Source organism: Oncorhynchus tshawytscha, linkage group LG02 (assembly GCF_018296145.1).
Source record: "Oncorhynchus tshawytscha isolate Ot180627B linkage group LG02, Otsh_v2.0, whole genome shotgun sequence".
Taxonomy (NCBI): Eukaryota; Metazoa; Chordata; class Actinopteri; order Salmoniformes; family Salmonidae; genus Oncorhynchus; species Oncorhynchus tshawytscha.
Window position 1 is genome coordinate 22,143,591 of NC_056430.1, and position 120,155 is coordinate 22,263,745.

At 43.8% G+C, this 120,155-nt stretch overlaps 2 protein-coding genes across 2 annotated transcripts; both read left to right on the forward strand.

Moving 5' to 3' along the window:
• The first annotated feature begins 8,478 nt into the window (after nt 1-8,478).
• dnah1 (dynein, axonemal, heavy chain 1) lies at nt 8,479-72,595 on the forward strand. Its single transcript, XM_042305073.1, has 76 exons — nt 8,479-8,702; nt 8,830-8,902; nt 9,061-9,235; nt 9,325-9,481; nt 9,582-9,714; nt 9,901-10,059; nt 10,162-10,410; nt 10,627-10,794; nt 12,640-12,851; nt 12,998-13,296; nt 19,224-19,374; nt 19,496-19,689; nt 19,766-19,991; nt 20,163-20,282; nt 20,395-20,477; nt 20,835-20,976; nt 21,056-21,211; nt 21,355-21,553; nt 22,291-22,544; nt 22,678-22,890; nt 23,111-23,275; nt 23,413-23,534; nt 23,698-23,803; nt 23,903-24,082; nt 26,140-26,280; nt 28,580-28,743; nt 28,896-29,009; nt 34,682-34,870; nt 36,740-36,845; nt 36,975-37,088; nt 37,207-37,356; nt 38,873-38,959; nt 39,049-39,235; nt 39,399-39,490; nt 39,607-39,761; nt 39,961-40,138; nt 40,244-40,438; nt 40,584-40,703; nt 40,845-41,108; nt 41,192-41,332; nt 41,468-41,628; nt 41,742-41,899; nt 41,990-42,241; nt 43,857-44,149; nt 44,244-44,474; nt 44,966-45,162; nt 45,249-45,384; nt 45,465-45,673; nt 49,269-49,440; nt 49,520-49,711; nt 49,878-49,988; nt 50,103-50,288; nt 50,413-50,604; nt 50,714-50,881; nt 51,008-51,199; nt 60,673-60,804; nt 60,969-61,094; nt 61,225-61,344; nt 61,646-61,795; nt 61,890-62,049; nt 62,150-62,376; nt 62,573-62,768; nt 63,003-63,154; nt 63,247-63,443; nt 64,045-64,189; nt 64,492-64,650; nt 65,029-65,160; nt 65,282-65,452; nt 65,568-65,747; nt 66,300-66,476; nt 66,577-66,747; nt 68,663-68,793; nt 68,993-69,137; nt 71,186-71,392; nt 71,617-71,851; nt 72,222-72,595. Exons 1-76 carry the CDS (start codon nt 8,499-8,501, stop codon nt 72,341-72,343), a joined length of 12,822 nt encoding a protein of 4,273 aa, XP_042161007.1. The 5' UTR covers nt 8,479-8,498; the 3' UTR covers nt 72,344-72,595.
• Nucleotides 72,596-74,743: 2,148 nt separating this feature from the next.
• LOC112219466 (MAP kinase-activated protein kinase 3) lies at nt 74,744-114,871 on the forward strand. Its single transcript, XM_024380735.2, has 10 exons — nt 74,744-75,550; nt 96,447-96,586; nt 98,240-98,304; nt 103,683-103,762; nt 103,901-104,024; nt 104,178-104,253; nt 106,277-106,401; nt 110,605-110,690; nt 110,790-110,870; nt 113,587-114,871. Exons 1-10 carry the CDS (start codon nt 75,254-75,256, stop codon nt 113,740-113,742), a joined length of 1,230 nt encoding a protein of 409 aa, XP_024236503.1. The 5' UTR covers nt 74,744-75,253; the 3' UTR covers nt 113,743-114,871.
• The last annotated feature ends 5,284 nt before the right edge of the window (nt 114,872-120,155 follow it).

Sequence of the window (120,155 nt, forward strand, 5' to 3'; positions counted from 1 at the left end):
TATTGAGTGATTGTGTCTGCCCCTGATGCGTTGGGCTGACCGCACCACCCCCTGGAGTGCCTTGGTGGTTGTGGACGATGCAATTGCCATACCAGGCGGTGACACAGCCCAACAGGATGCTCTCAATGGTGCATCTGTAGAGGTTTGTGAGGGTCTTAGCTGTTGCGCCTTCTTCACCACACTATCTGTGTGAAGGGACCATTTCAAGTTGTTAGTGATATGCACTGGAACTTGAAGCTTTGAACCTCTCCACTGTGACCCGATCAATGTTAATGCTGTCTCCTGTAGTCCACGGTCAGCTCCTTCATTTTGTTGAGATGTTATTTTCCTTGCACCACTCAACCAGGAGACTCACCTCCACCCTGTAGGCTGTTTCATCACTGTTGGTAATCAAGCCTGCCACAGTTGTGTCGTTAGCAAACTTGATGATTGAGTTGGAGACGTGCATGGCCATGCAGTCATGGGTGAACAGGGAGTACAGGAGGGGGCTGAGTATGCACCCTGTGGGGCCCCCGTATTGAGGATCAGAATGGCAGAGGTGTTGTTGCTTACCTTTACCACTTGGGGTCAGCCCGTCAGAAAGTCCTGGTCGAGTTGCACTGGGAGGAGTTCAGACACAGGGCCCCAAGCTTAGTAATGAGCTTGTAGGGCACTATGGTGTTGAAGGTTGAGCTGTAGTCGATGAACAGCATTCTTACTTGAGTATTTCTCTTGTCCAGGTGGGATGGGGCAGTGTGCAGTTCAATGGCGATTGCATCGTCCGTGGATCTGTTGGGGTGATATGCGGATTGTAGTGGGTCTAGGGTGTCTGGTAAGGTGGAGGTGATATGATATAGCCTCTCAAAGCACTTCATGATGACAGACGTGAGTGCTACGGGGCGATAGTCATTTAGTTCAGTTGCCTTTGCTTTCTTGTGTACAGAAACAATGGTGGACATCTTGAAGCAAGTGGGGACAACAGACTGGGATATGGAGAGATTTAATATGTCCGTAAACACTCCAGCCAGCTGGTATGCACATGCTCTGAAGACGCGGTTTGGGATGCCTTCTGGTCTGGCAGCCTTGCGAGGGTTAACACGCTCACGTTGGCCACAGAGTTCGAGAGCACACAGTCCTCATGAGCGTCGTGGAGCCGCAATGGCGACTCAATGTTGTTTTCCTCTAAGTGGGAAAAGAAAGTGTTTAGCTCGTCCGGGAACGAGACGTCGGTGTCCCCAACGTGGCTGTCTTTCCCTTAATAATCTGTGAATGTCTGGAGTCCCTGACCCATATGTCGCTTGTCTGAACCATTGAGTTGCGACTCCACTTTTTAAATCAAATCAAATTTTATTTGTCACATACACATGGTTAGCAGATGTTAATGCGAGTGTAGCGAAATGCTTGTGCTTCTAGTTCCGACAATGCAGTAATAACCAACAAGTAATCTAACTAACAATTCCAAAACTACTGTCTTATACACAGTGTAAGGGGATAAAGAATATGTACATAAGGATATATGAATGAGTGATGGTACAGAGCAGCATAGGCAAGACACAGTAGCTGATATCGAGTACAGTATATACATATGAGATGAGTATGTAAACAAAGTGGCATAGTTAAAGTGGCTAGTGATACATGTATTACATAAGGATGCAGTCGATGATATTGAGTACAGTATATACGTATGCATATGAGATTAATAATGTAGGGTAAGTAACATTATATAAGGTAGCATTGTTTAAAGTGGCTAGTGATATATTTACATCATTTCCCATCAATTCCCATTATTAAAGTGGCTGGAGTTGAGTCAGTGTCAGTGTCAGTGTGTTGGCAGCAGCCACTCAATGTTAGTGGTGGCTGTTTAACAGTCTGATGGCCTTGAGATAGAAGCTGTTTTTCAGTCTCTCGGTCCCAGCTTTGATGCACCTGTACTGACCTCGCCTTCTGGATGATAGCGGGGTGAACAGGCAGTGGCTCGGGTGGTTGATGTCCTTGATGATCTTTATGGCCTTCCTGTAACATCGGGTGGTGTAGGTGTCCTGGAGGGCAGGTAGTTTGCCCCCGGTGATGCGTTGTGCAGACCTCACTACCCTCTGGAGAGCCTTACGGTTGAGGGCGGAGCAGTTCCCGTACCAGGCGTATACAGCCCGCCAGGATGCTCTCGATTGTGCATCTGTAGAAGTTTGTGAGTGCTTTTGGTGACAAGCCGAATTTCTTCAGCCTCCTGAGGTTGAAGAGGCGCTGCTGCGCCTTCTTCACGATGCTGTCTGTGTGAGTGGACCAATTCAGTTTGTCTGTGATGTGTATGCCGAGGAACTTAAAACTTGCTACCCTCTCCACTACTGTTCCATCGATGTGGATAGGGGGTGTTCCCTCTGCTGTTTCCTGAAGTCCACAATCATCTCCTTAGTTTTGTTGACGTTGAGTGTGAGGTTATTTTCCTGACACCACACTCCGAGGGCCCTCACCTCCTCCCTGTAGGCCGTCTCGTCGTTGTTGGTAATCAAGCCTACCACTGTTGTGTCGTCCGCAAACTTGATGATTGAGTTGGAGGCGTGCGTGGCCACGCAGTCGTGGGTGAACAGGGAGTACAGGAGAGGACTCAGAACGCACCCTTGTGGAGCCCCAGTGTTGAGGATCAGCGGGGAGGAGATGTTGTTGCCTACCCTCACCACCTGGGGGCGGCCCGTCAGGAAGTCCAGTACCCAGTTGCACAGTGCGGGGTCGAGACCCAGGGTCTCGAGCTTGATGACGAGCTTGGAGGGTACTATGGTGTTGAATGCCGAGCTGTAGTCGATGTACTGTCGTTTTGCCTCTTTGATTGCCTTTTTGATTGCCTTACGGAGGTCATAGCTGATCTATTTATACACGTCCATGTTCCCAGTCACCTTGCCATGGTTAAATGCGGTGGTCCATACCTTCAGTTTTGTGTGAATGTTGCCATCTATCCATGGTTTTTGGTTTGGATAAGTTCTAATCTTCACAGTGGGAACCATATCAACTCTGCACTTCCTGATGAACCCAGTCACCGAGTCAGTGTATACATCTATACGTCGGATCATTTCCCAGTCTGTGTGATCAAAGCAATCTTGGCTGATTGGTCAGACCAATGTTGAACAGTCTTTACCACAGGAGCTTCCTGTTTAAGTTCCTACTTATAGGTGGGAAGGAGCAGAAAGGATGCTGAATCTGATTTGTCGAAGGGAGGGCAGGGGAGGGCTTGTACTCGTCCCGGAAGGGAGAGTAGCAATGATCCAGGGTCCATTTTGCACATGTAGCAAAGGAGATGTGTTGATAGAATTTCATTAGCTTTTTCCTCAGATTTCCTTTAAATCCTCAGCTACAATAAATGCGGCCCCAGGATATGCGCTTACCAGTTTGCACATGTAGGTAATAATACAAGAAATGTTCTGAGCAACTAATGTAAGAAATTCCAACAACCAAAAATACGACAAAGTTGGCTAGGAGCTAGAAAAAGGGTGAACGTGTCTCATCTTGTTTTCTGATTCGCCATCAGATTCACGGGTAGGAAACAATCAATCAATCAATCAATCAAATGTATTTATAAAGGCCTTCTTACATCAGCTGATGTCACAAAGTGATGTAAAGAAACCCAGCCTAAAACCCCAAACAGCAAGCAATGCAGGTGTAGAAGCACGGTGGCTAGGAAAAACTCCCTAGAAAGGCCAGAACCTAAGAAGAAACCTAGAGAGTAACCAGGCTATGTGGGGTGGCCAGTCCTCTTCTGGCTGTGCCGGGTGGAGATTATAACAGAACATGGCCAAGATGTTCAAATGTTCATAGATGACCAGCAGGGTCAAATAAAAATAATCACAGTGGTTGTAGAGGGAGCAACAGGAGTAAATGTCAGTTGGCTTTTCATAGGTCAGCGTTCCATAGCCGCAGGCAGAACAGTTGAAACTGGAGCAGCAGCACGGTGGACTGGGGACAGCAAGGAGACATGGTCCTAGGGCTCAGGTCCTCTGAGAAAGAAAGAAAGAAAGAAAGAAAGAAAGAAAGAAAGAAAGAAAGAAAGAAAGAAAGAAAAAGAGAGAGAATTAGAGAGAGCATACTTAAATTCACACAGGACACCAGATAAGACAGGAGAAATACTCCAGATATAACAGACACAAACTAGCCCCCAACACAAACTATTGCAGCATAAATACTGGAGGCTGAGAAAGGAGAAGTCGGGAGACACTGTGGCCCCATCCGTCGATACCCCCGGACAGGACCAAACAGGCAGGACATAACCCCACCCACTTTGCCAAAGCACAGCCCCCACACCACTAGAGGGATATCTCCAACCACCAACTTACCATCCTGAGACAAGGCCGAGCATAGCCCACGAAGATCTCCTCCACGGCACAACCCAAGGGGGAGCGCCAACCCAAACAAATAGATGGAACCCAGACTAAGTCTATGCTCACTTAGCTATCCCCCCCCCAAAAAAAAACATTATAATAAAAATTAATATTTACGAAATGTACTGTACAGGAGTTCTCTGCCTAGGCGTCCTCATGTTGACATGGCAAAATGGTAAATAGTGTAGAATGAGATTAGCAATAAAACAACACATTTTTCATTTTTGGGGAGGTGGGTCTAAATCGGACCTTGCGGGGGGGGCCCGTGATACTGCGCTAAGCTATGCCTCAATTTGTTTAAATTCTGCTAACCACACATGCATGCTAGTATAATGTGCATCTATGCGCACAAGGGTGTGTCAATAGATTAGTTGGCATGTACAGTGGGGCAAAAAAGTATTTAGTCAGCCACCAATTGTGCAAGTTCTCCCACTTAAAAAGATGAGAGAGGCCTGTAATTTTCATCATAGTTACACTTAAACTATGACAGACAAAATGAGAAAAAAAATCCAGAAAATCACGTTGTAGGATTTTTTATGAATTTATTTGCAAATTATGGTGGAAAATAAGTATTTGGTCAATAACAAAAGTTTATCTCAATACTTTGCTATATACCATTTGTTGGCAATGACAGGGGTCAAATGTTTTCTGTAAGTCTTCACAAGGTTTTCACACACTGTTGTTCTTTGGATGCAACTCAGCATTCTTTGTCCTCTATGTGACATTCTCCCAATCTTCTTCTGGATCATCCAAATGCTCTCTAGCAAACTTCAGACGGGCCTGGACATGTACTGGCTTAAGCAGGGGGACACGTCTGGCACTGCAGGATTTGAGTCCCTGGCGGCGTAGTGTGTTACTGATTACCCCCCCGTGTGGTTCTGGAATTTTTGCTCACCGTTCTTGTGGTCATTTTGCACCCACGGGGTGAGATCTTACGTGGAGCCCCAGATCGAGGGAGATTATCAGTGGTCTTGTATGTCTTCCATTTCCTAATAATTGCTCCCACAGTTGATTTCTTCAAACCAAGCTGCTTACCTATTGCAGATTCAGTCTTCCCAGCCTGGTGCAGGTCTACAATTTTGTTTCTGGTGTCCTTTGGTCTTGGCCATAGTGGAGTTTGGAGTGTGACTGTTTGAGGTTGTGGACAGGTGTCTTTTATACTGATAACAAGTTCAAACAGGTGCCATTAATACAGGTAACGAGTGGAGGACAGAGGAGCCTCTTAAAGAAGAAGTTACAGGTCTGTGAGAGCCAGAAATCTTGCTTGTTTGTAGGTGACCAAATACTTATTTTCCACCATAATTTGCAAATAAATTCATTAAAAATCCTACGACGTGATTGTCTGGATTTTTTTCTCTCATTGTGTCTGTCATAGTTGAAGTGTACCTATGATGAAAATTACAGGTCTCTCTCATCTTTTTAAGTGGGAGAACTTGCACAATTGGTGGCTGACTAAATACTTTTTTTGCCCCACTGTAGGTTTTATAAGGAAATTAAGGTGTGTGTGTGTGTGACGGTGGCCACATAGTTCTTATGGTTCCCCCAACAATATGACACTTCTGAGGGGGGAGTCGGCAGTGTTTGATCATACCAGCCAACATCTGGTCTTAAGGAGGAGCTAAAGTTAGCAGCAGCACATGCTGCTCTCATTACTGTAAAATGGGAGTCACATTCATGCAGGCATGACCCCCACTACAGCCCAGTGCTGTAAAAGAAGGAGAGAGGGAGGAAAAGAGAGGGGGAATAAAGCAGGGTGGGTGGAAGCCAAGACGAGATCCTGGGTGAGAGGCAAGAGAAAGAGATGAGAGAAGTGGGTGGGCGTGTTGGGGCTAATGCTGTTGTTTCGTGGTTGATGGTATTCCAGCTGGTTAGTATGAGGATGGCTGCCGTAGTGCTGGACTGGAAGGAGAGAGGAGAGGGACTGGGAGAGGGGCTGCTGGGTAGATCAAAGCTATGACAAGCTTGTTTGATTTTAATCAGCTCTACACACCGAGTGCTGCTAACCACACCTCTCGGCCCAACAAAGTGCAGTACAGTGGTGGATTCTAGCTGCAGCTTTGACCACAGAGCCACCCACCATCCCTGGCAGGCAGACATGTTTGAGGACCACCACCCCATCAGAGACTGGGGCTAATATGGTTTTCTTTGGATTCCTCTGGGTAATTCTTCTCACTGATCTCCTCAACATGATCAGACATCAGCTAACGATTCATAAGCCAACCAGGCCAGGAAAGGTTGTCAGCATCAAACAGCTGAGGGCTCTGATAATGTCATCAGATGTATGCTATTCCCTCATTGAGATCATCAAAGGGACTGGGCTCCCCCAAAGGGTGAGGTCATCACTTGGAGATACAGACACGTTGTAGAAGGGTCTGTGCAGTCAAAGTTAAAGTATGGTGATCATCACTGTAACTGGGATGAATCCAGGGGATGTAGAGGGAAGAGAAAGAGAAGAACGATAGGAATAGGGTCCTTAAGTTCTATGAAAGTGATGATGTTTGAACCTAAGTTATGAGAAAATAAGGATAATATAACCAGCCCCATATGTTCCCTCCCTACACACAATTGTCTTTCTTGGGAAAAGGCTCCTAATCATCTCACTGCTCCCTGTCCTGTCCAGTTCATTAGAGGTGATGTGGATCCCCATGGTCACGGCAAGTCAGTGGCCCTCACTTTTTATACAGAACCCCACCCCTCTACCCCATCTCATCCTGACTGTCCTAGTCTACAGTGTTGTTTATAAGTGACATGTGAAATTTCAGACACATGGAACAAGTAATTTGTGCTCTTTTACACAATCCAAGGCTGCTGTGGTGGGTGTAGACCAAGGTGGGTGGTGTCTGTGATCTGCCATGAGAAACAGAGCAGGATATGGAGCGTTTGTGACGTGGTGGTGTGGGGATCGTACAGGTCAGAAGGGTTTCTACCCCACCAGACACATTCAGGGTGGGACAGGAAGGAATTTATTTATTCATTCATTTGACCTTTATTTAACTAGGCAAGTCAGTTAAGAACAAATTATTATTTTCAATGACGGCCTAGGAACAGTCAGCTGGGGGATTTGAACTTGCAACTTTTTGGTTACTAGTCCAACGGTCTAACCACTAGGCTACCCTGCTGCCCCAATTGCTCATTTGAGTACATGAACATGTCTATTCCAATGTTCTAGCTAATCATCATTATCATAATTTTCATTACTATCATTATCATTACCTTCATTATCAGCATCATCGATTTGAGCTTTTAGGAGTTAACACATTAAGAAGAGAGACCTACCTTCGAATTAAAAGTTTTAGTTGCCCAACACCCAGATTGGAACGTATTTTATTGCAGTTTGGGAAAAATGTATTCGATTTTGATATTGATTTGCTACAGAACAGATAACACTGCCCACCAAATATTATAATATAATGATAGTCGCTTAATTAGCCTTTTCCACTTCATTTGCTAAACTTTATATATACATATATTTATTAACCCTAAACAGCCAATGCTAACATAGTGTGGTCTGTCTAGACTCTAGAGCCCTGTAGTAGACCTACTAATTACTTTGTTACTTTTGGATTACTTTCCCTTTAAGAGACATTAGAAGAAGTCAAACGCCCGCTGTTTAATAGACCTCCCTGACAACCGTTGCCGCGTCCTCAACTAGGCGCGCTTGGAAACCGAGATTTCAGCACAGAGTGAAGGAAGTTGAAGGTGAATTTGAAGTTAACAAGTGGCAAGTTTTGTCTATTAAAACTCATAGCATCTCCGAGGGCTATTTAAGGTTTAATGTTCTTTAATATATACAGCCTGTTATAAAGTTTCTAACGATATTATTTACTCCATCATGTAGCCTACGTTCTGTGTTTTCTAACTAACGTTAGCTAGCTAGCCAGCCAGCAAGGTCATCAGCTAACGTCAATTTAAATGCTAGTCCATGAAATGCATTCATTTCAAGTGCTTTTGTCCTAAATTAGCATAATGTCTAAGTTCTCTAGCTAGTTATGTAATAGCAAATTAGGCATTTGTGATTGTCCAGGTCTGTCTCATGATAAAAGAATGAGTTGCGCATTGAAAATAATAAATACTGGTAGCTACAACGAAGCGCGTGCTGGAATGCTTACTAACGCTTATTTCTTGAGGCAGACATCTACAGATGTGTGTCTGAAGATGGAATCAAAGCAGGTGCCCCAAAACCATCCCCATGGGGTTGGTGTATTTGTGTCACACACCCCTAGCAAACCTGCAGAACAGAAGTTACCCCCACTGCAAAGTCAAAGGAGCAAACTTCCCCCTGTCAGAAAGTACCCTGTGATTGAGCAGAAAGGGTACTACTCCGAGCTCATCACTACAGCAGCAAAACCCCACCTACAGGTAATAATTAGCCTACACATTCAACTGTAGTCAGAGGGCAGCTAAAAACACTACCCTGTGATATGTTTGCTCTAAGAAATATTTTATGAAGTTATGAGCTTACACTAACTGCCTATTCATGTATCAGTCCTGTACAGATGGGCCAGAAACCCAACAGAGCTTACTGTGTCAAGCGGGCTATGAGTCCAATACTCCTAAAGGTGAAACTTTTACCCAGGGCCTGTTGGATGACACTAAAATACACTAATCACACTAAAATACATCAGCTACTTTACATTTGTGTATGTGTAAATATGTATTGGTATATTCTGTAAATAACAATTGATTTATTTGGGCCCATATGTATTCTGTTCCTCAGTAACCACATTCCGGACTCCATCTGACCTGCACAGTCTGGTTGAGAGGGACAAGCATGGACCCACCACCCAGCACCAGCAGCACACGGACTTCTCCACTGGAGGTTACACAGCCAAAGTCCAGCTGCCCTACCACAGCCTGCCTGGACAGCACCCCCGCAAGATAGAGATAGAGAGGTGTGTGCATCTGTGAGGGTCACAGCTAAATACACACACACACAGAATGGGGAAGTGAATGCTCTGACATGTGTTGTGTCTCTTCTCAGGCGCAGACGGGAGTACCTGAAGCTGGATATTGCCCAGCTCCTGACAGAGCAAGGCATAGACTCCAACCTCCTGATGCCTCGACACCATAGCATTGAAGAACATGTGACCACACCAGAGAATCCACTCCCACCTGTCTCAAACTACCTACCTCTGGAGGTGAGCTCCTCAAACATCTTTATAGATAAAACATACATTTTTCATTAATAAAACACTATCACATTGTGGTCCTTGTTTGACTCACTCACTTCTCCCCTAGGTGTTTGACAATGAGGAGTTTGACTGTCGCACTCCTCAAGACTGGCTTGCCCTGGGCTATGAAAACGGATCAACTGATCACAAACCCATACCTGCCAAAGCTCTGCTGCCCACCACTGACAATATACCACCAGGTTGGTGTTTTCATAATAGCTCTTAATTTGAATTAGCTGTTTAAATAGGGATGTCTCAAATAGAAATGATTGTAACCTACAGGTTCTGTCTGTTGTAGTGAACAGTGTACCATATCATCATTCTTCATAATGAGAACAGAAAATAGGTAGACAGTTTCCTCTCTCTTTTCTTCTCTGGTTCTGTAGAGGACCCCAAAAGCCCCAACCTGGAGTACAGCTGGCAGTTTGTTGGGGTTCTTGACTACAGCCAGGAGAAAGGGCTTTATCTGGTCCAGAAGGCCGACAAGAATGGCAGAGTGAGGGATGCCAATGGAAAACCAGTCCTAAATGAAGGACAGAGAACAAGTAATAGTTTATTACCACTTCTAGTGTATCAATGCAGTATTTTCTTGACCTGTATACAGCATACACAAAGTCTCATTCTCTGTCCCATCTCCTTGACTTTAGTAGGTATGTTTCTGCTGTCAGCCACTCAGTACTGGATTTCCAGGATCAGGCTGCTGTTCAGTGCAGAGGACCCTCGTCTGTTTTCCCAGCGGGTGCAGTTTGCCCAGCGCTGCAGAGAGAACACAGAGGCCCTGCTGCTCTACCACCTGTCTGTAGACTGTATGCCAGTGTGGAGTGGCACCTCGTCTCTCAATGCACAAAGTCTTGCCCGTGTCAAAGAGCATGCCCTCTCTACACCTGGCCTTCGACTCAAACTGTGAGAGACATCCCTCATTTTCTAATCTAATACTCATATTTTACAGTTAGCTAAACAGTCTCTACCATGAATGAAAGGCTATCTTTTTCTAAAGCAGACTGACCATCAGGCTGTGTTTATTGAATAAGAGCGGGATATGAATGTCAGGAGACTGAATTGTGCATAATACTGTACAGTAAGTGGAGCATTACCCTGTGTAATGTTGTGTTGTGGTGGCAGGCTGCAGGAGTGTATTGTACGTCTGGAGAAGGAGATCAATCTAGAGTATGACCGCACCATGAACCGGATCAGCTTTGACAGGGTAGTGCTCACCAACCCTGAGGATTTCTCCCACATCACCCTGCCCCAGAGAGAGCCAGAACGTGTGCCCCAGAATGGTGAGTTCACTGGAGGAAGGGCATGTTTATTCGAATATCCAAACGGAGTGGACGTTAGTGTTTGATTACTTGTGTGAGTGTTATACTACAGTTTACTATAGAATAGTACAGTACTTACTATATAATTATGTAGTAAACTAGTATATAGTATATTCTACACACTGTTGTATCCCTCGATCGTGTAGTATTTACGATATATCGTTTTGTAATATACTAGAATACTATAATAAATAGTACAGTATACTACAGACTGCAAAAACACTACAGTAATGACCTCAAAAACTCTACAGTCCGCAAAAACACTACAGTAATTACTAAAGCATGTACTACAGTATTTAATTTGTATATACCCTGCCCATTCTCCTCTCCCATATCCCAATTTGAAGATCTGAACTATCCATTCACTCCTCAGTCCTACTTACGTATAGGTTATGGAAAATGTGCTCTTTGAGTATTTTGTCCAATAGGTCTCTTCAAGGAAGCCCCCACTGCTATGTCAAAGATAATTAAACAAAACCACTATAGTAAATACTACAGTAAGGTCTGCAAAAATACTACAGTAAATACTACAGTCCGCCAAAACACTACAGTAAATACTACAGTATACTACAGTCTGCAAAAACACTACAGTAAATACTACAGTATACTACAGTCCGCAAAAACACTAAAGTAATTACTGTAGTATATACTACATTTTTTTCCCCCCAGTATTTATACAATAGTAAATGGTAAATACTACAGTATACTAAAGCCATGTCTGCAATACTGCAGTGAATACTACAGTAAAGTCCGCAAAAACATTACAGAGAATACTATGGTATTTTTTCATGTGGGATTATAACAATGAAAAAGCTTTGTCTAAATTCAATTATATTTGTGACATTGATAAATACAGGGATATAGCATGACATTTGAATTTCCTTTATTTAATTAAACAACAAACTTTTGCATTTAGCACTCCAGTCAGCCCTGACAACGATATGCTATTTTCTCCTCTTCAAATAGCAATTACATGCGCACACAGGAGGTTCCACAAGACCTGATGTACATTTAACATTTTAGTCATTTAGCAGATTTTTCACCTAGTTGGCTAATGCTCTTAACTGCTAGGCGAGCTGCAGCTCTGATGTACTCTGCTGGCATCAGTCCTGCTCTCTGAAGAAAATCTTTGAAGAACGTTCCGTAAGCTCACAAATGTTACGGATGGAATCATCCAATCGGTACCTTTTGGGTGGCTCAACCCACTGGCTCAACCCACTGTTTCCAATAACTACCGTAGAACTGCAGGCAGGGGGGGATCTAAAAAGAAATCATGATATTATTGGAATAGTGAAACATTTAAAGTGACCATCCCCGGCCTCCCGAGTGGCACAGCGGTCTAAGGCACTGCATCGCACTGCTTGAGGCGTCACTACAGACCCCGATTCGATCCCAGGCTGTGTCACAACCGGCTGTGAACAGGAGTCCCATTGGGCGGCGCACAATTGGCCCAGCATCGTCATGGTTAGGGGAGGGTTTGGCCAGGGGGGGGCTTTACTTGGCTCATCGCGCTCTAGCAACTACTTGTGATGGGCCGGGTGCCTGTAGACTGACCTCGGTCGTCAGTTAAACGGTGTTTCCTCCAACACATTGGTGCAGCTGGCTTCCACGTTAAGTGTTAAGAAGCAAAATTGGGGAGGAAAAGGGGGTAAAAAAAAGCCAATCCCTCTACTAGTAAGACATAAGATTGGGTTCAGGGGGCCAGGGTCTCTTTATGAACCCTGACAGAAATGGGTTTACGAGATGAGCAGTCGATGACACCTGTAATGACATCTCTTAAACATTGTACACCTGACATGTCCACAGGCTTTGTGTCTGTCCCTACATACCCCTTTGAGAAGAACCGTGCTGCGTTTGCCTTCAACTCCCTGCTCACCAAGCCGGAGGTGATCTCTGCCTTGTCCAATGTGCGGGGCGAGTGCAACAGGGTGGCTGCTATGAGTCTGTTCCATATCACCTTCACCAAGTCGTTGCGTCTAGAAGAGTTTGAGCTCACCCAGTCTCAGACACATGCACAGGTATTGTAACACACAGTCCTAGAAACATTATTATACTCTGCTGGCATCAGTCCTGCTCTCTGAAGAATATCTTTGAAGAATTCTAATTGTTGTGACAGTTAAAGCAGCAAAAGCTAACCCATCCCTGGTCCCTCGTGGCCCCTTAGGTGCAGCTGTTCCTGCGGGACTCATGGGTGACCACCCTGTGCAAGGGCATCCACACCAGCCTGAGAGATGTGGGCCCTGGCTGGTTTAGTCTGACGGAGTCCCGCTGGGAGGTATACAGGATGTCCAAGCTGTGCAGCCTCATGGCCCTGGTGCGCTACAGCCTGCAGGACTCACTGCGCTTCCTGGTGCAGGACTCCCTGGTCAGCCTGGCTCAGCTGCTGCTGGATGCCTGCCACAGTGTTCTCCACTGCCCACAGGACCTGATCTGGGGCTCCAACCTCATCAACAGCCCCTACAAGTGAGATCATATCACCACTCTGTCTCTATTGCTCTCTCTTTCTTTCTAACTACTCTCTATTCTCTTTCTTTGTCTCCCTCATAGGGTTGCGAAGTGAGGGGATATTACTGGTAACTTTAGAAGTTTACAAGTAAACTACCAGATTCGGGTAACTTTCAATTTTTTAAATAAATTCAGCAAAAAAAGAAACGTCCTTTCACTGTCAACTGCGTTTATTTTCAGCAAACTTAACATGTGTAAATATTTGTATGAACATAACATGATTCATCAACTGAGACATAAACTGAACAAGTTCCACAGATATGTGACTAACAGAAATGGAATAATGTGTCCCTAAACAAAGGGGGGGTCAAAATCAAAAGTAACAGTCAGTAGCTGCATTAAGTACTGCAGTGCATCTCCTCCTCATGGACTGCACCAGATTTGCCAGTTCTTGCTGTGAGATGTCACCCCACTCTTCCACCAAGGCACCTCATCTAAAATGATCCACCGCAATTGTTGCAACCCCTATTACTAGCCTGTTCAACCTCTCTTTCGTATCGTCTGAGATCCCTAAAGATTGGAAAGCTGCCGTGGTCATCCCCCTCTTCAAAGGGGAGACACTCTAGACCCAAACTGTTACAGACCTATATCTATCCTACCCTGCCTTCTGAAGTATTCGAGAGCCAAGTTAACAAACAGATCACCGACCATTTTGAATCCCACCGTACCTACTCCCCTATGCAATCTGGTTTCAGAGCTGGTCATGGGTGTACCTCAGCCACGCTCAAGGTCCTAAACGATATCATAACCGCCATCGATAAGAGACAATACTGTGCAGCCGTCTTCATCGACCTTGCCAAGGCTTTCGACTCTGTCAATCACCGCATTCTTATTGGCAGACTCAACAGCCTTGGTTTCTCAAATGACTGCCTCGCCTGGTTCAGCAACTACTTCTCAGTTCAGTGTGTCAAATCGGAGGGCCTGTTGTGGGGACCTCTGGCAGTCTCTATGGGGGTGCCACAGGGTTCAGTTCTCGGGCCGACTCCTTTCTCTGTATACACCAATGATGTCGCTCTTGCTGCTGGTGTTTCTCTGATCCACATCTACGCAGACGACACCATTCTGTATACTTCTGTCCCTTCTTTGGACACTGTGTTAACAAACCTCCAGGCGAGCTTCAATGCCATACAACACTCCTTCCGTGGCCTCCAACTGCTCTTACATGCAAGTAAAAATAAATGCATGCTCTTCAACCGATCGCTGCCCGCACCCGCCCGCACTTCTAGCATCACTACTCTGGACAGTTCTGACTTAGAATATGTGGACAAATACCTAGATGTCTGGTTAGACTGTAAACTCTCCTTCCAGACTCACATTAAGCATCTCCAATCCAAAAATTCAATCTAGAATATGCTTCCTATTTCGCAACAAAGCCTCCTTCACTCATGCTGCCAAACACCCTCGTAGCACGCGCTTCAGCAGGTATATCTCACTGGTCATCCCCAAAGCCAACTCCTTTTTTGGCCGCCTTTCCTTCCAGTTCTCTGCTGCCAATGACTGGAACGAATTGCAAAAATCACTGAATCTGGAGTCTTATATCTCCCTCACTAGCTTTAAGCATCAGCTGTCAGAGAAGCTTACCGATCATTGCACCTGTACATAGCCCATCTGTAAATAGCCCACCCAATTACCTCATCCCCATATTATTATTTATTTTCTGCTCCTTTCCACCGCAGTATTCCACTTGCACATTCATCTTTTGCACATCTATCACTCCAGTGTTTAATTGCTAAAATGTAATTATTTCGCACTGTGGCCTATTTATTGCCTTACCGCCCTAATCTTACAACATTTACACACACTGTATATAGACTTTTCTATTGTGTTATTGACTGTATGTTTGTTTATTCCATGTGTAACTCTGTGTTGTTTGTGTCGCACTGTTTTGCCTCATCTTGACTAGGTCGCAGTTGTAAATGAGAACTTGTTATCAACTTGCCTACCTGGTTAAATAAAAGTGAAATAAAAATAAATAAATGTTTAAAAAAAAGTTCCCGGACATTTCTGGGGGGAATGGCCCTAGCCCTCACCCTCCGATCCATCAGGTCCCAGACGTGCTCAATGGGATTGAGATCTGGGCTCTTCGCTGGCCATGGCAGAACACTGACATTCCTGTCTTGCAGGAAATCAAGCACAGAACGAGCAGTATGGCTGGTCGCATTGTCATGCTGGAGAGTCATATCAGGATGAGCCCGCAGGAAGGGTACCACATGAAGTAGGAGGATGTCTTCCCTGTAACGCACAGCGTTGAGATTGCCTGCAATGACAACAAGGTCATTCTGATGATGCTGTGACACACTGCCCCAGACCATGACCCTCCACCTCCAAATCGATCCCACTCCAGAGTACAGGCCTCGGTGCAACACTCATTCCTTCGACGATAAATATGAATCTGACCATCACCTCTGGTGAAACAAAACCGCGACTCGTCAATTAAGAGCACTTTTTGACAGTCCTGTCTGGTCCTGCGACGGTGGGTTTGTGCCCATAGGCGACGTTGTTGATGTCTGGTGAGGATCTGCCTTACAACAGGCCTACAAGCCCTTAGTCCAGCCTCTCTCAGCCTATTGAGGACAGTCTGAGCACTGATGGAGGGATTCCTGGTTCCCCTGGTGTAACTCGGGCAGTTGTTGTTGCCATCCTGTACCTGTCCCGCAGGTGTGATGTTCAGATGTACCGGTCCTGTGCAGGTGTTACACGTGGTCTGCCACTGCAAGGATGATCAGCTGTCCGTCCTGTCTCCCTGTAGCGCTGTCTTAGACGTCTCACAGTACGAACATTGCAATTTATTGTTCTGGCCACATCTGCATTCCTCATGCCTCCTTGCAGCATGCCTAAGTCACGTTCACGCAGATGAGCAGGGACCCTGGGTATCTTTCTTTTTGTGTTTTTCAGTGTCAGTAGAAAGGCCTCTTTAGTGTCCTAAGTTTTCATAACTGTGACCTTAATTGCTTACCGTCTGTAAGCTGTTAGTGTCTTAACGACCGTCCCACAGGTGCATGTTCATGAATTGTTGGGAGCGTGGGAAACAGTATTTAAACCCTTTGCAATGAAGATCTGTGAAGTTATTTGGATTTTTACGAATGATCTTTGAAAGACAGGGTCCTGAAGGGGGACGTTTCTTTTTTTTGCTGAGTTTAGTTTTTATCACATGATATCTTGTGGCCTTTTTGGCTACTTCAGATTTAAAAAATAAAGGAGAGCCGCACACTCTAGGAGCTCAGATGCAAAAATATTTTATGTCCAACGTTTTGAGAGACAAGCTGTCTTCATCAGGGTATAATGACAAATATTGTTGGGTGACTCGTTTATACCACCAATTGTGCAAGTTCTCCCACTTAAAAATATGAGAGAGGCCTGTAATTTTCATCATAGGTACACTTCAACTATGACAGACAAAATGAGAAAAAAAATCCAGAAAATCACATTGTAGGATTTTTAATGAATTTATTTGCAAATTATGGTGGAAAATAAGTATTTTGTCAATAACAAAAGTTTATCTCAATACTTTGCTATATACCCTTTGTTGGCAATGACAGAGGTCAAATGTTTTCTGTAAGTCTTCACAAGGTTTTTCACACACTGTTGCTGGTATTTTGGCCCATTCCTCCGTGCAGATCTCCTCTAGAGCAGTGATGTTTTGGGGCTGGGCAACACAGACTTTCAACTCCCTCCAAAGAATGTCTATGGGGTTGAGATCTGGAGACTGGCTAGGCCACTCCAGGACCTTGAAATGCTTCTTACGAAGCCACTCCTTCGTTGCCCGGGCGATGTGTTTGGGATCATTGTCATTCTGAAAGACCCAGCCACGTTTCATCTTCAATGCCCTTGCTGATGGAAGGAGGTTTTCACTCAAAATCGCATGATACATGGCCCCATTCATTCTTTCCTTTACACGGATCAGTCGTCCTGGTCCCTTTGCAGAAAAACAGCCCCAAAGCATGATGTTTCCACCCCCATGCTTCACAGTAGGTATGGTGTTCTTTGGATGCAACTCAGCATTCTTTGTCCTCCAAACACGACGAGTTGAGTTTTTACCAAAAAGTTATATTTTGGTTTCATCTGACCATATGACATTCTCCCAATCTTCTTCTGGATCATCCAAATGCTCTCTAGCAAACTTCAGACGGGCCTGGACATGTACTGGCTTAAGCAGGGGGACACGTCTGGCACTGCAGGATTTGAGTCCCTGGCGGCGTAGTGTGTTACCGATGGTAGGCTTTGTTACTTTGGTCCCAGCTCTCTGTAGGTCATTCACTAGGTCCCCATGTGGTTCTGGGATTTTTGCTCACCGTTCTTGTGATCATTTTGACCCCACGGGGCGAGATTTTGCGTGGAGCCCCAGATCGAGGGAGATTATCAGTGGTCTTGAATGTCTTCCATTTCTTAATAATTGCTCCCACAGTTGATTTCTTCAAACCAAGCTGCTTACCTATTGTAGATTCAGTATTCCCAGCCTGGTGCAGGTCTACAATTTTGTTTCTGGTGTCCTTTGACAGCTCTTTGGTCTTGGCCATAGTGGAGTTTGGAGTGTGACTGTTTGAGGTTGTGGACAGGTGTCTTTTATACTGATAACAAGTTCAAACAGGTGCCATTAATACAGGTAACGAGTGGAGGACAGAGGAGCCTCTTAAAGAAGAAGTTACAGGTCTGTGAGAGCCAGAAATCTTGCTTGTTTGTAGGTGACCAAATACTTATTTTCCACCATAATTTGCAAATAAATTCATTAAACATCCTACAATGTGATTTTTCTGGATTTTTTTTCTCATTTTGTCTGTCATAGTTGAAGTGTACCTATGATGAAAATTACAGGCCTCTCTCTCATCTTTTTAAGTGGGAGAACTTGCACAATTGGTGGCTGACTAAATACTTTTTTGCCCCACTGTATAGTGTCAAAAGACAGACACAGGTGTGTTCCACTCTGCTAGCCAGCACCTCGCCTAAATAGGTGTGCATTTCTTTCACCTCTGTGTACTACAGATTATCACAGGTGTCTGTAATTAGCTTTGGCTTTGGTAAAATATATAAAATAAGATTATTTTAAATTGTTACCTGGGTGGTTTGAGCCCTGAATGTAGATTGGCTGACAGCCGTGGTATATCAGACCGTATACCACGGGTATGACAACACATTTATTTTTACTGCTCTAATTACGTTGGTAACCAGTTTATAATAGCAATAAGGCACCTTGGGGGTTTGTGGAATATGGCCAATATACTATGGCTAAGTGCTGTGTCCAGGCACTCCACGATGCGTCGTGACTAAGAACAACTCTTAGCCGTGGTATATTGGCCATATACCACACCCCTTGTGCCTTATTGGTAAATTTTACCATGGCATTGAACACTTGTTTCTGATTGGCTTGAAGGGCATTCTAGAGTGTGCGTTATTTAACTATAACGCACGTTATATCAGCACGGTAGAATTCAATGGCTATAGTTCATTCTTACATGTTTTGTTTGAGCTGCTTTTGAAACTAATATTCGAATTGAAAACATTGTCATTGTTGAATTTGATTTCCATAGTAGCAAGCTAGGACTGATGGTTTGGTTAGCTAAACTAGAAAGTCTGTTTGTTTGGTTCACATGGCAGCTATTGTGGCTATGGGCATCCACAACAAACACGCTCCAGATACGCAGGTTGAAATATCAAAACGAACTCTGATATTTATTATTATATTAATTTGGGGACAGGTCGAAACACATGGACATTTAGCCAAGTTCTATTTTACCGCCTGGCTACGCAGACGCTCGTTGACGAGAGCGAGCAGTTTAGATTAAATGATTGAACAACATGTATGTGTACATTTATTTTGCATCGCTTGCGCACACAATGCGAGCGGTGTGGTCAGCATTTTAGTTATGCACTCCTATGTATCTCCACAGGCCGAAGAAGAACCCGCTGTTCTTGGTAGATCTGGTTCTGGATGTGACTGGGGTCCACTACAGCACTCCTCTGGAGAATTTTGAGACTTCCATCATTACCCTGTTTGATAAGGGGATCCTTTCCACCCACAATGTGCCTCAGCTGGATAAGGCAAGACAAGACACCATGCATTCCATCATTTTGACAATTTATTTAAATTACAGTAATGAAGTTAGAATGTATTTGTTTCACACTTCTGCTGTATATGATGATGGCTTTCTGTGTCTCTCAGTTTGTGATGCAGAAGATGTTCATCAGTGGCACTCCTCTGTTGGAGTCAGTGGGTCTGTGGGAGCCTGCGGTGGCAGAGCTGAGGGAGAGGGTCCGTGCCGCCTTGCGTCAGGCTGCCATCCCACTCCGGGCCTACGCCCGCGAGTATGAGAGATACCTAGAGCTGCACAACTCAGACATAGAGACCTTCCTTAAGTAAGACCTGTCTCAGTAGAACTTGTAGTTGTAGCACTTATGTCTGTAACTAAGTATTTGTGTGTATGTGTCCCAGGGCCCACAGCCAGGAGGAGCAGACTCCCCAGGAGGTGAAGAGGGAGGTGGTACAGCACCTAAAGGAGAAGGAGCGTCTAGACCACTCCTTCCCATCCTCCATCGTCATTGGCCCCTTTACCGTCAGTGTGGAGAGTGTCCGCCAGAGCCTGTCCAAGAAACGCAGAGCCCTGGCTAACGCCGTGCTCGACCGGCTTGCCCTCAAGCTCCGCAAGCAAGTGGAGGACGTAAGTCTCAAGACTTTTCAATAGATTTGTGTAGCAAAGTACAGGAATATCATACTTGAGGATGTACATGTTGTGTCAATGTTGTTTAGTAGGCATTGCATGTGACGTTAAGTGCAGATATGTTTGTTAGTATTCATACCAGTCTGTACTGTGTGTTTTGTTTGTTTCCAGGCATGTGAAGAGTGTAAGGCTGTCAGCAGGAAGCTGCATGAGAAGCCGAACAGCATTGAGGAGCTGACCGACCAACGTGAATGGATGAAGCAGATCTCAGATCAGCTCAAGGCCCATGAGGTACAGAGAATAAATGATACAAACTTGCAGAGAATAGAATACATAATTTTTGGTACTGTAAAGATCATCCTCTTGATTAGAGAGTTCTCATTTTGTGTGTCACTTTCCTCAGGAGCTCCTATCCAAAGCCATGTCAGACTACGAGTTGATCGATGAGTTCTTCTACACCCTGTCAAATGAGGACTTCAATGGAAAGTAAGGCTGACTGTTACAACACTTTGAAAGATTGACGTACTGATTTTGTATTGGAGTTTTTTAAATTGTACCTTTATTTAACTAGGCATGTCAGTTAAGAACAAATTCTTATTTTCAATGACGGCCTAGGAACAGTGGGTTAACTGCCTGTTTAGGGGCAGAACGACAGATTTGTACCTTGTCAGCTCAGAGGTTTGAACTTGCAACCTTCCAGTTACTAGTCCAACGCTCTAACCACTAGGCTACCCTGACTCCCTGTGAGAACGAGAGGTCAAACTAGGAGTGTAGGAAGTAAATAATAGGTTTGCGTGAATGCTGAAAGTGAGAGTGCGAGTGTCTGTCCCTTTTGCTGTGCAGGTGGACAGCCATTGGGTGGCCACATAAGATTGTGACCCAGATGGAGATGGTGTCGTCCCAGCATGTTGAGGATGAAGAACGCTTCAACAAGATCCAGCAGGCTGACCAGAACAACTTCCAGGAGCGCCTGGACTCTCTACAGGTGAGCCATGCTTTCAAATCCCCAGCCTTTGAAAAAAATTACCCTTTTCTGTTGCCTGCCTCTGCATATGTTGGTGCAGATGGTGGTGGCTGGCTTTTCTGGGTACACGGACATCAGCCGAGCCCACGAGGTAGCCAACGAGGTACGACGTGTGGGCAAGCAGCTAAAGGAGTCCCAGACCATGGCCCAGACATACAACAACCGGGACCGTCTGTTTGGCATCCCTATCACCAACGTGAGTGTGGCGTTATTGACTCGATCTGCCTCCCCAATGGCTTCTAATTGAGTTGATGTAGACTATGCTGTTGTAGAGCAATCAACCAACATGGAAAAACAAAGACTGACTTGTACTGACTGGCTGCTGTGTCTGTGTTGCAGTACGACCGTCTGCAGAAGCTGATCAGGGACTTCCAGCCGTTCAGAGACCTGTGGACCACCACGTCAGACTGGCTGCGGTGGCACGAGAGCTGGCACAATGATCCCCTTTCCATCATTGACCCCGAGCAGCTGGAGCGCAACGTCACAGACGCCTTCAAGACTATGCACAAGTGTGTCAAAATGTTCAAGGACATCCCCGGTGAGCAGTGGTAGATAAAGTACTCGTTTGTCATACTTGAGTAATAGTAAAGATACCTTAATTGTAAACGAATCAAGTGAAAGTCACCTAGTAAAATACTACTTGAGTAAAAGTCTAAAAGTATTTGGTTTTAAATATTCTGAAGTATCAATAGTATAAGTATAAATCATTTCAAGTTCCTTATATTAAGCAAACCAGACGGCACCATTTTTTATTTTTTATTGACGGATAGCCAGGGGCACACTCCAACACACAATAATTTATAAACAAAGCATTTGTGTTTAGTGAGTCTGCCAGATTAGAGGCAGTAGGGATGACCAGGGGTGATCTCTTGGTAAAGTGTGTGAATTGGACCATTTTCCTGTCAAAATGTAACAAGCACTTTTGGGTGTCAGGGAAAATGTATGGAGTACAAAAAAAAGTACATTACTTTCTTTAGGAAGGTGGTGAAGTAAAAGTAAAAGTTGCCATAAATAGTAAAGTAAAGTACAGATACCCCCAAAAATGACTTAAGTAGTACTTTAAAGTATTTTTACTTAAGTACTTTACACCACTGCCGGTGAGTGACGCTTTATCAAGTAATCAAATCTGATTTGTATACAAAGTGCTTAACATGGCTTAAACCTCCCAAAAGCAAGAATCAATGAGTGGCAAGGGGAAAAAGATCTGTCTCTCTACCTCTTTCCTTCTCTCTCTCCCTCCCTACTTACCTACACACACACACACACACACACCAGCGTGTCAGGAGGTGGCTGCTGACATCCGGGGGAAGATAGATGACTTCCGTCCCTACATCCCTCTGATCCAGGGCCTGAGGAATCCTGGGATGAGGGGCAGACACTGGCAGCTGCTGTCAGACCGCATCCACATGAATGTCAAGCCCAAGGCCAACCTCACTTTCTCCCGTTGCCTGGAGCTAGGCCTGCAGGACCATGTGGATGAGATAGCACGGGTGGCCGAGGTGGCAGGGAAGGAGTACGCCATCGAACAGGTACTGGATAACTGCAGGCAGTAATAAAGTGGCTAATATCTGTTACAGCCAATAGCGCTGACGGACACAGTTATCTAATATCCTAATTTTGGGCTGAACTGAATGTGTCCCTGTCCTCCCTCTCCCCATTCAGGCTCTGGATAAGATGGAGCATGAGTGGTCGACGGTGGCCTTCGAGGTGTTGCCCTACAAGGAGACAGGCACTTACATCCTGAAGAGCCCAGATGAGGCGTCACAGCTGCTGGATGACCACATCGTCATGACCCAGAGCATGTCTTTCTCCCCCTACAAGAAACCCTTTGAGGAACGCATCAGCACGTGGGAGAGCAAGCTCAGGATGACTCAGGTACAGCAGAAAGATACATAAGTCTGACTGGGTGTCATTGGAAGGAGAAGGAGGCTAAAGTAACATTGAAAGTGTCCAACTAGGTGAATGGAGAGCCTTAAAAGGCTGATTGGCCCATTCTCACCATTTTAAAATCCCTGTAGTAGATGTTGTTCATTCTTCATGAGATGTTTCAAAGCCTCATTAATGTTGTGTGACTGCCCTCTGCTGGTGCTTGCAGGATGTGCTGGAAGAGTGGCTGACCTGCCAGCGCTCTTGGCTTTACCTGGAGCCTATCTTCAGCTCTGACGACATCAACCGCCAGTTGCCTGTAGAGGGAAAGAGGTACCAGACCATGGAGCGCACCTGGAGGAAAGTGATGAAGAGCGCCTATGACAACAAACAGGTGAGATACTGTAATCACAACACAATACAACAACAACCCACATCATGCTTAGATTGACTTCAATAAGGTTTAGTGTTGATACTGAGTGTAAACTAAATGTGTATTGTGTGTGTGCATACGTGCATGTGTGTGTCTAGGTAATTGACCTGTGCCCGGACCCCCGTCTGTTGGACAGTCTGAGGGATTGTAATAAGCTGTTGGAGCTGGTGCAGAAGGGTCTGAGCGACTACCTAGAGACCAAGCGTGGCTCCTTCCCCAGGTATGCTGTCACTATTGACTGTGTTTCAGCTCTAACCAATATGACTGTTTATTTAGATTCAGTATTACAGATGAATTCGATAGTTGTTGATTAATACCATTAGAAACAGCTTTGAATTGATCTTTCTCAGAAATGGCAACATAGAGAACTTTTGCCTTTGCAGGTTCTATTTCCTGTCTGACGACGAGCTCCTGGAGATTCTCTCCCAGACCAAGGATCCCACAGCAGTACAGCCTCATCTGCGCAAATGCTTTGAGAATATTGCACGGGTTAGTCTGTCTCTCTCTATCCCCCTGCGCCCCTTTTCATATATTCCTTTTCTCAAGATTTAACTCTTTCTATCTCTTCTCCTTCTCTGTGTCCCACAGCTTAAGTTCCAGTCAGACCTGCAGATCACTCATATGTACTCTGGGGAGGGGGAGGAGGTCAAGCTCTGCCTGCCAGTGTGGCCCTCTGGGAATGTGGAGGACTGGCTGAGAGAGGTGGAGAAGTCTATGAAGGCCTGTCTGAGGGACAACATTGAACGCTCGCTGAAGGTCTATCCACAGGTCAGCCCCTTACCAAATCTATAGTTTTAGTGCATGGGTCAAATTTTTGGGGAAGCCAAGCCAGGGGGAAAAAAAGCCATATTACAATCTATGTGTTGTGATAATTGGGTTGTTTGCTCTATAACCTGTTAGTTCATATGCCACCGTGATATATAGGCCTAAGGCCCAGACAATAAGAAGACAACAGTCACACAGTGGCAGAATAAATTCAACCACATGGTTGTTTCATCACAAAACCGGAGAGCAACATCTGTCTGGTGAAGTCCACAAAGGATATTTGAATGTAACAGTTACATGAGCTACAGCATGGGCAAGCAAGTTAATAATGTTTTGTACATTTTCAAACTTGTAAACAACTACTAATTTGGAACCACAGAGTTACCGCAAGTCACAAAGATAACAGGAGATGCCTCCTCTATTCAAGCACCATTTCAACGTCAACATTTCAATATCATCAAATCACCTATGCTTGTTCTAATACAGTGACAACTTAAAGATACCAAAAACAATTTAGACCAATCAACGTAAGCTAAATATGTGTGGCTGTCCATGTTACTGATTTCTGTGCGTGTGTGTGTGCAAGTAGAAAAACATGTAGACTCGCCGTACTTGTAGAGAAATGCCAATGCCATTCTCCTGTCTTTCATGTTGCCCAAATGGTCTATGACTGTCATACAGTAAACGCTTTAAATTTTTGTTGTCCTAGGCTACCTGGCTAATATGCTTGCTCGCTAACCTAACTTCCTATAATGGGCAACAATGAGCCAGCTAGTTAATATTAGTCTTCTACATCTAGCTACATATTGAACTCCCATCCTCTCAGGCCAGGGGCACAAGGTATGAATTTATAGTTGGATCAGATTCACCGTTGTAATCATTGGCCAGTATGGAGAATTAAGTAAAAGTCCAAATCCTTATCTCCATTCATGGCTAATTTAGGAAAGAGACGATTTTAACTAGCTAGCTAGCCAGCCATCGGAAAACAACGACACAGTGAGATGCAACAATTCAATTTTTTTCTGTCAATTACGTTATGCTTTTGATGTGATGTGATTGGTGTGAAGATAATTCCGAACTGACTTCCCTTGACACTTTTTTTGGTTCGCCAGGACCAACCACAGTTGAGCTCACTGAGTTTAGCTGAACGCTGATTGGCTATTATTTTAGAATGTTTTTATCAAGGGAGACCAAATGCTTGTTGGCTTCCCTTGCTATCGAATTCAATGCTGTGGGTGGCAATGATATCATACATGTTTAGGCCAGACAGCATCAGATACTTAAGTGATAATGGCCAAAAAGGCGATGTTTGGAGGATATATCGACATGGGTGTTGTTAGGCTTTCTAGGGTTGCTACCCAGGCTGTCTGGTCGTTCGTTGTATTAGTTCTGCTGCCTTAGACGTGAACCAGTCTTTCAGTCTTTTTGTTCTGTATCTATGGACGCGACCCAGTCATACCTTCTAAATGTTCCATTGTCATACTGGCTAGCAACTTTCTTATCCCTTGCTTGCTATCTAGCCAACTATGGCTAACTTAAAGTGCAGACAGAATAAAAGCAACGTATTTGCATTTGTTTAAGCTGTTTTCTAGTGACATTTATTTGGATAATGTTACAGCCAGAACATTGAGCTAATGAGGCGCGATTTCGCCTGGCATAGAAAATGTGCTCACTCATCAGGACACTGTTGTTCAGAGAAGCTATCTAACAACACAATCACTTCAAACTGAAGCTGGAAAGACTGCAAACTAGCTGCACTTCGTTTTGTTTTACCGTTTTTCAATTGACATTTCTTTGTATATATTCATGAAATATGATCGTTTTTTTCTTGGTCCATTTTCGGGGGAAGCCTGACTTCCCTTGGCAGCCATGAATACACACAACTGCCAATATATCAACCGGTGGACAGAAAACTATACAGTTCAAACATGATTTTGTCTTACTGTATTGTCATCTGTTATACTGGGCTAAGGTTTTTGGATTTTCCAAATAGTGCCCAAGCTTTGTGAAACGCACTGACAACTGTGATGTGTGTGTGCCCTCCTGTCCCTTCCCCTTAGCAACCACGTACAGAGTGGGTGTTATCATGGCCTGGGCAGGTGGTGATCGCTGGCTGCCAGACCTTCTGGACCACTGAGGTGTCAAATGCACTGGAGCAGGGAGACCTGACTGACCGACTCTATCCCCAGCTACAAACACAGGTGTGTATCCTAAGTTTTCCCAAAGCTTGGCTAGACCCTGGCAATAGATGGGTTAGTTGACAACGTTACGAAAACCATGTGTATTTTTGTGATTTTGGATGGCCAGATTGCTAGCAAGAATGACAAGAAACTGCCACGTGGGGAATCGTAAGTGTCTTGTTTAAGTGTTTTGTCTGATTTCATGTCAGTACTATTGCTAAAGTGTGCTAGCTAGCTAGCCAACAACTGTAACAATGTATTTGAGAGACAACAAGTGCTTATTGTGCAAATTTATTTGTGTTTTCAATAAACATTGGAGAGGAAATACAGTGCCTTCCGAAAGTATTCGGCCCCCTTGAACTTTGCGAACTTTTGCCACATTTCAGGCTTCAAACATAAAGATATAAAGCTGTATTTTTTTGTGAAGAATCAACAACAAGTGGGACACAATCATGAAGTGGAACGACATTTATTGGATATTTCAAACTTTTTTAACAAATCAAAAACTGAAAAATTGGGCGTGCAAAATTATTCAGCCCCCTTAAGTTAATACTTTGTAGCGCCACCTTTTGCTGCGATTACAGCTGTAAGTCGCTTGGGGTATGTCTCTATCAGTTTTGCACATCGAGAGACTGAAATTTTTTCCCATTCCTCCTTGCAAAACAGCTCGAGCTCAGTGAGGTTGGATGGAGAGCATTTGTGAACAGCAGTTTTCAGTTCTTTCCACAGATTCTCGATTGGATTCAGGTCTGGACTTTGACATGGCCATTCTATCACCTGGATATGTTTATTTTTGAACCATTCCATTGTAGATTTTGCTTTATGTTTTGGATCATTGTCTTGTTGGAAGACAAATATCCGTCCCAGTCTCAGGTCTTTTGCAGACTCCATCAGGTTTTCTTCCAGAATGGTCCTGTATTTGGCTCCATCCATCTTCCCATCAATTTTAACCATCTTCCCTGTCCCTGCTGAAGAAAAGCAGGCCCAAACCATGATGCTGCCACCACCATGTTTGACAGTGGGGATGGTGTGATGAGCTGTGTTGCTTTTACGCCAAACATAACGTTTTGTATTGTTGCCAAAAAGTTCAATTTTGGTTTCATCTGACCAGAGCACCTTCTTCCACATGTTTGGTGTGTCTCCCAGGTGGCTTGTGGCAAACTTTAAACAACACTTTTTATGGATATCTTTAAGAAATGGCTTTCTTCTTGCCACTCTTCCATAAAGGCCAGATTTGTGCAATATACGACTGATTGTTGTCCTATGGACAGAGTCTCCCACCTCAGCTGTAGATCTCTGCAGTTCATCCAGAGTGATCATGGGCCTCTTGGCTGCATCTCTGACCAGTCTTCTCCTTGTATGAGCTGAAAGTTTAGAGGGACGGCCAGGTCTTGGTAGATTTGCAGTGGTCTGATACTCCTTCCATTTCAATATTATCGCTTGCACAGTGCTCCTTGGGATGTTTAAAGCTTGGGAAATCTTTTTGTATCCAAATCCGGCTTTAAACTTCTTCACAACAGTATCTCGGACCTGCCTGGTGTGTTCCTTGTTCTTCATGATGCTCTCTGCGCTTTTAACGGACCTCTGAGACTATCACAGTGCAGGTGCATTTATACGGAGACTTGATTACACACAGGTGGATTGTATTTATCATCATTAGTCATTTAGGTCAACATTGGATCATTCAGAGATCCTCACTGAACTTCTGGAGAGAGTTTGCTGCACTGAAAGTAAAGGGGCTGAATAATTTTGCACGCCCAATTTTTCAGTTTTTGATTTGTTAAAAAAGTTTGAAATATCTAATAAATGTCGTTCCACATCATGATTGTGTCCCACTTGTTGTTGATTCTTCACAAAAAAATACAGTTTTATATCTTTATGTTTGAAGCCTGAAATGTGGCAAAAGGTCGCAAAGTTCAAGGGGGCCGAATACTTTCGCAAGGCACTGTATAGCTTACATGTTGTCAATCTAAGCTAACCTCGTCTATTTGGCCTATAGTTATGCACAAGTCAGTTGTTGCTAAACAACCAACCTGTCTAATTTGTAGCTGAAGTTCAGATGTGCATGGAAAACATTTGACATTTTAGTAATTTAGTAGACGCTCTTATCCAGAGGAACTTACAGTAGAGTGAGTGCATAAATGTTCATACTTTTTTCTCTGTGGGAATCAAACCCACAACCTTGGTGTTGCAAGCTCCATGATCTACCTACTGAACCAACTGGGACCATCAGTATTGCTTCAATGGGCTATGATATCATTGTGAAGAATGTGAAAGAGAATATGTGACTGACAGTGTCCTCCCCTTTGTTATGGTGTAGCTGGGAGACCTGGTGCAGCTGGTGAGGGGCCGCCTGTCTAAGATGCAGAGAGCCGTTCTGTCTGCCCTCATCGTCATAGAGGTCCATGCCAAGGACGTGGCAGCCAAGCTGGTAGAGGAGGGCGTCTCCAGCATCAATGACTTTGAGTGGATCAGCCAGCTCAGGTTTGACCTGCCCAACAAAATATACCTGCTGCTCATATGATGTACTTCTTCTGCCTTAGAGAGCTAACGATTTGGGTTGAACCATTGTGTGCAGATGACATGCAAAAATCTGTGAACATTCCAGATTCCCCTTAATTCATATTTGTTTCTAGGTATTACTGGGCTCGAAATGACCTGTATATCCGGGCGGTGAACGCAGAGTTCCTCTACGGATATGAGTACCTGGGCAACTCCGGACGCCTGGTCATCACCCCACTCACAGACCGGTAAGCTTTGGCTACCCTCCATTGGGTCTCAATGACTCCCACCCTTGTTATGAAAGCATGTCTCACCCATAGAGATAGATTGAGGACTCTAGTCAAATCAAATCAAATTTATTTATATAGCCCTTCGTACATCAGCTGATATCTCAAAGTGCTGTACAGAAACCCAGCCTAAAACCCCAAACAGCAAGCAATGCAGAAGTAGAAGCACGGTGGCTAGGAAAAACTCCCTAGAAAGGCCAAAACCTAGGTAGAAACCTAGAGAGGAACCAGGCTATGTGGGTTGGCCAGTCCTCTTCTGGCTGTGCCGGGTGGAGATTATAACAGAACATGGCCAAGATGTTCAAATGTTCATAAATGATCAGCATGGTCGAATAATAATAAGGCAGAACAGTTGACACTGGAGCAGCAGCACGGCAGGTGGACTGGGGACAGCAAGGAGTCATCATGTCAGTAGTCCTGAGGCATGGTCCTAGGGCTCAGGTCCTCCGAGAGAGAGAAAGAAAGAGAGAATTAGAGAGAGCACACTTAAGTACTCCAGATATAACAAACTGACCCTAGCCCCCCGACACATAACTACTGCAGCATAAATACTGGAGGCTGAGACAGGAGGGGTCAGGAGACACTGTGGCCCCATCCGAGGACACCCCCGGACAGGGCCAAACAGGAAGGATATAACCCCACCCACTTTGCCAAAGCACAGCCCCCACACCACTAGAGGGATATCTTCAACCACCAACTTACCATCCTGAGACAAGGCTGAGTATAGCCCACAAAGATCTCCGCCATGGCACAACCCAAGGGGGGGGCGCCAACCCAGACAGGATGATCACATCAGTGACTCAACCCACTCAGGTGACGCACCCCTCCCAGGGACGGTATGAGAGAGCCCCAGTAAGCCAGTGACTCAGCCCCTGTAATAGGGTTAGAGGCAGAGAATCCCAGTGGAAAGAGGGGAACCGGCCAGGCAGAGACAGCAAGGGCGATTCGTTGCTCCAGAGCCTTTCCGTTCACCTTCCCACTCCTGGGCCAGACTACACTCAATCATATGACCCACTGAAGAGATGAGTCTTCAGTAAAGACTTAAAGGTTGAGACCGAGTTTGCGTCTCTGACATGGGTAGGCAGACCATTCCATAAAAATGGAGCTCTATAGGAGAAAGCCCTGCCTCCAGCTGTTTGCTTAGAAATTCTAGGGACAATTAGGAGGCCTGCGTCTTGTGACCGTAGCATACGTGTAGGTATGTACGGCAGGACCAAATCAGAGAGATAGGTAGGAGAAAGCCCATGTAATGCTTTGTAGGTTAGCAGTAAAACCTTGAAATCAGCCCTTGCTTTGACAGGAAGCCAGTGTAGGGAGGCTAGCACTGGAGTAATATGATAATTTTTTGGGGTTCTAGTCAGGATTCTAGCAGCCGTATTTAGCACTAACTGAAGTTCATTTCGTGCTTTATCCGGGTAGCCGGAAAGTAGAGCATTGCAGTAGTCTAACCTAGAAGTGACAAAAGCATGGATTAATTTTTCTGCATCATTTTTGGACAGGAAGTTTCTGATTTTTGCAATGTTACGTAGATGGAAAAAAGCTGTCCTTGAAATGGTCTTGATATGTTCTTCAAAAGAGAGATCAGGGTCCAGAGTAACGCCGAGGTCCTTCACCGTTTTATTTGAGACGACTGTACAACCATTAAGATTAATTGTCACTTCAGCGATTTTTGCAATTCGTTCCAGTCACAGGCAGCAGAGAACTGGAACGAAAGGCGGCCAAATGAAGTGTTGGCTTTAGGGATGATCAGTGAGATACACCTGCTGGAGCGCGTGCTACGGGTGGGTGTTGCCATTGTGACCAGTGAACTGAGATAAGGCGGAGCTTTACCTAGCATGGACTTGTAGATAACCTGGAGCCAGTGGGTCTGGCGACGAATATGTAGCGAGGGCCAGCCGACTAGAGCATACAGGTCGCAGTGGTGGGTGGTATAAGGTGCTTTAGTAACAAAACGGATGGCACTGTGATAAACTGCATCCAGTTTGCTTAGTAGAGTATTGGAAGCTATTTTGTAGATGACATCGCCGAAGTCGAGGATCGGTAGGATAGTCAGTTTTACTAGGGTAAGTTTGGCGGCGTGAGTGAAGGAGGCTTTGTTGCGGAATAGAAAGCCGACTCTAGATTTGATTTTAGATTGGAGATGTTTGATATGAGTCTGGAAGGAGAGTTTACAGTCTAGCCAGACACCTAGGTACTTATAGATGTCCACATATTCCAGGTCGAAACCATCCAGGGTGGTGATGCTAGTCGGGCGTGCGGGTGCAGGCAGCGAACGGTTGAAAAGCATGCATTTGGTTTTTACTAGCGTTTAAGAGCAGTTGGAGGCCACGGAAGGAGTGTTGTATGGCATTGAAGCTCGTTTGGAGGTTAAATAGCACAGTGTCCAAGGACGGGCCGGAAGTATACAGAATGGTGTCGTCTGCGTAGAGGTGGATCAGGGAATCGCCCGCAGCAAGAGCAACATCATTGATATATACAGAGAAAAGAGTCGGCCCGAGAATTGAACCCTGTGGCACCCCCATAGGGACTGCCAGAGGACCGGACAGCATGCCCTCCGATTTGACACACTGAACTCTGTCTGCAAAGTAGTTTGTGAACCAGGCAAGGCAGTCATTAGAAAAACAGAGTCTACTGAGTCTGCCGATAAGAATGCGGTAATTGACAGTCGAAAGCCTTGGCAAGGTCGATGAAGACGGCTGCACAGTACTGTCTTTTATCGATGGCGGTTATGATATCGTTTAGTACCTTGAGCGTGGCTGAGGTGCACCCGTGACCGGCTCGGAAACCAGATTGCACAGAGGAGAAGGTACGGTGGGATTCGAGATGGTCAGTGACCTGTTTGTTGACTTGGCTTTCGAAGACCTTAGATAGGCAGGGCAGGATGGATATAGGTCTGTAACAGTTTGGGTCCAGGGTGTCTCCCCCTTTGAAGGGGGGGATGACTGCGGCAGCTTTCCAATCCTTGGGGATCTCAGACGATATGAAAGAGAGGTTGAACAGGCTGGTAATAGGTGTTGCGACAATGGCGGCGGATAGTTTCAGAAATAGAGGGTTCAGATTGTCAAGCCCAGCTGATTTGTACGGGTCCAGGTTTTGCAGCGCTTTCAGAACATCTGCGGAGCTGTTGGCCAAGGTTGGAGTAGCCAGGAGGAAGGCATGGCCAGCCGTTGAGAAATGCTTGTTGAAGTTTTCGATAATCATGGATTTATCGGTGGTGACCGTGTTACCTAGCCTCAGTGCAGTGGGCAGGTGGGAGGAGGTGCTCTTGTTCTCCATGGACTTTACAGTGTCCCAGAACCTTTTGGAGTTAGAGATACAGGATGCAAATTTCTGCCGGAAGAAGATGGCCTTTGCTTTCCTGACTGACTGCGTGTATTGGTTCCTGACTTCGCTGAATATTTGCATATCTCGGGGACTATTTGATGCTATTGCAGTCCGCTACAGGATGTTTTTGTGCTGGTCGAAGGCAGTCAGGTCTGGAGTGAACCAAGGGCTAGATCTGTTCTTGGTTCTGCATTTTCTGAATGGAGCATGCTTATCTAAAATGGTGAGGAAGTTACTTTTAAAGAATGACCAGGCATCCTCAACTGACGGGATGAGGTTAATATCCTTCCAGGATACCCGGGCCAGGTCGATTAGAAAGGCCTGCTCACAGAAGTGTTTTAGGGAGCGTTTGACAGTGATGAGGGGTGGTCGTTTGACTGCGGATCCGTAGTGGATACAGGCAATGAGGCAGTGATCGCTGAGATCCTGGTTGAAGACAGCGGAGGTGTATTTGGAGGGCCAGTTGGTCAGGATGACGTCTATGAGGGTGCCCTTGTTTACAGATTTAGGGTTGTACCTGGTGGGTTCCTTGATGATTTGTGTGAGATTGAGGGCATCTAGCTTAGATTGTAGGACTGCCGGGGTGTTAAGCATATCCCAGTTTAGCTCACCTAACAGGACAAACTCTGAAGCTAGATGGGGGGCGATCAATTCACAGATGGTGTCCAGGGCACAGCTGGGAGCTGAGGGGGGTCGGTAGCAGGCGGCAACAGTGAGAGACTTATTTCTGGAGAGAGTCATTTTTTAAATTAGTAGTTCGAACTGTTTGGGTATGGACCTGGAAAGTATGACATTACTTTGCAGGCTATCTCTGTAGTAGACTGCAACTCCTCCCCCTTTGGCAGTTCTATCTTGACGGAAAATGTTATAGTTGGGTATGGAAATCTCCACATTTTTGGTGGCCTTCCTGAGCCAGGATTCAGACACGGCAAGGACATCAGGGTTAGCAGAGTGTGCTAAAGCAGTGAGTAAAACAAACTTAGGGAGGAGGCTTCTGATGTTGACATGCATGAAACCAAGGCTTTTTCGATAACAGAAGTCAACAAATGAGGGTGCCTGGGGACATGCAGGGCCTGGGTTTACCTCCACATCACCCGCTGAACAGAGGAGGAGTAGTATGAGGGTGCGGCTAAAGGCTATCAAAACTGGTCGCCTAGAGCGTTGGGGACAAGAATAAAAGGAGCAGATTTCTGAGCATGGTAGAATATATTCAGGGCATAATGCGCAGACAGGGGTATGGTGGGGTGCGGGTACAGCGGAGGTAAGCCCAGGCACTGGGTGATGATAAGAGAGGTTGTATCTCTGGACATGCTGGTTGTAATGGGTGAGGTCACCGCATGTGTGGGAGGTGGTCCATTGTAAACTAAAACAATGATAAACCAACCTGAACAACAGTATACAAGGCATATTGACATTTGAGAGAGACATACAGCGAGGCATACAGTAATCGCAGGTGTTGATTACCTTGCTAGCTGAGCCTGAGCCAGTCACTGACTTATATGAAAGAAAGGGAAGCTAACCAACCAGCTAGTGCAACACTAAATGCAATTCTCCTTCTATAAGCAAGCTAGCTAGTTACTGTAAAATGCACTGATGCTTCTATACGCAAGCTAGTGTAACGGATGTGAAACGGCTAGCTAGTCAGCGGTGGTGCGCGCTAAATAGCGTTTCAATCGGTGACGTCACTTGCTCTGAGACCTTGAAGTAGTGGTCCCCCTTGCTCTGCAAGGGTTGTGGCTTTTGTGGAGCAATGGGTAGCGATGCTTCGTGGGAGACTGTTGTTGATATGTGCAGAGGGTCCCTGGTTCGCGCCCGGGTATGGGCGAAGGGACGGTCTAAAGTTATACTGTTACACTAGCTAGTTACCTTGCTATTTTAGTAACATTATTTTATCTCAATGAATGATTTTTAATGAAGCAGAGTCTGTACAGTATCGAGTCTGAGGCTGAGCTGTGCATTTATCTGCCCCACCCCATTGTTACAACTTAGCAATTGGTGCTTTGGAAACATGCTGAAATACAGACTGGCTGCTGGGAACATGTCTACAACTTATCAGCAAGCTGTTAAACTATCGTAAATAAGTGACAAGCTACACACTGTTTATAAGTGCAGTGCCCAAAATCTATAGCTAGCAGGAGATAAAATTCCATCCCAGTGTTTGTCAGTGAAGCTAGCAGCAGGCAGGCTACAATAAGCTAAAACCAGTTGATGAAAACACTGGGGACTGATATACTTGCACATGGCTGTTCGATAAAGGATTTAGGGTTTGTGAGTCTATGGTCTCACCCCTTGCTCCCTCCCCCTCTCAGATGCTACCTGACCCTGACAGGGGCACTGCACCTGAAGTTCGGAGGGGCCCCTGCGGGTCCTGCAGGAACAGGGAAGACAGAGACCACTAAAGACTTGGGGAAAGCCCTGGCTATCCAGACTGTAGTCTTCAACTGCTCGGATCAGCTGGACTTCATCGCCATGGGCAAGTTCCTCAAGGGACTGGCCAGGTTAGTCCTTATATAAAACACCAAACTGGTATAAATATAAATTGTATGTGCTACAAAAGAACACAAGCCTTATTCTAAAATTAATTCAATTGTATTTTTTTCCTCATCAATCTACACACAAGACCCCATAATGACAAAGCAATTTTTAGCACATTTATTAAAAACAAAACACTGAAATATTACATTTCCATAAATATTCAGACCCTTTACTCAGTACATTGTTGAAGCACCTTTGGCAGCGATTACAGCCTTGAGTCTTCTTGGGTATAACGCTACCGTCTTGGCACCTGTATTTGGGGAGTTTTTTCCCATTCTTGTCTGCAGATCCTCTCAAGCTCTGTCAGGTTGGATGGGGAGTGCAGCTTCACAGCTATTTTCACTTTTCTCCAGAGATGTTCGATTGGGTTCAAGTCCGGGCCCTGTCTGGGCCACTCAAGGACAATCATAGACTTGTCCCGAAGCCACTCATGCACTGTGTGCTTAGGGTTATTGTCCTGTGGGAAGGTGAACCTTCGCCCCAGTCTGAGGTCCTGTGCGCTCTGGAGCAGATTTCTATCGAGGATCTCTTTGTTCTTTGCTTCGTTCATCTTTCCCTTGATCCTCACCAGTCTCCCACTCCCTGCCGCTGAAAACCATCCCCACAGCATGATGCTGCCACCACCGTGCTTCACCGTACGGATGTGGCCATGTTTCTTCCAGACGTGACGTTTGGCATTCAGGCCAAAGAGTTCCATCTGGGTTTCATCAGATCAGAGAATCTTGTTTCTCATGGTCAGAGTCCTTTAGGGGCCTATTGGCAAACTGCAAGCGGACCGTCGTGCCTACTACTGAGGAGTGGCATCCATCTGGCCACTCTACCATGAAGGCCTGATTGATGGAGTGCTGCAGAGATGGTTATCTTTCTGGAAGGTTATCCCATCTCCACAGAGGAACTCTGGAGCTCTGTCAGAGTGACCATCAGATTCTTGTTCACCTCTCCGACCAAGGCCCTTCCCCCCTGATTGCACAGTTTGGCTGGACGGCCAGCTCTAGGAAGAGTCTTGATGTTTCCAAACTTCTTTCATTTAAAAATGATGGAGGCCGAGTGGCGCAGCGGTCAAAGGCACTGCATCGCAGTGCTAGAGGCATCGCTACAGATCCGTGTTCTCCCAAGTCTGTACTGGAGATGCAGCGATGGGACAAGACTTTAACTACAAATTGGGGAGAAAAAGGGTTAAAATAATAATAATGAATGAAAAATAACAAAAGAGAAAAAAACTATAATATAGAAAACAAATTGAATGATGGAGGCCACTGTGTTATTGGGAACCTTCAATGCTGTAGAAATGTTTTGGTACCCTTCCCCAGATGACTCGACACAATCCTGTCTCGGAGCTCTACGGACAGTTCCTTCGACCTCATGGCTTGGTTTTTGCTCTGACATGCACTGTCAACTGTGGGACCTTATATAGACAGGTGTGTGCCTTTCCAAATCATGTCTAATCAATTGAATTTACAGCAGGTGGACTGCAAACAATTTGTACAAACATCTCAAGGATGGATCAATGGAAACAGGATGCAGCTGAGCTCACTTTCGAGTCTCATAGCAAAGGGTCTGAATACTTATATAAATAAGGTTTCTGTTTTTTATTTTTAATACATTTGCAAAAACGTCTAAAAACCTGTTTATGCTTTGTTATTATGGGTTATTGTGTGTAGAATGATGAAGAAAAAATACAATAAATACAATCCATTTTAGAATAAGACTGTAACGGAACAAAATGTGGGAAAAAGGAAGGGGTCTGAATACTTTCCAAATGCATTGTATATCCTGTTGAATGTATTTAATTTTTTTTGTGGGGCTACTGTGATCTACTTTATCTCCTGTAGTTCTGGAGCCTGGGCATGTTTTGATGAGTTTAACCGCATTGATGTGGAGGTGCTGTCAGTGGTGGCCCAACAAATCGCCACCATCAATAAGGCCCAGCATCAGAGGGTGAACAAAAACATACACAAACACAGTCATAGACAACATGTACACAGTCAAAAGTACATACACACATGAAAATATTACAGATTTGTATGTCTGTGCGTGCGTTTGTTTGTGTGTGTTTGTGTCTCTCAGGCGGAGCGATTTGTGTTTGAGGGGCAAGAGATCCCTCTTGTTGCGTCTTGTGCTGTTTTCATCACCATGAACCCTGGTTACGCCGGCCGCACTGAACTACCAGATAACCTAAAGGTAGCTACATAAAATTGCCCAAAAACATTTAAAAGGTCACATCCCTGGCAGGGTATTGTAAAAACAAAGCACTGAGGTGTGACTGTAACACATTCTTTTTCTATCTGTTTGTCTTAAGGCTCTGTTCCGTCCTGTTGCTATGATGGTCCCTGATTATGCTATGATCGCTGAGATCTCTCTCTACTCCTTTGGCTTCAGCGATGCTAAAGTCCTCTCCAAGAAGATCACCACCACCTTCAAACTGTCCTCCGAGCAGCTCAGCTCCCAGGTGGTACCCTAGTCTACATAGAATCTTTGCTCCAGTACCCATACCCGCATCATGCCATATTGAGGGTCAAGCTTTATATACAGTGCTGTATTTCTTTGTGAAAGTTGTCGTGGAAATTATAATCAATAATGAGTAGAGACAAGGTCAGTCATCAATCAGGGTATTACTTTATTCAAAATGTATTAATAACATCAATAAATTATTGCAATAATGAAGCTGGTCAACGACATTCGTTGACAGCCCAACGAGCGGATTTGAGCCACAGCATTTTATAGCAAAGTTACATGCCCTGAATGTTCATGACAAACAACAGATGTATGGAATGGGTCACAAAGTTAGGATTTGTATGAAAGATACTAATAATTTACAGCAGACTATATCTGCTGTAAAGACTGTTCTCATTGTGTAGAAACCAGGGTCTGACTCCCAAAACAAAGTTCCTCTCATCATTATCCATACCGGAGCCATCTCCACCCTGGTACCACCCAGCACATAAACAACAATACATTCTATGGAATGCGGGTTCCGAGAGAGGACAAGACCATCATAAATCAGTTGTTAGAGTTAAATCTCAGAAGCTCCTCTCAGTTCACACAGACACAATAGAGTTCTAAGAACCCTATTTTGTTGCATAAAACAACCATTTGATGCAATAACAGTATTATTAACATAATCATGTAATTTCTCCAGATTTTTCTCAACCTAATAGAAAATTACAAGGTTTAAAACATTAATGTAGAAAACAAATAAGGCCCAACCCAACCCAACCCAACCCAACCCAAACTTATAGGGGGAAAAATCGTCCTTGCACTAGTATACTACTGTCACGACTTGCGCCAAAATCGGTCCCTCTCCTTGTTCGGGCAGCGTTCGGCGGGCGACGTCACCGGTCTTCTAGCCATCGCCGCTCCACCTTTAATTTTCCATTTGTTTTGTCTTGTTTACCTGTACACCTGGTTTACATCTCCTCATAATTACTGTGTATTTAGCCCTCTGTTCCCTCCATGTCTGTGTGGGGTATTGTTTATTGTCGAGGCACGTTCCGGCTGGTTAGCGCCAGGTTTTATGTATACCTGTGTTTTGTGGCAGCTGGTACTTTGTACTTTGTTTGTGGTACTGTGTGCTGCCTTACTTGTTTTGGGCATTTGGTGATGGTGACGCTGTTGCGTTCTGGTCTTACTATTTGCCTCAGTAAAGTACTTCGTGTTCACTCATCTCTGCTCTCCTGCGCCTGACTTCCATGCACCAGCTACACCCACCGTTGACAACTACCATTGTAAATGACCATCTGTTGGTTCATTGAGCCTTTTAACTTAACATAAAATGATCCTTCATTGGGAATGATATAAACATTCAAATATTGTTAAGAATCTAATCAGAGTACATTTTATCAGTATGATGAGTTTTAAGAACCCTATTTTGTTGCATAAAACAACCATTTGATGCAATAACAGTATTATTAACATAATCTTGTAATTTCTCCACAATAAAGTTTGACTGATGTATATGTGTGCAGGATCACTATGACTTTGGTATGAGAGCTGTGAAGACCGTGATCTCTGCTGCTGGAAACTTGAAGAGGGAGAATCAAGATATGAATGAGGTTAGAACAACACTTTATATGCCTAAATACACTGACCAGGTTATCAATAACCTGATGTAATCGGCCTGTCTCCCACCTCTAACTTCCAGGAACTGATCTGTCTACGGGCCATACGAGACGTCAACGTCCCCAAGTTCCTCCAAGATGACCTCAAGCTTTTCAACGGCATTGTGTCCGATCTCTTCCCCAAGATACGGGAGGAGCCCATCGACTACGGCACCCTGGAGAAGTCCATTCGCAATGTGTGTGCCAAGAAGAACCTCAAGGATGTGGATGGTTCGTACTCTATGGGGACACACAGCTTGTTTTTGTACTGTCTAACCTACATTATATCTGCTTATTAGTGATACTGTGCTATTGAGATTAGAATATAGGTATAAATTAGGAGGGAAATAATATATATTTTTAACATGGTTTAATTTCCCATGTGTAAATGCAGGATACATCACCAAGTGCATTCAGCTATATGAGACTACTGTTGTGAGGCATGGACTGATGTTGGTGGGACCGTCCGGCTCCGGAAAAACCAAGGTCTGCATTCCCCAAAGACCTCTCTTTACCAGCAGCACATAATATATGTATTTGAAGATGATTCTGGTATTACAAATGAATGTAATATATTGCCATTGGCTTGGATTGTGTGTCAGTGTTATGAGATCCTAGGGAAAGCGATGACGGCTCTGCAGGGCCAGGTCTCTGTGAGTGGTGGTGTTTATGAGGCTGTACAGACCTATGTCCTCAACCCCAAGTCCATTACCATGGGACAGCTCTACGGGGAGTTTGACCTGTTGACACATGAATGGTGAGTAATTGCTCCATGTGCCCATAACAGACCATCGCATACCATATGTAGATTTGGGCACATACAGTACATAAACACTTAAACACCTGGTACATTACAAACACACCTACAGTAGATAGCATATTGAATATCCTGAACACTCTCACACATCCATGCACACACACTCATGCCTCTTCTCCCTCTGTGTGTCTCCCTTCAGGTCGGATGGTATCCTGTCCTCTCTGATCCGTGGGGGGTCGTCCTCCATGGACGAGGAGAAGAAGTGGTACATGTTTGATGGGCCAGTGGACGCTGTGTGGATCGAGAACATGAACACTGTGCTGGATGACAATAAAAAACTCTGCCTGAGCTCTGGAGAGATCATCAAGCTCACAGACGTGAGAAACCTTTACATCTCTTCTGTCAGTTTTCCCTCTCTCATTTTGTTCCACACCTCATACCAGTTATGCACATTCAGAATACATGTGTGTATCCTCCTCCAGGTGCAGACGATGATGTTTGAGGTGCAGGACCTGGCGGTGGCGTCCCCGGCCACAGTGTCTCGTTGTGGGATGGTGTACCTAGAGCCTAGCATCCTGGGCCTCATGCCCTTCACTGAGTGCTGGCTGAGGACGGTCCCCGAACCCCTGAGGCCCTACACAGACCAGCTCAATTCCCTCTTCATCAGGTTTCTCCAGGTAACACAAAGGGCCGCTCAACAGGCATTTTACTAATGTTTATTCCACTTTACAACTGTATCATAAGTTAGTCGTTGTGAGTGTCTGGCTGTGTCAGGCCTTGTTCTGTTGGGCCTCAGGGGAAATTGAGTCTGTGTGTCTCTAGGATTCCATCACGTTTGTAAGGAAGTCTGTGAAAGAGGTAATCTTCTCCATGGACAGCAACCTCACATGCAGTCTGCTCAAACTGCTGGACTGTTTCTTCCAACCCTTCATCCATCGAGAGGTCAGTGAACACCACTCCATGCCACAAACACCCACACAATATACCCACCATCAGGAGACAAAGGGGATGAGTGATCAGCTGAGGTGATGGAGATGTTCATCTCTTGATGACTAGTCTGTCATGTACTGTGTGTTTGGCCAGGGGGAGAGGCCTCTTCTGCAGGAGAAGCTTGACCGGTTAAAGGAGCTGATTGAGCCCTGGTTCATCTTCTCTCTGGTGTGGAGTGTGGGAGCCACAGGGGACGCCCCCAGCTGCCAGCGCTTCAGTGCTTGGCTCAGGGCCAAGATGGCAGAGGAGAAGGTTGAGTTGTGTTTTCCAGAGGAAGGCCTGGTGTATGACTACCAGCTTGATGATGCAGGAATCAGCAACATGGGAGACGAAGAGGAGGAGGACAGAGGGAGGAAGGTGAGCATTTGAAAAGCAAACATTCTGGAAATACCTTTAGAAACATAAAGGGCCATACAAGTGACATACATCCTGTTGTGTAGGTGCACTGGGTCAGTTGGATGAAATCTGCCCAGAATGTGGTCATCACGCCAGAGACCAGCTACTCTGACATCATCGTACCCACACCAGACACAGTCCGCATTTCCTTCCTGATGGATATGCTGCTGTCTAACAAGAAGCCTGTAAGTGCCGCCCAATAACCACTCATAAATAGTGTATTATCAGTGTATCATTCCTGGTGAAAGCTTTTGTGAGTGTAATGGAGGAGTCTTTCTGTGAGTAGAGTTGTTCTTAGTCAGAGGCTCTGTGTTGACCAGGTGCTGTGCATTGGACCGACCGGCACAGGAAAGACCCTGACCATGTCTGACAAGCTGCTGAAGAACATGCCTGCTGAGTACATTACACACTTCCTTATGTTCTCTGCTCGCACTTCAGCCAACCAGACACAGGATTATATTGATAGCAAACTGGACAAGAGGTAAGCCTTTTACCAACATCTCTCTTTGTACTGTATGATCTGTGCTGTAATGTCTAAAGGCATTCTCATTCCTTTATATACTGACCTCTCTAACCAAAGCATGTATTTGTCAGGCGTAAGGGTGTGTTTGGGCCTCCCCTGGGGAAGTATTTTATCTTCTTCATTGATGACCTGAACATGCCCATTCTGGAGACCTATGGGGCCCAGCCCCCCATTGAGCTTCTCCGCCAGTGGATGGACCATGGAGGCTGGTATGACAGGAAGCAGATAGGTGAGGACCCTTCCTCCAAAGCTGAGTCTGCACATCTAGCTCCCATGGCTCTGTGAAGGCCACCACATTGAACTCTGCTTTGCCCTGCAGGCACTTTTAAACACCTGGTAGACATCAACTTTGCGTGCGCTATGGGACCCCCAGGAGGGGGCAGGAACCCCATAACCCAGCGTTTCACACGCCATTTTAACTTCCTCTCCTTCACTGAGATGGAGGATGCCAGCAAGAAGAAGATCTTCTCTACTATCCTGGGCAACTGGATGGGTGAGACGGCCTTACTGCCGAAAATGTATCCAACTGATGTTCATTTTGATGAAGGGTTGAGGGTGGCTAGGTATGGTTGAGGCACCAATCACATTGAGGAGGTAGTTTGTTAAGTTGCTCCAATCCTTTCTAATATATTTGTTGCTTTCTTACAGATGGAAATATAAGTAAAAAGGAACCAGGGAGTAAGTCAGAGAGGGAGACAGAGAGACAGAAGAAGGAGAGAGAGAAAGACAAGACTGACGCTCTAGAAATATGTTACCATGCATCATTATTTTAAACTCAGCAAAAAAGAAACGTCCCCTTTTCAGGACCCTGTCTTTCAAAGATAATTCGTAAAAATCCAAATAATTTCACAGATCTTCATTGTAAAGACTTTAAACACTGTTTCCCATGCTTATTCAAAGAACCATAAACAATTAATAAACATGCACCTGTGGAATGGTCGTTAAGACACTAACAGCTTACAGATAGTAGGCAATTAAGGTCACAGTTATGAAAACATAGGACTCTAAAGAGACCTTTCTACTGACTCTGAAAAACACCAAAAGAAAGATACCCCGGGTCCCTGCTCATCTGCGTGAACGTGTCTTAGACATGCTGCAAGGAGGCATGAGGAATGCAGATGTGGCCAGGTCAATAAATAGCCATGTCTGTGGCCAGGGCAATGTCACAATGTCTGTGAGACGCCTAAGACAGCACTACATGGAGACAGGACGGACAGCTGATCGTCCTCGCAGTGGCAGACCACGTGTAACAACACCTGCACAGGATCGGTACATCTGAACATCACACCTGCGGGACAGGTACAGGATGACAGGTACAGCATGACAATTGCCCGAGTTACACCAGGAACGCACAATCCCTCCATCAGTGCTCAGACTGTCCGCAATAGGCGGTAAGGCTGTTCCTCACCAGACGGTAAGGCTGTTGTAAGGTTGTCACCAGACATCACTGGTAACAACGTCGCCTATGGGCACAAACCCACCGTCTCTGGACCAGACAGGACTGGCAAAAAGTGCTCTTCACTGACGAGTCGCAGTTTTGTCTCACCAGGGGTGATGGTTGGATTCGCCTTTATCGTCGAAGGAATGGCCTTTACACCGAGGCCTGTACTCTGGAGCAGGGTCGATTTGGAGGTGGAGGGTCCGTCATGATCTGGGGCGGTGTATCACAGCGTCATCGGACTGAGCATGTTGTCATTGCAGGCAATCTCAATGTTGTGCGTTACAGGAAAGACATCCTACTCCCTCATGTGGTACCCTTCCTGCAGGCTCATCCTGACATGATCCTCCAGCATGACAATGCCACCAGCCATACTGCTCGTTCTGTGCGTGATTTCCTGCAAGACAGGAATGTCAGTGTTCAGCCATGGCCAGCAAAGAGCCCGGCTCTCAATCCCATTGATCATGTCTGAGACCTGTTAGAATCGAGGGTGAGGGCTAGGGCCATTCCCTCCAGAAATGTCCGGGAACTTGCAGGTGCTCATGGACACTTTATTCAATTTCTGTTAGTCACTAGTCTGTGGAACTGTTTCAATTTATGTCTCAGTTGTTGAATCATGTTATGTTCATACAAATATTTACACGTTAAGTTTACTGGAAATAAACGCAGTTGACAGTGAGAGGACGTTTCTTTTTTTGCTGAGTTTAGTAATTTATGTAGATTATTAATACGAGTAGATGTTGATGAAATTCTAAACTATTAAATTGTTACTGGTCTTTTACTCACACAAAAAGTAAAGTTCTCCATATGTCTTTGCTAATTTTATATCCAACCCGTCTCCCTTACCCCTCTTTTCCCTCAGGACCTGTTCCAGAGATCCAGCCTCTGAACGGGCCTCTGGTGGACGCCACTATCCGTGTCTACGCCACCATCACTTCCCAGCTCCTTCCCACACCAGCCAAATCCCACTACACATTCAATCTTAGGGACCTTTCCAAGGTCTTCCAGGGCATCCTGATGGCAGAGGCTACCAAGATAGAGGTAAATGACTGACGGCTCAAACATGAGATCATACAGTATAGAAACCCTGAAAGGCTCTTCAAACGGAGGATGTGCTGCTTGTTTTGATTCTCAGGACAAGATGCACTTGCTGCAGTTGTGGTACCATGAAAGCTGCCGGGTGTTCCAGGACCGGCTGGTGAGTGCTGAGGACCGTGACTGGTTTGATAAGCTCCTACAGGCCCGCATTGAGGAGTTTGGCTGCAGCTTTGAGGATGCTGTGCCCTGCCAGCCGGTCCTGTTTGGAGACTTCATGATCCCCGGAGCTGACAACAAAGCCTACCAGCTCATTGAGGACAGGGAGAAGGTAAGACTTCACTGCTAAACTTAAAGGGCAACTCCACCACTTTTCAACCTTGTTTTCATTATCTTCAGAACAATACCAGTGCAAACATACAATATGTGAAAACAGCACATTTCTACAAAAATATAACGTTACAAAGTTCTACCCGATGGCTTCATCAAAAGTTAAAGAATTTTAAAAACAGTGTTTTTCAAACACTATGAGATTTGCTGTGATGTGGGGAGCAAGAAAATACCCTTCCTTGGACTAGAAACTCGTTGCACTTTTTGAAAATCACTTTTTTCTTATCTTATCTTCTTAACCACAGATCATAGAATCACGCTGTTTTCACATATGTAGACACTGGTTTGGTATGGGAGATGATGAATATGAGGTTGAAAAGTGGCGGTATTACCCTTTAAAAGACTTCCATAAAAATGTTTGGTGACACTACTAGGGTAGTAATGAGATTTATGGGTGTTTTTCATCCCAATACTGTCTTGTGACTCCCACAGCTGGCCAGAGTCATGGAGGAGTACATGGATGACTACAACCAGATCAGCACCACCAAGATGAAGCTGGTGCTCTTCATGGATGCCATCCAGCATGTGTGCCGCATCAGCCGCATCCTGCGCCAGCCCCTGGGAAACGCCCTCCTCCTGGGGGTCGGGGGCAGCGGGCGCCAGTCACTCACCAAGCTGGCCACGCACATGTGAGGCTCATACCTTCTATTTTATTAAACATCTGAAAGAATGTTACTGTGATAATATGGTGTTAATATGTTGATTTACACCTCAGGTCAGACTATGAGTGTTTCCAGATTGAGCTCGCTAAGAACTACGGCCACACAGAGTGGAGGGAAGACCTCAAGAGCATCATGCTGAAGGCTGGCCTGCAGAATGTACAGATCACCTTTCTGTTTGTAGACACACAGGTGAGTACTTTTTCACAGTGTCAGCACTTACACATACCCACTTATCGACATGCCCTCTAACCCTGTGTGTTTTACCTCAGATCAAGAGCGAGTCGTTCTTGGAGGATGTGAATAACATCCTGAACTCTGGTGACGTGCCCAACCTCTATGCGGTGGACGAGCAGGAGCGCATCCTGACCGCTATGAAGCCTGTGGTGCAGGACCTAGGCCAGCAGCCCACCAAAGCCAACCTCATGACTGCCTACATAAAAAGAGTCCGCAGTAACATCCACACCGTGCTCTGCATGAGGTCAGACTCATGGCACTGTATCCATACATGTACAGTGCTTTCGGAAAGTATTCAGACCCGTCGACTTTTTCCACATTTTGTTACATTACAGCCTTATTCTATAATGAATTAGATTAAATTTTTTCCTCATCAATCTACACACAATACCATGTAATGACAACCCCCCCCCCAAAAATGGACATTTTTCTAATTTCTTACAAATAGAAAAACAAAATATCACATTTACATAAGTATTCAAACCCTTTACTCAGTACATTGTTGAAGCACCTTTTGCAGCGATTACAGCCTTGAGTCTTCTTAGGAATAACGCTACAAGCTAGGCACACCTGTATTTGGGGAGTTTTTCCCATTCTTGTCTGCAGATCCTCTCAAGCTCTGTCAGGTTGGATGGGGAATGCCGCTGCACAGCTATTTTCACGTTTCTCCAGAGATGTTCGATTGGGTTTAAGTACGGACACTGGCTGGGACACTCGAGGACATTCATAGACTTGTCCCGAAGCCACTGCTGCGTTGTCGTGGCTGTGTGCTTAGGGTTATTGTCCTGTGGGAAGGTGAACCTTTGCCCCAGTCTGAGGTCCTGTGCGCTCTGGAGCAGATTTCTATCGAGGATCTCTCTGTTCTTTGCTTCGTTCATCTTTCCCTTGATCCTGACCAGTCTCCCAGTCCCTGCCGCTGAAAAACATCCCCACAGCATGATGCTGCCACCACCGTGCTTCACCGTAAGGATGTGGCCAGGTTTCTTCCAGACGTGACGTTTGACATTCAGGCCAAAGATTTCCATCTTGGTTTCATCAGATCAGAGAATCTTGTTTCTCATGGTCAGAGTCCTTTAAGTGACTCTTGGCAAACTGCAAGCGGGTTATCGTGCCTACTACTGAGGAGTGGCATCCATCTGGCCACTTTACCATGAGGCCTGATTGATGGAGTGCTGCAGAGATGGTTATCTTTCTGGAAGGTTATCCCATCTCCACAGAGGAACTCTGGAGCTCTGTCAGAGTGACCATCGGGTTCTTGGTCACCTCCCTGACCAAGGCCCTTCTCCACCGATTGCTCAGTTTGGTCACCTCACTGACCAAGGCCCTTCTCCACCGATTGCTCACTCTTGGTGGTTCCAAACGTCTTCCGTTTAAGAATGATGGAGACCACTGTGTTCTTGGGGACCATCAATGCTGCAGTAATGCTTTGGTACCCTTCCCCAGATCTGTTCCTCGACACAATCCTGTCTCGGAGTTCTACTGACAATTCCTTCAACCTCATGGCTTGGTTTTTGCTCTGACATGCACTGTCAACTGTGGGACCTTATATAGACAAGTATGTGCCTTTCCAAATCATGTCCAATCAATTGAATTTACCACAGGTGGACTCCAATTAAGTTGTAGAAACATCTCAAGGATGATTAATGGAAACAGGATGCACCTGAGCTCAATTTTGAGTCTCATAGCAAAGGGTCTGAATATATAGGTAAATAAGGTATTTCCGTTTTTTATTTTTAAAACATTTGCAAAAATGTCTAAAAACCTGTTTATGCTTTGTCATTATGGGGTATTGTGTGTAGATTGATGTGGAATTGTATTTTATTTTATCAATTTTAGAATAAGGCTGTAACGTAACAAAATGTGGGAAAAGTCAAAGGGTCTGAATACTTTCCGAATGCACTGTATATCTGCCTATCACGCCTACACTGTCACTGTTGCACACACACACCACCATGCACACACCCACCCACTGCTTTTGCTGCTGCCATACTGTTTACTATTATTAATCCTTCTACCGGTCACTTTCTCCTAATCCCCGCCTTCATGCACAGTACCAGTCAAAAGTTTGGACACACCTACTCAGTCCAGGGTTTTTCTTTCTTTTTACTATTTTCTACTTTGTACAGTAATAGTGAAGACATTAAAAACTATGAAATAACACATATGGAATCATGTAGTAACCAAAAAAGTGTTAAACAAATAAAAATATATTTTATATTTGAGATTCTTCAAAGTAGCCACCCTTTACCTTGATGAAAGCTTTGCACACTCTTGGCATTCTCTCAACCAGGTTCATGAGGTAGTCACTTGGAATGCATTTCAATTAACATGTGTGCTTTGTTAAAAGTTAATTTGTGGAATTTCTTTATGCGTTTGAGCCAATCAGTTGTGTTGTGACAAGGTGTAAGGACTGCTCAAATATGCAAAGAGAAACGACAATCCATTATAACTTTAAGACATGAAGGTCAGTCAATACGGAAAATTCCAAGAACTTTGAAAGTTTCTTTAAGTGCAGCCATAAAAACCATCAAGCACTATGATGAAACTAGCTCTCATGAGAACCGGCACATGAAAGAAAGACCAAGAGTTACCTCTGCTGCAAAGGATAGGTTCATTAGAGTTACCAGCCTCAGAAATTGTAGCCCAAATAAATGCTTCACAGAGTTTAAGTAACAGACACATCTCAGCATCAACTGTTCAGAGGAGACTGTGTGAAACAGGCCTTCATGGTCTAATTGCTGCAAAGAAACCACTACTAAAGGACACCAATAACAAGACAACACTTTATTGGCCAAGAAAGACAAGCAATGGACATTAGACCGGTGGAAATCTGTCCTTTGGTCTGATGAGTCTAAATTTTAGAGATTTTTGGTAGGTGAACGCATAATCTCTGCATGTTGAAAGTCATGCGTCCTCCGATACACAACCCAACCTAGCCGCACTGCTTCTTAACACAGCGCGCATCCAACCCGGAAGCCAGCCGCACCAAACTTTTGACTGGTACTGTACATATCTACTTCATATTCTCCAGTATCCCTGCACATTGTACATTTTGGTACTTGCACTGACCCTGTGAATAGCTGTCACACAGCCAGGAGTGGTGGGTGCGGAGTCAAGCGCAGAGAGCAGAGTGAAGGAAAAGAGGGAAACCAAACTTTATTACGGTATCCAAAAGTAACGCCAAAAACAACAGGCGTAAACAAATATGTCCAACCCAAAACTGGGCACCAAACAGTCAGTGAACATAACACACAACCAACCTAGACTAACAGAGAACAAGCCCGCACAAAAGCAGGCGGGCCTAAAAGGCTTAAATAGTTCTGAACCAAAACTCAAACAAGAAACAGGTGCAACCAATAAGACATAACAAACAGAAAATGAAAAGGGGATCGGTGGCAGCTAGTAGACCGGCGACGATGACCACCGAGCGCCGCCCGAACAGACAGTGGAGCCACCTTCGGTGGAAGTCGTGACAATAGCTTCCTCTCTTATTTGATATTTGTCATGTTTTCTTTATTATTTATAGTTATATTTATATTAGTTATACTACTGCACTGTTGGGAAGAGCTGGCAAGGTAAGCATTTCACTGTTCTTGTGCATGTGACAAAACTTGAACTGAACTGCTCACTCACAGCATCTGAAAGGTACAGTAAAGAGATCAGCTTATGACTTGAACCTCTACTAATTTCTCTTTACCTCTCTCCACCTTCTTTTTTTTTTTTTTACCTCACCTCCATCTCTTCCCTCACTCTCCTGTCCTCACCTATCTTCTCTCCACCTCTCCGTTCCCCACCACGCCCCTCCTCCCTGCCTCTTTTCCTCCTCTCCCCATGTCTAGTCCTATAGGGGAGGTGTTCCGTGCGCGGCTCAGACAGTTCCCGTCTCTGGTGACCTGCTGCACTATAGACTGGTTCAGTGCCTGGCCAGAGGAGGCCCTCCAGTCTGTGGCTGCCTCTTTCCTCTACGAGCTGCCAGAGCTGGAAGCCAGCCCCACCGCAATGAAAGGCCTGGTGAGGAGAAACAGAGAGTGTTTGTTTGTGTTCTTGTCTCCTGCCAGCCTCCCCTCACCACTGTTGTGTCCCTGTCTAGATTATGATGTGTGTGGAGATCCACCAGATGGTAGCCAGGAAATGTGCGCAGTACCTGGCTGAGCTGTCCAGATATAACTATGTCACGCCCAAGAGCTATCTGGAGCTACTCGCAATCTTCTCCTCTCTCATCGGCCGCAAGAAACAGGAGCTGCACAGTGCCCGGCAGCGCATGAAGACTGGCCTGGACAAGGTGAGAGGAGGGACCCTCAATGCCACAATTTTTGTATCTAAGAGGTCATCTTCTCTTCTGTGTCTTTTGCTTCAAGTGTATTTTGTATGCTTTAAATGTGTGTCTGTGTTCATATGGGTCTGCGTTTAACCGTGTGATTTTACTGTGTGCCTGTGTGTGTCTATAGCTATTGAGGACAGCAGAGGATGTGAGTAAGATGCAGGAGGAGCTGGAGATGATGAGGCCTCTGCTGGAGGAAGCTGCCAAGGACACAGTGATCACCATGGAGAAGATCAAGGTAAATTAGACCAGGAAGCCTCATCAGGCTCTCCAAATGCCTGTACATGCTGTGTCCTTTATATAGCACATGTGTTATGCATGTTACTCTTTGTGTGCGTGTGTGTGTTGACAGGTAGACACTGTGGTTGCAGAGGAGACCCGTACGGCGGTGCAGGCAGAGGAAGCCAAAGCCTCACAGAAAGCATGTGTGGCCGGTGCCATCGCTGAAGACGCCCAGAAAGACCTGGATGAAGCGCTGCCAGCTCTAGACGCCGCCCTCACCAGCCTCAAGTCTCTCAACAAGAACGACGTTGTTGAGGTGACATTATTTTGCCCTGTAATGGTTTATGGTTGTACTTGTACTTTTGGCTTGTTGTTTTCCTAGATTGCTCTGTACTGTATGAGGGCTGTTGTACTGTATGACTGGGGCTGGGTCTCTCCAGGTGAGGGCCATGCAGCGCCCGCCCCATGGGGTGAAACTGGTGATAGAGGCTGTTTGCATCATGAGGTCCATCAAGCCTAAGAAGGTGGCCGGAGAGAAGCCAGGCACCAAGGTGGACGACTACTGGGAGCCTGGCAAGAGCCTTCTGCAGGACCCTGGGAAGTTCCTAGAGGGCCTCTTCAAATTTGACAAAGTATGTCAATGTCCTGAGGACATGTTATCCCAAACAAAGCGTTTTACTTTCTTTCAGTGTAAGAGGAGCTTTTTGACTGGAATCATTTTGGCACCGATCTCCTCTGTAGGAAAATATCCCAGACTCCGTGATCAAATTAGTACAACCCTACATTGATAATGAAGAGTTCCAGCCAGCCAACATTGCCAAGGTGTCCAAGGCCTGCACCTCCATCTGCCAGTGGGTGCGAGCCATGCACGTGTACCACTTTGTGGCCAAGGGTGTGGAGCCTAAAAGAGTATGAATATATTTGCTTTAAATGCTGCCCTCTCTTGTACAACAAGACTATTGCATCTGCATATGCACTATTTGTGTGATTGTTGATGTGTGTATCTTTCATTCCTGTGTGTGCGTGCTCATGCAGAAAGCTCTGCAGGAGGCCCAGGAGGACCTGGCTGTGACCCAGCTCATCCTGGACGATGCCAATGAGAAGCTGGCACAGGTGGAAGAGGGCATCGCAACGCTGCAGGCCAAGTACCATGACTGTCTGGCCAAGAGAGACGAGCTGGACAACAAGTGCCAGCTGTGTGAGAACCGCCTGGTCCGCGCAGACAAGGTCAGAGAGAGAGCGATGGGGACAAAGCTTCTGCATTGCTTGCTGTTTGCGGTTTTAGACTGGGTTTCTGTATAGCACTTTGTGACATCTGCTGATGTAAAAATGGTTTTATAAATACATTGAATTGATTGATTGATTGAAAGCTCACTGATAACAACACACATATTTGCGCTGGCTTGGCAGGTGCAGGACAAATCTAAAAGGATATAGAGGCCAGACCATACACAGGGTTGCAAAGAATTTATAAAAATTACCAGATTTAAAAAAAATCTGGGGTATTAACGGGTCATTTTGGTAATCTGTGTAAATTTGGGTAATTTAAACTTGATTAATATACAGTTGAAGTTGGAAGTTTACATACATCTTAGTCACAATTCCTGACATTTAATCCGAGTAAAAATTCCGTTTTAGGTCAGTTAGGATCACCACTTAATTTTAAGAATGTGAAATGTCAGAATAATAGTAGAGAGAATAATTTATTTCAGCTTTTATTTCTTTCATCACATTCCCAGTGGGTCAGAAGTTTACATACACTCAAATAGTATTTGGTAGCATTGCCTTTAAATTGTTTAAATTGGGTCAAACATTTCAGGTAGCCTTCCACAAGTTTCCCACAATAAATTGGGTTAATTTTGGCCCATTCCTCCAGACAGAGCTGGTGTATCTGAGTCATGTTTGTAGGTTTGCTCGCACATGCTTTTTCAGTTCTGCCCACACATTTTCTATAGGATCGAGGTAAGGGCTTTGTGATGGCCACTCCAATACCTTGACTTTGTTGTCCTTAAGCCATTTTGCCACAACTTTGGAAGCGTGCTTGGGGTCATTGTCCATTTGGAAGACTCATTTGCAACAAAGCTTTAACTTCCTGGCTGATGTCTTGAGATGTTGCTTCAATATGTCCACATAATTTTCCTACCTCATGATGCCATCTATTTTGTGAAGTGCACCAGTCCCTCTTGCAGCAAAGCACTCCCACAACATGATGCTGCCACTCCCGTTCTTCACGGTTGGGATGGTGTTCTTCGACTTGCAAGCTTCCCCCTTTTTCCTCCTAACATAACGATGGTCATTATTTTTATTTATTTATTTCACCAGTTAGGCAAGTTGAGAACAAGTTCTCATTTACAATTGTGACCTGGCCAAGATAAAGCAAAGCAGTTCGACACATACAACAACACAGAGTTACACATGGAGTAAAAAACACAGTCAATAATACAGTAGAAAAATACATCTATATACAATGTGAGCAAGTGAGGTGAGATAAGGGAGGTAAAGGCAAAAAAAAGGCCATGGTATTGAAGTAAATACAATGTAGCAAGTAAAACACTGGAATGGTTGATTTGCAGTGGAAGAATGTGCAAAGTAGAGATAGAAATAATGGGGTGCAAAGGAGCAAAATAAATAAATACAGTAGGGAAAGAGGTAGTTGTTTGGGCTAAATTATAGATGGGCTATGTACAGGTGCAGTAATCTGTGAGCTGCTCTGACAGCTGGTGCTTAAATCTAGTGAGGGAGATAAGTGTTTCCAGTTTCAGAGATGTTTGTAGTTTGTTCCAGTCATTGGCAGCAGAGAACTGGAAGGAGAGGCGGTCAAAGGTAGAATTGGTTTTGGGGGTGACCAGAGAGATATAACTGCTGGAGCGCGTGCTACAGGTGGGTGCTGCTATGGTGACCAGTGAGCTGAGATAAGGGGGGACTTTACCAAGCAGAGTTTTGTAGATGACCTGGAGCCAGTGGGTTTGGCGTGAAGTATGAAGCGAGGGCCAGCCAACGAGAGCATACAGGTCGCAGTGGTGGGTAGTATATGGGGCTTTGGTGACAAAACGGATGGCACTGTAATAGACTGCATCCAATTTATTGAGTAGGGTATTGGAGGCTATTTTGTAAATAACATCGCCGAAGTCAAGGATTGGTAGGATGGTCAGTTTTACAAAGGTATGTTTGGCAGCATGAGTGAAGGATGCTTTGTTGCGAAATAGGAAGCCAATTCTAGATTTAACTTTGGATTGGAGATGTTTGATGTGAGTCTGGAAGGAGAGTTTACAGTCTAACCAGACACCTAGGTATTTGTAGTTGTCCACATATTCTATGTCAGAGCCGTCCAGATTAGTGATGTTGGACAGGCGGGCAGGTGCAGGCAGCGATCGGTTGAAGAGCATGCATTTAGTTTTACTTGTATTTAAGAGCAATTGGAGGCCATGGAATGAGAGTTGTATGGCATTGAAGCTCGCCTGGAGAGTTGTTAACACAGTGTCCAAAGAAGGGCCAGAAGTATACAGAATGGTGTCGTCTGCGTAGAGGTGGATCAGAGACTCACCAGCAGCAAGAGCGACATCATGGATGTATATAGAGAAGAGAGTCGGTCCAAGAATTGAACCCTGTGGCACCACCATAGAAACTGCCAGAGGCCCGGACAGCAGACCCTCCGATTTGACACACTGAACTCTATCAGAGAAGTAGTTAGTGAACCAGGCGAGGCAATCATTTGAGAAACCAAGGCTGTCGAGTCTGCCGATGAGGATGTGGTGATTGACAGAGTCGAAAGCCTTGGCCAGGTCAATGAATACGGCTGCACAGTATTGTTTCTTATCGATGGTGGTTAAGATATCGTTTAGGACCTTGAGCGTGGCTGAGGTGCACCCATGACCAGCTCTGAAACCAGATTGTATAGCGGAGAAGGTATGGTGGAATTTGAAATGGTCGGTAAACTGTTTGTTGACTTGGCTTTCGAAGACCGTAGAAAAGGCAGGGTAGGATAGATATGTCTGTAGCAGTTTGGGTCAAGAGTGTCCCCCTCCCCTTTGAAGAGGGGGATGACCGTAGCTGCTTTCCAATCTTTGGGAATCTCAGACGGTACGAAAGAGAGGTTGAACAGGCTAGTAATAGGGGTGGCAACAATTTCGGCAGATCATTTTAGAAAGAAAGGGTCCAGATTGTCTAGCCCGGCTGATTTGTAGGGGTCCAGATTTTGCAGCTCTTTCAGAACATCAGCTGACTGGTTTTGGGAGAAGGAGAAATGGGGAAGGCTTGGGCGAGTTGCTGTGGGGGGTGCAGTGCTGTTGACCGGGGTAGGGGTAGCCGGGTGGAAAGCATGGCCAGCCGTAGAAAAATGCTTATTGAAATTCTCAATTATAGTGGATTTATCTGTGGTGAAAGTGTTTCCTATCTTCAGTGCAGTGGGCAGCTGGGAGGAGGTGTTCTTATTATCCATGGACTTTACAGTGTCCCAGAACTTTTTTGAGTTTGTGTTGCAGGAAGCAAATTTCTGCTTGAAAAAGCTAGCCTTGGCTTTTCTAACTGCCTGTGTATATTGGTTTCTTGCTTCCCTGAAAAGTTGCATATCACGGGGGCTGTTCGATACTAATGCAGAAGGCCATGTTTTTGTGTTGGTTAAGGGCAGTCAGGTCTGGAGAGAATCAAGGGCTATATCTGTTCCTGGTTCTAAATTTCTTGAATGTGGCATGCTTATTTAAGATGGTGAGGAAGGCATTTAAAAATAAAAAAAACAGGCATCCTCTACTGACGGGATGAGATCAATATCCTTCCAGGATACCCCGGCCAGGTCGATTAGAAAGGACTGCTCGCTGAGGTGTTTCAGGGAGCGTTTGACAGTGATGAGTGGAGGTCGTTTGACCGCTGACCCATTACGGATGCAGGCAATGAGGCAGCGATCGCTGAGATCTTGGTTGAAAGCAGCAGAGGTGTATGTAGAGGGCAAGTTGGTTAGGATGATATCTATGAGGGTGCCCGTGTTTATGGCTTTTGGGTGGTACCTGGTAGGTTCATTGATAATTTGTGTGAGATTGAGGGCATCAAGCTTAGATTGTAGGATGGCTGGGGTGTTAAGCATGTTCCAGTTTAGGTCGCCTAGCAGCACGAGCTCTGAAGATAGATGGGGGGGCAATCAGTTCACATATGGTGTCCAGAGCACAACTGGGGGCAGAGGGTGGTCTATAGCAGGCGGCAACGGTGAGAGACTTGTTTTTAGAGAGGTGGATTTTTAAAAGTAGAAGTTCAAATTGTTTGGGTACAGACCTGGATAGTAGGACAGAACTCTGCAGGCTATCTTTGCAGTACATTGCAACACCGCCGCCCCCTTTGGCTGTTCTATCTTGTCTGAAAATGTTGTAGTTAGGGATGAAAATGTCCACATTTTTGGTGGTCTTCCTAAGCCAGGATCCAGACACGGCTAGAACATCCGGGTTGGCAGAGTGTGCTAAACCAGTGAATAAAACAAACTTAGGGAGGAGGCTTCTAATGTTAACATGCATGAAACCAAGGCTATTACGGTTACAGAAGTCATCAAAAGAGAGTGCCTGGGGAATAGGAGTGGAGCTAGGCACTGCAGGGCCTGGATTCACCTCTACATCACCAGAGGAACAGGGGAGGAGTAGGATAAGTGTACGGCTAAAAGCTATGAGAATTGGTCGTCTAGAACGTCTGGAACAGAGAGTAAAAGGAGGTTTCTGGGGGCGATAAAATAGCTTCAAGGTATAATGTACAGACAAAGGTATGGTAGGATATGAATACAGTGGAAGTAAACCTAGGTATTGAGTGATGGCCAAACAGTTCTACATTTGTTTCATCAGACCAGAGGACATTTCTCCAAAAAGTAGATCTTTGTTGCCATGTGCAGTTGCAAACCGTAGTCTGGCTTTTTTATGTCTGTTTTTCAGCAGTGGCTTCTTCCTTGCTGAGTGGCCTTTCAGGTTATATCGATATAGGACTCGTTTTATTGTGGATATAGATACTTTTGTACCTGTTTCCTCCAGCATCTTCACAAGGCCTTTTGCTGTTGTTCTGGGATTGATTTGCACTTTTCGTTCATCTCTAGGAGACAGAACGAGTCTCCTTCCTGAGCGGTATGACAACTGCGTGGTCCCATGGTGTTTATACTTGCGTACCATTGTTTGTACAGATGAACATGGTACCATCAGGTGTTTGAAATTGCTCCCAAGGATGAATCAGACTTGTGGAGGTTTTTCTGAGGTCTTGGTGGATTTATTTAGATTTTCCCATGATGTCAAGCTAAGAGGCACTGAGCTTGAAGGTAGGCCTTGAAATACATCCACAGGTACACCTCCAATTGACTCAAATGATGTCAATAAGCCTTTCCAAAGCTTCGAAAGTAGAGGTCGACCGATTCATTAGGGCCGATTTCAAGTTTTCATAACAATCGGAAATCGGTATTTTTGGGCGCCGATTTGACGATTTTTTAAATATATATACAGTGGGGCAAAAAAACTATTTAGTCAGCCACCAATTGTGCAAGTTCTCCCACTTAAAAAGATGAGAGAGGCCTGTAATTTTCATCATAGGTTCACTTCAACTATGACAGACAAAATGAGAAAAAGAATCCAGAAAATCACAATTGTAGGATTTTTTATGAATTTATTTGCAAATTATGGTGGAAAATAAGTATATATAAACACTTTTTTATATACCTTTATTTAACTAGGCAAGTCAGTTAAGAACACATTCTTATTTTCAATGACGGCCTAGGAACGGTGGGTTAACTGCCTCGTTCAGGGGCAGGACGACAGATTTTCACCTTGTCAGCTCGGGGGATCCAATTTTGCAACCTTACAGTTAACTAGTCCAACGCAATAACGACCTGCCTCTGTCTCGTTGCACTCCACAAGGAGACTGCCTGTTACGCGAATGCAGTAAGCCAAGGTAAGTTGCTAGCTAGCATTAAACTTATCTTATAAAAAACAATCAATCATAATCACTAGTTAACTACACATGGTTGATGATATTACTAGATATTATCTAGCGTGTCCTGCGTTGCATATAATCTGACTGAGCATACAAGTATCTAAGTATCTGACTGAGCGGTGGTAGGCAGAAGCAGGCGCGTAAACATTCATTCAAACAGCACTTTCGTGCGTTTTGCCAGCAGCTCTTTGTTGTGTGTCAAGCATTGCGCTGTTTATGACTTCAAGCCTATCAAATCCCGAGATTAGGCTGGTGTAACCGAAGTGAAATGGCTAGCTAGTTAGCGCGCTCTAATAGCATTTCAAACGTCACTCGCTCTGAGCCTTCTAGTAGTTGTTCCCCTTGCTCTGCATGGGTAACGCTGCTTCGATGGTGGCTGTTGTCGCTGTGTTGTTGGTTCGAGCCCAGGGAGGAGCGAGAAGAGGGACGGAAGCTATACTGTTACACTGGCAATACTAAAGTGCCTATAAGAACATCTAATAGTCAAAGGTTAATGAAATACAAATGGTATAGAGGGAAATAGTCCTATAATTCCTATAATAACTACAACCTAAAACTTCTTACCTGGGAATATTGAAGACTCATGTTAAAAGGAACCACCAGCTTTCATATGTTCTCATGTTCTGAGCAAGGAACTGAAACGTTAGCACATATTGCACTTTTACTTTCTTCTCCAACACTTAGTTTTTGCATTATTTAAACCAAATTGAAAATGTTTCATTATTTACTTGAGGCTAAATTGATTTTATTGATGTATTAAGTTAAAATAAGTGTTCATTCAGTATTGTTGTAATTGTCATTATTATAAATATTGGGCGATTAATCGGTAGCGGCTTTTTTGGGCCCCCAATAATCGATATCGGCGTTGAAAAATCATAATCGGCCGACCTCTATTCTAAAGCCATGACATTTTCTGGAATTTTCCAAGCTCTTAAAAGGCGCATTCAACTTAGTGTATGTTAACTTCTGACCCACTGGAATTGTGATACAGTGAATTATGTGAAATAATCTGTTTTTAAACAATTGTTGGAAAAATGACTTGTGTCATGCACAAAGTAGATCTCCTAGCCGACTTGCCAAACTATAGTTTAACAAACTTGTGGAGTGGTTGAAAAACGAGTTTTAATGACTCCAACCTAAGTGTATCTAAACTTCTGACTTCAACTGTATATATATATATATATATATATATTTTTCCCTTTATATCTGTGTTCATGTTGTCCATGATTTTCTGGTAGATAGAACATATGGTTCAAGAGAAAGTAGCAGTACTTAATTTGTAAATTGGGAGGTGCCGGAAACAAAAAGTTAGCACAAGAGGAGGGTGACCTGAGGAGCTCTGAGGTACACATTAAAAGAATCGCCTTTATAATAAAACATTGCATGCATATCATCATATTTGTGTAGTGGCATAGAGCAGTATAGTAGGCAGAGGTACCTGCAGAGGTTGCATACATAGGAAAAAATTGGCCTGTTATAAACACATTTCATGCAATTCTATGCCATTTTATATGGCTGCCGACTTAAGCATTCTTTTTTTAATAGTGCAAAAATGATTGAAATGGCATATGCCTTTTACATGGACTGAGAATGAGATCAATTAAAAACAACCTTGTCTTGAATCCATGAATATCCTAGGCCTAGGTGTGTACAAAATGAGGAGGAAATTATAGTCCTAAAAAAGCTTTCCACTTTCACTGACTCACCCAATGATGCACAGCTCACTCACCGGCGATGCGCTCGTGCCAAAAGCCTATCTCGCTCGGTTTACTTTAATAAAAATACTGTTTATGCAATAGGCCAATTTGGAAGTTGATAAAATGTTGGTAGCCTATCGACACAGAGTCTTCTCTTTTCAGCAGGAGCCATTTGCATTAAAAACCTGTGTTTTCCCGCGATTGTATTTGAAATATTGCGATAGGCCTGTTTTGGCTGTATGCTGTTCACTGACAGATTTGCCACATTTTACCGACTGAAGGCGATGGCTTATTATTGGGCTACACACAATCCACAGCTAGGCTATTTAAAGAAAAATAACCTATTGATCTCTAGGTTACAATGTTGCGCAAACCATAAACCCGGGCCGGCCAAACCAGAATCAATTCTACAGTATCAGGCACGGGCTAAAAAAAAACATTTTCACATGTACTTTTTTTTAGGGGGCAGCAGAATTACAGAGGAGGCAACTCAAATGAACTCTGACCACATTTATTTGAATCTTTACATTTCAAACAGCGATTTTTTTTTTTTTTTCATGCCTCGAGAAGTACTGGATCCTGGCATATAGGTTACGTAACGAAACAGTCCAAAACGGAGAGTTGACTGTTCCTTTTCTGACATGATCCGGCTCAAAGCACTGCAAAATAGCCTAATTAATGAAAAAACATTAAATTACCTTTAATGTAATTGCAATGAACTCTTCCAACTATTGACTTATTTCACAACTGCCACCAGTTTGGCCCTGCAACATTTGCAACAAAGATATGTTGACAAGCAGTACTTCATCGGTGACTCCACTTCCTGATTTGGCCTCGTTTGGTTTGTTAAGAAATGCTAGCGGCCATGCCTGAATTCAAACGTGAGTTGGTTTCGAGGTGTGGTTTGATGTGGGTGTCTGTTGTCTGTGTTCGCAGGTGGGAAGAGTTAGCTAAATTATTTTTGCCAATTAGATTCATTGTGTGCGACTGTGGCAAAATTGGTTTGACTTTGGATAGCCTATCTCTGGGGATTGTTAGGAACCGTCAATAAATTACACAATGTCAATCTTTTCGGTGTCTCATTAAATGCTTTCAATATTTGTATATTCATTTCTACAATTTAAGTTGATTAGGGTTTTTAATTCATTGAAATTTGGAGCTATTGACCTTTTTAAAATATTGTACAATGTATATTGTGTAATTTACTAATGGTCCATAACTTGCCCCATAGGGATATCGAATGTCAAACCAAATTGACCATGGCCATTAAAATAAACCCAACCCATGGAATACTGTTACGGTACCCTTGATTCCGTGACATACAATTTTTTTCCTATCATTTCGCAAATCTCCATTTTGGACGAGACTGAATTATCCTATTTACACTTTGTAGTAAATTTTTACACTAGAGTAAATGTTTCTGACTCATATCGATACCACATAGGCCATTTTCAAAACGAGAAGTTGTTTTTTTAGGGGAAGTCACTCTTTAAATAAAATAATAATTTGTAAAAATATGAAGGATATTCCATGTAGAAACAGCAATGTATTCAATTGGGTGGCAGCGTAGCCTAGTGGTTAGTGTTGGACTAGTAACTGGAAGGTTGCAAGTTCAAATCCCTGCGCTGACAAGGTACAAATCTGTCTTTCTGCCCCTGAACAGGCAGTTAACTCACCGTTCCTAGGCTGTCATTGAAATTAAGAATTAGTTCTTAACTGACTTGCCTAGTTAAATAAAGGTAAAATAAAATTTGTTGATGGGTTATATAATGTTTACAGCTTTGTGATTCTATTTTCCACATTAAAAATATCATATTTTATATGTTATTAAAATGACCTAAAATCCTTGGAAGTTAAAAAAAAAAATATATGAGTTTACTGGTACATTTCCAAAATTACCAGTAATATTCCCCACTTTGCAACCCTACTGTTGATTGTTACACTGTCACTTTGTTCTTTTCATTTTCCACAAGTTTTTTTCCCCCCTTCCAATGTAATTTCTGCAATGCCCTATTTATTTACATCAGACATAACTCAGTGTTGTCTGTGTCTCTCCAGCTGATTGGAGGGCTAGCGGATGAGAAGGTGCGTTGGAGGGAGACCGTGCAGCACCTGGAGTACATGGTTAATAACGTGTCAGGAGACGTGCTGCTAGCAGCAGGATATGTGGCCTACCTGGGACCCTTTACTGTGGGTGCTGCTCTGTTGTTGTGCTATTGTTACATGTATGTGTTATGCTGACGTATTAGTGAGAGTTTTGTACAGTAAGTAGTGCTTTTAGGTATTTTGTGGAGAGAATGACCCATGGATGACCATTGTGTTGATTTGGTGTGCTGTCAATATGACCTTGCCAGGGAGAGTACCGGTCCTCCATGGCAGATGAGTGGCTGCGTGGCTTTAAAGAGCAGGGGGTGCCCCACACAGAGGAGCCCAACCTCATCAGCACTCTAGGGGACAAGGTCAAGATCCGCTCCTGGCAGGTCAGAACCCCTCACAACACTACTAGCACAGATACAACATAATATCCTATATCAGACTGACCTGGAGTATCAAATAATATAGCAATGTAAAATAATCCCAATATCCCATTGTGTGCGTGTGTGTGTATAGATCACAGGGCTGCCTAAGGATACCCTGTCGGTGGAAAATGGTGTGATAACACAGTACTCTCAGCGCTGGGCTCTTTTCATTGACCCACAGGGACAGGCCAACAAGTGGGTCAAAAACATGGTGAGAATGTTCAGTGATTCCTGTGTACTGGTCTGATTCCAAACATAGTCCACAGAGGGAGCCATAGAGCTAATAATCTCATTATTCACAACCATTACTGCACAGCTTTAGATAGCATCTTTAGAAAATCGAGAGAACCAAAATGTCCTGCTTTACATTGTGTAAGTAAATGTTTTTTTTTCAGCAACTGTATGTAATGAGACACCTGTATTTAAAAGGCGATATGGTCATATTTCCTATGTATATGCAGAAGTTGTTGGTTAGACATGATGGTTGAACCCTACTTCCTTCTTCCTCTCAGGAGCGTGACAATGGATTGGACGTGATGAAGCTGAGTGACCGGGACTTCCTGCGTAGTCTGGAAAATGCCATTCGCTTCGGGAAGCCTTGCTTACTGGAGAACATCGGAGAGGAACTAGACCCTGCTCTAGAACCCGTCCTACTGCGACAGGTCCTTACCTAGGGCACATAGCACGTTGATACGACACTCAGTCAACACACAATAAAGTCAACTCATTGCAGTTGTTGCTTGTTGTCGCCCTCAGACGTTCAAGCAGCAGGGCAGCACAGTTCTGAAGCTGGGAGACGCTGTCATTCCCTACCACGATGACTTCAAAATGTACATCACCACCAAGCTACCCAACCCACATTACTCACCTGAGATCTCCACAAAGGTTACCCTCATCAACTTCACCCTGTCCCCCAGGTAATGTGCTCACCCACCTTCACTTAGACACTGGCCCCTACTCCCTGGCCGGTTGACCTCTGACCCTGACTTGTGTGTGTGTGTGTGTGTGTGTGTGTGTGTGTCTGGAGGACCAGCTGCTGGGTCGGGTGGTGGCTGAAGAGAGGCCTGACCTGGAGGAGGCTAAGAACCAGCTGATAGTGAGTAACGCTCGTATGAAGCAGGAGCTGAAGGAGATAGAAGACCAGATCCTTTTCCGCCTCAGCTCCTCAGAGGGAAACCCTGTGGACGATGAGGAACTCATACGGGTGCTGGGAGCCTCCAAGATCAAGGCCGGAGAGATCCAGGTCAGACATGGGGAGCAGTGTAACCACCACACTTCAACTTGACCCCTTTGGATTTCCCAAAATAAGGCTTTTACATGTTATTTCCAAGTATATTTTTAACTCTGCCCCTTTGCGAAGAACATACTGTTACTGTTCAATCAACTGTTGAGTCGTTGATGTGGCACTATGACCATACAAAAGCTGATGTCATTGTCAGGCCAAAGTGATGGTGGCTGAGGAGACAGAGCGGGACATTGATGCCACTCGTCTGGAGTATGTCCCTGTGGCTGTGCGTACTCAGATCCTCTTCTTCTGCGTATCGGACCTTTCCAACGTGGACCCCATGTACCAGTACTCCCTGGAGTGGTTTTTGAGCATCTTCATGTCGGGCATTGCCAACTCCGAGAGGGCAGGTAAAGAGAATTCACACACCCACATAAATGTAGACACACACATACTGTATTTGTATGCATTTTAGGACGACCCTTTCACAACTGAATGCTTAACTGCTATCACAGCAATGTAAAAATCGTGGCCAAACACTTTTCTGTAGCATGTATCATTAAGCACCAAAGGTAGCATGAATATATCCAACCCCCTTAACAAACTATTTTCCCATTGTGTTGTCCCTGTGTGTCCCTCCATAGACACGGTGGAACAGAGGATCATCAGCATCAATGAGTTCTTCACCTTCAGCCTGTACAGCAACGTGTGCCGCTCTCTGTTTGAGAAGCACAAGCTCATGTTTGCCTTCCTGCTGTGCGCTCGCATCATGATGAATGAGAACAAGATCGATATGGTAGGAGGAACTGGTGGTGTTTAGTGTTTGGTCTGTATTGTTGTTTTTAAAGTGTATCTGTGCTCATACTCTGTTTGTGTTCCACCTGCCAGTCCGAGTGGCGGTACCTGCTGGCGGGGGGCATGCCCCAGCAGCAGCTGTCCAACCCTGCAGTGAGGTGGCTGTCTGAGCGTGCCTGGCAGGACATCTTGGGCCTCAGCGCTTTGCCCACCTTCAACAGCCTGGCAGACAGCTTCCCCAAACACATGAAGGCCTTCAAGAGGATATTTGACAGCAGCGAGCCAAACAGGTCTTCACACACACAAATACTTTCTTCCAGATTCACAGAGAGGTGCTTTATACACACACAAACACAGAAGATACATTTTTTATAAGCACAGCTAGGGTTGTCCTGATACCCGTATCGCAATACCACAATTCTTAATTTTCCATGTCAATAAAGAAAACATCAAGCAGACTGAACTTTATGGTCCTATGTAAACTATTGTGTACTATAGCCAAGAAATGTAGTCCGCTTCATGTTTTGTTCACTTGCCATGATACTTCTAATTATCGTGCCACTGATATTGTGCCTGCCAACTCTTCACTCTTAGAAAAAGGGTTCCAAAGGGGTTCTTCGTTTGGCTGTCCCCATAGGAGAACCCTTTTTGGTTCCATGTAGAACCATCTTTTGAAAGGAGTTCTAGATTGAACCCAAAAGGGTTCTACCTGGAACCATAAAGGGTTCTTCAAAGGGTCATCCTATGGGGGCAGCTTAAGAACACTTTTAGGTTCTAGATAGCACCTTGTAGACACAACACATGCTAGTTTGCAGTGTGTCAATAGATACTGCAAATTACGCCTACTCTGACTGCTGACTGGTGTCTGTGGATGTGTGCGTGTGTGTCTAGGGAGCCAGTCCCAGGGGAATGGAATACCCAACTGGACTCTTTCCAGAAGCTGTTGATATTGCGCTGCCTGAGAGCTGACCGCATGACTCACGGCCTGCAGGACTTTGTTGCTGCTCATCTGGGCCAGCGCTTTATAGAGCCACAGGTGCTGCACTTTTGCCTTTCTGGGTAGTGAAGACATCCTAAGTTGGATTTACCTCAGTGCCACAGTCAATGCCTTCTTTGGTATATGTTGTTTTGCCTTGTATCCAACTCAGTGTAAACTCTTTACCACCAGGTTTATTCTAAAGCCATTTGGCTTAAATATTTACAATATAAACTCTTCCCAATGTAGGTCACCTCATTGTTTATTTTATGTTTCTCATACCTCGTTCTGTACTGTATCTCTCTCCTTCCTCCCTACCTCCCCCTTCCATCCCTCCCTCCTTCCTTCCATTTCTCCCCCAGGCATCAGATCTGTCTGTTGTATTTAAGGAGTCGTCCCCCTCCACGCCGCTCATCTTTGTCCTATCTCCCGGAACCGACCCTGCCGCTGACCTCTACAAGTTTGCTGATGTCATGAAGTTCTCCAAGAAGATGAGTGCCATCTCCCTGGGCCAGGGGCAGGTCAGTAGGGCCTGGGGAATGCCTGGGAAAACTCACTCCTCCCACCCACGGGACATCCCACTGGAAATTAGTCCTCCCAATGAGGTCACTCTCATTTGTCATGCTAAGAAAAGCTTAGTCTCCCCACCTCAGTGATAATTACCAGTCTATTTCTATCCAGAGGACTAGGACTCTGTGTCCTGTATGTATCCCCTTCTAAAGACGTGCTACATTCACCATCACCATGAGTGCAAGCCAGTCTGAGAAATAACAGACAAACAGAATTAAGCCTAGGCTCAAAGTCATGATGTTTGAACCTAAGCCTTATGATATCTACAGTATTGGTATCATCTTGAGACCTCTGTGCAACTGGTCCTGTGTGTTGTGGTTGTGTGTCAGGGTCCCTGGGCTGAGGCAATGATGCACAGTGCCATGGAGAGGGGCAAGTGGGTCTTCTTCCAGAATTGTCACCTGGCACCCAGCTGGATGCCCTCCATGGAGAGACTCATTGAGAACATTGACCCAGATAAGGTGGGCTCACCTAGAAGAATACATATCCACACAAACACACAACTTAAGCTATACAGTAAAGCGAGATGTAGAAACCTTTGTCACTCTTAAACCTGCCAACACCCTATTCACTCCTCTTTAGGTACACCGGGATTTCCGTCTGTGGCTCACCAGCCTGCCCAGCAACAAGTTCCCCGTGTCTATTCTGCAGAATGGCTCTAAGATGACCATCGAGCCTCCCAGAGGCATCAAGGCCAACCTGTTGAAGACCTACCTAAGCCTGAATGATGACTTCATCACTACCTGCACCAGGGTCTGGCTTCTCCCACTCCCATACTATACTGTGTACTGTATTGTGTAATTCAAGTGGAAAACTACATACCCAGACCCCTCGTCTAACGTTGTCCCCTGTTCCTCCTCTCCTCCAGGCTGCAGAGCTTAAGTCCCTGCTCCTGTCTCTGTGTCTGTTCCACGGTAATGCCATTGAGCGCAGAAAGTTCGGCCCACTGGGGTTCAACATCCCATATGAGTTCACTGACGGTGACCTCCGCATCTGTATCAGCCAGCTCAAGATGTTCCTGGATGAGTACCAGGACATTCCCTACAAGGTGGGGAAGACACACTCTCTCTCTCTCTCTCTCTCTCTCTCTCTCTCTCTCTCTCTCTCTCTCCTAGCTTTCTTCTCTTCTAGCTTTTCCTTTAGTATTTCTCTTTTCATCTCCCCTCTCCTTTATCTTTTATCTCCTCTCATTTCTTACCCTTTTATCTCCTCTCATTTCTTACCCTTTTATCTCCTCTAATTTCCTACCCTTTTATCTCCTCTCATCTCCTACCCTTTTATCTCTGGTCCCATTCTTTTAGCTATTCTCCACTGTCCACTATTCCTGTCTACATTCCTAAAACGTATCTCTCTTCTCTACCTGTAAAGCTTCACACGTCCTTGTCCACTGTCTGACGCACTGCAAATATTCCAAATTTATTTCTATTGTCATTGAAATGTAATTCTTGTTACAGATATTTTAACTATCAGCTGAAACAAATACTTCTAGCAAGATTATGCATTTTTTATGTTTCAGTGTGTCCTTTCTTTCTGGTGCGTGTATGTGCCTGCGTTCTGTAAGTGATTGATTATGCCATTGTTCTCTACTCAATCTGTCCAGGTTCTGAAGTACACTGCGGGGGAGATCAACTATGGTGGTCGTGTGACCGATGACTGGGACCGCCGCTGCATCCTCAACGTGTTGGAGGACTTCTACTGTCCTGCTGTGCTCGGTGCCGACTACGCCTACTCCGCCTCCGGAGTCTACAGGCAGATCGACACTGAGCTCGACATCAAGGTCAGAGAAGGAGATGGTTAGTTTGGTCTGATTAAGCATTAATAAACACTGGTTAATTCCCAACCATCAACCACTAATATCCGTTTTGCTTGTCTCTCAGGGCTACCTGGCGTACATCCGTGGCCTGCCCATCAATGACACACCTGAGATCTTTGGTCTCCATGACAATGCTAACATCAGCTTTGCCCAGAACGAGGCGTTTGCCCTGCTGGGAGCCGTGGTGCAGCTCCAGCCTAAAGCAGCAGCCAGCGGGGGCAAGGCCAGAGAAGAGGTACTGTCTGTGTCCTCTCCTGTGTCTACTCTCGCTGAAACTCTACCCCAGCAAGAAACAGGTTTTGAACTTTTGTTTTGTCCTATCTGGGGTCATGTCAGCAGCTAGTCTTACTTATATTTGTTGCTTATACAACTCTTACTCTAGCCTCCTTAGCTGTTAGACTTGTTAACGAAAGCTCATAGGTAATACTCAGGGTACCATTCTGTTGACATGCTAACATACAATGCCTTCAGAAAGTACTCACACCCCTTGACTTTTCCCAAATGTTGTTGTGTTACAGCCTGAGCTTAAAATAGATTACATTGAGATGTTGTGTCACTGTTCTACACACCCATAATGTCAAGCTGGAATTATGTTTTTATATTAAAAAAATTACATCTGAAATTTTCTTGAGTCAATAAGTATTCAACCCCCTTTTTATGGTAAGCCTAAATAACTTCAGGTGTAAAAATGTGCTTAACAAGTCACATAATAAGTTACATGAACTCACTCTGTGTGCAATATTAGTGTTTAGCATGATGTCTGAATGATTCCCTTATCTCTGTTACCCACACATACAATTTATCTGTAAGGTCCCTTAGTCGAGCAGTGAATTTAAAACACAGATTCAACCACAATGACCAGGTAGGTTTTCCAATGCCTCGCAAAGAAGGGCACCTATTGGTAGATTGGTTAAAAAAACAACAGACATTAAATATCCCTTTGAGCATGGTGAAGTTATTAATTATACTTTGGATGGGGTATCAATACACCCAGTCACTACAAAGATGCAGGTTCCTTCCTAACTCAGTTGTCGGAAAGGAAGGAAACCGCTCAGGGATTTCACCATAAGGCCAATGATGACGTTAAAGCAGTTACAGAGTTTAATGGTTGTGATAGGAGAAAACTGAGGATGGATCAACAACATTTGAGTTATTCCACAATACTAACCTAAATGACAGAGTGAAAAGAAGTAAGCCTGTGCATAATACAAATATTCCAAAACATCATTCTGTTTGCAATAAGGCAGTAAATTAAAACTGCAAAACCAATGGCAAAGCAATGAACTTTATGTCCTGAATACAAAGCGTTTTGTATGGGGCAAATCCAACACAACACATCACAGTACCAGTTTTCATATTTTCAAGCATGGTGGTGGCTGCATCATGTTACGGGTATGCTTGTCCCATCGGCAAGGACTAGGGAATTTTTTATTTTTTATAAAAAGAAACTGAATAGAGCTAAGCACCGGCAAAATCCTAGAGGGAAACCTGATCCAGTCTGCTTTCCAACGGACACAGAGAGACAAATTCACCTTTCAGCAGGACAATAACATAAAACACAACTATACAACTATACACTGAAGTTGCTTACCAAGATGACATTGAATGTTCCTGAGTGTCCTAGTTACAGTTTTGACTTAAATCGGCTTGAAAATCTATGGCAAGACTTGAAAATGGCTGTCTAGCAATGATCAACAACCAACTTGAGAGAGCTTGAAGAATTTTTTCAATGATAATAATAATATACAAATATTGTACAATCCAGGTGTGCAAAGCCCATAGAGACTTACCCAGAAAGACTTACCCAGAAATTGCTGCCAAAGGTGATTCTAAAATGTATTGACCCAGGGTGTGAATACTGTATGTAAATGCAATTTGTCTGTATTTTATTTTCAATACATTTGCAAAAATTTATAAAAACTTGTTTTCACTTTGTCATTATGGGGTATTGTGTGTAGATGGGTGAGGAAAAACAATACATTTCATCCATTTTGAATTCAGGCTTTAACGCAACAAAATGTGGAATAAGTCAAGGGGTATGAACCTGTACCTTCAGAAAGTGTGGTGAGGTTGTGTTGAGTGATTGTGTGTTGTATGTTTGAAGGAATTCAGGCTGGGCTGGTAATGGATCTTGTTTTTTTTCCCTGTAGATCGTAGAGGAGATAGTGGCAGGCATTGTTGAGAAGGTCCCCCAGCCTATCAGTGTTCAGGAGGTGATGACTAAGTACCCAGTCCAGTATGAGGAGTCCATGAACACAGTCCTGATCCAGGAGGTCATCAGGTAACCTAGTCCTGTCAAAAACCACTGCTGAAGTCCCTAACATTCTGTCTAGTGCCGTATCTGTTTCTCCCACCATTAACTTCAAGACAGTTACAGTTACCATCACAATATTCCATTTCAGAGAGCTCTTCTATAGTCAACATTCTCCTGAGTATCTCTTTCTTTCTCCTATCCCTCTCCACCCACCCTTCTCTCTCAGGTATAACCGGTTGTTAGTGGTCATATCTCAGAGCCTCAGTGATATTGTGAAGGCTCTGAAGGGCTTAGTGGTGATGTCATCAGAACTGGAGCTTATGGCCAACAGCCTATTCATCAACAAAGTCCCTGACATGTGGCAGGCCAAGGTATTTACAGGAACATATACATGAACATATTTAGAGTTACATTATTGTAGTCCTCTATGCTGAGGGACCTGCATTAATATAAGTTTGAACCTAGTATCTAGGTGTGTGGAAATAATAAACAGGCAGACAGCAGGCAGCATGTGAAAATTAGTGTGTGGACTGGGTTGGGCCTAACCTAGTAGGTAATATATCCCTAAAGAATATATAGTTTACCCACTAGGAAATATAATATGCACACACAGTATTGAAATACACAACAATTAGATATCCCTTGAACTATGCAAAAGAATAATCACAAACAACCGATGGTTATGAATTATTATTAAAAGGAAAACATGTAAATTCAGTTTCAATAAACAACGCAAGTTGAAAACATGGTATACACCAACAGTTATCAACCCCTTTTGAATCACTAAATCAATCACAGCTACTGTATATACACACTCATCTAATTAGCACAGACCTGGTACCAGGGTTTAGTTTAACACCTCAGAGCGCTCATAGATACTTTAAATGGGGATCCCCTTCAACACAATAAAAGAAACACGAAAAAATGCAGTCACAAATAGACTCACGAATCGTTCTAGTCTTTACTGGCGCGTGACCGAGGCACAGCGTGCAAATGGAAACCACTAGTCAACGGAACTGTGGCTATCCCAAATAGATGCGATCAAGGAGTCAATGGAAGATTGACGCACATTCCACAAATCTGATCTAAAAAAAGTGAATAATCGGCAAATCCGTCATGATTTATGTATTGTAACAGGCCTACAATGTGCTTACTTAAGTCCGATTTGGCTGTTTTCACTGTATGACATGTAGAAGTTGTCCCTTTTCAGATTTAAAAGTAGTGACTGGTAAATGTTAACTCCCGTTTGTATAAGCTGGTTAGCATATCTAGCTTACAGAAATCATTGATGGTAGTCAAAGTCGTGTTTAACTGTAATGCAGTTGATTGGTAACCATGACATGAACATGTGTTAGGGATGACATATATACAAGCATTATATTCAGATTTTTACCTCAACATAGTGTGAAATACATATATAAACAATAGCCTAAATATAGACAAACTTTGCTGGGGGTCAATAGAGCCCCACAGTGCAGGTGTCATTATAGCCATAAAACCTGGCAGTCAAATAAGGAAATGGTTACAATCCTTTTTCCACCATTCAGTTTTCCCATAGGGAATTTTATAAACACTTAAAATAAGGGCTGTGTTTCGTGTACACCTACCCTGGCGTGACGTTTTTTAATAACCATGTAAATCTCTCGGACAAGGTGACTTTTATAAATATATTCGGCTCTATTAACTCTCAGATTCAAAAATGCTAATTAGCATCAAAGTAGACATCATGCAAGACTACAAATCTCTGCAAGCTCCTGCACATCATATCTAGCAGACACCTTTGCTAACAGTTATTGTGTCAATTTAAAACTTGCACAAGACAGTTCACAGAATTATCCATTTAAAGAAATGTAGGCAATTTATTCATTCCTAAATGTAGCTAACATTAGGTAGTTCATCCAGAGATTCTTACCTTTGCCTCAATTTGGCAGTCTTGTCCAGATCATCGTGACATTTGTAGTTCTTTGATAGCCACATTAGTAGCTAATTAGCATTTCATTTTTAAGGGGTAAATACAAATGAATATATTGATAAGTCACCTTGTCCTAGAAAGACTTACACGGTTATCAAAATGTCATGCCAGGGTAAGCCTACATGTAACACAGCCCTTATTTTAAGTGTTTCTAAAAAACCCAATGGGAAAAACTTATGATGGAAAAATGATTGGAACCATTTCCTTGTTTGACCGCTAGATTTAATGGGTATTATGACTCATACTGTGGTACTCTATGAGGAGATTCAGAATCTTTCCCCCATGGCTGTTTCCCCCAGCCCTTTCCATGGTAATTCCATTGTTTTGGTCAAGTTCGATTGACCTCTTTACCGCATCTATGAAACACACTGAAATCACTCTACACTTTTCCTTTTGTGAAAACCCCCACGGGACCACTCATTAAGTATTCCCTCTGTCTTCCACCAGGCCTACCCCTCTTTGAAACCCCTGGCCTCCTGGGTGTCTGACCTGCTCCAGAGGATCAAGTTCTTACATGGCTGGATCTCTGACGGTGTCCCACCTGTTTTCTGGATCAGTGGCTTCTTCTTCCCCCAGGCTTTCCTCACAGGAACACTGCAGAACTTTGCCCGCCGCTCTGTGGTCTCCATAGATACCATTGGCTTTGACTTCAGGGTGAGATAGCAGCACACTCTCATTCCCTTCCTCTCTTCCCTCCTCCCCCAAATTTGAATGTATTTCATATTGGAGGTTACATTTATAGTGAGCAATTAACCCTGTTGGAAAATGGATTACTTGTTTTGATTGGGTATTACTTGGCCGATTTCTACGTTGGATGTTTTTGATGACATCCTTGAACTTAATGACATCTGTGCCTTCTCCTTTATGTCCCATCCCAGGTGATGAGGGAGTCTGCCTCTGCGCTGAAGGAGAGGCCTGAGATGGGTTGCTACATCCACGGCTTGTTCCTGGAGGGGGCGCGCTGGGACGCCAAGGTAGGCCTGCTCACTGAGTCCCGGCCCAAAGAGCTCTACACTGAGATGGCTGTCATCTGGATGGTTCCTGAGCCCAACCGCAAACCACCCACTTCAGGAGTTTACATCTGCCCCATCTACAAGACCCTCACACGTGCCGGTCAGTGCCTGAGCAATACAACAGGCCAATACTGCACCTACTATATACACTCATGTACAAGGATCTGGCTCCAACAGTGTTTGTGTGTGTGCTGGTGTTTGATTGCATATCCTTATATTAGTGTGTCTGTCTGTGTAATAGTGTATTAGCCCATGTGCTTCTTTTAGGTGGTTTATTACATGCTCAAAATAGACCCGGTGTCTAATAACGAAATGCTTCATACTGTAGCTATGCATTTTCCATCGTCAGCTTCCAGGGACTATTACAGTTTGTTGACAGATGAGATCACCATGATTTACCTTAATCAGCATAAAAGGGAGTACAGTAGTTTGAGTCTGGTCTTGACTGCAGCTCTGTGTTTTCTCTATAGGAACTCTGTCTACGACAGGTCACTCTACTAACTACGTGATCGCTGTGGAGCTGCCCACACACACCACCCAGAGATACTGGATCAAACAGGGAGTGGCCCTCATCTGTGCACTGGACTACTAAACACAATCAAAACACACACACACACAGTTTCCCTTTCGCTTACTACATACACAACAAAAACATAAAAATCAAACAAACTGGACTTTCCTGGCAGGATGCACATTTTTACTGAGGGGGAATGTTTGTATGTTTCTACAGTGCCTTCAGAAAGTATTCATACCCCTTGACTTATTCCACATTTTGTTGTGTTACTGCCTGAATTCAAAATTTATTAAATTGACATTTTGTCTCACCCATCTACACACAATACCCCATAACGACAAAGTGAAAACATGTTTTTAGATATTTTTGAAAATGTATTGAAAATTAAATACAAATATCTCAATTACATAAGTATTCACACCCCTGAGTCAATACTTTGTAGAAGCATTTTTGGCAGCGATTACAGCTATGAGTCTTTCTGGGTAAGTCTCTTAAGAGCCTTTCACACTGGGATAGTGCAACATTTGCCCATTATTTTTTTCAATGTCCTTCAAGCTCTGTCAATTTGTTGTTGATCATTGCTAAACAACCATTTTCAGGTCTTTTCATAGATTTTGAAGTAGATTTAAATCAAAACTGTAAGTCAGCCACTCAGGAACATTCACTGTCTTCTGAGTAAGCAACTCCAGTGTAGATTTGTCCTTGTGTTTTAGGTTATTGATCTGCTGAATGGTGAATTCATCTCCCATTGTCTGGTGGAAAGCAGACTGTGGCTGGTTTTCCTCTAGGATTTTGCCTGTGCTTAGCCATTCCATTTATTTTTTATCCTGTAAAACTCCCCAGTCCTTAATGATTACAAGCATACCCTTAACATGATGCAGCTACCATTATGCTTGAAAATATAGAGAGTGTTACTCAATAATGTGTTGCCTTGTTGCAAACCGGATGCATGTTTTGGAATATTTTTATTCTGTACAGGCTTCCTTCTTTGCACTCTTTCAATTAGGTTAGTAATTGTGGAGGACCTACAATGTTGTTGATCCATCCTCAGTTTTCTCCTTTCACAGCCATTAAACTCTGTAACTGTTTAAAAGGCACCATTGGCCTCATGGTGAAATCCCTGAGCGGTTTCCTTCCTCTCTGGCAACTGAGTTAGGAAGGAAGCCTGTATCTTTATAGTGACTGGGTGTATTGATACGCCTTCCAAAGTGTAATTCATAACTTTACTAGGCTCAAAGGGATATTCAATGCCTGCATTTTTTTTTACCCATATATCAATAGGTGCCCTCCTTCGCGAGGCATTGGAAAACCTCCCTGGTCTTTGTGGTTGAATCTCTGTTTTAAATTCACTGCTCGACTTAAGAACCTTACAGATAATTGTATGTGTGGGGTACAGAGATGAGGTAGTCATTCATAAATCATTTTAAACACTATTATTGCACACAGAGTGAGTCCATGCAATTTATTATGTGACTTTTTAAGCACCTTTTTATTTCTGAATTAATTTAGGCTTACCATAACAAACTGGTTGAATATTTATTGACTCAAGACATTTAAGCTTTTCATTTTAAATGAATTAGTAAATATGTCAAAAAACATAATTACACTATGACATTATGGGTTATTGTGTGTAAGCCAATGACACAAAAAAAATCTACATTGAATTAATTTTAAATTCAGGCTGTAACACAAATGTGGAAAAAGTCAGCAGGTGTGAATACTTTCTGAAGGCATTGTACATTGCCAACCGCAGTGAAGTTTATTTTAGTTGTGCTATTTTGGAAGAGGAGCGCAATAAAGCAGTTTCCTCCACTATAATCCGATAATATTTAAACTGATGAACCAGTTAGGCACACCGTTTATTCAATGCACTTTAAGACTGTATGCAAAGTTTAGTTCAGTCTATATTTAGTCTCTGCAATAAATTATATACTCTCAAGATGTCAGATTAAGCTATACCGTCATACTATTTATGTTGGATTACGTGTTTAAAATGACTACCAGAATGACAGTTTAGCTAAGCAGGTGATGTGGCCTGCTTCAGTTTAAGGATGTCCACCCCTCTTTCTTTCTCTCTCCCTCTCTCTTGATCATCAGTTTTTTCCTTGCCACTCATTAATTGTTGCATTTGGGGAGGGTTTAAGTCTGGGTTTTATTAAGCACTTTGTATTCAAATCACTCACCTGGGATGTCCTACAAAATGTTGACACACTTGTGCATGCTTGAAGGAGAGTTTGTTTAAAAGCAGATACATTTAAAAACACAAATTACCATCTACTCTGACAGATTGCAGTTAGTCTAGGGTATATATATATATGTTTTATTTAATTCCATTCAATTCTACCCTGTCGGGTCTAGCTGTCCTATTACAGACTACTAGTTATTTGCCGACTGTACTAAATGTACTGCTCCTTTAAGAGGAAGCCTGTTGAGAAATTACTTGAGTAGAGGGTAATGCTTACGCAAACTCCCCTCAGTTATTAGCCCATGTGACAAAAGGACGTTGGAAAGTTACGAGGCCAGTTTAACCGAAGGCATCTGACCAGAATTACACATTTTCTACTCTAGCCTATTCAAATGTGGACATGTTTATTGTTTTTTTTTTACCCTGCGGATATGCAGGATTATTATATTGAACTTGAATTTAATAATTGGTTGAAGAAGATCAATAGGCTGCTGTTGTGTATATACCGTAGTGTATTTTCCATTTTATTTTAGAAAAGTTTTAGTACAAAACCTTTTTAATCGGGGGACTATTAACTCGTAGGCTATTGTCTTTTCAATGTTTTAAACATCCCGGGGCACACAGGAACTGGCCAGGAGAAAGTGAACACCGAATGCGCGCCCTTAGCGGTGTCAAGGAGTCATTTCTGCTTAGGGTAAATTACGGGACATTCGCGTCATTTCACTTTCAAAGTCACATTAGCCTTTTGAGGTCAGTTTTTAAAAAAATCCTGGGTGACCACTCACAGACACATCTGTGTGACCATGCTACAAAATGGTAACGGTAAGGAGCAACCTTCTGAATCGCCGAAGGCTGAGCCAAAACTTGACACCACATCAGAACCTGAAACCGAACCAGACTCCACTGACAACGCGGCGCCGGCTGCACAGGAAGACACGAATTCCACGCAATTCCCTATGCCCGTTTACCCAAAATTGGAGATAAAGCGTAACGCGGTGACAGACGAGTATAAGATCTCCAGTCAGGTCCTTGGGTTGGGGATCAATGGGAAGGTTCTGGAATGCACCAATAAGAAGACTGGGGAGAAGTGCGCACTGAAGGTAATACCACCTACCTGTGGAAATAGCCTGTTTCTCAGAGTTTGAGTCCTGATGCCATTTGGCGATATTGGGATCTTGCATAATATATCCCTAGTCCTGATCAAATCATCTAGAAAAACTAAGAACTTTGACCTTTTGAGTATATTTTTATCAGATTTCTCTCTGCCTCTTCAAACTAATGACATTCTACATACATCTTCTATTGAGGAAAAGCAAGGAAAGGCCATGATGGTGTAATAGCACAGCAATTAACGTGTGTTTTGAGTGTGGTGTACCAGTATCCATATGTGTGTGTAATGCATCTTCTACATATCTATGTTTTTTTACGGTGTGCATGTGCTGGCAGTGGCATATGACCCTTGTAGGGTATCCGTTCCGGTGCTGGCTATGCACCTGGAAGATGGGCATGGGGGAAAATGCAATGTGCTGAGGCTCAGAACAAATGTGGTACTCTGGTTTTGATTTGCACATGTGTGCTTTGCATGTTACATACACTATTTTGGTTGAGAGGCAACAAACTTGTGATCTGACCGAATAGAACCAACATCATTGGCATGATGCAAGATACTGTTATCCTGCTGAGCTAAACGCCTAGGTTTTGCCCCAGAGCTGGTGGAATTAAAGTTTTCTCATCTCATACCTCAAATCAAAGTTTATTGGTCATGTACACAGTTTAGCAGATGTTATAGCGGGTGCAATGGAAAGCTTATGTTACTAGCTCCTAACAATGCAGTAAAGTACACAAATTATATAAAAAAGAAGGAAAAACTTTTTTTTAAATTAAACTAATTCAATTAACAAGCCAAGTAGCACTGTAGCAGTAATTCAAATGTAATCTATACAGTGATGTAAAGTACTTAAGTAACAATACTTGAACGTACAATATTTTTTTACCTCTTTATACTTTACTACATTCCTAAAGAAAATAATATACTTTTTCTGACACGCAAAAGTACTTGTTCCATTTTGAATGCTTAGAAGGACAGGAAATGTGTCAAATTCACACACTTATCAAGAGAACATCCCTGGTCATCCCTACTGCCTCTGATCTGGCGGACTCACAAAACACATGCTTTGTAAATCATGTATGAGGGTTGGAGCATGCCCCTGGCTATCCATAAATACAAATACAATGGTGCCTAGTTTGCTAAATACTTTTGCTTTTGATACTTAAGTATATTTAAAACCAAATATTTTTTGACTTTTACTTAATTAAGTAGTATTTTACTGGATGACTTTCACTTTTACTTGAGTCATTTTCTATTAAGGTATCTTTACTTTTACTCACGTATGACAATTTTTCCACAACTGAATCTATACGTATATACACCACATGAATTTACACAAGATATACTAAGAATGATATGTACAGTGGTAGGTAGCGTGAGCTATTTCAAGAATATGGTATATAAATACACATGTGGTGTTTATAAACAGTGTACTGAAAATGCAATGTAGAGTCCTAGGAATATTAGGAACACATACACACGTGACACACACAGACATTGTTCTGGTCAAGCAATGGAAAGCTGTCACCGCCAGTACAGGGCTACAGAGGGAGCGATTTACTGTCCATAGCGGTTCAGCTGGATCAGAATCCCCAAACCAGGGACACAGAGTCACACACACACAGGACAAGAGGGGGGCGGGTCAGGACAAAATGATTGGATAGAGTACAGAATCAGAGAACAGAGAGAGAGGAGAACAGAAGAGAGAAAGTCATTTTACAGGGGAGCAGAGTCTTATGTGTCTGAAATTGTCCTGAATTCAAGTCAATCTTGTCAATCACATTCAGTTTTTAGAGTTTTCAGAGTTTGAGACAAAATACTGCAGAGTTCAATTAGTCGGGAAAACACCATTTGTCAAGTGGATGCTGTGGATAATTAGTACTGAGCATGTTAAATTGGATTACTTTATATTGGCCTGCTGCCTGACATTGTCTGCTATAGTTGCCTATTGCAGGTAAGAAGTTGTGTTGTTATAGTCTGGCTGACACCTAACTCAAAGTCCTCCTGACTTCAGAGTCTGGAAAGGCTATTGTGATGTTGTCGGCACGATGTGTTGATAATTAATGGGATGTCCCTTTTTACTGATTGGTTTTCTTCTGTGTCTCTCACTCACACCCACATGGACAACCACCCACAGCCCCCTAAACCCCATCCCCTTCCAATACAACGGTTGGATTTTCAAATCCAAACAACGTAAAGTATTAACCTCCCAGGATTATTTATTTTTATAGAGAACGAATCCAAGCTCAGCCCATTTCTGTATGAATACTGCATTCACAACGGACTCCTGAACAGACCAGTGTGTCACTGCTCCCCCTCTGCTGTGTACCATGTGAGTCGCATCATCCAGTCTAGTGTTGTTTAGCCATTTCATTGCAATCACAGCTGGGTGTCTCACCAGGTGCCTGATCACAGCAGTGTAGTTAAGGTTAGGGATAAGGTTAGGGTTAGGTTTAAAATCAGATTTTAAGATGATAAATTGTAGAAATAGGCAGAGTTTATGACTTTGTGGCTGTGGTAACTAGTGACGACCAGGTCACAGTAACCAGGAACTACCCATGGAGTCAAAGGGCAAAGCTGCCCTACATGGGCCCTCACTCAGACCTCATTTACAAGCTTGTTTAAGGCTGGAGAGCGAGAGAAATTGAAATAATTAAAATATTGATTGCAGGGACACCACCACCCACTGTATGCCAAATAAAACACAAAGTGTGACGTGGATTGGAAAATATTCTGGCAGGCGTGTGGTGGTGTTTGTGATTGTACAGAAACCAGCCTCTGTTTATACAGTAGTTATTAAACCTTCAGTTGCCTGGGTGAGCCTTGTGCATCAATAATCACATTGACACTGCTGGTAATTTACAATTTGATATCCCCTTTGTTTTTAATACATGACAAACAGGCATAGAGAGAACGAGGCATGTGGGTGAAGGGCTGTCAAGCTCAGTCACTTTTTAATTAAGTCCACTCCTGAGTGCTAAGTGTAATGGATGGGTTTAATCCACTCTACTAGACCTGGAGTGAAGCCATCCTTTTAATCTAATTCAATTAAAGCGATCAGGGTTCTCTCGTCTTGGACTTGCCTGGCTGCCAGCTCTAAGAATCAGTGTCTAGCATGAAAATACCCTGTGTTGTTCCATGAAGGAACTCCTGAGATTCAATTTGCTGTATGTTCCATTAGAACCTCTATTTGGCAGGTGAATGTTCCATTCTGGAACTCCCATTTCTTCCAACCAAACTTTCACTGTTCAGTTTCTTCAGCTTCTGTTCATCTTTGTGGTTGTTCTTCTTATATTATAATCCATTGGCAGGGCTTTGCCTTCTTGGCAGGGTTAGCAGGGTTGTGGTCCATCTGTGTCCCACTTAAATTACTATGCTTTCGGTTCACATGAAAGTGATCTGAGAACCTGTAGTGTGTAGCAGAGTGAACCTACTAACCAGAACAGTGCCCCCAGCCCCAGGAAAGTCAGCCATGCCAATAAAAACAGTTAATCAGTCAGAGAGGGATGGCGGGATGATATGTATTATGGATTAAACATACTGTTCATGTGAATGTATATTTCAGGATTATATCTGACTACATACCTCAAAGAGGTATTACTATGAAGTACTATATTAGTACAATGTAACAATGTCTACCTGTGTAGCCTACAATATATGTTATTACAATATATTTGCAAAGATTTAGCTACATTTTGTTTCAAGTGGGATCTTATTTTCTCGTCAGTATCATATGTTACTAATCTAATATCAGCATTATCTCTTAATTTTAACATTCATAAGGCCTTCAGTATACACTGAGTGTACAAAACATTAGGAACACTACTCGTTCCATGACAGATTGACCAGGTGAATCCAAGTAAAAGCTATGATCCCTTATTGTCAGTTGTTAAATCAACTTCAGTCAGTGTAGAGGAAGGTAAGGAGACAGGTTGAAGAAGGATTTGTAAGCCTTGAGACAATTGAGACATGGATTATGTATGTGTGCCATTCAGAGGGTGAATGAGCAAGACAAAAGATTTAAGGGTCTTTGAACAGTGTATGGCAGTAGGTGCCAGGCTCACTGGTTTGAGTGTGTCAAGAACTGCAACGCTGCTGGGTTTCACGCTCAACAGTGTTCTGTGTGTATCAAGAATGGTCCACCACCCAATGGACATCCAGCCAACTTGACACAACTGTGGGAACAATTGGAGTCGATATGGGCCCACATCCCTGTAGAACGCTTTCAACAGGGTGTTCCTAATGTTTTGTACACTTAGTGTACATGTTAGGTTATTCTTTTTTTAATTCCTGGAGTTAGTGGTTCTCCCTAGCTACTTACTCGTTTACTCTATTTTCTTCACATTATTGGTTGAATAGAGACTTAGGGCTCTATTCAACCCATACGGTGGTAGTTCAATGTTACAGCGTGATATCCATGTAAAGGCAATGTCCCCGCGTTAGTGGAGACTGCATTCACGGTAAACGCTGCATATGTCAGAAATTAACTTTACATTTATCACGCTGTCTTGAATAGAGCACTTATAAAGCGAAAGGTATGTTAGACAAATTGTTACTGAGATACACAGATTGATATCCAGACTGCCCTCAACCTTGAACAGTTTCTAAACTTCATCATTTACATCAACGTATAAAGCTTTGATGTTGTACCAGTGTGTGTGAAAAGGTCTGTGAATTGAAAATATGAGATTCTTAAATGGATATCAGGACACAAAGCTCTGTTAGGAAGGGGCTGGGTAGATTAAACCAGATTAAGCCTGTTTCACTGCCGGGGCCTCAGCAGAGAAGGGGCTGATTGGTTGAGAGGGGAATCAGGGACAGGTGTGCTCTTAGGGCCCATAGTGTCTGCAGAGGGCCCAGATGATGTCACCTCACATTAGAAATGAGTCCATTTGAGGATTAACTCACTCAACTGTGTGTGTCGTAAATCAAATTCATTACAACAGGTTTAGACTTTACAGTGAAATGCTTACTTATGAGCCCTTTCCCAACAATGCAGAGATAAAAAGTATGAACAATTTGCTGGAAAAAAAGGAAATGGCAACACAATAAAATAACAATAACAAGGCTATAAGGGCACAAGACGAGACACAAATGTAGACACAGGAGGCAGATGGTAAAGCTCCGATATTTATTATGACAAAGGGAGTAGGCAAAGGCAGGTCGGGGACAGGCGAGAGTTCGTAAACCAGGTCAAAGTCCAAACAGTACCAGAAGATAGGCAGTCTCGAGGTCAGGCCAGGCATGGGTCAGAAACCAGATCCGAGTCCAAAACAGTACAAGGGGATAGGTAGGCTGGTAATCAGAACAGGCAGAATGGTCAGGCAGTGTCACGTTCTGACCATAGTTCTTTTGTGTTTTCCTTGTTTTAGTGTTGGTCAGGACGTGAGCTGGGTGGGCATTCTATGTTGTGTGTCTAGTTTGTCCGTTTCTATGTATGGCCTGATATGGTAGATTTAGGTAGCTTGTTTTGTGTTGGGGTTTGTGGGTGGTTGTTTCCTGTCTTTGTGTTCTCTGCACCAGATAGGACTGTTTTGGGTTTTGCCACGTTTGTTGTTTTTGTAATTGTGTTCATGTTTAGTTTCTCTTATTAAAAACCATGAACTCTAACCACGCTGCATTTTGGTCCTCCTCTCAGGCAAGGGTCAAAACCAGGAGGACTAGAAACAAACAGAGACTAGGAAAAATAGGAGCAAGGAAATTCGCTGGTTGACCTGGCAAACAAGACGAACTCGCACAGAGAGACAGGAAACACAGGGATATATACATTGGGGATAACATGCGACACCTGGAGTGGGTGGAGATAATCACAAGGACAGGTGAACCAGATCCGGGTGTGACAAAGGCTATTGTTATGAACCGGCTCGTAGCCCATAACAAAGAGGAAGACAATGCAGACATTAAACAAGCATATTTATTAAATAAAGTAAACTATATCCATGTAACAATGGTGTGTGTAGTCAGTAGTGTGAGTAAGTGGATGTGTGAATAGATGTTAATAATGAGGGGTTTTGAGAGGTGCCAAAACTAACAAAAAGATGCTACAACCAAAATCCAAGTGTGTCTGCATGGAGAGAGTCTCCTCAATCAATGGGAGAAAGGTGTATGTATCCCCGGGACACACCCGAGCATAGGCGTGTCCAATTTTGCTGACGACGCTCCCTGCTCCGCCCACCGACATCCTATTAACCTCTCTAGGGTATGTGGGACGCTAGCGTCCCACCTGGCCAACATCCAGTGAGATTGCAGAGCGCCAAATTCAAATACAGAAATACTAATTATAAAAATTCAGAAAACAAACCACATTTTACATAGGTTTAAAGATTAACTTCATGTGAATCCAACCATGGTGTCAGATTTGAAAAATGATTTACGGCGAAAGCATACCGTACGATTATTTGAGAACATAGCCCAGCAGACAAATCATTAGAAACAGTAACCAGCCAAGTAGAAGTGTTACACAAGTCATAAATAGAGATAAAATGAATCCCTTACCTTTGATGATCTTCATATGTTTGCACTCAGAAGACATTAATTTACTCAATAAATGTTCCTTTTGTTCGATAAAGTCTCTTTATATCAAAAAACCTCAGTTTTGTTTGCGTGTTTTCTTCAGTAATCCACAGGCTCAAACGCAGTCAAAACAGGCAGACAAAAAAATCCAAATTGTGTCCGTAAAGTTCATAGAAACATGTCAAACGATGTTTATATTCAATCCACAGGTTGTTTTTAGCCTAAATAATCGATAATATTTCAACCGGACAATAACAGAAAACAATTTCTAAAGACTGTTGACATCTAGTGGAAGGCATAAGAACTGCAATTTGAGTCCTAAGTCAATGGATACTGTATGTAATGGCATTGAATAGAAAACTACAACAAAAAACAAAAAAACTACTTCCTGAATGAATTTTTCTCAGGGTTTCGCCTGCCAAATCAGTTCTGTTATACTCACAGACACTATTTTAACAGTTTTGGAAACTTTAGAGTGTTTTCTATCCAAATCTACCAGTTATATGCATACCCGAGGAGCAGGTAGTTTAATTTGGGCATGCTTTTCATCCAAAATTCCTACTCTATAGAAGTTAAGGAAAACAAGAGCAAAGAGAAAATAATTTGTCAGACAGGGTGGGAGGCTCGTCATGCCCCCCCCCAGGGAACAGGGAATACAAAGTAAACAGTGGCCAGTCACGTGGAGGACACGCATATGTCACAACACGCTGTTCCTCTGAAGAAACTATAGAACCACTGACGGATGGGGATCAGCATCCCCAACGTCAATATCGTGTTCTATTAAGTTTGTAAGTGTAGGTGTATAAGGAAACAAAACTGGAAAACTCAGAATCAGATCGACCAACTCGTCTCGCCAATCAGCAGGTAGATGAGCGAGAAGGCTATCCAAAATATCCAGTGACTCTGAATTGTTTATATCTACCCTGCAGTACACAGTCATCGGGACATCCTCCTCACCATGAGGCTACTGGCCCAGACCTAGCATGACAAAAACAAGAACCCGACGATGTAACGGTAACGGCCAAAATAACAGGTTACCGTCCTCTGCAGACTCCCACTGTTCGGCCCCAGAGGAACGTGCGTAATAGGGTTTTAGCAGATTTATGTGGCACAGTTGGTGCGCTTTCCTTCATTCCGGAGTGGCAACTAGATTGTTTTGCTCAGTGCACTGGTGCACAACCATATATGAACCTTGAAACTTGGCTTGAAAAGGTGAAGTAACAATTGGCAGCAGAGCAATAACCTGGTCACCTGGACTAAAGTGACACAGCTTAGCTCGCAGATCAAGTATTCATTTCATCCTCACCTGTGAAGATGATAGCTTCTCTTTAGCCATCTCACCAGCGGCATACAGGCGTCACCGGTAATCACAAGATAACAGGGACTGAGGTGGCTTGGGAGACTTCCAGTCATCCTGGAGCACCGCTAGAATCCCGCACACATTATTTCCAAACACTAAGTAATTTGGACTGAAACCTGTGCTCTCCTGTGAAACCTCCCTGACGTCTAGCAGTAACCATGGCAACACCTCCATCTCCGTACAATAAGCTCTCAGCAAAGACTTAAGTGTTTGATGGAAACGTTCCAGCGCACCTTGACTGCAAGTGATAGTTGCTAGCCAAATTGTATTTAATATGGAACTGTTGGAGAACCTGACCAAACAGATGAGAGGTGAAATTAGAACCTTGGTCACTGAATCGACCCCGCCCTGTGCAACTGGGTACTGGACTTCCTGACGGGCCGCCCCCAGGTGGTGAGGGTAGGCAACAACATCTCCTCCCCGCTGATCCTCAACACTGGGGCCCCACAAGGGTGCGTTCTGAGCCCTCTCCTGTACTCCCTGTTCACCCACGACTGCGTGGCCACGCACGCCTCCAACTCAATCATCAAGTTTGCGGACGACACAACAGTGGTAGGCTTGATTACCAACAACGACGAGACGGCCTACAGGGAGGAGGTGAGGGCCCTCGGAGTGTGGTGTCAGGAAAATAACCTCATACTCAACGTCAACAAAACTAAGGAGATGATTGTGGACTTCAGGAAACAGCAGAGGGAACACCCCCCCATCCACATCGATGGAACAGTAGTGGAGAGGGTAGCAAGTTTTAAGTTCCTCGGCATACACATCACAGACAAACTGAATTGGTCCACTCACACAGACAGCATCGTGAAGAAGGCGCAGCAGCACCTCTTCAACCTCAGGAGGCTGAAGAAATTCGGCTTGTCACCAAAAGCACTCACAAACTTCTACAGATGCACAATCGAGAGCATCCTGGCGGGCTGTATCACCGCCTGGTATGGCAACTGCACCGCCCTCAACCGTAAGGCTCTCCAGAGGGTAGTGAGGTCTGCACAACGCATCACCGGGGCAAACTACCTGCCCTCCAGGAGACCTACACCACCCGATGCTACAGGAAAGCCATAAAGATCATCAAGGACATCAACCACCCGAGCCACTGCCTGTTCACCCCGCTGTCATCCAGAAGGCGAGGTCAGTGCAGGTGCATCAAAGCTGGGACCGAGAGACTGAAAAACAGCTTCTATCTCAAGGCCATCAGACTGTTAAACAGCCACCACTAACATTGAGTGGCTGCTGCCAACACACTGTCAATGACACTGACTCAACTCCAGCCACTTTAATAATGGGAATTGATGGGAAATGATGTAAATATATCACTAGCCACTTTAAACAATGCTACCTTATATAATGTTACTTACCCTACATTATTCATCTCATATGCATACGTATATACTGTACTCTATATCATCGACTGCATCCTTATGTAATACATGCATCACTAGCCACTTTAACTATGCCACTTGGTTTACATACTCATCTCATATGTATATACTGTACTCGATATCATCTACTGTATCTTGCCTATGCTGCTCTGTACCATCACTCATTCATATATCCTTATGTACATATTCTTTATCCCCTTACACTGTGTATAAGACAGTAGTTTTTTGGAATTGTTAGTTAGATTACTTGTTCGTTATTACTGCATTGTCGGAACTAGAAGCACAAGCATTTCGCTACACTCGCATTAACATCTGCTAACCATGTGTATGTGACAAATAAAATTTGATTTGATTTGGAATAACCTTAGCGATTTCAAACAGCGAGAAACTGAGTCAAAGCTTTTAGCACAGACTTAGTTGTGATAGACCGGAGAGGATAGGCAGCAGGACACTTAGTGGTCTGACACATCACAGTGAACAGGTAACTATTACCATTCTTAGATCAAGACAGAGGGCCAACATTCAAAAGGCTGGCTGAGTACGGGAATATGAAATAGCGGTAACGGCTTAATAGCTTGATTTGGTGAGTGCATTTATAAAGAAGTGCATTGGAGATGTTGTACCCACTGTGACTATTAATACCTACCCTATCCAGAAACTATGGATGTGTGGCAGAATTTGCGCAAAACTGAAAGCACGATCCACCGCATTTAACCATGGAAACCATATAAACAGTGTAGCTATTCCCTCCGCAAGGCAATCAAACAAGCGAAATGCCAGTACAGGGACAAGGTTGAGTCGCAATTCAACGGCTCAGACACGAGACGTATGTGGCAGGGTCTACAGGAAATCACGGACAACAAAAAGAAATCCAGCCACGTCACGGACACCGACGTCACACTTCCAGACAAACTAAACACCTTCTTTGCCCGCTTTGAGGATAATACAGTGCCACCGTCTTGTCCCGAAAACAAGGACTGTGCCGCCTTCCCTCTCCTTCTCTGTGGCTGATGTAAGTAAAACATTTAAACGTGTTAACCCTCGCAAGGCTACTGGCCCAGACAGCATCCCTAGCCGGGATCCTCAAAGCATGTGCAGACCAGCTGGTTAGTGTGTTTACGGACATATTAAATCTCTCCATATCCCAGTCTGTTGTTCCCACATGCTTTAAGATAGCTACCATTGTTCCTGTACCCAAGAAGGCAAAGATGAACTAAATGACTACCACCTCGTAGCACCCACTTCTGTCATCATGAAGTGCTTTGAGAGACTAGTCAAGGATCATATCACCTCCACCTTACCGGCCAACCTAGACCCACTTCAATTTGCATACTGCCCCAGCAGGTCCACAGATGACGCAATCGCCATCACACTGCACACTGCCCTATCCCATCTGGACAAAAGGAATACCTATGTAAGAATGCTGTTCATGGACTACAGCTCAGTATTCAACACCATAGTACCCTCCAAGCTCATCATCAAGCTGGAGGCCCTGGGTCTTAACCCCGCCCCGTGCAATTGGGTCCTGGACTTTCTGACAGGCTGCCCCCAGGTGGTGAAAGTAGGAAACAACATCTCCACTTCGCTGACCCTCAAAACTGGGGCTCCACAAGGGTGCGTGCTTAGCCCCTCCTGTACTCCCTTTTCACCCACGAATGCGTGGCCATGCACGCCTCCAACTCAATTATGAAGTTTGCAGACGACAACAGTAGTGGGCTTGATTACCAACAACGTCGAGACGGCCTACAGGGAGGAGGTGAGGGTGTGTGGTGTCAGGAAAACAACCTCTCACTCAACGTCAACAAAACAAAACAAAGTAGATGATTGTGGACTTCAGGAAACAGCAGATGAAGCACCCCCTCTATCCACATCAAAGGGACAGCAGTGGAGTTTTAAGTTCCTCTGTGTACACATCACAGACAAACTGAAATGATCCACTCAACAGTACCTCTTCAACCTCAGGAGGCTGAAGAAGTTTGGCTTGTCACCCAAAACCCTGACAAACTTTTACAGATGCACAATCGAAAGCATCCTGTCAGGCTGTATCACTGCAACGCCCTCAACCGGTCTGCACAACGCATCACTGGGGGAAAACTTCCTGCCCTCCATGACACCTACAGCACCTGATGTCACAGGAAGGCCAAAAAGATCATCAAGGACAACAACCACCCGAGCCACTGCCTGTTCACACCGCTACCATCCAGAAGGCGAGGTCAGTACAGGTGCATCAAATCTGGGACTGAGAGACTGAAAACAGCTTCTATCTCAAGGCCATCAGGCTGCTAAATAGCAATCACTAACTCAGAGAGGTTGTTGCCTACATTGATACCCAATCAATGGCCACTTTAATAAATGGATCACTTGTCACTCTAAATAATGCCACTTTAATAATGTTTACATATCTTACATTACTCATATCACATGTACAGTGGGGCAAAAAAGTATTTAGTCAGCCACCAATTGTGCAAGTTCTCCCACTTAAAAAAGATGAGAGAGGCCTGTAATTTTCATCATAGGTACACTTCAACTATGACAGACAAAATGAGAAAACAAATCCAGAAAATCACATTGTAGGATTTTTAATGAATTTATTTGCAAATTATGGTGGAAAATAAGTATTTGGTCAATCAATCATCCCATCATTCACAAAGAAAAGACAGAAATACAGGGGGTGGAGGTCTGGGTGCCTTGCGAGAATTTGTCGGTGAGTGAGTAAACCACCACTACCCTCGGTAATTACGCCATGGAAAACCCCCCCAGCACGCTGGCAGATTCCCCCAAGCCACGGATGTGCCCCCGAGACAACTGCTCAATCCAATGACACCACACAAAAATAATAAAACAAAATAACCATGCTAAGCCTAACTGGGGAAAAGAAAGGCTATAGCTCCGGGTAGCTAATAGCACTAACCTACTAACCTACCCAAATCTCTCACTGAGGTAAACAGCAGATTGTACTCACCTCCTCGGACCGATGTCCCAACAGCAAGTAGAGCAAGAGTTTCCAGCCTGGGAAAGGGCCTGGAAATTAACAAATGTTACTCTCTCCAACCTAGCACACAACCAACTATCCACCGCAATGGCAAGTTTACCAAACAAACAGCAACCAAAACTAAGGACCAAACAGCACACCTCAAAAAAAAAAAAAAAGATGCAAACAAATCACCTAAAGAGTTTAACACTAACTCCACGTTTTCTCCCAAAAATAATACACTTGCCAGTTAGCTTAATAACACTAGTATTAGGCCTACTGGCATATTTTTTCATGCAACGCACCTGTTTGATGATGTCACTGATACGTCTGGAGTGCAATAAAGATTGTGTCATCTGTTGTGACGGTTTGCAAATTGGTCCAGGGTGTGGGATGGTGGTGTTGATGTGAGCCATGACCTACAGATGTGAGTGCTACGGGGCGATAGTCATTTAGACAGGTTAACTTGGCATTCTTGGGCAGGGACTGTGCCCACAGGGATTATGGTATAGTATGCTTGAAACATGTAGGTATTACAGACTGGGTCAAGGAGAGGTTGAAAATGTACTAACGTTTTCCAACATTACCAGTCTTGCCTACATTACATTTACATTTTAGTAATTTATCAGACACTTATCCAGAGCGACTTACATTTACTCAAATTAGGAATTAGTCACAGGGAATTTCTTCACTATACAGGAAGTTAAGGGCATAGAACACAATAAGGCGAGGTCGAAAATGTACAGGTTAGGGTAATGTAATAATTTCATGTGGCAGTGTTCGAAAATAAACAAATTCATTGGACCAGCTGTAACGTTCGTCGTTAAGGGTAGACCAAGGCGCTGCGTGATTTGAGTTCATCATATTTGATTAAAATGTGAACCAGCAAAATAAACAATACAACGAACGAAAAGCTTCAATCTTGCAAAAATACATGGAACCAAACAAAGACAAGATCCCACAACTGAAGGTGGGAAAAAGGGCTGCCTAAGTATGATCCCCAATCAGAGACAACGATAGACAGCTGCCTCTGATTGGGAACCATACTAGGTCAACAAAGAAAAAGAAAACATAGATATACAAAAACTAGAGTACTCACCCTAGTCACACCCTGACCTAACCAAAATATAGAGAATAAACAGGGATCTCTAAGGTCAGGGCGTGACACCAGCGCCATTGCTGATTTTATTCTACAGGATTAGCATTGAAAACGTGACCAGAGATCGGATAGTAGAATGCCTGTAGATAATTTGAAAAACATTTCAATGAAAACAATAACCGTAAAATAGTTATGCTATGTGTTTGCTGGGTAGTTAGCTGAAATTCACTACGTTTGTGTTTATTTTCCAAGTTTGATGGCAAACTTTGTGTACTGCTAACATTCACTTCCTGTCATTTTCCCTCATATTGCTAGTCCCATTGTTTAGAATTCTTCCGCATTTATGCAAAGACTTATGGGATATCAGAATCCTCTTGTCCTAAACTGTGTATTTTCGACCTAGCAATAAGGTAACCAAGATTCACTCTCACATGCTCTCCAGATACTGAACAGGAGTACGGACCACTCTTTTAGAGATACTCTGGGTACTGTGGGTTGTGAAGAATAACAGACATCAGTTAAAGAGGCCAACGGAAGTCCTTCGCTTCCACTTTCAACATACCCTGCAACAAAAAGGGAAGGACTTCCTCTTTATGGAGACTATCACTATAGGCATGGGTATAAAAATACACTTACACACTCATTAATGATAAAGAAGACACGCCTAAGCACATGTATACTCTAAACCAGCTAAACTCAACTGGCGGATTGCGGTCCGGGTCCGGACCCAGAGAAGGATCAATCCAGACCGGACATCATCTCATTTTGTTATATAAAAGTCAATACATAATTTTTTAGAAAGCTTTAAAATCAACCGGGCACAGCAGCCTCTTTATCACTGTCTCTCTCAAAGCAACACCCGCCTATACGAGTGCCCCGTCTAATCCAATCCCATGGTTATATGCAAATACAAAGGGCCGCGTCTTACCCAATCACCTTAATCCAAATATCCCCCGCGGAACCTTGGGACAAGCAGGCATAATGAAACAGAAAGATTTGACAGCGGTTCAACTGTAAATATCACAGCTAAAATGAGCTTAGTCACGAGTATCTTTGCTAATATGGCTTGTGTAACATTTTTTTTTGCACAAAACCAATGTGCCTGATATGCAGTGAGTCCGTGGCTCTCGTGAAGTGTGCCAATGTTAAGCACTATTATGACACCAGGCGTAGTAAATTCGATCAGACGTATCCCCTAAACACAGAGATGAGAACAAACAAGATTAACCCAACTCAAATCCCAATATGAAAGGTCCACCAAAGTCCTTGTCAATTTCCTTACAGCCCAACAACATGCAATGGAGGGTTCACTGAGGATAGCTTGGGTTTTGTGAAAACACAAAAATACTTTTTCAGACGCTGAGATGATGAAAGGATGCATGTTTGAAGTTGCTGACACCTTGCTTGAAGGTAAACAAAAAGATGAGCTCAGGGAAAATCTCAAACAGATCCCACGGTCAGATTCCACAGCAATGAGGAGAACTGAAATATTAGCTGAAGATTTAACTCCACAACTTGATGAGGCCATTCAGAATGCAGCATGCATTTCATTATCTGTGGATGAATCAACAGATAACACTGATAATGCCTAGCTTCTGGTGTTCGGCAGATTTTATAACAAAACAAAGAAGCTGTTGGGCTGCTGCCAATGACTGGAACGAATTGCAAAAATCACTGAAGCTGGAGACTCATATCTCCCTCACTAACTTTAAGCATCAGCTGTCAGAGGAGCTCACAGATCACTGCATATGTACATAGCCCATCTGTCATAGCCCATTCAACTACCTCATCCCCATATTGTTATTATTTTATTTTTTTGCTCCTTTGCACCCCAGTATCTCTACTTGCACATTCATCTTCTGCAGATCTTCTCCAGTGTTTAATTGCTAAATTGTAATTACTTTGCCACTACGGCCTATTTATTGCCTTACCTCTCTAATCTTACCTCATTTGCACACACTGTATATAGATTTTCTTTCCTATTGTGTTATTTTTTTTGTTTATTCCATGTGTAACTCTGTGTTGTTGTTTGTGTCGCACTGCTTTGCTTTATCTTGGCCAGGTCACAGTTGTAAATGAGAACTTGTTCTCAACTGGCCTACCTGGTTAAATAAAGGTGGAAAAAAATATTATCATACAGAAGCACACACGGGGAGAGGATATCCATGAGGCCATCAAAGGGATGCTGACAGAAAGGGGGATAGATCTGAAGTCAGAGGTCTCCATCAGCACAGATGGAGCTTCTGCCATGATAGGAAGAGGGAGGGGACTGGTTGCACATTTGAAAGAGGACCACTGTCACGCCCTGACCTTAGAGAGCCGTTTTATTTCTCTATTTGGTTAGGTCAGGGTGTGATTTGGGTGGGCATTCTATGTTTTCTATTTCTTTGTTTTTGACCGCGTGTGGTTCCCAATCAGAGGCAGCTGTCTATCGTTGTCTCTGATTGGGAATCATACTTAGGAAGCCTTTTTCCCACCTAATGTTGTGGGTAATTATGTATTTTCTGTGTGTGTTTGTGTGCGCCCACGGTTGCGTCACGTTTGTTTCTGTTTACCTGTTCTTTTTGTGAAAGTTTCACTACGATTAAAAGAAATGGGGAATTACATGCACGCTGCGCCTTGGCTCCTCCATGACAGGGAGTTTGAAGACAGTGAACGTGACATCATATCGCGGCATCATCCATCTGTCCTGTGTGCTAGTCTGGGAAAATAGTATTCTGAGGTCATGACAACATTGATCAAATCAAATCAAATTTTATTTGTCACATACACATGGTTAGCAGATGTTAATGCGAGTGTAGCGAAATGCTTGTGCTTCTAGTTCCGACAATGCAGTAATAACCAACAAGTAATCTAAATAACAATTTCAAAACTACTGTCTTATACACAGTGTAAGGGGATAAAGAATATGTACATAAAGATATATGAATGAGTGATGGTACAGAGCAGCATAGGCAAGATACAGTAGCTTTGATGCACCTGTACTGACCTCGCCTTCTGGATGATAGCGGGGTGAACAGGCAGTGGCTCGGGTGGTTGTTGTCCTTGAGGATCTTTATGGCCTTCCTGTAACATCGGGTGGTGTAGGTGTCCTGGAGGGCAGGTAGTTTGCCCCCTTTGATGCGTTGTGCAGACCTCACTACCCTCTGGAGAGCCTTACGGTTGTGGGCGGAGCAGTTGCCGTACCAGGCGGTGATGCAGCCCGCCAGGATGCTCTCGATTGTGCATCTGTAGAAGTTTGTGAGTGCTTTTGGTGACAAGCCGAATTTCTTCAGCTTCCTGAGGTTGAAGAGGCGCTGCTGCGCCTTCTTCACGATGCTGTCTGTGTGAGTGGACCAATTCAGTTTGTCTGTGATGTGTATGCCGAGGAACTTAAAACTTGCTACCCTCTCCACTACTGTTCCATCGATGTGGATAGGGGGTGTTCCCTCTGCTGTTTCCTGAAGTCCACAATCATCTCCTTAGTTTTGTTGACGTTGAGTGTGAGGTTATTTTCCTGACACCACACTCCGAGGGCCCTCACCTCCTCCCTGTAGGCCGTCTCGTCGTTGTTGGTAATCAAGCCTACCACTGTTGTGTCGTCCGCAAACTTGATGATTGAGTTGGAGGCGTGCGTGGCCACGCAGTCGTGGGTGAACAGGGAGTACAGGAGAGGGCTCAGAACGCACCCTTGTGGGGCCCCAGTGTTGAGGATCAGCGGGGTGGAGATGTTGTTGCCTACCCTCACCACCTGGGGGCGGCCCGTCAGGAAGTCCAGTACCCAGTTGCACAGGGCGGGGTCGAGACCCAGGGCCTCGAGCTTGATGACGAGCTTGGAGGGTACTATGGTGTTGAATGCCGAGCTGTAGTCGATGAACAGCATTCTCACATAGGTATTCCTCTTGTCCAGATGGGTTAGGGCAGTGTGCAGTGTGGTTGAGATTGCATCGTCTGTGGACCTATTTGTGCGGTAAGCAAATTGGAGTGGGTCTAGGGTGTCAGGTAGGGTGGAGGTGATATGGTCCTTGACTAGTCTCTCAAAGTACTTCATGATGACGGAAGTGAGTGCTACGGGGCGGTAGTCGTTTAGCTCAGTTACCTTAGCTTTCTTGGGAACAGGAACAATGGTGGCCCTCTTGAAGCATGTGGGAACAGCAGACTGGTATAGGGATTGACTGAATATGTCCGTAAACACACCGGCCAGCTGGTCTGCGCATGCTCTAAGGGCGCGGCTGGGGATGCCGTCTGGGCCTGCAGCCTTGCGAGGGTTAACACATTTAAATGTCTTACTCACCTCGGCTGCAGTGAAGGAGAGTCTGCATGTTTTCGTTGCAGGCCGTGTCAGTGGCACTGTATTGTCCTCAAAGCGGGCAAAAAAGTTACTTAGTCTGCCTGGGAGCAAGACATCCTGGTCCGTGACTGGGCTGGTTTCCTTCTTGTAGTCCGTGATTGACTGTAGACCCTGCCACATACCTCTTGTGTCTGAGCCGTTGAATTGAGATTCTACTTTGTCTCTGTACTGGCGCTTAGCTTGCTTGATAGCCTTGCGGAGGGAATAGCTGCACTGTTTGTATTCGGTCATGTTACCAGGCACCTTGCCCTGATTAAAAGCAGTGGTTCGCGCTTTCAGTTTCACGCGAATGCTGCCATCAATCCACGGTTTCTGGTTAGGGAATGTTTTAATCGTTGCTATGGGAACGACATCTTCAACGCACGTTCTAATGAACTCGCACACCGAATCAGCGTATTTGTCAATGTTGTTATCTGACGCAATACGAAACATCTCCCAGTCCACGTGATGGAAGCAGTCTTGGAGTGTGGAGTCAGCTTGGTCAGACCAGCGTTGAACAGACCTCAGCGTGGGAGCTTCTTTTTTTAGTTTCTGTCTGTAGGCAGGGATCAACAAAATGGAGTCGTGGTCAGCTTTTCCGAAAGGAGTGCGGGGCAGGGCCTTATATGCGTCGCGGAAGTTAGAGTAACAATGATCCAAGGTTTTTCCACCCCTGGTTGCGCAATCGATATGCTGATAAAATTTAGGGAGTCTTGTTTTCAGATTAGCCTTGTTAAAATCCCCAGCTACAATGAATGCAGCCTCCGGATAAATGGATTCCAGTTTGCAAAGAGTCAAATAAAGTTAGTTCAAAGCCATAGATGTGTCTGTTTGGGGGGATATATACGGCTGTGATTATAATCGAAGAGAATTCTCTTGGTAGATAATGTGGTCGACATTTGATTGTGAGGAATTCTAAATCAGGTGAACAGAAGGATTTGAGTTCCTGTATGTTTCTTTCATCACACCATGTCTCGTTAGCCATAAGGCATACGCCCCCGCCCCTCTTCTTACCAGAAAGATGTTTGTTTCTGTCGGCGCGATGCGTGGAGAAACCCGCATCGCGTTTTGAGTGCCACATCATCCCTACAACACCGCCTGCTACGGGGCATCCTGACAGAGGCCAATGCCAGTTTTGATTACTTACTAATGCACGACAATTTCAGCAAAGGCAGGGTTTGGAAATGCTTTTGGGCCATTCAGGAGGAAATCAAAGCCTTCTTATCACAGCAAAAGAGTGACAAGACAACTCAGTTTTCTCTGTTTTTGGAAGATGAGGAGAAGATGGAAACAGTTGCATTTTTGACAGACATTACATCACACCTTAATCAACTGAATGTTAATCTGCAGGGACGGTTCAACACAGTGCGTGATATGATAACAGCAGTCCGGGCTTTCCAGAAGAATTTGGAGCTTTTCAAGAATGATCCCCAGGGAGAACTTGTCCACTTCCCAAATCTTCTGCTGCAAACTCAGGGAGACAGATGTTCCCTAACCATGTTGATTTCATCCAGAAGCTGATGGATGAAGGCTCACTTTGATGACTTCACTGTTGGAAGAGAACTGCTGGTGCTCATCCAGAACCCCTTCTTGGTCACATGTGTGGCAAAGTTGTCAGAAGAAGCAAAACAGATCTTCAGATGGGTAGATGTTGCATCACTGCAGATGGAGTTGATTGAGCTGCAAGAAAATGTGTCTTTGAAGGAGCAGACTGGTGATTGTAACCCTGTCACTTTCTGGGGAAAGATGGTGCCTGCAGCTGATGTCCCTGTTCTCAAGAAACTGGCACTATACATCCTGACCATGTTTGGCTCCACATACAGCTGGGAATCAGCCTTCTCCACAATTAACTTTATTACAAACAAATACCGCACCAGGCTCACCAATGAACACCTGCTCCAGTGTCTCAGAGTTGCTCTCACACTTTTGTGCCAAAGTTCAAAGCATTGGCAGGAGACAGAAAGTGTCATTTCTCTCATTAATGCAGTGCAAGACCCAGAGTGACTTATACATGAACATTGCATGGCCCACAGTGACCTTCTGTGCATTCAGATGATTTTTTTTGTTGAATTATCCTTTGTTCTCCAGAAAACGTGCACTTTATTTAAAATAAATACATTAGTTTTATTCAAGGCCCAATGGTTCACAGTGCACCTTTTGCATAGACAATTATGCAACCACTTTTGTTTTTCAGCAATGTTGTAATTCATTCAAATTCTTAGTCTCATTTCATGTATTTAATGTACATTTTATATAACAACATGTTTCCAAAGTCGTAGACGACTATGTTTGTTACTACGCTGTACCACAGCGCCGATAAAGGACAATATCCAACCAGACCTTTGCCACCTCGGGAATTTGTGTCACTGGACCTTTTCAAATAGTAGTTAAGTACTTCTGCTCTAAACACACACATAAAAACACACTAATTCACAATATAAATATGCATCTACCCTAAAATGAAGGATCATTTTTATTATTTTGTGTGAAATGTATATAAAACCTAGTTCCTGCTTCCTCTAGTAACATTGTAAATTTTCAAAAAGGGTTGATGACTGTTTTGGTTGAAGTTTTAACTGTGTATTTTATTAACTGCTCTTAACAACACATGCGTAACTTGGCCACTCATAGGCCATTCAGTTTGGATGGATGATGCCATGAGGATATGATGAGATCTTGTCTCTTAGGACCAAATCCTAACTTTTGTCCACTTTACCTGTGTTAAAAAAATGCATTAGTTGTTCATTGAGGGAGATAGGTTGCCGATTATGACTTCTGTTATCGAATGAGACCTTTAAGTCCGTTTATAGCCAGTCATTCTAAAACCACAGCTTAGATGAAACTCCGTCTCCATCCGCATCCGTACAGTAGCTTCCACATTACTCACCATCCACGTTATCATATAATTGAATCTGTAAAAAGTGTGTTAGAGATTGTGTAAGGTTGTGGTATAGGATGAGTGGTAGCCAGACTGGCTGTGTTGTGTTCTGTTCTCAGCTGGCTGGTCTTGTATCCAGCTGGAGCCCACTCTGTCACTGTCAGCACCCAAAAATATCCTCTGATGGAAGACAGGTGCTATGTCAAGGCCTGCTGTGTGTGTGTGCATGCGTATTCGTGCGTATGTGTGTGTCTATTTCAAGTCAAGGTTTGTGTTTAAGTCATTGCACACACAGGCCCCCTAACATGTATGGTAGGGAACTGAAAGAGGGAAAAATACAATTCCTACCCCACCTCTTCCTGTTTCTCTCTCTCAGATCCTCTATGACAGTCCCAAGGCGAGGCGGGAGGTTGAGCTACACTGGCGGGTGTCGGGGGGGCCATACATCGTTCGCATTCTCAGTCTGTACGAGAACATGCATCATGGGAAGAAGTGCCTGCTCATCATCATGGAATGGTAGGATCCTGCACTGTCAGCTCTTTTACCCAGAATCCTCTGCTCTCTGTGGGAATACAAGTTGTATTGCTCTGTCCTCAGCCACTAGCCATAAACTATTGACATAGTGCCAATCCCTCATAGCTTCTCTTTGACACCATTAGGCTTGATGGAAAGCTCACTCACTTGGCCTTGGTGTGTCTATGCAGGCCAAGTATGTGGCAGGCCTGGGCCATGGCTGGGGCTCCACCTGTGCCTCACAAAAAAATGACACCCGACTCTCTTGATATACTGTAGTATTCTCTCATCCTCTGGTCAATAAACCAAAAGAAATAAAGTACATATGCTATGTGGAAGTTTAAACATGACATGAGCTACATAAACCTCATGTTTAGATGCTGACAATTATTTCCCTTGAGGTGCATTTTCAGAGACATGGGAGTATAGTGCACTGACCAGTCGTAGACAGGGAGCCTGACGGTTCAGAGCTGAGTTAAGGGTGTGTTCTCTGTAAAGTCATTTCTCTTTGTGGTCAGCTCTTTCCTGTCTCAGAGAGGGTCAGAGGAGAGCACCAGCTCAGCTAGCGTAATGAAGGAGAATAGTCAGTAACTGAGTTGGACATAGATGTTGGATTTGGACTTGGATCTCTCTCTTACTCACTTCCTCCATACTCACTCTTTCTATCTCTCACATACACACACACACACACACACACACACACACACACTCACTCAAAAGATCATACACTGAGTGTACAAAACATTAGGAACACCTGCTCTTCCCACGACAGACTGACCAGGTGAATCCATGTGAAAGCTATGATCCATTATTGATGTCACTTGTTAAATCCACTTCAATCAGTGTAGATAAAGGTGAGGAGACAAGTTAAATAAGGATGTTTAATCCTTGACACAATTGAGACTTGGATTGTGTATGTGTGCCATTCAAAGGGTGAATGGGCAAGAAAAAAGATTTAAGTGCTTTTGGTAGTAGGTGCCAGGCGCACTGGTTTGATTTTGTCAAGAACTGTAACGCTGCTGGGTTTTTCACGCTCAACAGTTTCCCGTGTGTATCAAGAATGGTCCACCACCCAAATGACATCCAGTCAACTTGACACAACAGTGGGAAGCATTGGAGTCAACATGGGCCAGTATCCCTTTGTAACGCTTTTGACACCTTGTTGAGTACATGCCCCAATGAATTGAGGCTGTTCTGAGGGCAAAAGGGAGTGCAACTCAATATGAGTACGGTGTTCCTAGTGTTTTGTACACTCAGTGTATAAACAATGCTTTCCACATAACAGAGAGTGATTCACAGTGTTTTTCTAAAGACAGAGATCTTGAAGGAGGGTAGAGGAATTACAGTGTATATGGAATTTTGAATGTCAGTGTGTGTTTGTGTATAATGACAAAATGGGAAGACAGAGGGGGAGATGAAGTGCATTGCATACTGTTCTGTTCCCAGTCAAACGTTGTCCCACTAACATCGTGCTCATCAAGACTGCTTCTAAATGGTTCCCCTTTTCAATGTAATATTTTAGGGCCTTATATTGACGTAGCGGAGATTATCTTGTAGAAACATTTATAATGTGGGAGAGTGATAAGCAGTGTTGTTTTTAGAACTACATGACAGCATCTCAATATTATCTCAATGTGTGTGTTTCTCTGGTTCCAGTATGCAAGGTGGAGAACTGTTCAGCCGGATTCAGGCCAGAGGGGACCAGGCTTTCACTGAGAGAGGTGAGGGGGCTCAGAAGGGAGGGAGCCAGGGAAGGAGGACTGGGCTACATGTTTCTGGGAATGGATGTACTACAGTGCCTTCCAAAAGTATTCATGCCCCTTGGCGTTTTTCCCATTTTGTTGCATTACAACCTGTAATTTAAATAGATTTTTATTTGGATTTCATATAATGGACATACACAAAATAGTCCAAATTGGTGAAGTGAAATTTAAAAAATAACTTGTTTCAAAACATAAAAAACAGGAAAGTGGTGCGTACATATGTATTCACCCCCTTTGCTATGAAGCCCCTAAATAAGATCTGGTGCAACCCATTACCTTCAGAAGTCACATTATTAGTTAAATAAAGTCCACCTGTGTGTAATCTAAGTGTCACATGATGTGTCACATGATCTCAGTATATATACACCTGTTCTGAAAGGCCCCAGAGTCTGCAACACCATTAAGCAAACAGCACCATGAAGACCAAGGAACTCTCCAAACAGGTCAGGGACAAAGTTGTGGAGAAGTACAGATCAGGGTTGAGTTATAAAAAATATCAGAAACTTTGAACATCCCACGGAGCACCATTAAATCCATTATTAAAAAATGGAAAGAATATGGCACCACAACAAATCTGCCAAGAGAGGGCCAACCACCAAAACTCACGGACCAGGCAAGGAGGGCATTAATCAGCGAGGCAACAAAGAGACCAAAGATAAACCTGAAGGAGCTGCAAAGCTCCACAGTGGAGATTGGAGTATCTGTCCGTAGGACTACTTGAAACCGTATACTCCACAGAGCTGGGATTTACAGAAGAGTGGCCAGAAAAGCCATTGCTTAAAGAAAAAAATAAGCAAACACGTTGTGGGAGACTCCCCAAACATGTGGAAGAAAGTACTCTGGTCAGATGAGACTAAAATTGAGCTTTTTGGACTTCAAGGAAATGCTATGTATGGCGCAAACCCAACACCTCTGATCACCCCGAGAACAACATCCCCACAGTGAAGCATGGTGGGGTAACATCATCATGCTGTGGGGATGTTATTCATCGGCAGGGACTTAGAAATTGGTCAGAATGGAAGGAATGATGGATGATGCTAAATACAGGGAAATTCTTGAGGGAAACCTGTTTCAGTCTTCCAGAGATTTGAGACTGGGATGGAGGTTCACTTTTCAGCAGGACAATGGCCCTAAGCATACTGCTAAAGCAACACTTGAGTGGTTTAAGGGGAAACATTTATATGTCTTGGAATAGCCTTGTCAAATCCCAGACCTCAACCAATTGGGTATCTGTGGTATGACTTAAAGATTTCTGTACACCAGCAGAGCCCATCCAACTTGACGGAGCTAGGGGCAGTTTTGCCTTGAAGAATGGGCAAAAATCCCAGTGCCTAGATGTGCCAAGCCTACATAACCCAAGATACTTGCAGCTGTAATTGCTGCAAAAGGTGGCTCTACAAAGTATTGACTTTGGGGGGTGAATAGTTATGCACGTTCAAGTTTTCTGTTTTTTTGTTGTCTTATTTCTTGTTTGTTTCTTCATAGTGGTAGGAATGTTGAGTAAATCAAATGATACAACCCCCCCAAAAAAATATATTTTAATTCCAGGTTGTAAGGCAACAAAATAGGAAAAATGCCAAGGGGGTGAATACTTTTGCAAGCTACTGTATATACTGTATGTGTGACCCCTCTTTCTTCAGGCAGCTTTGTTCTGACACACACACACACACACACAGTTGAAGTCGGAAGTTTACATACACCTTAGCCAAATACATTTAAACTCAGTTTTTCACAATTTTAAGGATGTGAAATGTCAGAATAATAGTAGAGAGAATGATTTATTTCAGCTTTTATTTATTTCATCACATTCCCAGTGGGTCAGAAGTTTACATACACTCAATTAGTATTTGGTAGCATTGCCTTTAAATTGTGTAACTTGGGTCAAACGTTTCAGGTAGCCTTCCACAAACTTCCCACAATAAGTTGGGTGAATTTTGGCCCATTCCTCCTGACAGAGCTGGTGTAACTGAGTCAGGTTTGTAGGCCTCCTTGCTCGCACACACTTTTTCAGTTCTGCCCACAAATGTTCTATAGGATTGAGGTCAGGGGTTTGTGATGGCCACTCCAATACCTTGACTTTGTTGTCCTTAAGCCATTTTGCCACAACTTTGGAAGTATGCTTGGGGTCATTGTCCATTTGGAAGACCCATTTGCGACCAAGGTTTGACTTCCTGACTGATGTCTTGAGATGTTGCTTCAATATATCCACATAATTTTCCTACCTCATGATGCCATCTATTTTGTGAAGTGCACCAGTCCGTCCTGCAGCAAAGAACCCCCACAGCATGATGCTGCCACCCCCCACGGTTGGGAGGGTGTTCTTCGACTTGCAAGCTTCCCCCTTTTTCCTCCAAACATAGCGGTGGTCATTATGGCCAAACAGTTCTACATTTGTTTCATCAGACCAGAAAACATTTCTCCAAAAAGTACGAACTTTGTCCCCCCCCATGTGCAGTTGCAAACCGTAGCCTGGCTTTTTTATGGCTGTTTTTCAGCAGTGGCTTCTTCCTTGCTGAGTGGCCTTTCAGGTTATGTCGATATAGGACTTGTTTTACTGTCGATATAGATACTTTTGTGACTGTTTCCTCCAGCATCTTCACAAGGTCTTTTGCTGTTGTTCTGGGATTGATTTGCACTTCTCGCACCAAAGTATGTTCATCTCTAGGAGACAGAACGCCTCTCCTTCCTGAACGGTGTGACGGCTGCGTGGTCCCACGGTGTTTATACTTGCGTACTATTGTTTGTACAGATGAACGTGGTACCTTCAGGCGTTTTGGAAATTGCTCCCAAGGATGAATCAGACTTGTGGAGGTGTACAATTTCTTTCTGAGGTCTTGGCTGATTTATTTTGATTTTCCCATGAGGCACTGAATTTGAAGGTAAGCCTTGAAATACAACCACAGGTACACCTCCAATTGACTCAAATGATGTCAATTAGCATTCCAAAAGATTGTAAAGCCATGACATCATTTTCTGGAATTTTCCAAGCTATTTAAAGGCACAGTCAACTTAGTGTATGTAAACTTCTGACCCACTGGATTTGTGGTACAGTGAATTATAAGTGAAACAATCTGTCTGTAAACAATTGTTGGAAAACGTTCAAAACTTTGACATAACACATATGGAATCATGTAGTAACCAACAATTTAAAATATATTTTATATTTGAGATTATTTAAATAGCTACCCTTTGCCTTGATGACAGCTTTGCACACTCTTGGCATTCTCTCAACCAGCTTCATGAGGTAGTCACCTGGAAGGCATTTCAATCAACAGGTGTGTCTTCTTAAGCAGCGTAAAAGAGGGGTGGGATGGGGGGGGGCACACAATGCAAATAGTCCGGGTAGCCATTTGATTACCTGTTCAGGATTCTTATGGCTTGGGGGTAAAAACTGTTGAGAAGCCTTTTTGTCCTTGACTTGGCACTCCAGTACCGCTTTCCATGCAGTAGTAGAGAGAACAGTCTATGACTGGGGTGGCTGGGGTCTTTGACAATTTTTAGGGCCTTCCTCTGACACCGCCTGGTGTAGAGGTCCTGGATGGCAGGAAGCTTAGCCCCAGTGAAGTACTGGGCTGTACGCACTACCCTATATAGTGCCTTGCGGTCAGAGGCCGAGCAATTGCCGTACCAGGCAGTGACGCAACCAGTCAGGATGCTCTCGATGTTGCAGCTGTAGAACCTTTTGAGGATCTCAGGACCCATGCCAAATCTTTTTAGTTTCCTGAGGGGGAATAGGCTTTGTCGTGCCCTCTTCATGACTGTCTTGGTGTGTTTGAACCATTCTAGTTTGTTGTTGATGTGGACACCAAGGAACTTGAAGCTCTCAACCTGCTCCACTACAGCCTCGTCGATGAGATTGGGGGCGTGCTCGGTCCTCCTTTTTCTGTAGACCACATTCATCTCCTTAGTCTTGGTTATGTTGAGGGATAGGTTGTTATTATGGCACCAGGTCTCTGACCTCCTCCCTATAGGCTGTCTCGTCGAGTAGGTGTTCTACAACTTTTGACCGGTAGTGTATATGATACACCCACACAATGGCAACACAATGACTATTTTCCTCCAAGTTAGTAGAATTGATTAAATCTAAAGATATTTGTCAAAAATGGATTAGAATGTAAAAAGGTACAAATGTAAGGACATAGAAATTACCACAAAGGACACAATGAACTACCAGATGACCACAGACTAATACTGGACCTATAAAACCCTGATACTAATTTTAAACAGGAATAATATTAAAACCTCAAAATGAGAAAAGGATTCGAATAATTTAAAAAATCTACAGTATTGCAATTGTACATCTGTATATCAAATATGAATCAAACCCTGTAGACAAGTAAAGCCATGGGAAACGTACAGTAGCTAACTACTTTCCCAACCTTGAACCCTAGAAAGCTGAAGCTAGTTTGAAACTGGTACCTGTATATATACTGTACCTAATAGCCAGCCGACAGTAAAGTTAAAACACTTGAGAGCTCTAAGCTAGAGTTTTACAAACAATAAAAAGCTTGGGACGCCCCGAAAATAATAATTTTGGCTGACATTCTGCTAAATTTGTCATCGATTAAACACTTGATCTCAATAAAGTTTTCTGTTCCCAAAACTAGAATCTGTCACGAAAAGAGTGGACTAAGTTTTGTAGACTTTACCCTTTGCCAAGGTTTCAAAAAATTGCGTTAAGGAGTGCAAGGGAAAATTGAGTTACTGCGCAAGTGCACTTCACAGAGTAGGCGTTCCCTAACGGAAATGTACAAATACATGCTAGAACGGGCCAATAGGATCTTGCTAGCTGGTGCTTGGCTCTGCCCGCCTCCTTGCTTGTTTTGCCAACTATGATTTTCTCCCATTGGAAATGACAGGCTGTGGTCTATCTTGGGTTAGTTATAAAAATCTTTGCTGTATTGACTAGCTTGGCTATCCAGCAGTTTGTTTGTCTGTCCCTCGAGCATGATGGAAAATCTGATGAACCACAACATTTTAAGAGAATAGCGAGTGAAAAGAAGCTGGCTACACTCATATTGTTCCAGACTATTAAACAAAAAGTTCATTGAACAATAAACGTTGGTATCTCAACACTCTTAGCGAACTCTGTCATTGTTTCCCAAGATCACCTCAGCCCAATCTGCGTGTACCCGGCCAATATTCTTGGCGCCTGTGCCACACCGTAAGTGGACGCAGACAGTTCTGTACGTGGGCACAGGCAGGTCCAAAGTACGGACATGAGCATGGCACACATAATAAACTGAACACAGTCTTTACAGGGGGTTACACACTGTATGTTTAATGTTACATACAGTGCTGTCCTGAAACTGTGTCTCTCTGCTCTCCTCTTCTAGAGGGCTCAGAGATCATGCGGGATATTGGCACGGCCATCGAGTTCCTCCACAACATGAACATCGCACACAGAGACATTAAGGTGAGCAATGTGACTCACACACACAGATCAAGATAAGAGCAACAGATAGTGACAAACAGAGTTGGCATGCATTTATTAATACTATGTATAAACAGTGACATGTTTAATGATGGATACATTTCACTTCCTCTCCCTTAGCCTGAGAACCTGCTGTACACCCATCAGGAGCGCAATGGTACTCTCAAACTGACAGACTTTGGCTTCGCCAAGGAGACCACGCACAACCTCCTGCAGACCCCCTGCTACACCCCTTACTACGTGGGTAAGTTACTATACTACTATAGGAATAGGAATATATGTGACAATCAGATTTATTACACTATATTATGCATACTTTGGACTTAAGTGGTTTCCATCATGTAATTGTATTTTCCGTCTGTCTGTCTCTATTTGTGTGTGTTTCCATGTTGATAAGCCCCTGAGGTTTTGGGCCCGGAGAAATATGACAAGTCGTGTGACATGTGGTCTCTGGGTGTCATCATGTACATCCTGTGAGTACTGTGTGTGTGTGTGTGTGTGTGTGTGTGTGTGTGTGTGTGTGTGTGTGTGTGTGTGTGTGTGTGTGTGTGTGTGTGTGTGTGTGTGTGTGTGCACGCGTGTGTGCGTGTGTGTGTTGGTTGGTTGGTTCTTCTCCCTCGTGGGGACATTTCCCACGTCCACATGAGGACAAAGGCTATTTTAAGCTTAGGGGTTAAGGTTAGGGTTACAATTAGGGTAAGGGATTAGGATTTAGGTTTAAGGTTTGGGTTAAGGTTGGGGTAAGGGTAGGGTTAGGTCCCCACGATGATAGAAGAGCATAACTTGTGTGTGTTAGATTTCCTGTGTGTGCATATACAGTACATACAGTGGGGAGAACAAGTATTTGATACACTGCCGATTTTGCAGGTTTTCCTACTTACAAAGCATGTAGAGGTCTGTAATTTTTATCATAGGTACACTTCAACTGTGAGAGACGGAATCTAAAACCAAAATCCAGATAATCACATTGTATGATTTTTAAGTAATTCATTTGCATTTTATTGCATGACATAAGTATTTGATACATCAGAAAAGCAGAACTTAATATTTGGTACAGAAACCTTTGTTTGCAATTACAGAGATCATACGTTTCCTGTAGTTCTTGACCAGGTTTGCACACACTGCAGTAGGGATTTTGGCCCACTCCCCCTGAAGGATCTGGAGAAGGTCTGTCTCCAGATCCTTCAGGTTTCGGCGTGTCGCTGGGCAATACGGACTTTCAGCTCCCTCCAAAGATTTTCTATTGGGTTCAGGTCTGGAGACTGGCTAGGCCACTCCAGGACCTTGAGATGCTTCTTAAGGAGCCACTCCTTAGTTGCCCTGGCTGTGTGTTTCGGGTCGTTGTCATGCTGGATGACCCAGCCACAACCCATCTTCAATGCTCTTACTGAGGGAAGGGATTGTTGGCCAAGATCTCGCAATACATGGCCCCATCCATCCTCCCCTCAATATGGTGCAGTCGTCCTGTCCCCTTTGCAGAAAGGCATCCCCAAAGAATAATGTTTCCACCTCCATGCTTCACGGTTGGGATGGTGTTCTTGGGGTTGTACTCATCCTTCTTCTTCCTCCAAACACGGTGAGTGGAGTTTAGACCAAAAAGCTCTATTTTTGTCTCATCAGACCACATGACCTTCTCCCATTCCTCCTCTGGATCATCCTGATGGTCATTGGCAAACTTCAGACGGGCCTGGACATGCACTGGCTTGAGCAGTGGGACCTTGCGTGGGCTGCAGGATTTTAATCCATGACGGCGTAGTGTGTTACTAATGGTTTTCTTTGAGGCTGTGGTCCCAGCTCTCTTCAGGTCATTGACCAGGTCCTGCCGTGTAGTTCTGGGCTGATCCCTCACCTTCCTCATGATCATGGAGCCCCAGAACTAGGGTGATTGACCGTCATCTTGAACTTCTTCCATTTTCTAATAATTGCGCCAACAGTTGTTGCCTTCTCACCAAGCTGCTTGCCTTTTATCCTGTATCCCATCCCAGCCTTGTGCAGGGCTACAATTTTATCCCTGATGTCCTTACACAGCTCTCTGGTCTTGGCCATTGTGGAGAGGTTGGAGTCTGTTTGATTGAGTGTGTGGACAGGTGTCTTTTATACAGGTAACGAGTTCAAACAAGTGCAGTTAATACAGGTAATGAGTGGAGAACAGGAGGGCTTCTTAAAGAAAAACTAACAGGTCTGTGAGAGCCAGAATTCTTACTGGTTGGTAGGTGATCAAATACTTATGTCATGCAATAAAATGCAAATTAATTACTTAAAAATCATACAATGTGATTTTCTGGATTTTGGTTTTAGATTCCGTCTCTCACAGTTGAAGTGTACCTACGATAAAAATGACAGACCTCTACATGCTTTGTAAGTAGGAAAACCTGCAAAATCAGCAGTGTATCAAATACTTGTTCTCCCCACTGTACATAGTATATAATCAAGGGTTAGGGTTAAGTCAGTGCAACTTAATAACGATCAACCTCTACACAATTGTCTCCTCTGCAGGCTGTGTGGGTTCCCTCCATTCTATTCCAACACAGGCCAAGCCATCTCTCCAGGGATGAAGCGGAGAATCAGGCTGGGCCAGTACGAGTTCCCAAAACCTGAGTGGGCTGAAGTGTCAGAGGAAGGTGAGACTGGCTTTTGTTTAGTTAGTATAGCGTTGCATTCCTCCAATGACTTCAGTCCCAGGGACCTTTTACTCTAGAAAACATAAGCAAACTTCTAAATAGTCAGTTTCACAGCACAACACTCATGCAAAAGCACACACAGACATACACAAGGCACAAAAACACAGAATAGCAGCTCTTAAATTCCAGGAATAATTTGACTGAATCTCAGAAGTCACACTGGTAGGGCATCCTACTCGCTTCATACCGCTCAGGAAGGAGACAGGTTCTGTCTCCTAGAGATGAACATACTTTGGTGCGAGAAGTGCAAATCAATCCCAGAACAACAGCAAAGGACCTTGTGAAGATGCTAGAGGAAACAGGTACAAAAGTATCTATATCTACAGTAAAATGAGTCCTATATCGACATAACCTTAAAGGCCGCTCAGCAAGGACTACGGTTTGCAACTGCACATGGGGACAAAGATCGTACTTTTTGGAGAAATGTCCTCTGGTCTGATGAAACAAAAATAGAACTGTTTGGCCATAATGACCATCGTTATGTTTGGTACCAGATCAATGTGGAGCTATATACAGGTTGTACCAGATCAATGTGGAGCTATATACAGGGATTACCAGTACCAGATCAAAGTGGAGCTATATACAGGGAGTACCAGTACCAGATCACTGTGGAGCTATATACAGGAGTACCAGTACCAGATCAGTGTGGAGCTCTATACAGGGAGTACTAGATCAATGTGGAACTATATACAGGAGTACCAGTACCAGATCAATGTGAAGCTATATGCAGGGAGTACCAGTACCAGATCAATGTGGAGCTATATACAGGGAGTACCAGTACCAGATCAATGTGGAGCTATATACAGGGAGTACCAGTACCATATCAATGTGGAGCTACAGTGCCTTGCGAAAGTATTCGGCCCCCTTGAACTTTGCAAACTTTTGCCACATTTCGTGCTTCAAACATAAAGATATAAAACTGTATTTTTTTGTGAAGAATCAACAACAAGTGGGACACAATCATGAAGTGGAATGACATTTATTGGATATTTCAAACTTTTTTAACAAATCAAAAACTGAAAAATTGGGCGTGCAAAATTATTCGGGCCCTTTACTTTCAGTGCAGCAAACTCTCTCCAGAAGTTCAGTGAGGATCTCTGAATGATCCAATGTTGACCTAAATGACTAATGATGATAAATACAATCCACCTGTATGTAATCAAGTCTCCGTATAAATGCACCTGCACTGTGATAGTCTCAGAGGTCCGTTAAAAGCGCAGAGAGCATCATGAAGAACAAGGAACACACCAGGCAGGTCCGAGATACTGTTATGAAGAAGTTTAAAGCCGGATTTGGATACAAAAAGACTTCCCAAGCTTTAAACATCCCAAGGAGCACTGTGCAAGCGATAATATTGAAATGGAAGGAGTATCAGACCACTGCAAATCTACCAAGACCTGGCCGTCCCTCTAAACCTTCAGCTCATACAAGGAGAAGACTGATCAGAGATGCAGCCAAGAGGCCCATGATCACTCTGGATGAACTGCAGAGATCTACAGCTGAGGTGGGAGACTCTGTCCATAGGACAACAATCAGTAGTATATTGCACAAATCTGGCCTTTATGGAAGAGTGGCAAGAAGAAAGCCATTTCTTAAAGATATCCATAAAAAGTGTTGTTTAAAGTTTGCCACAAGCCACCTGGGAGACACACCAAACATGTGGAAGAAGGTGCTCTGGTCAGATGAAACCAAAATTTAACTTTTTGGCAACAATGCAAAACGTTATGTTTGGCGTAAAAGCAACACAGCTCATCACCCTGAACACAACATCCCCACTGTCAAACATGGTGGTGGCAGCATCATGGTTTGGGGATGCTTTTCTTCAGCAGGGACAGGGAAGATGGTTAAAATTGATGGGAAGATGGATGGAGCCAAATACAGGACCATTCTGGAAGAAAACCTGATGGATTCTGCAAAAGACCTGAGACTGGGACGGAGATTTGTCTTCCAACAAGACAATGATCCAAAACATAAAGCAAAATCTACAATGGAATGGTTCAAAAATAAACATATCCAGGTGTTAGAATGGCCAAGTCAAAGTCCAGACCTGAATCCAATCGAGAATCTGTGGAAAGAACTGAAAACTGCTGTTCACAAATGCTCTCCATCCAACCTCACTGAGCTCGAGCTGTTTTGCAAGGAGGAATGGGGAAAAAAATTCAGTCTCTCAATGTGCAAAACTGATAGAGACATACCCCAAGCGACTTACAGCTGTAATCGCAGCAAAAGGTGGCGCTACAAAGTATTAACTTAAGGGGGCTGAATAATTTTGCACGCCCAATTTTTCAGTTTTAGATTTGTTAAAAAAGTTTGAAATATCCAATAAATGTCGTTCCACTTCATGATTGTGTCCCACTTGTTGTTGATTCTTCACAAAAAAATACAGTTTTATATCTTCATGTTTGAAGCCTGAAATGTGGCAAAAGGTCGCAAAGTTCAAGGGGGCCGAATACTTTCGCAAGGCACTCTATATACAGGGAGTATCAGTACCATATCAATGTACAGAGATACGAGGAATTTTAGGTAGATATGTACATGAAGGCAGGGTAAAGTATCTAGGCATCAGGATAGACAATAATAAGAGTAAAATAAGGAACAGAGAAGCAGCAGGAAATTATTTGTGTAAAACTGTGTGTGTGTATGTGTATGGGTGTGTGCGTGCTTGCGTGTGTACATATGTAATGTATGTGAATGTGTGTGGGTTTTGTTTTTGTGTGGGAGTGTAAATGTATTGTGTGAGTGTGTATATGGTGTGTATAAATGTCATCACACTCCCTCATCTGATTGGTCAAGTAGGCGGGTCTTCTGACTTTGTGGCTGTGATAACTAGTGACGACCACTCGAGGAGGCAGACTCAATGCTACAGGACTGTTTTGAGAATACTGATACTGTATGTTCAAATATTCATCCACCCAGGACTCATCCGTCCACACTGAGAAATATACATTGTCAGTCACAGACGTCATTAGAAAATGTGTTGTTGATGTTGTACCCATAATAGCAATCCAGACATACCCCAACCAAAAACCCTGGATGAACCTCAATGACTCGGTCGCGCGCAACGCTTACAAGGCAAGCAGGTACGAGCTCCGCGAATCCATTAGGGATGCAAAAGACAATACAGACTCAAACTTAAATTGATGACAATCACGAACTACAAAGGCAAATCCAACTGTGTGGTGCCCACCCCCCCAGACGAGCTTAACACATTCTATGCTCGCTTCGAGTCAGACAATCCGGAGCTGCCCAGGAAGACTCTTACTGCTCTGGAAGACCAGGTGCTTTCGCTCTACGAGGCTGACATGAGAACTCTCAAAAGAGTGAATACTCACAAATCCGCCAGGCCATATGGGATCCCTGGCCTCAGAGTGTGTGCTGACCAGCTGGCAGGCATCTTCTCTGACATTTTCAACCTGTCCCTGTCCCAAGCTGTAGTCCCCAAACAAGGTGACATGACCAAATGACTATCGCCCCATCGCACTCACCCCGGTCATCATGAAGGGCTTTGAGAGGCTGGTCATGGCCCACATCAAGGCCAGCATGCCAGGAACACTGGACTCAGTCCAATTTGCCTACCGCTCCAATAGATCCACAGAAGAAGCCATTTCCATCGCTATTGACACATTCGTAACACATCTGGACAAGACAAACACCTATGTGAGAACGCTGTTCATTGACTACAGTTCAGCATTCAACACTATTGTTCCTTTCAAACTCAGAGCCCTGGGTCTGGACACCGCCCTCTGCAACTGGATCCTGCACTTCCTGACGAGCAGACCACAGGCTGTGAGGATTGACAACAACACCTCCTCCACACTGACTGTTAACGCAGGGCCCCCCCAGGGGTGTGTCCTCAGCTCTCTGCTGCACTCCCTGTTCAGCCATGACTGCGTGGCTTTGCATGACACCAACTCCATCAACAGGTTTGCTGACGACACCATGGTTGTTTGCCTGATAACCAACAACGACTAGTCAGCCTATAGGGAGAAGGTAAATGAACTGGCATTGTGGTGCCAGGACCACAGCCTCTCCCACAATGTCAGCAAAACAAAGGAGTTGATTGTTGACGCATAGGTAAGCATGCACAAATGTGTCTTTCATTGAATGTTGACTCCTTTCCTCTTATTGCTTTTCCTCTTTCAGCCAAACAGTTGATCAATCAGCTGCTGAAGACAGACCCCAATGAGAGAATGACCATCACACAGTTTACGAACCACCCCTGGATCAATGTGAGTGTGTGCACGCCTGTGTGTGAAAGTGTGCATTAGTTCATGTATGTCAGTCTGTAACATCATGCCTGATGGTGTGTCTGTGTTCTGTCATTGCAGCAGTCCATGGTTGTTCCCTCCACACCGCTCCACACCACACGGGTCCTGACTGAGGACAGAGAGATGTGGGATGACGTGAAGGTCAGAATCAGACCAGCACTGACACCTTCTGGCCATCCAGGGACTTACATCTCTTCCCAGGATCAGCAGAATCAAATCAAATCCAATTGTATTTGTCACGTGCCGAAATAACAACAGGTGTAGGGCCTTACCGTGAAATGCTTACAAGCCGTTAACCAGCTATGCAGTTCAAGAAATAGAGTTAAGAAAATATTTACTAAACTAAAGTAAAAAATAAAATAAAATGTTAAAAATAAAATAACAATAAAGAGGCTATATACAGGGCTTCCGGTACCGAGTCAATGCGAGTAGCAGCAGTGTAAAAACAAAGGGGGGTGTCAATGTAAATAGTCCGGGTGGCCGGAGTCTTATGTCTTGGGGTAGAAGCTGTTAAGGAACCTTTTGGACCTAGACTTGGTGCTCCGGTACTGCTTGCCGTGCGTCAGCAGAGAGTTGGGTGACTGGAGTCTGTAGTGTCATGGCTGTAGTGCCACGACACTAAAGCCCCGTCAATGTGAATGGAGGCGTGTTTGGCCCTCCTTTTCTATAGTCCACAATCAGGTCCTTTGTTTTGTTCACGTTGAGGTAGAGGTTGTTGCATCGACAAATTTTCTTGTTTGCTTATGGCCTTATACAGCTCATTGAGTGCGGTCTTAGTGCCAGTATCGGTTTGTGGTGGTAAATAGACTGCTACGAAAAGTATAGATGAAAACTCTCGGTAGATAATGTTGTCTACAGCTTATCATGAGGTACTCTACCTCAGGCAAGCAATATCTCGAGACTTCCTTAAAAACTTCTTGCGACTCTCAAACCCGGATCCGGGAGCGTAAATCATCGCCTCAAACTAATTAGCATAACGCAGCGGACATAAATCTTCCTAGAAAATCTTCCTATTCATGAAAATCACAAATGAAATATATTGAGACACAGCGTAGCCTTTTGTTAATCACACTGTCATCTCAAATTTTCAAAATATGCTTTACAGCCAACGCTAGACAAGCATTTGTGTAAGTTTATCATGGCATAATGCTATGCTAGGCTCTGCTAGCAGCAGGCAATCAAATTAAATCATTTACCTTTGAAGAACTTCGGATGTTTTAACTCAGGAGACTCCCAGTTAGATAGCAAATGTTCCTTTTTTCCAAAAATATTATTTTTGTAGGCGAAATAGCTCCCGTTTGTTCTTCACGTTTGGCTGAGAAACTGACGGGAAAATGCGGTCACTACAAAGCCGAACTTTTTTCCAAATTAACTCCATAATATCGACAGAAACATGGCAAACGTTGTTTAGAATCAATCCTCAAGGTGTTTTTCACATCTCTATTTGATAATATATCCGTCGGGACAATTGGTTTCTCATTATAAGCGATTGGAATAATGGCTACCTCAGTACTTTACGCAAGATTTTCTGCGGGAGCCGTCGTGTGACCACTTGCTCGATGTGGTCCCTTATGGCTATTCTTCAACATAAATGCGTAAAAAGACGTCACAATGCTGTAGACACCTTGGGGAATACGTAGAAAGCGTAAGCTCATTCGTAGCCCATTCACAGCCATATAAGGAGTCATTGGCATGAAGTGCTTTCAAAAAATGCGGCACTTCCTGATTGGATTTTTATCTGGGTTTCGCCTGTAACATCAGTTCTGTTGCACTCACAGACAATATCTTTGCAGTTTTGGAAACGTCAGAGTGTTCTCTATCCAAAGCTGTCAATTATATGCATAGTCAAGCATCTTGTCATGACAAAATATCCCGTTTAAAACGGGAACATTTTTTATCCTAAAATGAAAATACTGCCCCCTAGTCACAAAAGGTTAATGGGTATTGACAAATAGACACACACCCCCACCCCTCACCTGCCAGCTGTATATTATTTATGTCGTCGTTCAGCCAAGAATCTGTGAAACATAAGATATTACAGTTTTTAATGTCCTGTTGGTACGATAGTCTCAAAACGGAGATCATCCAGTTTACTCTCCAGTGATTGCCTGTAGAACGAATGGTAGAGGTGGGTTACCCACTCGCAGACTAATTCTCTCAAGGCACCCCGATTGCCACCCCCTGTATTTCTGTCTTTTCTTCACATGAATGGCGGGGATTGAACCTAGTCTCAGAGAAGCAGTATATCCTTTGCGTCAAACTCATTAAAGAAAAAAATATTAGTCCAGTTCGAGGTGAGTAATCACTGTTCTGATATCCAGAAGCTCTCTTTGGTCATAAGAGACAGTAGAGGCAACATTAAGTACAAAATAAGTTACAAACAATGCGAAAAAAAACACAAAATAGCACAGTTGGTTAGGAGCCCATAAAACGGCAGCCATCCCCTCCGGCGCCATTGAGTTTACATCCAGACAACATTTGAAATACGGTTGATATTATGAACATTACACATGGTTTTCCCATGTAGATATCTCAAAATATGAGTGGAATTTCATTCCTTTTGTGGAATTCATGTGAAATGGAATTGCTCCCAATCTTTGGAGTTGACCCTGGAGTGGTTGACCTTCCACAAGTGGAGGCAGACATCACAGTCTGGTTTGAGAACATGTTTATTAACAGAGGGCTTATTCCCTCCTCTTTATTATGCTGTATATTCAGAGCAGAGCTTTAACTTCTGTCTATCTACCATCTCCTATTTATCTATCATGAAATTCAACCTCCCTCACTCTGAATCTTGTTATTTCTCTTTCTTCTCTATTTCCCTCTCTCCTAACTCCTTACACTCTGTGTACTATAGGATGAGATGACCAGTGCTCTGGCCACCATGCGTGTGGATTACGACCAGGTGAAGATCAAAGACCTGGACACTTCCAGCAACCCTCTGCTCAACAAGAGGCGCAAGAAGGCCGCTGCCGGGGGCAAATTGGGAGGCACCGTCTGCAACAGCCAGTGAGAGACTGACATGGGAGGGAAACCACACCCGGAACAGCAGAAAAAGTGGAAGGGAAGCCCAGAGGAAGGAGGGTAGATACAACTGGAACAGCTGAGAGGAAAAATGTTGTGGGAGGTCTGGGCAGGAATGTGTAGAAGAGACTTAGCATGCGGTACTGCTAGGGAAAAGCAGGGAAATGTGATTTGAAGCTTCTCAGCAATCAGTTGAACTGAAGGACACATGAAGTGATGACAAGGTCTGCATCTCTTATCAGCAGGCCTTCATACTGTAGGCCTTCCATAATTTTAACTTGATTGTGTTTTTGTGTATGTGCGTGTTAATTTGAACAGTTGTTCAGGATCTGCTCTATATAAGTTCATGTATATTTTTTGTGTGTGTTGGTAAGGGAGAACGGGGTTGGTTGTCTCACGGGTTGGTTGTCACAGTGCCAATTACTCCCAATCTAAATGGCAATGTGTCATTTGTAAGGTAAAAATGTGTGAATTATTTGAAGGAATTCATCCAGCTGATCAATACATGTCAGCATGACAAAGCATTGAGATGAGGGGAATTTATGTTTTTCATAGGTGGAGGTAAAATATATATATATATATTGCTATTTTCTTTGTAAATGTTTGTGGGAGTATCCATGAACAATTATGTTTGTTGAAAAGAGGAAAGGGAGAACTATATTTCAAACATATTTCTGAGTTCCAAGGTCAAGCCATGTGGTAGCCAGCATCTTAGTTAGCTTTGGGGAGCTGGTTGGGGTTGGTTGTCACTATCAACTCCATTATAATAAATCCCAAGCTCTTTTGTGCTTGTGCTATAAAGAGCTCATTTAGTTTCCTCTCCCTCACACACATTTTTTTCAAACACACACAAACACACAAATTTACTCAAAATGCCATATTTTATTCTCACGGCATAAAATGCTGAATTTTATTCAGAATATCGTTTGATCAAAAAAAGGCTGTTTCTAAGACTATACTATATTGCTTAATTTCCTGTTACAAAAGCCATAAGCTACCAGCAAACAGGCACTGTCCCACTGGGCACACACTGGTTGAATCAACATTGTTTCCACATCATTCAGTACGACAGGTAGCCTAGTGGTTAAAGCTTAGAGCCTGTAACCGAAAGGTTGCTGGATCAAATCCCTGAGCTGACAAGGTAAAAAGCTGTCGTTCTGCTCCTGAACAAGGCAGTTAACCCACTGTTCCTAGGCTGTCATTGAAAATAAGAATTTGTTCTTAACTGACTTGCCTAGTTAAATAAAGGTAAAAAAAAAAAAAATCCATTCAATGAATTGATGTCTGTGCTCAGTGGGGTGTGACATCCAATCCCATGAGTGTATTTGATGGATTATAACTACATGTTGGAATAATTCATGAGGATAGAAAACATTTGAAGCCAATACCTTGGTCTTTCTCCTAATATTGAAAAGAGTTTATAAGATCTACTGGTGCTGAGAAATACACACAAGACCAACCCCGGTCTCCCCTAATGAAGATGAGCTGTGCTGGATCGCCTATCCATTTCAGGTTCTTTCTCTTTCCAAAGCACAATAGAGGAGCACAGATCATACACCTGAAAACATGGGTGCATGGTGGAAATGATGATGAGACAGGTAACGAGACAGACCAACCATTGACTGTCAGTGAAGCCATCACACTCTAGTCTAGATTATCTGTGCTGTTTTGTTACAACGTCTGTTTTTTGGTCCTTTTTTCAGCGATTAAAACGAACTTTGGAACATTTTTGTCCTGTCAATTGCTTATGGCCTAAAATAGAGTCATGGCAGTCTCACACACACAGAATTGTCTCACAGGCATCAAAGTCAACACAGGAAACTCACATCATCTGACAAGTTTCCTCAAAAGGGTCTTCTTCACAACTAACTGGATGTCATTACTTAAAAGTTAGATGCTGGCTGGTAATTATAGTCTAAAACAGGCTTAAAACAGGTACCTTTGTAGGCTTGCTTGTACACACTACAATAACAAACTGTTTTTAATAAGGTCCTTCATGCAGTCCTGGGTAGTCTCTGGGTAATATAACCACGATAGATACTGTAGCACAGCAGTCACTGCCATGGTTGTGAGATCAGGGCAGCCTTAGAGATGGATCAAAATGTACAGTACCGAATGGGTACCTGGAGGAAAATGGGGGACGGTCATGGTTTTTCAATTTCAGTCAAGGGGAGGGTTTACTATTTTTTAAATGTAGTCCAGGAGAGGGTCATGTCATATGTAATTGATGAAACGTCAAAATTTCTCATTGTTATAGAACGATTTGCTCTTAAAGCTATATATCGATGTGTGCCCGATGCCACCCCTCATCTCTGATTCTCCACTGGGCGTGCAATATCAATTGCGCCTATAAGCTATTTAGTGTGATCTCAGCCAAATTATCCATAGCCTATAGGCTATAAAGTGCATGCTCGGAGAAGCACAGAGCAAAGTTATATTTCTAGTTAGCTGCTGGGATCAGTGGAGGATCCTCAGAGAAGGACAAGGAGGACCATCCTCCTCAGTGAATTTACTAAAAATAATAATAGTGACACATAAAAAAAGTGATATGAAGGTTTGGCCTGGAAAGTTTTTTTTCGCCTGGTCACAGACAGCTAATGTGTTTTGCACTGAAGTCCACAGGTGAAGGGCAAAGGTGAGAAAGGGGGAGAGCATGTAGATGCGAGCAAAGTGATCATGCTGTTTGTATGTGACTGCTATGAAAGTGAACTGTGTTTGTGTGTGATTAGGGGTGTATCTATTCCACAGGTTCTGTTAAAAAAAAAAACATTTCTTAAACGGAAGCAAACGGAACGAAATGCGGATTAACATACCTGGAAATTGTCCAATAGAAACTCTTGTTTGCAATGAACTGTTGGACTAATGATTACACCCTAGATCAGCTAGATATAAGTAAGAGTGTGCAAGGCAGTATTGAATGTGTCACTGTCACCTTGATTACTAAAAATTAACTCAACCTGTGCACCTACGTTGTAAACTATCATTCATAGGCTAGCTTGAAGCAACCTCATAATGGGTATAGGGAAAATTAGAGTATCATGTAGTAGCCTAAACCTATCGATGTTACATTGAGCTGGGTGAATGGAATATGAATGACAGTCATCCAATATTCTGTAATAGAAGTAAGCCCATGCTCCTAGAAAAATGTAAAGTCCTCCCTCATCTTAAAAGGCACTGACTGCCAATGGCTGGGATGGTGTAAATAAAACTAAGCTGAATGACACAATGCAATGGATATTCTAACCTAACCTCATTAAACGTTTTTGTGTGCTGCCTAACCAATGGCTGTGCTGTGTAGGCCTACAGTGGCAGTTCAGGAGGAGAGTCAAAGGCTTCTTCCAATATTTTGGGGGATTAGGCCTAGTCTAAATGCCCTGTTTAACGGGTGGACTAGCCTACAGCTTATGTACTGTTCATTTTGAGAAAGAGAGCGTGTAGATGAGAAGGAGGACCGGAGGTCAACTTTGATAGTGTAATACCACTATAATTGATTTTTTTTTAAACAATATGTTTCTTGCCCATGATGTAGGCCTATTTATCAGAGTTATTGACCTCACAAATAGCTAGATTGTAGTAATTTACATTGTGGTGCTGAAACTTGAAGGAGCAGTAGTAGCACAATCGGAAATGGACAGCTCATGTTGCTGAAAGTAGGCAAATTCAAATAGACAAAATTCATTTCAAAAGTCTTCATTTTAATTAGACTCTACTAACATCAAGAGGGCTTTGTGTTGGAGCCTATTTATTCCTATTGAAGAAGAGTTAGGCCTAACTGTTTGATGGAAGAAATTAGGCTAATATATCCATAGATTTAACAGTCAATTCCTCCACCCACCATGCACTCTTTAAATAGCCAACCTCCTTGCCAGTGAAGGGCTGTTAAGTTAAAACCAAGACTGTTACACGGAGTGAAACAGGGGAACCCAAGAGAAGACTCAGATGAGGAGACTGGGATGAAGTAACCAAGGTATTTATTGAAACACAGGGGGAAGATGGAGTGCAGGTCAGGGGAAGCTTGGACAAGTTACTGGACACCAGATGCGAAGGCTGAGCCTGGAGTGATAAGGGTTGGGACTGGGTAAGCAGGTCCGGAGGGGAATCCAAGGGAGTAGTAGAGTGGGGAATCCAGGATAGAGTAGTAGGACTGACGAGAAGTCGGACTGGAAACAGGGACCAGAGTCAGAACGGGCAGAACTGTAGCGGAGAGGAAACCAGCATCAGGCAAGGAAAACTGGCACAACAGGATCTGAATAGTAACAAACGGCTAGAGCCGTTGACTGGCTGAGCAGAGATTACGATCAGGCCATGTGGAAGTGGCAGGGCTGAGTATTTGTAGAGGTCTTGATTATGGAACAAGTTGCAGCTGGTGGGGATCTGCTCTGACTCCAGCACACATGTCTCCGCCCACACAATCACACACACAGAGGGAGAGGGAGAGTGTACTGGGGGAGTGGCGGCAGCTCAAGGAGACACAGGTTGAGCAGTAGAGGGCGTTGCAGGAGCAGATGTGACAAAGGCTCGAATTGAGGGTGCAGTTGAAGTCGCAAGTTTACATACACCTTAGCCAAATATATTTAAACTCAGTTTTTCACAATTCCTGACATTTAATCCGAGTAAAAATTCCCTGTCTAGGTCAGTTAGGATCACCACTTTATTTTAAGAATGTGAAATGTCAGAATAATAGTAGACAGAATTATTTATTTCAGCTTTTATTTATTTCATCACATTCCCAGTGGGTCAGAAGTTTACATACTAATTGAGTGTATTTGGTAGCATTGCCTTTAAATTGTTTAACTTGGGTCAAACATTTTGGATATCCTTCCACAAGCTTCCCACAATAAGTTTCCTCCTGACAGAGCTGGTGTAACTAAGTCGGGTTTGTAGGCCTCTTTGCTAACACACGCTTTTTCAGTTCGGCCCACACATTTTCTATAGGATTGAGGTCAGGGCTTTGTGATGGCCACTCCAATACCTTGACTTTGTTGTCCTTAAGCCATTTTGCCACAACTTTGGAAGTATGCTTGGGATCATTGTTCATTTGGAAGATCCATTTGCGACAAAGCTTTAACTTCCTGACTGTTGTCTTGAAATGTTGCTTCAATATATCCACCTAATTTTCCTCCCTCATGGTGCCATCTATTTTGTGAAGTGCACCAGTCCCTCCTGCAGCAAACGCCCACAACATGATGCTGCCACCCCGTGTGCTTCACGGTTGGAATGGTGTTATTCAGCTTGCAAGACTCCCCCTTTTTCCTCCAAACATAACGATGGTCATTATGGCCAAACAGTTCTATTTTTGTTTCATCAGACAAGAGGACATTTCTCCAAAAAGTACGATCTTTGTCCCCATGTGCAGATCAAACCGTAGTCTGGCTTTTTTATGGCGGTTTTGGAGCCGTGGCTTTTTCCTTGCTGAGTGGCCTTTCAGGATATGTTGATATAGGACTTGTTTTACTCTGGATATAGATACCTTTGTACCTGTTTCCTCCAGCATCTTCACAGGGGAATTTTCTGTTGTCCTATAATGTCAAGCAAAGAGGCACTGAATTTGAAGGTAGGCCTTGAAATTCATCCACAGGTACACATCCAATTGACTCAAATGATGTCAATCAGCCTATCAGAAGCTTCTAAAGCCATTTTTAAAAATTTTCAATCTGTTTAAAGGCACAGTCAACTTAGTGTATGTAAACTTCTGACCCACTGGAATTGTGATACAGTGAATTATAAGTGAAATAATCTGTCTGTAAACAATTGTTGGAAAAATGACTTGTGTCATGCACAAAGTAGATGTCCTAACCGACTTGTCTGGTGGTTAATTTCTTTACTATTAAATGAGGAGAGACAAACTTATCACACAAGTCAGAATTATACTTCAACTAAATCTTTAATCACTTATTAATAAGAGAGCAGGTCAATACATCGCACACATTTAAAGTGAATCGATTGAGTGCTCTACGATAATGATGGCTGGTGATGGCTGGTCGACAATTCACGATCAAATGATTCGTTGAGAGCCCTGAGACAAAAGTACAAAGGTCTTTTACAGTCAAGATACACCCCTTTCAACCTACATGATGAACAACAGATATATAGAATGGGTCACAAGGCTAAGATTTGTATGAAAGATACCTATAATACATTGCAGACACTATCTGCTGTGTCAACAGTATTCATTGTATAGACCAAGGTGTCTGGTAACATGACTGAATACAAACAGTGCAGCTATTCCCTCCGCAAGGCTATCAAACAAGCTAAGCGCCAGTACAGAGACAAAGTAGAATCTCAATTCAACGGCTCAGACACAAGAGGCATGTGGCAGGGTCTACAGTCAATCACGGACTACAGGAAGAAACCCAGCCCAGTCACGGACCAGGATGTCTTGCTCCCAGTCAGACTAAATAA

Bases quoted from the DNA above. Each gene is read 5' to 3' on its own strand.
- dnah1 (XM_042305073.1), top strand. From the start codon at position 8,499: ATGGAATCAAAGCAGGTGCCCCAAAACCATCCCCATGGGGTTGGTGTA. The intron at 37,357-38,872 runs GTGGTACCCTAG...ATATGTGTGCAG, and splicing joins CCGAGCAGCTCAGCTCCCAG to GATCACTATGACTTTGGTAT. The intron at 61,796-61,889 runs GTCCTTACCTAG...TGTCGCCCTCAG, and splicing joins AACCCGTCCTACTGCGACAG to ACGTTCAAGCAGCAGGGCAG.
- LOC112219466 (XM_024380735.2), top strand. From the start codon at position 75,254: ATGCTACAAAATGGTAACGGTAAGGAGCAACCTTCTGAATCGCCGAAG. The intron at 98,305-103,682 runs GTGAGGGGGCTC...CTCCTCTTCTAG, and splicing joins CCAGGCTTTCACTGAGAGAG to AGGGCTCAGAGATCATGCGG. The intron at 103,763-103,900 runs GTGAGCAATGTG...CCTCTCCCTTAG, and splicing joins TCGCACACAGAGACATTAAG to CCTGAGAACCTGCTGTACAC.